Source organism: Rana temporaria, chromosome 9 (assembly GCF_905171775.1).
Source record: "Rana temporaria chromosome 9, aRanTem1.1, whole genome shotgun sequence".
Taxonomy (NCBI): Eukaryota; Metazoa; Chordata; class Amphibia; order Anura; family Ranidae; genus Rana; species Rana temporaria.
In genome coordinates this window covers 126,948,369-127,070,868 of record NC_053497.1, presented here as the reverse complement: position 1 = coordinate 127,070,868, position 122,500 = coordinate 126,948,369, and the positions used below count along the sequence as shown (strand labels likewise).

The 122,500-nt window shown below is 44.2% G+C and overlaps 2 protein-coding genes across 2 annotated transcripts in view; one reads left to right on the top strand and one right to left on the bottom strand.

Moving 5' to 3' along the window:
• The window catches only part of LOC120914025 (dual specificity testis-specific protein kinase 2-like), a 95,357-nt gene extending 82,862 nt beyond the window's left edge, over positions 1-12,495 (top strand). Inside the window, exons 7-9 of the mRNA XM_040324454.1 lie at positions 7,367-7,450; positions 9,523-9,609; positions 11,427-12,495. Of these exons, the coding sequence (XP_040180388.1) occupies positions 7,367-7,450; positions 9,523-9,609; positions 11,427-11,531 (276 nt within the window). The 3' untranslated portion in view covers positions 11,532-12,495. The remainder of the gene's footprint in view (positions 1-7,366; positions 7,451-9,522; positions 9,610-11,426) is intronic.
• Positions 12,496-37,814: 25,319 nt separating this feature from the next.
• On the bottom strand, positions 37,815-96,917 carry LOC120914024 (ficolin-1-B-like). The gene is made up of 8 exons (XM_040324453.1): positions 96,791-96,917; positions 84,668-84,772; positions 78,299-78,352; positions 72,682-72,717; positions 55,934-56,061; positions 51,737-51,866; positions 46,929-47,063; positions 37,815-39,185 (listed from the first exon to the last, which is right to left on the bottom strand). Exons 1-8 carry the CDS (start codon positions 96,870-96,872, stop codon positions 38,935-38,937), a joined length of 921 nt encoding a protein of 306 aa, XP_040180387.1. The 5' UTR covers positions 96,873-96,917; the 3' UTR covers positions 37,815-38,934.
• Positions 96,918-122,500: the final 25,583 nt, after the last annotated feature.

Here is a 122,500-nt window from a genome sequence, read left to right as displayed (position 1 = left end):
TATATAATGTCAACGTGGACCCTGCCACTAAATTGCCTTAGACACTTAGTGCCTATTAACTGTAATTGTGTGCACTTCAAATCATGTTACAGATGAAAAGTAATAATATAATGTAGTCAAATTAAATAAACTACAATAAAATGAAAAAAAAAAAGTTTGTCAATGACAAAAGTCCAATATATGTTGCCTGATTATACTGTATTAGGCCAAACACATGAATCCCTATGATAATTCAGCATACTTCAATCAATTGACAATCCATTAAATGTGCATCACTCGTGCTGCATGCTGTGCTCCATTCCTAATATATTCTCCCCCTGAGGAAGCCATGTGTCCCTGTGGCTTTGATGTCACGGCGCTCAACCCCAGATCACGGAGGATTGCAGAGGAATAGCGAGTAGTGATAACACAAAATATCTATATTCCATGCTGGTGCACAGCAAGCACCTTTTACATGTGAGTGTAATGTGTGAAGATTTTTTAGCAATAAATGGAGTGTTTTTAAAGATAAAGGCAATTTAGTGGCGGGGTCCACGTTGCCATATATACACAAACACACAGTTTTTTATTATAGGGTGAAGTGAGGCACTTGTATCAGTTAACACTGTGATTGGCTGTCACAGTGTTCACATGATCGGGAGTTGGTCCTGCCGGCTACCGATCGTTAGCCTGGACCAGGAGCTGTCTTTGATCGCTCGGTCTCTGTGTTAGGAGTGCGCAGTGAAAGATGCGGTGTGTCTCTGCATGTATGGCTCTGTTTACCTACCAAATAATGTAATTTTACTAAATTAATGGTTTAGATAAGCAAGCCGTTTAACCACTTGCTTACTGTGCACATATACCCCCTTCCTGCCCAGGCGAAATGTCAGCTTCCGGCACTGTGTCGCTTTAACTGACAATTGCGCGGTCGTGCGACGTGGCTCCCAAACAAAATTGACATTCTTTTTTTCCCACAAATAGAGCTTTCTTTTGGTGGTATTTGATCGCCTGTGCGTTTTTTATTTTTTGGGCTATAAACAAAAAAAGAGCGTCAGTTTTGAAAAAAAAAACACAATATTTTTAACTTTTTGCTATAATAAATATCACATTTAAAAAAAAAAAAAATCGGTTTAGGCCGATACGTATTCTTCTACATATTTTTGGTTAAAAAAATCAAAAAAAAATCGCAATAACCGTATAGTGACTGGTTTGCGCAAAAGTTATAGCGCCTACAAAATAGGGGACATAATTATGATTTTTTTTTTATTTTTTTTTTTTTACTAGGAATGGCGGCAATCTGTGATTGGTGTTTTTTTTTTTTTTTTTTTATTGGGACTGCGACATTATACGGACACATCGGACACTTTTGACACATTTTTGGGACCATTCACATTTATACAGTGAACAGTGCTATAAATATGCATTGATTACTGTATAAATGTGATGGGCGGGGGGGGGGGGGGGTTAACCACTAGGGGGCGGGGAAGGGGTTAAATGTGTAGCCTAGTGAGTGATTCTAACTGTAGGGGAGGGGGTGACGGGGGGAGGTGACCGATCTGTGTTTCTATGTACAAGGGACACAGCATCGGTCTCCTCTCCCTGACAGGACGTAGATCTCTGTTTACACACAGAGATCCACGGTCCTGCTCAGTTACTGGGCAATCGCGGGTGCCCGGCGGGTGCGCGCTTTAAAAGACGAGGACGTCATATGACGTCCTGTCAGAATAACTGAGCTTCCTTGCCGCCGTCAATTGACGGCGGCTGGTAGTATAGTGGTTTAAAGGGGTTGTAAAGGTAATTTTTTTTTTTTCCCCCTAAATAGCTTCCTTTACCTTAGTGCAATCCTCCTTCACTTACCTCATCCTTCCATTTTGCTTTTAAATGTTCTTATTTCTTCTGAGAAATCCTCACTTCCTGTTCTTCTGTCTGTAACTACACACAGTAATGCAAGGCTTTCTCCCTGGTGTGGAGAAAGCCTCTTGAGGGGGAGAGCAGGAGGGTCAGGACGCTCTCTACTTTGCAGATAGAGAAGGGAGCTGTGTGTTAGTGGGCGTCCTGACACTCCTGCTCGCCCCCTCCCCCCTCAAGAGGCTTTCTCCACACCAGGGAGAAAGCCTTGCATTACTGAGTGGAGTTACAGACAGAAGAACAGGAAGTGAGGATTTCTCAGACGAAATAAGGACATTTAAAAGCAAAATGGAAGGATGAGGTAAGTGAAGGAGGACTGCACTAAGGTAAAGGAAGCTATTTAGGGAAAACATTTTGATAAAAACCTCACATCGAACATTTGTTGTCGGAATTTCCGATTGTGTGTACGCGGCATTAGTCTTTTTTTGACTAAAATGCCATTTTGGTTTTGGTCGCGTTTTAACCTTCCTGAATTGTTTTAGTTGTATTTTAGTCAACTGAAATCGAATGGGTTTAGTTAAATTGTAATGCATTATTTAAACGTTTCTCTAGAATTGCCAAACTTATATACTCCTTGAAGTAAAAATGTAATAACATGTTATTATTTATGGCATTAAGGTTTGAACATGCACCTAAAAAATAAAACCAAGTTTCATAAACAAACAAAAATATTGGGCCAGATCCAGAGAGAGAGTACGCCGGCGTATCTACTGATACACCGGCGTACTTTCAAATTTCCCGCATCGTATCTTTAGTTTGAATCCTCAAACCAAGATACGACGGCATCTGGGTTCAATCCGACAGGCGTACGACTTCGGATCGTAGATGCAATACTTAGGTGTCCGCTGGGTGGAGTTTGCGTCGTTTTCCGCGTCGGGTATGCAAATGAGCTTTTTCCGACGATCCACGAACGTACGCGCGGCCGTCGCATTCTCTTACGTCGTCTTTAGTCGGCTTTTTCCGGCGTATAGTTAAAGCTGCTATTTTGCGGCGTATAGATAGACTTGCCATGTTAAAGTATGCGTAAGTCGTCCGTGAATAGGGATGGACGTAAGTCACGTCTAAGTTAAAAAAATGACGTCGTTGCGACGTCATTTCGCGCAAAGCACGGCGGGAAATTTCGAAACGGAGCATGCGCAGTTCAATCGGCGCAGGGAAGCGCTTCATTTAAATGAATCACGCCCCCTAATCGGCGATTTGAATTCCGCCGCCAGAAATACACTACGCCGCCGTAACTTACGGCGCAAAATCTTCCTGGATTCGACTTAAAGCCAGGTAAGATACGGCGGCGTAGCGTATCTCTGATACGCTGCGCCTATCCAATTTTATGTGAATCTGGCCCATTGTTTTTTGACAAACAGATGTGCAACTTTAAAAATAACTTAAACAAAAAACCTGTAAACTCTATTGGCTGTAATGCCATTGCCCATATTACCTGAATATATTACCAACATTAAATATTAAGAAAAAAGCCTTTTTCTTTATTTATAATTGTTTTTCTTTCAGCAGCTTAGTAGATATCCCCTACTTATTCTTATTTGGTTGTGTAGTGTTCATTTTGACATCAAATTTTGATTTTGTTTTTAGGCATAGTTATTTGACTGACTAACACACCATTTCAGTTTTCGTCGTATTTTAGTCCATCTGAAGTATTTGTTTTAGTCAGCTAAAATAGTGTTCATTTAGTAGACGAAATTAACGCTTTTCAAAACGAATTTTATTTGGTGTGATATTGGGGTTGTTTTCTCAGTAATAGAGGCAGTTTTAGTGAGTCCATGCCAGTTCCAACTATGGTTCAGGGCTTGCCAGCCCAATTTTATTAACCACTTTAGCTCCGGAAGATTTACCCCCCCCCCCCTGACCAGGCCATTTTTTGCGATACGGCACTGTTACTTTAACTGACAATAGCGCAGTCTTACGACGCTGTACCCACATAAAATTTAGTTCCTTTTTGTTCCCACAAATAGTTTGTATTTGATCACCTCTGCAGTTTCTATTTTTATAAATCTATATATAAACAAACAAAAGAATGGCAATTTACAAAAATTCTATAAAAAATGTAAAACAAAATCTAATCAATTTAGGCCAATATGTTTTCTGCTACATATTTTTGGTAATAAAATAAAATCCCAATACTGTTTATTGATTGGTTTGTGCAAAGTTATAGCGTCTACAAACTATGGGATATGTGTACGTAATTTTTTTTTCTACCAATAATGGTGGCGATTATTGACTTCTAGCAGGACTGTGATATTGCGGCGAACAAATCGGACACTTTTGATCAGTGACATCATTACAGTAATCAATGCTGAAAATATGCACTGTCACTGTACTAATGACACTGGCTGGGAAAGGGTTAACATTGGGGTCTATCAAAGGGTTAACTGTTTAGGATATATTTACTGTACCTATAGGTAAAAGTCATGCATAGAAGTTTGCTCCCACTTTAAACAAAATTAAAGTTCAACAGAACATGGTTGCCCACGCAGGGAATTTTCACCATTAAAGAGGAGGTTCCATTAAAAAAAAAAAAAAAAAATTAAAAGTCAGCAGCTACTAACACTGGAGCTGCTGACTTTTAATAAGGACACTTACCTGTCCTAGCCGCCAGCGATGTCCGCCCCCGCCGAGGCCGATCCTCGATCCTGGCAGCTCCAAGCGCCGCCAACCGCAGTAAGGGAAACAGGCAGTGAAGCCATATGGCTTCACTGCCCGTTTCCTACTGCGCATGCAGCGCGGCGCTTTGAGAATGGGCTGGCTGCTTTCTGGGACAGGGTGAGTAAATTTTTTTTTTTTCCATTTTTTTTTTTTTTTTAGGTTTTTGGTGAAATATTTTTTTTTTGGTGGAACCTCCACTTTTAAGAACAGGTAACAAAAAAAATAAATAAATAAATATTAGGCCTTAAAGCGGGGGTTCACCCAAAAAACAAATTGTTAACATGACATTCAGCCGTGTTGTCAGAATGACAATCGGCTGTTTTTTTGTTTTTTTTTTCAGTGCAGCACATACCGTATTTTCACCGCCGCTTTCGGGTATGTAATCTGTGGGACTGGGCGTTCCTAAGTGATTGGCATCCTTCCGACCGTCGCATACAGCGCGTCACTAGCCGGACTGCAAATCGGCTCTATACGGCGCCTGCGCACTGACGTTCGGCTTCTTTCGGCAACTAGTGACGCGCTGTATGCGACGTCAAAAAAAAAAAAAAAAACAGCCGATTGTCATTCTGACAACACGGCTGAATGTCATGTTAACAATTTGTTTTTTGGGTGAACCCCCGCTTTAAACCTTGGTCCTGGGCTGGTCCCTCAGACCATCTCATACAGTATCTTTTTGTGTTTTTGCGTCCCTCTCTCAGCTCTACCGACTCTCTCATTTCAGTTTCAGCACTCTGATGCAGCGGCTCCCCTCCCTGGCCTCTCGATGGGGTTCTCTCACTTCTCTAAGACTCAGTCCCAGACTTCAGATTCTCTCAGTCCCCTGGACTTGCTTGGCTGTCTCCACTCCCTTAGCCCCATCTCTCCTCCAGCAATTGGATGCTGTCTCTTAAGTGGAGTGCTTGTCTCTAACAGGAGCCCTGATCTATGCCAAGGTCCTTCATTATAAGGGCTGTGCTTATCTGCACTCACAGCATGCAAGACCTGGACACTGGGTTGGAGATTTCTTCCCTCCCAAAACTCTTCGAAATCTCCAAACTCTGGAACCCAATCCGGGAACACCAAAACCTGGGGATGAAAAACCAAGTTTCTCTGTTTTTAGAATCTATATTCAGGAGCTCTGCAAATGAGCGAACCCTGTGTCGAATCTTCTTCCCTTTGCACAGTGGCAGGGCATTGCACTATCACATTGGGTAGATTCCAGTTAGTGTAACTACTTGCTGTCTCCTTATATAGCTTGGTGCTGAGTCAAGCTGTTGGATGTCTCCAAACTGCCGTGACCATTATCTGTTGTCGCATTACCTGGAGTATCCTTCACTATTTATTATTAAAGTCCTGCAGGGGTAGTGGGAGAGACTCTCGTTATTGGTCATAGTAGATGTGCAGACCAGGGAACTTGGCGCCAAGATCTCACCAATATTGTCCCCGAGAGATGAAAGGAACTGTCGGGTGGTTTTATCCTCCAGCATCTGCCACAAGCTGAAATACCCTTTCTGGGTGAACTGGCCCTTTAAAGGGTCACTAAAGGAATTTTTTTTTTTTTTTAGCTAAATAGCTTCCTTTACTTTACTGCAGTGCTGGTTTCATGTCCTCATTGCTCGTTTTTGCTCTGATGTTGCGGTAATCCTTCTCTGTTCTGGACACTTCCTGGTTGTCTGTTTCCTGATGATCACAGTACTGGGAGCTTCTAGTTTCGTTTCCAAACCATCACTTCTCTATGGCTCTATACAGCACAGAGGCAGGATAACATGCAAAAACTAAACTGAAACTACAGGTACAATATATGATTGATTTTTATCTATTTTTAAAAGGAATCAGTTAACTATTATGGCCCGGATTCACAAAGCACTTACGCCGACGTATCTCGAGATACGCTGCGTAAGTGTAACTATGCGCCGTCGTATCAATGCGCCGTGCCCACAATCTGAGATATGCCTAAAAATAGGCTTCCTATGACCGACGTAACTTGCCTACGCCGTCGTATCGTGGGCGCATATTTACGCTGGGCGCATTTGCCGCTCCTATTGATTTTCTATGTACATATGCAAATTAGGGAGCTACGCCGATTCACGAACGTACTTGCGCCCGGCGCATAATATAGACGGTTTGCGTAAGTCGTACGTCCGGCGTAAAGTTATTCCTCATATATGAGGCGCAACTCATGCAAAGGTATGGACCAGGGAACACAGCCGTCGCATTTTACGTCGTTTACGTAGTACGTGAAATGGGCTCGGCGTAGGTTACGTTCACGTCGTAGGCAGTGATCCATCGTATCTTAGGGAGTAGTTCCGACGTGATTCTGAGCATGCGCACTGGGATACGTCCACGGGACGGCGCATGCGCCGTTTGTTTTAAGTACTTGTATGGCACTCTGCCCATCATTTTCATGGGGTCACGCCTCATTAGCATGGCTCACGCCCACTTCCACCTACGACGGCTTACGCCGAGGGAACCCAACGCAGTTTGGGAGGCAAGTGCTTTGTGAATTCGGTGCTTGCCTCTCTGCGCAACGTCGGCGTAGCGTATATTAGATACGCTACACCGGCATAAATATGCGCCAATGTATGTGAATCCGGGCCTATGTCTCTATACCCTGTAAACAGTCATTTGAGCAAAAAAAATGTTTTCCTTTACAACTCCTTTAATGAAGCCGTCCCCCCTTTCTTTTTTTTTGTTTGTTTGCCCAATTTTTCAGATTTTATACCTGCAGGGAAAAATGGCATTTAGAATGTGAATGTTTGAACTGGATTGCTGCAACAGTGCATATCAGAAAAAGGAATTGCAACCATTTCAAAATGTATTGACCTTTTTTTTTCTTGTTCAGGTTGACGTCTTTTCTTTTGGAATTGTCCTCTGTGAAATTATTGGTCGAATTCCAGCAGATCCCGAGATCCTTCCAAGAACAAATGTAAGTGAACTCCATCATATGAGCACTAGATATTATATGGGGGTACATGGACAGGTGCTTATCAATGACTGGAGACCATCACTGTCTTCCCACAGCCAGTTCTTCTTACCAATGCTGGTCCCTGGCTTGGCCATCTTAGATTTGGGAGCCAGCTGTGACTTCCTGAGAAATTACAGCTGGCCCCCAAAATCGCATGGTACTGTGGGACTGGTTCTGCATCCTCCTGAGATTTGACCTGTGTGGGCGGGGAGGGCACCCAAGTAGAGCTCGCCTAGGCAAGAACTGAGAAAGTGGGAGCAGATACCTGTCCAAAAAAAAAAGTGTAAGGGGTGGGAGGAGTTATAGTGGCACTCTTACTTTTGATTGAAGGTTTTCTTTAAGAAAATGAATAAAATCTTTTCAGGCGGTTTATAGTGGCCATTTTCTGGTTGTATAATGTGCTAAAGTCACACAAAGCACTAAATACAGAGTTTTAAATACAAGTATGGGAACTGTCTTGCCTGCCAAAAAAATAAAAAATTTCGGCCCATCCAGTCTTGAGATTTACACATCTCTACCACACAGCATGGCCAGCTTGGTAACCTGACAGTTGGGTCACATCATTGTCTATGAATAAACCGCAACAGACTGGTGGAGTTATCACTCTGCTGTCTCCTCCCATCAGCATGTTCCATGTCGGCACATGTAAATGCAGGACCCTGGCTAACCCCTGAGTTCAGGTATAAAGTGATTGTAAACTTCCCGTTTTTTTGTTTGTTTTTAATACCACAAACTTGTCATACTTGCCTCCACTGTGCAGTTCATTTTGCACAGAGTGGCCCCGATCATCTTCTTCTGGGTCCCTCTGCAGCTCTCCCGGCTCCTCCTCTAATCAGATAACCCCCTAGGAGAAGCGCTCTCCCGGGGGGTTACCTTGCGTGCACGCTCCTGAGTCCAGCATCCATAGACACGAATGGTGCACTTGGCCCCCGCACAATCCCCCCGACGCCCACGTCATTGGATTTGATTGATAGCAGCGGGAGCCAATGGCTGCGCGGCTATCAATCTATCCAATCAAGAGCCGGGACTCAGTGCAAAGAGGGACAGCGCGTCTCCGCTGAGGGAAATACGGGGCTCAGGTAAGAAAAACGGGGGATTTGTGGGCCGGTGACAGAAGTGTTTTCACCTTAATGCATCCTATGCAAAAAAACAGGGTTTACAACCCCTTTTTAAAGTACACCTGTATCAGCGATTGGCTGTACACACTGGGATCTTTCTCCTCTGTCATTTGTATTGGACTGTATAGTGTAAAGTTTACATTTTTCTTACGTTCTGTTTTTTCAAAAGTACATCTTTGTCCCCATCATTTGACCCCATGGAGCAGGTGTCCCCGTTGGAGTGACCCCATGGAGCAGGCGTCCCCGTCGGAGTGACCCCTTTGAGCAGGTGACCCCATGGGGCAGGTGTTCCCATCGGAGTGACCCCATCAGAAAGAAGGTTTCCCTATCAGAGTGCCCATCTCCAAATCACTGATGTACCTGATGGATAGGTCCCTGTAGGTAGGCATGCAGGGGGTGGGACCAGGAGCTTGAAGAAGAAGTGTGCTGAAGGGGGTGGGAGCTGGGCTGAGAAATTTGCTGAAGAGGACGGGGCGCACAAGTGATGTAATTGGTTGCTAGGACACTGGCTGTCCTAGCAACCAATGACGGTAGTGCAGCAGGGATCTAGCGCTGCAAACTGGTGGGCTGACGGTCCGTACTGGAACGTCACTCGGGCCGGGCCTGGACTGCGCTCCACCATTTATTGAAGGCCTAGAGTTTTCTTCTCAAGGTTGCTACAAAACACTACAAACTCTCTTGTATTGTAAGCTCTTATGAGCAGGCCCCTCTTTAACCCTCTTGTATTTTATTGTATTGTAACTGTATTGTCTCCCTTTTATATTGTACTGTGCTGTGTAAACTGTTGGCGCTATACAAATCCTGTACTATAACAATTGAAATATCGGTCAGCCTTTATATTTCTGTTCTGTGTTTGTCTGGAGTGGCATTAATTATCATTTCTGTAATGCTTGAGCTCTATGCTTTGTTTTTCAGGACTATGGTTTGGATGTGATCGCTTTCCAAGCGCTAGTTAAAGACTGTCCCAAACGAGTCCTGGACTTAGCGGCCAGTTGTTGCAGGGTAAGGGTTAATATTTTTGGGCTGACGTATCCCGTTCTTGAGCTGTTTATTTTGTATGGCTCAAATCGCACAGCAAATCGCACCGCACCTGCACGAAAGGTGCAGGCACCTTTTTTAGTTTGCACTGGAATGGGACCTGACCCAGCCATTCGCACTGCGTTTTGCAAACCATTTTTGGGGTGTCGTTAATTGAACATTGACACGCGAAGCGGTTTGCCTGAACAGAGTGCGATTGTGATGTGGTGCGGGAAACGCACTGCATCAGTGTGAATGGGGACTTAATGCTTTCACTGCCATGCCAATTTTTTTCAATGTATACACATTACTCGCCTATAGAACTTGCAAACCACATACAGGTGCATCTCATAAAATTTGAATATCATCAAAAAGTTATTTTATTTCAGTAATTCAATTCAAAAAGTGAGAGAATTCAAAGTGGTTTTTATACATTCCTTTTTTTAAATTATGGTCAGGAATAAAAAAAATAAGGCCTCATCCACACAGGCGTAATACAGCGTACACCCACGTGAGGGTTGGGTTTGGGAGAAGCGGCTGTGTTTGTGCAACCATTGTGTCCCACTTTCCATGAATAGGGCTGTTTGCACGGGGATGCGTGGAACACCTGTGCATCCCTGCGTAAGCAAACATGACCCTCGCAGTCAATGCCAGTGTCAAAGTAGGCAAAGTGTTCAATGTTCTCTCATCAGCTATCCCTTAGTACTCTGAGATTCCTTTTTCATATATTAAATATTTGTGACATACAGCCCTGGGGGCCATAGCAAAGAAAAAAAAAATATATACATCACTTCATTATGAGGTGTAGACATGTGTGCTGTATAAACAGCAGTGTAATAAAGGAAATGGTGTGCTGAGAGAAACAAATGGTCTGTCACTGATGAACTTATGGTAATGCTAGTTTCTTGCTTCAGTACTTTAAATCATTGATGTGTGTTTCTGGCTTCCCTGATCTGTCTGCAATAAGCGTTTATCGATTGGTTTATGCAAAATTTTTAGCGTTTACAAAATAGGGGATAGTTTTATTACCTTTTTTTTTTTTTACTACTAATGGCGGCGATCAGCGGTTTTTTCGTGACTGCGACATTATGGCGGACACTTCGGACAATTTTGGGACCGTTGTCATTTTCACAGCAAAAAATGCATTACAAATGCATTGTTTACTGTAAAAAATGACAATTGCAGTTTGGGAGTTAACCACAAGGGGGCGCTGGAGGGGTTAAGTGTGACCTCATTTGTGTTTCTAACTGTAGGGGGGTGTGGCTGTAGGTGTGATGCCATTGATTGTGATTCCCTATAAAAGGGAACACACGATCAATGACGGCGCCACAGTGAAGAACGGGGAAGCTGTGTTTACACACAGCTCTCCCCGTTCTTCAGCTCCGGGGGGCGATCGCGGGACTCCAGCGGCGATTGGGTCCGCTGGTCCCGCGGTCACGGAGCTTCAGATTGGGTCGCGGGCGCGCGCCCGCGACCCACGGCTGGGCACTTAAAGAGGACGTACTTGTACGTGCTTGTGCCCAGCCGTGCAATTCTGCCGACGTATATGTGCAGAAGGCGGTCCTTAAGTGGTGACTCCTAATTGGTCATTGTGAGTTGCCATACTTTGCCTTACTAAATAGTGTGGGTGGAGAAAATTCAGGTTCCCAGGTTAAAAGGGGGCTTTATAGCAGAGCAACCAATCCGATTTCAGCATGCTAATAGTATGTCTGTCTGTTGAGAAATAATTTTGCTATTGGCTGTTGCTGTATTTTGAGTAGCCATTCAGGTTGTATAAAACATGCTTCTTCTCTTTTATACAGTTGGAGGCATTTAAGAGACCGTCATTCAGTGAGGTTTTGGATGAACTTGAAGACATTTCAGAGACATTCGAATCCCAGACAGAGATGCAGAATTTATCATGTTGAAGATCTACATATGAATTTGCCTTCATGTAAATAACTGTACAGATGGACTGCAGATCCCAGGGAGAGATCTGGACTTTTGCTTTTGTATTTATTTCATGCTTCTTTCTGGACATTAAAGCTTACAGGAGATTCTTCCACTCTAAATGGAACATTCAATGGATGAACCCTCACCAAGTGAGATTGCCACTTGATGACAATAAAGTGTACAGGAGATTCTTCCAGTTTAAATGGAACATTCAATGATCGAAGCCTCACCAAGTGAGATTAGCACTTGGTGGCCTCCAGTTTGGACCATTGTCTTCTCTCAAATAATATTGGAGTAGGATTTTTCCATTTAGGATCATTTTATACCTGTTTATTTTCAAAAAATTAAGTTGGCTGCATTTTCTGGAAAACGCCTTTCATTGTGATGAATGGTAAATGGAAAAACACATGCAAGATGCACAACTAAAATGAGTGAGGGTATGGTCATTGTGTGCTGCTTTAACTGAATGGTGACGGAACAAGAAGTGTCTCTCAAGGCATGGTCTTGAATGTAGACTACACCATGTACACATACATTCCTGTTTTTTTGGTGCAGTCTGCTTTCAAGTCTGAAGTGTAGAAATGTATGTAGTTATTGGTGTGCTCACGGCACTATGGAAATACCAGAGGGACTACACCAAAGTTTTTAAAGGAAACCTGTCGTTACTCTTCAGTAGGTCAACTGCCAGCTCAACGTTGTTTTACCTCTTTCTACTTTCCCGTGTAGAGAACCTATGGAGCTCCAATCCTGTGATAAATTCTATTCTAATGACAGCCTCTACCTCTGCACCAGGGGTGTGCCTTATCTACAAGACAGGGTGCACTCTACTCTCAGCCAGCCTTTCTGAATCTTTTTATCCCACAGGACACCTTGAAATAATTTTCAGGTCTCAATTTTTATTGTTGGTCAGCAAAAAAATAAATAAAAAAATGTTCCTTACATTGGTGGTCGGTGGGAAGAATGACCCTTTTTACAATGATGATCAAAATGCCTCCCTTAAGACCGCTAAAAAGATCACTGGTGCCATGCAGCTGGCTCTTCCAAGTGGTGTTAACCCCACCATCAGATGGGAGGTCAATTAGTCGCAGCACAAGGAACCCCTACCAACCTTTGGAGAAACCCTGAGGTTCCATAGAACCCTGGTTGAGAATTTTTGCTCTTGAGAATCCTTTGAAATAATGTTTAGGCTCTGTTCACACCTAGGCGTATATACGCCTGAAGCGCGACGCCGCAGCAGCCCCTAATACGGGATGATTTTACATTGCCCTCTATAGAGATGGTTCACATCTCCACGCCGAACGCCGCACGCCTGAAGCTCAAAACAAGTCCCGGACCCTTTTTTTCAGGCGGCTTCGGCGTTGGGCATAGGAGATGTGGACCTGGGGTAAGGCTGCATTCACAATTGCAGCGTTTTGTCGCCGCAAATCGCGGTACAAGACGCCGCAATTTGTCGCCACAATTCGCAGGACAAAACGCCGCGATTAGGTACGCCAAGGTGTGAATGCAGCCTTAGGTCTCGGGGAACTCCTACTAATATTGATTCTTACATTGGTGGAAACAATGCCAACCGTACACACAGCTGCTGGCTCTACCGAGTGGCATTGGACCCAAAACTTGGTAGGCGCCTTCAGATGGCAGGTGAATCGGCCACAGTTTAAGGAACCCCTTGCAGCCCTGGTTCAGAATAGCTGCTCTATCTCTTTGGCCATCTTGAGGAGGAGAATGGGGTTTTCGGCACCAAAAACGCAGTATTGGTAATGTGATTAGCGGAGCAATCAAAAAACACATAGGGCCAGATTCACGTAGGAGGGCGTATCTTTGTGAGGACGTAGCGTATCCTATTTACGCTACGCCTCCGCAACTTAGACAGGCAAGTGCAGTATTCACAAAGCACTTGCTCCGTAAGTTGCGGCGGCCGCAACGTAAATCGGCCGGCGTAAGCCAGCGTAATTCAAATGTGGAAGAGGTGGGCTTGTTTTATTAAAATGAGCCGTGACCCCATGCAAATGAAGCGCTGATCGTACGGCGCATGCGCGCGCATGCTCAGTATCATGTCAAATTTACTCCCTAAGATACGCCGGCTCAATGCCTGTGACGTGAACGTAACCTACGCACATCCCCATTCACGTACGACTTACGTAAACGACGTAAAAAGATACGCTTGTTCCGACGTCCATATTTTGCATTGGTTGCGCCTCATATAGCAAGGGTAACTTTACGCCGGACGTAAGCCTAACGTAAACAGCGTAGCGGGCGCAAGTACGTTTGTGAATCGGCGTATCTACCTAATTTACATATTCAACGCGTAAATCTACGGAAGTGCCCTTTGCGGCCAGCATAAATATGCACCCAAGATACGACGGCGTAGGAGACTTGCGTCGCTCGTATCTTGGCCAAATGTATGCGTAACTGATTCTAAGAATCAGACGCATAGATATGACGGGTCACATTCGGACATACGACGGCGTACGTGGAGATACGCCATCGTAAGTCCTTTGAGAATCTGGCCCTTAATCTGTAATTCTGTGAAATAAAGGTGCATTTCCCTATGTTTTATCCCTTTAAAGTGCTAAAGCTACAAACAATACCTGTTGATTTGCCAAAAATCCTTTGTGTTCCTAACGTCCGTTAGATCTGACAACATCCAACCCAAAAATCCCAACCAGCATTGTCAGCCCTGGCTGCTGGTTTACACAACTCCACCCATTCCCCACCCCTCTCTATCCCTCTTCACATGAATGTATTGATTTTATTCCCAGCAATGCATTACAGCTGCCTTGACTTCCAAGAGCCTTTACACACACTTTGTGGACGGAAAGGACTTTTGGCAAATGTAGTTCTGGGGGTGTGCTTGCATCAGTATGAACTGTCCACTTCCTCAGTGCTCCCTGCAATACTCTTTTAAGCCTGGTGATGATATCACAGGAAGGAATAAAAGGAAGAAAAAAAAGATTTGGACATACTTTAGAGGGGAGATTTGGTGTGGGTAGATTAAGATAATGCCTGAACATACACTTTACCTTAAAGGGGTTGTAAAAGTTTGCAGATTTTGTTTAAAAAAAAAAAAAAAACATGTCATACTTATCTCCACTGTGCAGTTAGTTTTGCAGAGTGGCCCAGAGCCATGTGTTCTGGGGTCCCACGGCGGCTCCTCCCTGCAAGAGCTAACACCCTTTGTGGTTAGCTTGGGGGCGCGCTCCTGCGCCATACAATCGGCGTCCATAGCAGCCGATTGTATGACTCGTCCCCACCCCCCATTGATCACGTCATTGGATGTGATTGACAGCAGCAGGAGCCAATGGCTGCACTGTCATCAATCATCCAATGAAGAGCCAACGAGCTGGGGGAAAGCAATGCGGGATTGCGCCCACGGAGATTCAGAGTTTAGCTAAGTAAAACAGGGGCTCTGGGGGGCCGGTGACTGCAAGGTGTTTTTTTCACCTTAAAGGGTCACTAAAGGAAAACAATTTTTTTGCTGAAATGACTGTTTACAGGGTATAGAGACATAATAGTTAACTGATTCCTTTTAAAAATGATTAAAAGTAGATAAAAATCAATCATATAATGTGCCTCTAGTTTCACTTTCACTTTTAAACTGGTTTCATGTTTCTGTGAAGTAGAGAGACACACAGAACAAAAACAAACAAATCCAGGGCAGTGTTTTGTTTTTAAAATGAATCTGATTGGTTCTGAGGAGTTTTAGACACACAGTAATGACAGCTTAGACCACCGTGAAAAGCTCCCAGTACTGTGGTTATAAGGAGCCAGACAAGCAGGAAGTGTGGAGATCAGAGCAGAATTACAGCTACTTCAAAGCAAAAACGAGCAATGAGGACATGAAACCAGGACTGCAGTAAGGTAAAGGAAGCTATTTAGCTAAAAAAAAAAAAAAATCCTTTAGTGACCCTTTAATGCATAGGATGAGGTGAAGAAACACAAAGGTTTACAACCACTTTAAAGGCCTAACTGACCTGATCTGAAATTATGCAGTTTCCCTCTCCTTCATTCATCACTGTGGCCTCTAATCTCCTGCACCCAAACTGGCTGTAAACAAAGCCCCAGTTTATGGTTGTTGGACTGTGCCCAGTAGAAGTAAACTATGCCCCATCTTTGACATTGAGGGAGGAATAGTGCCCGATTGTTGGTGTCAGTGGAAGGAATTATGCCCGATTGTTGGTGTCAGTGGAAGGAATTATGCCCGATTGTTGGTTTCAGTGGAAGGAATAATTTCTCAATGGCTGGATAAAGGCAAGTGGAGGGCTGCATCTGCTCTGTATAGGGCAAGGGTCTCTATGCTTTCTAAACACAGCCCCAGTTTACTATAATTCATACTTTATGGAGGCTGGACTGTGCCTAGTAAAAAATGCCCCATCTTTGGTGGGAGGAATAGTGCCCCAGTGCCAGTGGAAAAAATTATGTCCCATTGTTGGTGTCAGTGAGAGGATTCATGCCCTATTGTTGATGTCCTTTGCAGGAATAATGCCTCAAGGGCCAGATAAAGGCAAGTAGAGGGCTGCTTTTGGCCCCCAGGCCGCAGTTTGGGGACTACTGGTATAGGGTTTGGCCAGTTTAACCAGGCGATACGGCACTGCGTTACTGTTACTGATAATTGTGCGGGCATGCAAATCTGTACCCAAATTAAATGGATGTTCTTTCCCCCCCCCCCCCCACAAATAGTGCTTTCTTTTGATGGTATTTATTTCTTGCATTATAAACAAACAAAATACCAAAAAATTTGAAAAAATATATATACATTTTTTACTTTCTGCTATAATACATATCCCCAAAAAAATGTCTTCATCAATTTAGGCCAATATGTATTCTGCTATATATTTTTGGTAAAAATAATCCCAATAAGTGTATATTAATTGGTTTGCGCAAAAGTTATAGTGACTACAAACTGTAGGATAGATTTAGGTGTTTTTTAAAATCTATTTTTTTATCTTTTTACTGACAATGGCAGGGATCAGCGACTTTTAGCGGGACTGCAACATTGCGGCGGACAAATCTGACCCTAATGCCCTGTACGCACGACCGGTTTTCCTTACATGCCAAAACCCGTCGTTTTCCCCAACGTGATTCTTCTCAAGCCTGCCTTGCATACACACGTTCAGTTAAAAAAACGCTTGATCAAAGCGCGGTGACGTCCAAAGGGACTAAAAAAGGGGACATTCTATTAAAATGGCGCCACCATTTGGGCTGCTTTTGCTGATCCTCGTGTTAGTAAAAGTTTGGTGAGAGACGATTCGCGCTTTTCAGCCTTGTGCTTTTCAGTCCGTTACAGCGTGACGAATGTGCTATCTCCATTACGAATGCTAGTTTTACCAGAACAAGCGCTTCTGTCTCGATACTTGATTATGCATGCACGTTTTTTTTCCCCTCGGAACAGCATACACACGAGCGGTTTTCGCGACAAGAAAAAGATTGACGGGACAAATAGAGCAGGTTTGATTTTTTTTGCGGGCAGTTTTCTCATCGGGAAAACTGCAATGAAGCATGCAATGCAATGGAGCATACACACGACCGGTTTTCCCGACCAATCTGAAAAAATGGCAGTTTTCTTGTCGGGAAAACCGGTCATGTGTACGAGGCATAAGTGACACTTTTTGGAGACCAGTGACACCAATACAGTGATCAGTGCTAAAGAAAAACTGCAACCGCAGTAATGTCCTGGAGGCAAAGCTTTGCGTTTTATTATCTTCACTGGCAATGTAGAAGCTCTGTGGACAATATTTGGATGTGCTATTCTATGCAAAGCATTAAAGGTTCCTGGGCAAAGCCCCCTCACCAAATCCTGTACACAGTCAGCGGTCCTCCCCTGAGCGATCGATCGATCTTAGATGCAGGTGTGTCGCAGTGGCATTCAGTCCTTGAGCTGTTGCAGGGTGTCCATCTTTAGCATGAACAATCTGTTCCTCTGGGCTGGAGTTGCAGGCTGTGTGCCCCTTGGTAGGCCGCGATTCCACACACACATAGGGCCAGATTCAGATAGATCAGCGGATCTTTAGATCTGCGTAATCTATCTGATTTAAGATCCGCCGCCGCAAGTTTTAGTGGCAAGTGGGTACTTCACTAAACACTTACCTCCAAACTTGCGGCAGCGTATCTTAAATCCCCCGGCTAGGGGGAGTGTAGCATTTAAATCAGGTGTGTCCCCGCGCCGATTTAACTGCGCATGCGCCGTCCACGAATTTTCCCGGCGTGCATTGCTCCCAATGACGTCGCTAGGACGTCATTGGTTTCGGCGTGAGCTTAACTTGCGACGAGCGGTTTTGTGAATCGACGTACGCAAATGACGTAAAAAAAAAAAAATTTACGCGGGAACGACGGCCATACTTAACATTGGCTGCGCCTCATAGAAGCAGGGGTAAGTATACGCCGGGAAAACGCTTACGTAAAGTGACTGCGTCGGGCCCGCGTACGTTCGTGAATTGGCGTATCTCGCTGATTTACCTATCGTCGCCGTAAATCAGCGAGAACGCCCCCAGCGGCCAATTTAAAATTGCAGTTGATATCCGACGGTGTAACACAGTTACACCTGTCGGATCTTAGGCATATCTATGCGTAACTGATTCTATGAATCAGTCGCATAGATACGACCAGCCTAACTCTGAGATACGACGGTGTATCAGGAGATACACCATCGTATCTCTCTCTGAATCTGCCCATAGAGTGCAGGATATGCTCTCCTGATGGGGTGCAGGCAAAAAAGAGGCTCTGGCCTAGTTTCTCTGGGCCATATTCTGAGTAAAGTTACGATGGAGTATCTCAGGATACTCCATCGTATCTCTCTTTTTTTGGCCAGTGTATCTATGCGAGTGATTCTTAGAATAATTTTCGCATAGATACACTGAAGATCCGACATGTGTAAGTCACTTACACTGTCGGATCTTAAATGTAATTACTCCGCCCGCCGCTAGGTGGCGTTTACGTTCAGGTCTCATTTGTTTATGCAAATGAGCCTGATACGCCGATTCCCGAACGAATTCGCGTCGCGTAACTGTCGCTTACGTCGTTTGCGTAAGCGTAAACTTACCCCTGCTATATGAGGGGTAAGTTTATGCAAGTCCCACGTAGGCCATGTTAAGTATGGCGTTGGGTCCGCGTCGTGTTTTCCCGTCGGGTACGTCGTTTTACTAAGTCGTTCTTGAATACGACTTTACGTCAATGACGCACACGTCGGCGTCATTGGTGTTTTACGCCGAGAAGTGGAGCATGCGCACTGGGCTATTTTAAGCCCGGTGCATGCGCAGTTCGTTAGAATCGGGGGCGCGCTTAATTTAAATACAAGCCGCCCCCTTGGATATACGCGTGGATACGCCGGGCCATTTACACTCCGCCGCCCCAAACTACGGAGCAAGTGTTTGGGGAATACAGCACTTGCTCCTGTAGGTTGGGGCGGCGGAGTGTAAATGGCTTACGCGCCGCCCGCCTAGAATCTCAGAGAATATGGCCCTCTGACTTTTTATCTTCTCCCCCACAGTCCTTTGCTGCTGTCTGATGATTGGCTCAGGCTCTTCCAATAGGGAGTTTACAAACAAGCAGTTCTGAGAGTCTGTGTGTGAAGAGAGAAAGGGGGCGGGGGTAAAAAAAAGCCCATGCTGCTGCAGCAGACAGCTGTCCCCTAAAAAATTAGATCAGTCTGGAGAAGTACCTGCTAACTTATTCAGATAGCTTTCATCATGCCAGGGGGCTTCAATGCTGTTCTTATCAGTCATCATGGCGTTATGGCAGAAATTGGTTAATTTGTAGACTTCTTCCACCAAAATACCCTCCTGCATAATAGAAATCCCCCTCATCTGTAGGAATGTAAGCTGTTGACTGCTGTCTTCGTTCATAAGTGAAATGACCACGTTGTGCATTGTACTAGGCGGGTGTAATGTGCCAAACACATCACTTAATATTTCCACCCCAACGGAGTCAGTGAATCTCATGTCTACATCCACGCAAACCAAATAATCCACTTCCTTGTAGAAACGTTGATATGCATGATCACGGATCAATATAGCTCTCACTCTCTCATACTGGTCACTGCAAGTTTAACATGGCACCTCATGGCAAAGAACTCTCTGAATTGGTGCTCTACATAAAGATGGCCTAGGTTATAAGAAGCATGGTGGCCATACAGCGCTTTAACAGTACAGGTTCCACTCAGAACAGGCCTCGCCATGGTCGACCAAAGAAGTTGAGTGCACATGCTCAGCGTCATATCCAGAGGTTATCTTTGGGAAATAGACTTATGAGAGCTTTAAAACCACTAGGGGGCGCGCGATGACTGAGCTGATGCTCAGGGCACAGTTGATCCATGAGAGGCGGCAGATCTGCTGTTCATACTGATTATGAACAGCGATATGTCTCCTCCTCCAGGCAGTCCCATCCCCCACAGTTAGAAACACTCCATAGGACACACATTTAACCCCTTGATTGCCCCTAGTGTTAACCCCTTCCCTGCCAATGACATTTATACAGTAATTAGTGGCTTTTTTTTTTAACTCTGATCGATGTATAAATAGCAATGGTCCCAAAAAAAATTATAATAAAAATACCATAAAAATATCCCCTATTTTGTAGATGCTATACATTTTGGTCAAACCGATCATTATACGCTTATTGCAAAAAAAAAAAATGCGAGTGTGCCGTTTCTAAAGGGGTCATGCCGTGACTGGCGGCTCCCGTACGACTATGGCCAGTCACAGAGCCGGAGTTCGCTGCCTGGGAAGGAAGAGGGGTGAAGATGGATGCTCGCTGCTAGTGGGGACAGCAGTGACATCGCAGGCTTCGGTTTCAGGTAAGTGACACATAATGGGCTACTGTGCAATGCATAGTAGCCCATTATGCTTTACCTTTGCAGGGAAATAAAGCGGAAGTAAAACCCATTAGGGTTTACTTCCTCTTTAAAAGAAATAAAAGCTCTTTTGCATCCATGAAATGTCTGGGGCCCAATGACTTTCACCATCTTTGCACCCACTATGCCTCACAACCCACTACATATGGAAGGATGTCAGCTGTCTTTGGCCTTGAAGGTCGTCATTAGGCTGGAAGAGGTAAAAGACTTTGTCCGAGCCGTCGTATCTATGTGCCTGATTCTTAGAATCAGTTACGCATAGATTTGTATTCATAGGCGTGCGCACAGGGTGTGCCAGGTGTGCCCAGGCACACCCTAATCACCCTGTGCAGCACAAATTCCCCCTACTGCCCCCTCTTCCTCCCACAGCGCTGTTGGCTTCCCTCCTCTCCTTTCCCGCTGGCTGTTGCTGCAGAGATGTTTTAGGATGAGTGGGGGAAGGGGCCGGTAAATAGGTAATTTACCAGCCCCTTCCCTTTCTGAATAAACATTGTACGTTATCGGTAATACGTGTTTGAGCATTGGGGTGCACACTATAATGCAATAGGCTGTGCACACCTATGTTTGTATTAGATCCGCCCGGCGTAAGTCTCTTACGCCGTTGTATCTTAACTGCATATTTACGCTGGCCGCTAGGGGCGTGTCCGCTGATTTATGCCTAGAAATATGTAAATCAGCTAGATGCGCCAATTCACGAAGGTACGCCTGGCCGACGCAGTACAGATACGCCGTTTACGTTAGGCTTTTACCGGCGTAAAGTTACCCCTGCTATATGAGGCATACATGAGGCGTTCCAATGTTAAGTATCCGTCGTTCCCGCGTCGAGTTTTGAAAATTTTACGTTGTTTGCATAAGTTGTTCGCGAATAGGGCTGGGCGTCATTTACGTTCACATCGAAAGCATTGGCTTCTTGCGGGTTAATTTGGAGCATGCGCACTGGGATACTTTCACGGACGGCGCATGCGCCGTTCGTAAAAAGCGCAATTTACGTGGGGTCACATTAAATTTACATAACACACGCCCACATCTTAACACATTTGAATTAGACGGGCTTACGCCGGCCTATTTACGCTACGCCGCCGCAACTTTGGTTTGAGAATACGGCACTTTCCTGTCAAAGTTGCGGAGGCGTAACGTAAATAGGATATGTTACGCCCGCACAAAGATACGCGGGTCTACGTGAATCCGGGCCTCTGCTACATACGTATGAGAATGAGAGAGAGATAAAGATGAAAGAAAGGGAAACAATAAATAAAAGAAAAAAAGAAGAGGGAAATAAAGAAAAAAATAGACCACAAAATCTGGTTTACATGCTACTGTAATGCCGCGTACACACGATTGGAATTTCAGACAACAATTGTTCGATGTGAGCTTTTGGTCGGATAGTCCGTGTGTAGGCTCCATCGGACATTTGCTGTCGGAATTTCAGACAACAAATGTTTGAGAGCTGGTTCTCAATTTTTCAGACAACAAAAGTTCTTGTCGGAAATTCCGATCGTCTGTAGCCAATTCCGACGCACAAAAATCCTACGCATTCTCGGAATCAATTTGAAGCATGCTCGCAATCTTGGAATAGATTTTTCTCGGCTGTACGTCACCGCGTTCTTGATGTTTGGAATTTCAGACAACATTTGTGTGACCGTGTGTATGCAAGACAAGTGTGAGCCAACATTCCGTCGGAAAAAAAATCTATGTTTTGTTGTCGGAAATTCCGTTCGTGTGTACGCGGCATAAGCCATGCTGTAAAATCAACAAAACAAACTCACTCACATACTACATTCTGTAAAAAAACAAAAAATAATTATTATTATACAGGATTTATATAGCTTCCAACAGTTTACACAGCACTTTACAACTTGAGGATAGACAGTTCAAATACAATACACTTTGATACAGTAGGAATCAGAGGGCCCTCATTATTTGAAGAGAATCTGTCACCAAAAAAAAAAAAGAAAAAACATACTAGTGTTTTCTTTAACCACTTCAGCCCCGGAAGATTTGGCTGCTCAATGACCACGTCATTTTTTGTGATATGGCACTGCGTCGCTTTAACTGACAATTACACGGTCGTGTGACGCTGTACCCAAACAAAATTGACGTCCTTGTTTTTCCACAAATAGAGGTTTCTTTTGGTGGTATTTGATCACCTCTGCGGTTTTTATTTTTTTTGCGCTATAAACAAAAGAACACCGACAATTAAAAAAAACACAATGGGGGTTATTTACGAAAGGCAAATGCACTAAGCACTACAAATGCAAACTACAAGTGCAAAGTGCACTTGAAATTGCACTGAAAGTGCACTTGGAAGTGCAGTCGCTGTAGATCTGAGGGGAAGATCTGAAAAGAGGGGAAGCTCTGCTGATTTTATTCAATCATGTGCAAGCTAAAATGCTGTTTTTTATTTTTTTTGCATGTCCCCCTTGGATCTACAGCGACTGCACTTTCAGTCACTTGTAGTGCAAAGTAGATTTGCCTTTCGTAAATAACCCCTAATATCTTTAAATTTTTGCTATAATAAATATTCCGACCCATATTCTCTTACATTTTCGGCGGGCGGCGCGTAAGCCATTTACACTCCGCTGCCCCAACCTACAGGAGCAAGTGCTGTATTCCCCAAACACTTGCTCCGTAGTTTGGGGCGGCGTAGTGTATTTGGCCCGGCGTATCCCCGCGTAAATCCAAGGGGGCGGCTTCTATTTAAATTAAGCGCGCCCCCGATTCTAACGAACTGCGCATGTGCCGGGCTTAAAATAGCCCAGTGCGCATGCTCCAGTTCTCGGCGTAAAACGTCAATGACGCCGACGTGTGCGTCATTGACGTAAAGTCGTATTCAAGAACGACTTAGTAAAACGACGTACCCGACAGGAAAACACAACGCGGACCCGACGCCATACTTAACATGGCCTACGTGGGACTGGCGTAAGGTTACCCCTCATATAGCAGGGGTAACCTTACGCCTACGCAAACGACGTAAGCGACGGTTACGCGACGCAAATTCGTTCGGGAATCGGCGTATCAGGCTCATTTGCATAAACAAATGAGACCTGAACGTAAACGCCACCTAGCGGCCGGCGGAGTAATTACATTTAAGATCCGACAGTGTAAGTGACTTACACATGTCGGATCTTCAGCGTATCTATGCGAAAATGATTCTAAGAATCACTCGCATAGATACACTGGCCAAAAAAGAGAGATACGATGGAGTATCCTGAGATACTCCATCGTAACTTTACTCAGAATATGGCCCTCCATTTTTTTTCCCTCAGTTTAGGCCGGTATGTATTCTTCTACATTATTGTGGTTAAAAATCACAATGAGCGTATATTGATTGGTTTCCACAAAAGTTATAGGGTCAGATTCACAGAAGAGATACGACGGCGTATCTCCTAATACGCATCGTATCTCTGAGTGTATCTATGCGACTGATTCATAGAATCAGTTACGCATAGATAGCCCTAAGATCCGACAGGCGTACGGCTTCGTACGCCTTCGGATCTTAGGCTGCAATACTTTACCAGCCGCTGGGTGGAGTTTGCGTAGTTTTCCTGCGTCAGGTATGCAAATGAGCTTTTACGGCGATCCACGACGGTTTTCGCGTTCGTTACGTCGTCGCTAGTAATTTTTTCCCGTCGCAAAGTTAAGCCTGCTTTAACATGGCTTAACTTTGGATGAGCCATGTTAAAGTATGGCCGTCATTCCCGGGTCGAATTTCAAATTTTTTTTTTTTTTGGCGTAAGACGTCCGGGAATACGAAAGTACGTTACGCACGTCGCCGTTCAAAAAAATTACGTCACTTCGCGCAAAGCACGGCGGGAATTTCAAAACGGAGCATGCGCAGTACATCCGGCGCGGGAGCGCGCCTAATTTAAATGGTACACGCCCCATTTGAATTAGGCGGGCTTGCGCCGGACGTCTTTACGATACACCGCCGTAAGTTTACACGCAAGTGCTTGGTGAATCAGGCACTTGCGCTGAAAACTTGCGGCGGTGTAACGTAAAAACGATACGTTACGCCGCCAGAGTTTTCTGTGAATCTGGCCCATAGCGTCTACAAAATAGGGGATAGATTTATGGCATTTTTATTCCTAGTTTTTTTTAGCGATTTTATCGGGACTGCGAAATTGCGGCAGACAAATTAGACACTTTTGACAAATTTTTGGGACCAGTGACATTTATACAGCGTTTAGTGCTATAAGAATGCACTGATTACTGTGTAAATGACACTGGCAGGAAAGGGGTTAACACTAGGGGGTGATCAAGGGGTTAACTGCGTTCCCTAATGTGTGTTCTAACTGTAGGGGGATGTGACTGACTAGGGGAAGCGATTGATAGGTGTTCATACATTGTATGAACACACGATCAGTCTCCCCGCCCCTGAGAGAACCTCGGGATTTGTGTGTTTACACACACACATGCCCGTTCTCGTTCTGTAACGAGCAATTATGGGTGCCCGGTGTTCGCACTCGCATCGGCTCCGGGGACACAATTTGGGCACACGTGCGCAACGCCGGAGGCGTCTTAAAGAGTCGACGTACAGCTACGAAGGCTCGCGCAGGGGAGTCAGCCTGCAGCAGTATAACTGCGGTGGTTGGTCCAGAAACAGTTAAATATATTGATTGTGTTGTGTATGTTAATTGTGCATGATAGTGGAATGGGGCTGCTAGTTTTTTCAGATAATTTGATAATGGGAATGAAAAATGTGTTTAGACCTCCAATAGCCCCCGCCGACTTAAAGTGAAAGAAGTTTGTTTGAAATCTTTGAAAATGTATTAAAAATAAAACACAAAAAAAATGTAATGTACATAAGTATTCACAGCCTTTGCCATGACACTCAAAATTGAGCTCAGGTACATCCTGTTTCCACTGATCATCCTTGAGATGTTTCTACAACTTGATTTCAGTCCACCTGTGATAAATTCTGTTGATTGGACAGGATTTGGAAAGGCACACCCCTGTGTATATAAGGTCCCACGGCTAACAGTGCATGTCAGAGCACAAACCAAGCCATGAAGTCCAAGGAATTGTCTGTAGACCTCCGAGACAGGATTGTATGGAAGGGTACAGAAAAATATCTGCAGCATTGAACGTTAAAGTGAGCACAGTGGCCTCCATTATTTGTAAATGGAAGAAGTTAGGAACCACCTGGACTCTTCCTAGAGTGGGCCGCCTGGCCAAACTGAGCGATCCGGGAGAAGGGCCTTAGTCAGGGAGGTCACCAAAAACTCAATGGTCACTCTGACAGAGCTCCAGTGTTTCTCTGTGGTGTAAGGAGAACCTTCATGAAGAAAAACAATCTCTGCAGCACTCCAGCAATCAGGCCAGTATAGTAGAGTGGCCAGACGGAAGCCACTCCTCAGTAAAAGGTACACGACTGCCCACCTGGAGTTTGCCAAAGGGTACCTGAAGGACTCTCAGGCCATAAGAAACAAAAATTCTGTGATCTGATGAAACAAAGAGTGAACTCTGGTCTAAATGGCAAGCCTCATATCTAAAAGAAACCAGGCACAGCTCATCACCTGGCCAATACCATCCCTACAGTGAAGCATGGTGGTGGCAGCTTCATGCTGTAGGGATGTTTTTCAGCGACAGGAACTGGGAGACAAGTCAGGATCAAGGGAAAGATGAATGCAGCAATGTACAGACTTCCTTGATGAGAACCTGCCCAAAAATAGATGTGCCAACCTTGTGGCATCATGCTTACAAATACTTGAGAATGTGAATGGTGCCGAAGGTGCTTCAAAAAAGGTTTTTGCAAAGTCTGTAAATACATATGTACAGTATATGTGATTTTTTTTAAACTGTTTTCATTTTAATAAATTTGCAAAGCTTTCAAACAAACTTTTTTTCATGTTGTCGTTATGGGGTATTGTTTGTAGAGTTTTGAAGAAAATAATGAATTTAATCCATTTTGGAATAAGGCTGTGACATAACAAAATGTGGAAAAAGTGAAGCGCTGTGAAAACTTTCCGAATACACTATATATATATGTATATGTACACACACACACACACACATATAAATATATATAGTATCTCACAAAAGTGATAACACCCCTCACATTTTTGTAAATATTTTATTAAATCTTTTCATGTGACAACACTGAAGAAATGACACTTTGCTACAATGTAAAGTAGTGAGTGTACAGCTTGTATAACAGTGTAAGTTTACTGCCCCTTCAAAATTACTCACACAGCCATTAATGTCTAAACTGTTGGCAACAAAAGTGAGTACACCCCTAAGTGAAAATGTCCAAATTGGGCCCAAAGTGTCAATATTTTGTGTGGCCACCATTATTTTCCAGTCCTTCATTAATCTTCTTGGCCACAGAGTTCACCAGAGCTTCACAGGTTGCCACTGGAGTCCTCTTCCACTCCTCCATGACGACATCACAGAGCTGGTGGATGTTAGAGACCTTGTGCTCCTCAACCTTCTGTTTGAGGATGCCCCACAGATGCTCAATAGGGTTTAGGTCTGGAGACATGCTTGGCCAGTCCATCACCTTTACCCTCAGCTTCTTTAGCAAGGCAGTGGTTGTCTTGGAGGTGTGTTTGTCATCGTTATCATGTTGGAATAATGCCCTGCGGCCCAGTCTCCGAAGGAAGGGGATCATTCTCTGCTTCAGTAAGTCACAGTACATGTTGGCATTAATGGTTCTTTCAATGAACTGTAGCTCCCCAGTGCCGGAAGCACTCATGCAGCCCCAGACCATGACACTCCCACCACCATGCTTGACTGTAGGCAAGACACACTTGTCTTTGTACTCCTCACCTGGTTGCTGCCACACACGCGTCACACCATCTGAACCAAATAAGTTTATCTTGGTCTCATCTGACCACAGGACATGGTCTGCTTGTCTTCAGCAAACTGTTTGCAGACTTTCTTGTCCATCTTCTTTAGAAGAGGCTTCCTTCTGGGATGACAGCCATGCAGACCAATTTGATGCAGTGTGCATCAAATGGATATGACACTGAGCATGTGCACTCAACTTCTTTGGTTAACGATGACGAGACCTGCTCTGAGTTGTCCTGTTAAAGGGGAGGTTCACCCTAAAAACGAGCTCCCCCCCGTCGCGTAAGCCGCGTCACTATTGGCGAAAGGAGACGAACGGCGATGCGCAGGCGCAGTATAGCGCTGACTCGCCGTTCGGCTCCTTTCGCCAATCGTGACGCAGCTTACGCGACGGGGGGAGCTCGTTTTTTGTCAAAACGTCAATCACCAGCATATTAGGAACGCCCACTCCCACGGGACTCGCAACCCGGAAGCCAGGTGAATTAGCTGTACGAAGGTATGTACAGCATCAAAAAAAACCTAATAGGCATAATTGTATTGTAATGTGGGGGGCCAGTGTAATAAGAGACAGTCGTTTTTAGGGTGAACCTCCCCTTTAAACTGCTGTACCGGGGAGGGAAAATTACTAATTGAGCCCAATTTGGAAATTTTCACTTAGGGGTGTACTCACTTTTGTTGCCAGCGGTTTAGACATTAATGGCTGTGTGTTGAATTATTTTGAGGGGACAGCAAATTTACGCTGTTATACAAGATGTACACCAGGGGTAGGCAACATATGAGCACAGTGTGCCGAAAAATGTTTTCAAAGAAATTAAGCGTAACCCCCTGCTCATCTGTCCCACCAATACACCTTCTTTCACATCTGCCCCACTGCTCTACCTCCCTGCTCTTCTGTCCCACTGCTGAACCCCCTTCTCATCTCTACCACTTAGTAGTGTATTTAGGTTTTGTGCTGCCCTAGGCCTGACTAAACTTGTGCACCCCTTGCTTTCAAGGCCACACCCCTTGCCGTTTAAGACTTGCCTGAAATTTTTTGAGTAGGGACACTAGTTCTGAAGGTCTGGGGTGGGCAATGAATTCCCTTAATTTGCATAGATGTCCACTCACTTCCGGTTTGGCTATGGGGCAGGAAATAAAGGAAATCTCTGCAACGGGACAGGGAGGGTAAGAAAAAAAAACTGACAGGGGCTGTAACCCTCCCTTACTCTATCCGAAATGGAAAAAAAAAGGGTTGCCTATAGTTCTACTTTAAGCACAAATTTCTGATAATTCTACTGAGAGGGCTAAGAAGATATAACCATGCCAATTGTGTGCAGAAAACATATAGCAAAGTGAGGAAGATTTGTGGTCCAGGATGATAGGACAGTCAAAATTAGAAGCAGTGCCCCCCCCCCCACAGTTGAAGAATTCTGGCCGCCCGCATACCGGAAGCAGTGCGGCCGCTTTACGGGGGCTCTAGACTAATTTGCCTCTCAGCCCAGTCCACCCCATAAGACTGGCGCTACACTAACAGTGTAGTGCAAGCCGATAGGGACTCTTTAGATTCTGCCCTAGGCCTGGGCCTGGGCCTTGTTGGCCTAGGCCAGGATACAGCATTGCTTCCACGCCTCAAAACAATGACAATGAGTTATTTTGAGGGGACAGCAAATTTACAAGAAAATATATAATAAATATTTACAAAAATGAGAGGGTATACTCTTGTGAGATAACATAAAATTGTTATCCATACTTACCGTAATTTTTCCTTCCTGGATCCTTCCCATGTCAGCCTACTATGGGTCAGCTCCGCCCCCTCTGACCCCTCCTGGACCACCTTTTTCTTAGCCTATAAAGGGCGGCTGTCGGCCTAGGCTAGTTGAATATTTATTTTGCCCTAGCCAATCCCTGAGAAAAGGTGCCCAGATGGTGGCTGTGAATGTGTATAAATACTCTGAGACTGGGAGCAGAGGGGTCTTATCACTGAGGAGGAGCTTGGGGGGGGGTTGTTTGCCCCTTGGGAAAGCCTGCTATGTGTCTATGGTTCACCGAGGTCCCAGCTATGCTAGCTGAGGGGCCTATTCTGCTGAAAGTTTGCCAAAGCTGACTGAGAGACATGGGGGGCCCCTGCCCTTTCCCCAAAGCAGCTGGTCCTTGAGCCCGGGCTGCTCCTCTACATCCCAGATATCCCTCCAGAACTCTGACCCCTCTACACCCTCATACCTACTTGATTTCTGTTTACCTGCACTGTTTCCATTGTAAGGGCCCCAGAGCATTACTTTGCTCAGGGGCCCATGATGCTATTAAGAGGGTCCTGCAGGAGTCTGGTGTCCCGAAAAGCTCTGTTCATTAATTGCTTGTGCAAGGTCTCTGCTCATATCTTTAGAAGGAGGTTTAGCAGCATCCTTAAGTTTCTGTTTTAAAGCTCATTCCACTATTTTGCTTGTGCAAATGTGCAATTACTCTGCTCAGATCGTAGAAGGTAGTGTCCTCAAATTACTGTGAAAAGTTACTGCAGTATCCCACAGTTACCTTGAACCTATCCAAGTTCAAGTTCTTTAATAAAATAAAAAATATCATGTTTGCACATGGCCATACTGAACAAGATAGGAAATAAAGGATGTCCCATCTTACCAGTTCAGAACAACTTGTGGGCTATTGACAAATTGTCAGGGCTGGGCTTAGCCCTTCCTTTTCTGAGCTGGCCGCTCAGCAGTCGGCTAATTGCCAGCTCCTATCTCTCCTGTTGATGATCCTGCTCATCAGTCCTGCCTACTTAAGCCTTCCAGTTCAGATGATCTCTGCCTTCGCCTTGGTCAACATCACAGAGACTTTCTTCTGCATTCCCGTTGAAGACTTTGCTCGACTGACATCCCTTCTGGCTCCTGATCCTGCTTGCTGTTATACTACAGTATATCTCTGTCTCTTTGACATTTGGCTTGGCTGACTATCCGATCCGGTTCCTGAACTCTGACTATGTTTTGACTACGCTTACTCTGTTAATATTTTTATTATTATTAAACAAGTTCGATTTAACTGTACTTCTGTCTCGGTCTGATTCATGGTTTCTGACAGGACCACTGGCCAGAACTTGCTCAATATGCAATTGAGCTACTGGCCTGTCCGGCATCCAGCGTGCTTTCTGAATGCAAATTCAGTGCTGCTGAAGGGTCCAGGACCACTGGCCAGAACATGCTCAATATGCAATTGAGCTACTGGCCTGTCCGGCATCCAGCATGCTTTCTGAATGCACATTCAGTGCTGCTGAAGGGTTTGTAATGGATCAAAGACTGCGCCTGTCCACAGACTCAGTTGATAGGCTCATATTCATAAAAAGTTAATCAGTCTTGGATCAGCAGCTATAAAGCACCTGATGCTGATGTAACTGATTGAATTTGCGATGGATGTGGGATCCCTTGAAGACTGCCCATGTTGACTATTCTATTCCTCCTCAATCTTGATGCTTGCTTCCAACAATATTTTTGATTTAGGGCACCACCACCCAAGGCCCAATTTGTCATGTAGTTACAATTTTTTATATAATACTTCAACGCAGGGCCCATTCCTGCGCCAAACAAGAGTATCTGTAAGGGGTTACAGTGTTGTGGCACCACCACCACTATCTAAGGCACATTTTTTCTGCTCCTGTTTAACAGGGGCATGTAATTACAATTTGTGATATACTTCAACGCAGGGCCCATTCCTGCACCAAATAAGAGTATCTGTGAGGGGTTACAGTTTTGTGGCACCACCACCACCACCCAAAAGACCCGAGATGGGCACAGCGGGCGTACAGACCCATGAACGAAGCACAGGGTGTTATGTACTGGAACGTACCTTGTAGCCAGAGCCTAGTGTGCAGGAGGAGGCCTCTCTTACAGCCCCGGCTCTGGAGCTGCTGGAGTTGGGACAGCAAGCTCGGGAGCGCGGCGAGGTAGAAGTGCCTGGTGATGATAGCAGCCGGGCACCGTTGGTGGTCCTTTGGGACGGTGGTTGTAGGAGACAGCGTCTCTGGAGCTGGCACAGGCACTGGATAGCAGGAGCTGGTGAAGCAAACCGGGTTAGCAGATAATCAGGTGGGTTAAGCAAGCGTAGTCAGATTCAGGCACAGGGTCTGGTAACGATGGGCAGGAGAGCAGAGCGGAGTCAGAACAAGCCAGGGGTCGGAGTGGAGAGGGTCGGATGGTCAGACGGAGCCGGGTCGGTTTGAGGTAACAGGTTACAACAGGTCACAGGTTTCACTGATACAATGCTGCAGATCAGACAGCAAAGTGTCACTGCAGCTGCTTGCTTTTTAAAGGCTGAGTGGCGCCAATCGCGCATTAACGAGCACGCGCGCGTTCCCGCCGTCGTGCACGTGCGCGTGTAGTAGGCGCATGCGCGCGCATACAAGCGCGCACATTTGGCGCACAGATGCGCGCATTTGGCACATATCCGTGTGCATGTGGGACACGCCTGCGCACATGAATAGGTGATTGGTGCTGATTCTGACCATCAGTAAGTGTGCGCATGCGTGCACGCCGGAGCCTATTGGCAGGTCCCTGACACAGGGATAGTGGAAACCTCTTTATAATGAGCACAGCAGCCAGCAAGTGTACAGATGGAGGAGATCAGCACAGAGATGGTGGGAACCCCTCAATGGGCACAGCATGTCTACTGACCCGGGAACTCAGCACAGTGATGGTGAGAACCCCTCACAATGGGCCCAGCAAGTGTACAGACCCAGGAACTCAGCACAGGGATGGTGGGAACCACTCATAATGCACACAGCAGGTGTACAGACCTGGGAACGTAGCACAGGGATGGTGTGAACCACTCATAATGGGCACAGCAGCCAGCAGGTGATGACCAAAGTAAAATATTTATTTCCTATGATCATCAGCTTTATTTAGTGGTCAAAATGCAGTATTCTCCTGATTCACTCTATTATGCATGAATGTATAACATTAGACCTGGAGACAAAATAGTCTAATAACATTCACTTTTGCCTCTATTTGCACAAAATCATTAGCTCCCACTGCTGTTTACCAAAGTCAGTGAAGAGGGAGGCGGGATTGAGCCGCACCATGCTCTGTGTGGTTTGGGAAGAAGCCAACAAGAGTGCACCATAACAAGCGACTTTGGGGGGACCCGACAGGGAGGAGGGGCCAGGAGTGCAAGCAGAGGACCAGGGAACAGGAGGATTGCTCTGTGCAAAACCATTGCACAGAGCAGGTAAGTAAAACATTCTTGTTATTTAAAAAAAATACCTTTATAATCAATTTAAGCAACATAAATCTCAGGTATTCTTTTGGTGAAATCTTTGTGTTGAGCTCCCAGGTCTGCACTCTGCACACCTCCTATGGTTATTTAACTGCTTCCCGCCCAGCCTATATCATAATGACAGCCGAGTGGGAGCTTTCCCATCTTGGGTGGACATTATATGATGCTGTGGTTTGATCTGTCACCCACTGATATGTTATTGGTCACAAAGTTACTTTAATAAATGTAGAGATTTGTAGATTAGCCACTAGACATAAGATAGATTAGTCCCTACAATGATTCTGCCACACATGGGATGCATTGGTTTCAATGGGTAAGGACCAGAGGCGTTGCTAGGGGGGTTCGGGGGGTGCGGTCCGCACCCGAGTGACACCTGCTAGAGGGGTGACACCATCCCGTTTAAAAAAAAAAATGTTTTAGCTGACATGTGGGGGGGGGGGGGGCGGCTCAACCCCCCCGGTGACTGCAGCGATGAGCGCCGCGGAATCGGAGTGCCGAACGCCACGGTACAAGAGGAGGGGGGTTGTGGGGTGACACCGCAGCACCATCCATCCCCTCCTCTCACAGCCACGGGCTGTTAGCGGTGCTCGGCAGTCGGCACACAGGCACAGCCCCCTCCTCTCTATTTGTGTGTACAGAGGGGGAGGGGCCGAGGGAACCTTCTGTCAATGTGCCGTGGCGCTGCGATGATATGAGGTACTGAATGGGGAGGGGGGGTGTTTGCACCTGGGGGGATTTCACTGAAGGGGGGGGTGTTTGCACTGAGGGGGGGTTGTACTAAGGGGGTGTTTGCACTGAGGGGGTTTTCACTAAGGGGGGTTTGTACTAAGAGGGGGGGGGGGGTTGCACTGGTAGTGTTTGCACTGGGGGGTTGCACTGAGGGGGTTTGCACTGAGGGGGGGTTGCACTGAGGGGGGGGGACTGCACTAAGGGGGGGGTGTCTGCACTGAGGGGGTGTCTGCACTGAAGGGGGTCTGTGTAACATGCAGGGGTGCAGGCGGCTGTGTAATGTAAAAGGAGTGCAGTGATGCAGGGTGCTGTGTAATGTAAAAGGGTCCAGAGGTGCAGAGGGCTATGAGATGTAAAGGGGCCCAGTGATGCAGGGTGCTGTGTTATGTAAAGGGGTCCAGTGATGCAGGGTACTGTGTAATTTTAAAGGGGTCCAGTGATGCAGGGGGCTGTGTAATGTAAAGAGGTCTAGAGGTGCAGGGTGCTGTGTAATGCAAAGGGGTCCAGAGGTGCAGGGGGCTATGTGATGTAAAGGGGTCCAGAGGTGCAGGGGGCTATGTGATGTAAAGGGGTCCAGTGGTGCAGGGGGCTGTGTAATGTAAAGGGGTCTAGTGATGCAGGGTGCTGTTTAATGTAAAGGGGTCCAGAGGTGCAGGGTTCTGTGTAATGTAAAGGGGTCCGGAGGTGCAGGGTGCTGTGTAATGTAAAGGGGTGCAGAGGGCTGTGTAGTGTAAAAGGGTCCAGAGGTGCAGGGGGCTATGTGATGTAAAGGGGTGCAGAGGTGCAGGTGGCTGTGTAATGTAAAAGGGGTACAGTGATGCAGGGTGCTGTGTAATGTAAAAGGGTCCAGAGAAGCAGGGTGCTATGAGATGTAAAGGGGTCCAGTGATGCAGGGTGCTGTGTAATGTAAAGGGGCCCAGTGATGCAGGGTGCTGTGTAATGTAAAGGGGTCCAGAGGGGCAGGGGGCTATGTGATGTAAAGGGGTCCAGTGGTGCAGGGGGCTGTGTAATGTAAAGGGGTCTAGTGATGCAGGGTGCTGTGTAATGTAAAGGGGTCCAGGGGTGCAGGGTGCTGTGTAATGTAAAGGGGTCCGGAGGTGCAGGGGGCTATGTGATGTAAAGGGGTCCAGTGGTGCAGGGGGCTGTGTAATGTAAAGAGGTCCAGAGGTGCAGGGTGCTGTGTAATGTAAAGGGGCCCAGAGGTGCAGGGTGCTGTGTAATGTAAAAGGGTCCAGAGGTAAAGGGGGCTGTGAGATGTAAAGGGGTCCAGTGGTGCAGGGTGCTGTGTAATTTTAAAGGGGTGCAGTGATGCAGGGTACTGTGTAACTTTAAAGGGGTCCAGTGATGCAGGGGGCATGTAATGTAAAGGGGTCCAGTGATGCAGGGGGCTGTGTAATGTAAAGGGGTCCAGTGATGCAGGGGGCTGTGTAATGTAAAGGGGTCCAGTGATGCAGGGTGCTGTGTAATGTAAAGGGGTCCGGAGGTGCAGGGTGCTGTGTAATGTAAAGGGGTGCAGAGGGCTGTGTAGTGTAAAAGGGTCCAGAGGTGCAGGGGGCTGTGTAATGTAAAGGGGTCCAGAGGTGCAGGGGGCTATGTGATGTAAAGGGGTCCAGTGGTGCAGGGGGCTGTGTAATGTAAAGAGGTCCAGAGGTGCAGGGTGCTGTGTAATGTAAAGGGGCCCAGAGGTGCAGGGTGCTGTGTAATGTAAAAGGGTCCAGAGGTGAAGGGGGCTGTGAGATGTAAAGGGGTCCAGTGATGCAGGGTGCTGTGTAATTTTAAAGGGGTCCAGTGATGCAGGGTACTGTGTAATTTTAACAGGGTCCAGTGATGCAGGGGGCGGTGTAATGTAAAGGGGTCCAGTGATGCAGGGGGCTGTGTAATGTAAAGGGGTCCAGTGATGCAGGGTGCTGTGCAATGTAAAGTGGTCCAGAGGTGCAGTTGTGGAGAGGGGAACACAGTAGTAACAAAAAGATATTGAAGGATACAGAGGTATGCAGGGGGCACAGTGGGGTGTTTTTACATTTTAACGTGGGGGGTGCCAGATATTGGATCTGCCCCGGGTGCCAAATGCTCTAGGTACGCCCCTGGCCTATAGGCTCCTGAGATGTGAATTCCGGTTCTGGAGAAAGAGAGGTGGGGGGAGGGGACAAAGAAAAATGGAGAGACAGAAGAAGGGATAGAACGAACAAGAAAGATGGATAGGGAGAGAGAGAAAAGGGGAAGAAAGGAGAACAGAGAGCAAACAGTAGGGTAAAAAATATTTGGAAACTGTTATTTGGGGGGGGGGGGGGGGGGTGACACCATATTTTACCGCACCAGGTGACACCAACCCTAGTGACGCCACTGGTAAGGACACTCATATGAGAAAGCAGTAAAGCACATCTATTGTCTGCAAAAGTAGAAATCAGGGCCAGAGTATGTAATTCGGAAGTATAGAAACACATTTTACAAAAGCTACATTGATTACATTACGTCCATCAAGCTAACCCCTTTTACATGCACAATATATATATAAACAATACCTATATATGATTTGTGATGTATTCTTGTTTTTAGCCACAAGATGGCAGTGCATAGCCAGGCTACTTCCTGTCATTGTGAGTTTCTTGAACTACAGCTATATTGCCTGTAGCAGAAAAATGGATGTACAGTATTTGAAGTAGAACTCCATGAATGTATGTATTGTTAAACCTGTGCTAGTTTAAAGGTTGGTGTATGCCGCCCTGTGCCCTCTTTTATTTACAATTTACAATTTACATTTTTACAGAGCACTGCGAATGTAGCTATTGCCAGTACTGGGACAAGGTAATCCAGCACCCAGAGTAAAAATGCAAACTGCACCCCCACCGCCCAATTACATACACATTCTCTGTACACAAAATATAAACAAAGAACTATCACTTTTTCTGAGCCTACTTTAAAGGGGTTATAAACCCTCAAGGTTTTTCACCTTAATGCATTATGCATTATGGTTCAGCAGCCCCCCTTTTACTTACCTGAACCCAATTGTTCCATCGACGGGGATGAGCACAGCAGATGCAGCCGCTGTCTCGGGTCTTCATTGGATAGAATGGTAGCAGCAGGAGCCATTGACTCCCGCTGCTGTCAGTCAAATCCAGTGACATGGGAGCAGGGGAGGGGGGCCGAGACCTGCTGTTTGTGTCAATGGACGCAGCTGCAGGATTCGGGAGCGCTCCTGCACAAGTGCCCCCAGGGAAAGCAGCTCTTTCATGTTTTCCCTAAGCCTGTATGGGTTTCCAGGAAACCACAGAGAAACCATGTTCCTCTTGACTTCCTTTCCAACTGCAATGCTGCCGCAGATGAGCGCCACCTGCAGTGGAGAAAGGATACTCCACCTGCCTACAAGCCTCTGTTCCCCCTTCTACTCACTTTTGCTTCTCACTCTTTCTGCTAACCTCTGCACCCCAACCCTGCCCTGCTCACCTTTTGACCTACACCCATGATAGCCTTTACACCCCAAAACCCTTTCTGCTCAACTCTGAAACCCAAGCCCCCCTTCCTCCATTTACCTCTGTGCTCCCCCCTCTCTGTACTATCCAAGACCCCATCTGCAGACCAGACACCCTTCTCTGCCCACCTCCACACTCCAAACCCCCTCTCAGTTCACCTTTACCTATCTTTCTCTGCTAAGCTCTACATCCCAACCTTCCTCCTTACACATCCCCTCGGTGCCCCCTGCATTCCTCTTTGCTCCTCATGGCAGGACCATTCTTCTGTAAGAATCTATCTCTGTGGGTAATGTTGACCTAGGGGGGAGTCAAATGACAACTGTGGGCAGTCTAGTGAACAACAGGGGGCTAGGTTACTTCTGCAGTGGCGACCTGTAAACAAATGTGTAAAAACTACGGCAAGTGGTCGCAGCATCAAAACCCGAAGCACTTGGTGGAATAAACGGGGCACATGACCAGAGTTGCATGGCAACCCCCCAAATAAAAACACTCTGCCCTAGGTACATCCCCCTTCTGCCCCACCCTTGTTTCAGACATGGCATTTGCTGTACTTCCAGCACTCTGACACTGAACCTCCTCCACAAAAGCCTCCCTCATTTGCAGCCTCACTGCCCATTACTCCTCTCTTCCTGTCCAGTCATGGAGCACTTGGCATTTTGTGGACCCATTCAAAAAATTCTAAGTATTCTGTAAATAGATAGCAGAGGGGGGTGGTGGGTAGAGGGGTAGTATAGTCTCGTCTTCTACCAGGGTTCTGTAAATATATAAATTGTAAATAAAAGCAATAAATCCACAAGGTAGCATACCCCTCCTTGGACTTAACCCCTTATAAGCCAGACTTTTGAAGTACATACATTCCTGGAGTTCTTCTTACTTTCAGAATTCCACATTTTCATCAATTTTATTGTTAAAGAGCTAACTGTCCCTAAATTGCTCTGAATTTACTAACTGAGAAATTAAAAAGAGGTAAAGGTTGAAATGTAAGTATTCCTTCAATACTATTTATTGGAAAGCTTAAAATATCAATCTCTGGAAGCCATAATATAGCACAGGATATTAAAGAGGACCCTTTAATTAGTTTACAAGTCTGCATGAATACATTCTTTTTTTATTTTATTTTTATTGTATTTTCATTGAAAAAATTTGAAGGAATACAAATAAAACATTTTATGCATGCCGAAGTCAGAGAAATCAAACAAAAAATTGAAAGAAAAAAAAAGAAAGGAAAAACAAATAAAATAGGAATTGAAGTGAAAACAAAAACATGTTGATCATCAAACAGGCAAGGCTACTGAAAAAAGGGTATGGCCAATAACATTTGGACGTTAGTTGGGTAGACACCGGGTGGGTAGATCCAGGGGGTATATACTGTAAGCAATGGGCTGCTATGAATGGCTAGGTCCACAGAGAGAGCGGGACATTGGGTGCTGACAGGGTGACAAGAAGCTGCATATGGGTTATTAGAAAAGTTTTAAAGGGGGGAACCATATACAGAGTGGTCCCATAAATCCCATATCTTGTCAAACTTGTCAACAGCATCCTCTACCATTGCTGTCATGTGCTTCATTCTGCGTATGTCAGTGATAACTTTTAAAAACTGAGCTTGAGTTGGGGGGAGGTAGATAACCAACATAATGGAATCACTCTTTGCTGCTAATAAGGTGTAGGAAGCTAAATTGTTTGAGGTCTTTCCCAGTCCAGGGAATGGGAGGCCCAAGAGAAGATGTAATGGGTCCATCGAGATGGGGGACTCTAAAATCTGCTGGAGCAGAGACATCACAATGGACCAGAAAGGAACAATCAATCCACACTGCCAAAATATATGGTAATGAGTCCCTCTGATGAATACATTCTTAAAATATCACAATATCACTTTTAATCATTAAAGAGCAGTCCTTGAGATCCAGGCAAGGTGACTTTGCCTGGGTTGAGGCAACAGTAAATGGCAGGCAGGAGGAAATGTTCATTCAAATCTCTCCTGTGATAAGACTGTTACATTGTAACTTGCAGCAAATCACAAGGTGAGTGGCTTCAGCAGAGGTCGATCTGCATCAGTCATATGGAAACACAGCTATGAACTGCATGGGCACCAGAAATGACATGACCGTTTCATCTCTAAATCATCATTTCAGTTCAAACAGTAGCTGCTGACCCTGAATGATGACTGAATAAAAAAAGCAAAAAAAAAAAGCCATTGTTGGGGTAAATACTAGTTGCAATAAACACATTGTGGTGTTACACGTTACTCAGCATGCACGCACTTAACATGATGAAATACATCTGATGCTAGATCTGCTTCTAATTTCCTTATGACTGTGGACGAATCTTCATTTCAGAGACCTTGTACGAATAGTTATACCCACGACCGGAATGCCAGTTTATACCATTAGCATAGCTGGTGTGGTTACCCCTTAGATAAAGTCCATTTAGGTTAGAATCATGACAACCACCATACCACCATCCTCCTCGGTAAGAATTGGCACAACTGCCAGTGCTTTTATCATTATCACGATCTTTGGTTGAAAATTGAGTGTTTTGATGCTGAGAAAATGAATCACCTGTAGAGGAAAGAAGACAACAATATATTTACCAGTTAAAGTGTATCTAAATCGGGGTCAGCAACACGTCAATCACAGTCTACCTGTCAATCATTGGCAGGTGAAGGGTAGATTGTGAACACACCCCCTGCCATGCTGGCCCTAGAGTGCTTCCCCCCCAGAGCTAAAGAGCAGCGCAGGTGTAGGCTTAGCCAATCCTAGGCTGCAGAGGCATTTCCCACCCCTCAGCACCTCAATTGCATGCATTCAGCTGTGGGAAAAGACTCTGAAATAGCTATGGCAGGTTTTTGGCTATTGTCTAAACACACTTGAGTTTTCCCCTTAGTGTAGTATGGTCAACTTACCCCCCTCCTTTCCAATCCATCCAAGGCATGGGTAATATTTTGTGGGATGGACGAGAGAGGAGGGACGGCGGGTGCAATCCCAGAACAGTTAGATTGACCACAGCAGCTTCCCTGCACCATTCTGCATTACAAAATAATGTTGGTCTGCTAACACTACAGTACCATGCCCTCCTGACCCCAAGTACTGTGCCCCTCTGACCCCCCCAGTACCATACCCTTCTGACCCTCAGTATTGTGCTATTCTGACCCCCCAGTACCCACTACAATGCCCTCCTGACCCCCAGTACTGTGCCCATCTGATTTCATAGTACCGAACCCTTCTGACCCCCAGTATTGTGCCATTCTGATCCCCCAGTACCCAGTACCATGCCCTCCTGACCCCAAGTACTGTGTCCTCCTGATCCCCTGGTACTATTCCCTCCTGACCGCCTACCCTCCCCTAGTATTTTTCACTCCTGACTTCCAGTACTGTGCCCTTCTTTCACCCCAGTCCTCCCGACCCCCTGCACTGTACCCTCCTGACCCCACAGTACTGTGACTTCCAGTACTCCCCCAGTACTGGGCCCTTCTGACCCCCTGTCCTTTGCCCTGCTGATGCCCTGACCTCTACTGTACTTACTCCATATCCTCTGCTCTACTGACCCCCTTTCCTCTGCCCTTTTAACCATTGACTTTCTTATCCCTGTCCTCTGCCCTACTGATCCCTATACAGTAAAACCTTGGTTTGAGAGTAACTTTGTTTGAGAGCGTTTTGCAAGACAAGCAAAAATTTGTAGTCAATTTTGACTTGATATAAAATCGATGCCTTGATATAAGAGTAGCGTCATGTCACAACTGAGTATAAAAAAGAAGAGAGGGGCCTCTAAGTGTAGCAATATGGTTACATTTAATGAAGGTACAACATTTAGAAACTCACATGGCTGATGATTAAAACAGGCACATCTAAGTATGCAGGCATCCGGGGTAAAGCGATCCTCCGCACCACCATTGATTTTGTCCCTTCAACGAGCAGTTCAAGCCTCGCTTTCAGATTGCTTTACTTCAGGATAGTCTTCCCGGTCACGAATGCAGACTGACAGTGTTATGGAGGATTGGCCTATGTGGATCGCTTTGCCCCGGATGCCTGCACTTAGATGTGCCTCTTTTAATCATCAACCATGTGAGTTGCTAAATGTTGTACCTTCATTAAATGTCACAATATTGCTACATTTAGAGGCGCCTCTCTTCTCTTTTATACTCTGTAGCTCCTGCTGGATTTTGCTTCTAATCCCCTTGTGGAAGCTTCCATTTGTGGATGGACATTTTATGATTACACAACTTATCACATTGCTATAATCTTTTTATATGGACTATAAACAGGAGGACTTATGAATAAATGGTTGTGAAACGAATCATTTGAGTTTCCATTATTTCTTATGGGAAAATTTGCTTTGATATACAAGTGCTTTGGATTACAGGCATGCTTCTGGAACAAATTATGCTTGTATTCAAGGTTTTACTGTACATTGCTCTTCATACTGCTGACCTCTCTACACTTCTCTTCATCCTACTAAGCTCTGTTCACTGCCCTACTTACTACTGACCACTGGACACTGTCCCACCTCCTAGTGACCTCTGTACACTGCCCTACTTACTACTGACCCCTGAACACTGCTCTATATACTACGTAATTCTGTACATGGCTCTATGTACTGCTTACCTCTGGACACTGACCTACATCCTACTGACCCCTGTATGCTGCCCTACATACTATTTACCCCTGTAGACTGCCCTACCTACAACTGACACCTGGGAACTGCCCTAGATACTGCTTACACTGGCCAGAAATCAGAGCAGATTTCCAGGTTAGCATTGAGGCCAGCCATTCCTGAAACTAGCCAATTAAATCAGCTTGCAGTACCAGATGTTCTGCTTTCATGATAGACTCCGGCATCAGCCTTGTGGGGTGAGCAATTACCTCCCATACATGGAAAAAATTGTGATTGAAAGTGAATGCCGAGTTTCTATCTAAAGTTAAGCTTTAAGGTAGGCTAAAAATATACAGTTCTTTTACAGTGACATTAGTTGGTCATTGGGTGGTCTCTGCATTTGTAGTCCTCTTCCAGAGACTACTGGTTTCCATTCTTTCAGGACCTTTGTGCAGGACCTTTGTATAACATGCGATGCCCCAATGCATTTCTCCATGACTCCATGTGATTTGAATGTGGTTCTTTCAGCACTTCAAATAATGCCTCTTGAACTGACTAGGGATAATCACATGTAGCACCGGCTTAGTATTGCCTCTGTAATATATGCAGAGTATTGCTCTCTTAGGGTGACCACATTTCCAAACTACCATTCAGGGACACCCCCCTTCCCAAAAATCAGCTTGTGCTGTATTGAATCACAGTACAGTGATTGGATACAAGAGGCAGGATTTATGATTTCTCCAATCACAAGCAGGGGGCGGGGACTGTGCTCCTCCAGGCATTCCTGGCCTGGACAAGTACTTAGGGTTGCCAACTCATCCCTTTAAAACAGAACACATATTAATTACACAGGTTCTGTGGCTGATTAAGGAGGTAATTAAACTCACTTGGTGCCTTATTTGCATTAAATTAGCCTTTGAACCTGTGTAATTAATATGTGTTCTGTTTTAAAGGGATGAGTTGACAACCCTACAAGTACTGTCAGTGAGTAAAGCGGTGATGTGGCAGCCTTTTTTGGGGGCATTAGTTTGGCTTGGGGGGTGGCTGTGTCCGTTTCATTCCGGGACACTGTATTGTCCTGGAATGAAGGTGCCCGGGACAGACCTGCAAAATGCGGGACTGTCCTGGGCAATCTGGGACACGTGGTCACCCTATGCTCTCTGAAACATTACGTTGCATTTTATGGCTAAACTGATAGCAGGAGGAGAGACTCTATTGGGTACAGCTGCAGGATTGAAGGAAGATTGGGTCCTGCTGTAGCTAAGAAGAAAGCCCACCCCTAACAACAAAAACAAGGAAGGACGGGATTGGATAGCAGCCCAGGAGAGCTGTGATTGGAGGAGAGAGAGGAGGACACAGGGGGAGAGACAGACTGGCATTGTTGTAGCCAGACAGAAAAAGTGTCCCATGTGCTTGTCTCCTGAGCACTTCCAGAGCCTGTGATGCTGTCTGTGACTCTCCTAAAGGGAGGTGCAAACTTGAGAGGGGAGTTTGCAGTGTGTTATTCTGCAAGGTGAAGATGTGCTAACAGTGCAGTGAAATCTAGAGACAAATTTCAGTACTGCAACAATCTTCATTATTATCCTGTTTGGAGGATTCTGTGGCATGTGTTGCTCCCATCGCCATCCAGTCGACTGAGACAGCGATCAATCTACCAATTGCTGCAAGGAAGATCACATGCATCTAATGGTGAGAGATCTTCTGCCATCCTTGTGTAAGTGGATCTTGCTTAATCCTGCTAGGTTATATTTACTGCTAATGCAGCTCTATCTGAAGGTGGATCACCACATGTGTTAATCTTTGTGACACTTTGCGAAGATACCCCCTTTCATTCTGTGGATTACAAATATTACTTCACAAAAGTCTGAGTACTCAAACACAGGATTTAAAGGGCCCCAACGCTGGCAGACTCTGTGTGTGTTTGTGTGAATAGAATTCCCACTGGCCAGTGGTTAGCTAGAACCTACAAGACCTAGATAGGATCTTATAGTCAGTAATATCACCTTTGGGAAATTGTTAAACACTATTTTTTGTATTGTATTGTACAGTTTCTTTCACCACTCGTGCATTTCAGGCAAGGCCTCCCACTGGCCGTTAAAGTGAATGAACACCAATCCTGTTTTAATTTACTGAGCAGTTGTATTATATCATTGCTTTTAATATTTGTATTCTGTTAATCAGTTTATCTCTTTTCAGGGCTTATTGCTAGTTCTAGCTAAAAGTTTAAACAGCGTTTTGGTGTTACTTGGATCCAGGTGAGGGTGAGCCATCACTGGTGTGGGACAGAAGACCCCTATATTATAACAGCCCTTGCAGGGGTAGCGCTACACATAAGTTTGTGTTTCTTGTGGCCATCACTTCTGTGAGGGAAATGTTTAATTTATAAATATTTATAAATATAAATATATTATTTTATTCTGTAAAGAACCATTTCTGGTCTTATAGGACAAGTTAGTGATGAAGCCCAGCAAATCCGTCATTCGTCATCCCATCATTGCTTGGATGTTGTTCAGGCTGTATGAGTTTACCTCACAGCCACCACTTCCATTAGAAAGACCAACTATCTCTTAAAGTGGTAGTAAACTCTGAATTATTATTTTAACATACAGGTAAGCTTATAATACAGCTTATCTGTAGGTTAGGAGATATTCTAGTGAACAGCAGCTAGTGACGTCACCAGGACATGTACTCTGAAGGAGCAGAATACCTGTGCTGTTCCTTCAGAGCTCTGTGCCATAAACAGTGACTCCCGTGCACATGCGGGAGTGGCAAAAAAGCATCTCAGCCATTCAAGCAGCTGCAGCCCGCAAACCCGGAAGGAAGACCAGGTGAAGATGGAAGCCTCTGCAGCAGTGACAGCACTCCACTGGAGGGCTTCATTTCAAGGTACTGTAAGTTTTTCATAATGTGCTAGTATGCAATGCAGTTGTGGGGTAGAGGCTCTTGTCCTCATCATCAGCTCCCTAGCAAGGTACTTCCCTAATGTTGAGGGCCTGGCCTGGTTGCTGTAGTACATTGCACAGATGTGCCACTTTTCAGGCAGGGTTAGGACATCCCCTAGACAGCGAGCAGTATTTAGTTTAAATGTGTGTTGGTGGGTTGGTGGGTGGTGTTTTTTACTTTTAGCTGCCATTGGGCATCATGATAGATGTTGGACAATGTAATTGTTGATGGATGTCTTTTTTTTTTTATTTCAATAGTTTTTTATTGATATTTTTCAATCAAACAAAATAATGCATTACAATAGCATATAGTACACAATGCATCGTAACAGTAGGAGACAAAGTAATACTCATTATCTAACATACAGATGTGTTGGCTAAGCAATATAATACTACCAATCATCATAAGAAAAATTGTAGAGTATTTTCTGTAGAATATTTTCTCAATAGTATCAAGTCAATAAGAGATCAAATCACAATATCAAAGGAAAAAGAAAGAAATACATTAGCAAACAAATAAAATAAAGGAACTAGCTTTCCCGAACACCCCATATGGGAATCATAGTGTTCGAGAGCCATCTCCTCTCATATTTCCTATCTGAATAGTATACAACGTGTCGGAGGAAATAAGGTAAACAGAATTATGTCCTGTTTTTGAACCAGACGTTCCAGAGGTCCCATTGGATTGAGTATTTATGAAGAGAGCCCAAGGATGACGCTAAAATCCTTTCATAGGAATTATGTAAATCCAAGAGGTCAATAGCGTCATCAGGGGAAGGCGGATCGGGATCTTTCCACTTTCTTGTAATCGACAATCTAGCTGCCAAGAGTAGATGGGTTATCGTTCTACGAAGATTAAATGAAAACCTGTCTATTCCTAATGATAAAATAGCCAATGCTGGATCAGGAGCCACTCATGTTTGAGTCAGGTCAGATATTATATTGAAGATTCCTGCCCAATAGACTGTGAGCTTTGGACAACTCCATAATATATGGAATATGTCTCCTCTGACTGAAGTTGGGCAACGTCTCCAACAAGCTGCAGGGGTTTGGGGGTCAAATTTAGACACTATTACCGGAGTATGGTACCAACGCAAAGTGATTTTGATAGATAACTCCCACAAGGAGGTGCAACGAGTGGCAGATTGATTGGCCTTACAGGCCAATCGCCATTGGTCATTTGTGAAAGAGCATTTAAGATCTTTTTCCCAAAGAAGATGGGAGGCAGATTTATTAAAAACTCGTTTTTGTTGCATTAATTGATAAAATAAAGAAATGCCCTTATTTTGTCGTATTGGCGAAGAAAAATAGGTCCAAGCTGAAGCATTAACTTGTTTGGAAATATTGCCAAGTTTATATAGACAATGCATTGATGGATGTCTTTTTTAATTAAAGAACTTATCAGAAAGTGTTTGTGTTTTTATTTACACTTTACCAAATTTTTGTAAATGAGTAGGGGTATTGAGTACCCCTTATTCACAAGGGGGCAAAGTGATATCTGGATGCCCCCTTAAAGAGGCTTTTAGATTTTGATAATACCCCATCAACAGACCCCCCACAACTAATGGGCCAGGGTTGTGGGGTAACATTTCTTATCCTCATCAACATGGGATCACAATGCTTTTCCAGGGAGGTTACCCCCTGACAAGGTACCTCCCCAATGTTGAAGGCATGGGACCTGGTATGGTTCAGGGATGATGGGGGGAGGGGAGCATGCTCGCCCACCCCTTTCCTAGCCTTCCAGGCTGCATGCTCGAATAAGGGCGTTTTATGGAAAATAAAAGAATGGAATAAAAAAAACAATCAAATCGATTAGAAAGAATATAACCATTTCCCAAAATGCAAATAAAATGTATTTGAGTAGAATAGATAGACAAGAATAGGAAATAAAAGAATAGCATAGACTAGACTAGAAAATAATATAATATAATGGGATTTTTTTTTATAGAATATAACCATCTTCCAAAATTCTAATTTTGAATAGAATAATTTTACTTTTAATAAAATAGAAAAGAATAGAATAAAAAATAAAATAATAGAATAGAAAAAATAGAATTGAATAGAATAGAATAATAGAATAGAAAGAATATAACAATTTTTAGAAATTTAAATTTAGAATAGAATAAATTTGAAAAAAATATAATAGAAAAGAAAATAATAGAATAGAAAAAGCAATAGAACAGAAAATAATAGAATAGAAAGAAAATAATATAACCATCTTCCAAAATTCGAATTTCAAATAGATAAATACATTTGCTTTCTTCCATACACTCTTTGGGAGTTTACGTTATGATACAAGGGCTGTGTCTGTCAATTTCCATCTTTCTTCTGTCCTGTTTGCTTGGCGATATTATGATGGCCCAGGTTTTCTATTTCTTTTTTTTATCTCTCCTGGTAGAATCATATACACATGGGATTAAACTTACATATCTGGAATTTCCCAGCTTATTGACCCTGAAGAAAACTCTTATTTTGCATGTTGAAACGCTTTGGACTTTTCCTGTGTAGCATACCTCACTTTCTCCCTCTCTACTCTAATATTGGGCGTTTGTTGATGTACCTGAGCCTATCTGAATGATATCCCATCACTTCCTGTCTTTGTGACACCCATACCTGGTACAAAAAGTGGAATTGAATACCTCCAGCAGGGACAGAAACAGGACAGTAAAAACAGGACAGATGTTCTAATCCTTCCTCCCTCTGTGCAAAACAGAACATTTTTTGACTGACATTCGATTTTTTTTATAACACCAGACTATATGTTCCTACCCAGAGTTCCTCCGCTGTAGCTGACGGCACTCAGTGTGTAATTCTTTGCCTCCCCCTCGATATGGAAATTGCTATACAAAGCGTAGACACGTCCGTTTTCAAAATCAGCAAGGTCAATCCGTAGCTGAAAAGTTCCTAAGACAACAGAAGAAAAGGATAAAGTTAAGTCAATGAACATGCATGCTAGGTGAAAAGCAACATTTGTTTTCATCACCATCCAGGAGTCAGAATTTTGAGTTATTACTTTAACCACTTGACCTCCGGGAAGGTTTCTCCCCTTCCTAACCGGGCCACTTTTAGCGATACGGCACTGCGTTACTTTAACTGACAATTACGTGGTCGTGCGACACTGTACCAAAATAACATTTATGTCCATTTTCCCCCCACAAATAGAGCTTTCTTTTGGTGGTATTCCAACCCCTTTTTTTTTTTACACATTTGTTCCATAAACACAGAACAATCAGCAATTTTTTTTTTTAGAACCTTAGGTATGTAGGTGCTAGGTGTAGGTTTTGTGTAAGCAGCCAGCGCAGGTACATTTAGGCAGGCCTATACTGTGAGTTAGGCTTGTTTGTTTTGATCTGGGGGCAGGGGAGTAGTTTAGTATAGCAGTAGGTGACTCAGCTCTTGGGCGCCTCCTCAATTTCCAGGGAGAAGGTTCTGGAAAAGGGGCAGGGCAGAGAGCTGGAGTGTCATGGGGTGCATGTGGGAGCCCTGACCAATCCCCAACTAGGATTGGCAGGGGGCAGACCTCCTACATATACCCATGGTCAGCTTGCTGGGAAAGAAGTTGTCGGCTGCGTGAACTGGATGATGGAGTGTTAGACTTTAATGTCTGAGGGAACCCCCTTTCTGGGGGGTGTACCTCAGATGGGGAGCTCGAGAGCTGAGAGGAAGCCTCTCCTTACATGGTCATAGAGAGGTGTTCTGGAACAGGAGCTGGAGGAGACAGTTGGAAGCATGTCCGGAGAAAGTCCTTCAAGAGGGATCCAGGCAAGGTGTTGGTGAGTGGAAGCCCAGTGGAAAGCTCTGGAAGAGACATGCCAGAAGTTTGATGTAGAACCAGAGGGAGAGACTGTGGGTGCTATGTGTCAAGTCGCTGCAGCCAGGAGGGCGTGCTTGCAATTGGGCTTGCTGGGATCAGTAGTCCATCAAGTACATTTATTCTTCTCAATCAAATCGGTTGCTACCATAAAGGCCTAGTCATATGCTGATGGTGTGACAGGAGACTAAATTTGGGCAGTGAAGTTAGTGATCCAAAGTAGAGTGCTGGAGGAGATGTGCTGAAGAAGAGATTGTCAAGATTAGCGTCAACCATCTTTTATTCTGCTAAGGAGTATTTATATAGTGCCAACAGTTTTCGCAGCGCTTTACAATGTATAGGGGGACAACACAATTACAGTACAGTTCAATACAAAAGGTACAGGAAGGCCCTGCTCGTAGAGATTACAGTCTAAAGGGATAGGGTGGTGGTACAAAAGGTAGTAGCTGCAGAGAATGATTTGATTGGGGTGGCTTGGGGACAGTTGTTAGGTGGGTGTGGGATAGGCTTCCCTGAATTAATTAGTTTTCAGGGATCTCCTAAAGGTGGACAGGGTAGGGGGTAATCGGACATACTGGGGCAGGGAGTTCCAGAGGATGTGAGAGGCTCTGGAGAAGTCCTGAAGGCGAGCATGGGAGGAGGTTACAGGGGAGCTAGAGAGCAGGAGGTCCTGGGAGGAGCGGAGGGGACGATTTGGGCGATATCTGCAGATGAGGTTGGTGATGTAGATGGGGCGATGTTGTGAATTGCCTTGTATGTTATGGTTAGCATTTAAAATTTTACACGGTGGGGTAAGGGAAGCCAGTGAAGGGATTGGCAGAGAGGAGCAGTTCGGTTAGTGAGGTGTATTAAACTAGCAGCAGAATTCATAATAGACTGAAGGGGAAATAGCCTGCTTAAGGGTAGACCATTAAGGAGAGAGTTGCAGTAGTCAAGGCGGGAAATAAACAAGGAGTGAATAAGTTGCTTTGTGGTGTCATTAGTCAGGAAGGGTCGAATTCTGAAGATGTTGCAGAGGTTAAGGCGGCGGGATTTAGCTAGTGATTGGATATGGGGGCTAAAGGAGAGGTCAGAGTCAGGGATTACACTCAGCAAACTGGCATGTGTAGATGGACCAATGGTTGTGTTGTTGATATTAAAGCGGGGGTTCACCCCAAAAAATTTTTTTTAACATTACATTCAGGCGAGTTTTTAGAATGACAATTGGGTGTTTTTTTTTAAACCGTTGCCGTACATACCGTTTTATAGATATATGTTCACCGCGGCTTCCGGGTATAATCTGCGGGACTGGGCGTTCCTAATTGATTGACATGCTTCTGACCGGCGCATACAGCGCGTCACGAGTTGCCGAAAGAAGCCGAACGTCGGTGCGCAGGCGCCTTATAGAGCCGACTCGCAGTCCGGCTTCTTTCGGCAACTCGTGACGCGCTGTATGCGACGGTCGGAAGAATGTCAATCAATTAGGAACGCCCAGTCCCGCAGATTATACCCGGAAGCCGCGGTGAACATATATCTATAAAACAGTATGTACGGCAACGATTTAAAAAAAAAACCCACCCGATTGTCATTCTAAAAATTCGCCTGAATGTAATGTTAAACATTTTTTTTGGGTGAACCCCCGCTTTAAGTTATGGGGGGGGGGGGACCGTGTAGGAGGAAATATAACAAGCTCAGTTTTAGAAAGATTGAGTTTGAGAAAGTTTGTGCGACATCCATACCGATATGTCATTCAGTAAGTTTGAGATCCGTGAGGAGAACAGGGGGTGAGTTGAGGAGTGGAGAGATGTATCTGGGTGTCGTCGGCATAGAGGTGGTATTGGAAGTCATGGGAGGTTAGGTCATGGGAGAATAGGAGAGGCCCAAGGACGGAGCCTTGGGGTACCCCAACAGAAAGAGGAAGAGGAGCGGAGGAGATTAAGTTGTGACACTGAAAGTGCGCCAAGATAGGTAGGAGGAGAACCAGGATAAAGCAGAATCACGGAGGCCAAGGGAGTGTAATTTGCTGAGGAGGAGCAGGTGGTCAACTGTGTCAAAAGCAGTAGAGAGGTCAAAAGTATGAGTATGGAGCAATGGCCATTGGTTTTAGCATTTAGTAGGTCATTGGTGAGTTTTAGTAGGGCAGTTTAGTAGAATGTTGTGGGCGGAAGTCAGACTGTAGGGGGTCGAGAAGTTTGTTGTCTGTGAGGTAGCGACTCATTTGGTCATGGACAAGGCGTTCGATGAGCTTGGAGGCAAGCGGGAGCAGGGAGTTGGGTCTTAAAGCGGGGGTTCACCCGAAAAAATTGTTTTAACATTAGATTGAGGCTAATTGTGCGAAGCAGAATTGGGTGTTTTTTTTTAAATCAATGCAGTACTTACCGTTTTAGAGATAGATGTTCTCCGTGGCTTCTGGGTATGATCTTCGGGACTGGGCATTCCTATTTGATTGACAGCCTTCCGACGGTCGCATACAGCGCGTCACGAGTTGCTGAACGTCGGTGCGGCTCTATACGGCGCCTGCACACCGACGTTCGGCTACTTTCGGGAACTCGTGACGCGCTGTATGCGACCGTCGGAAGGCCCAGTCCCGCAGCCCATACCCGGAAGCCGCGGAGAACATCTATCTCTAAAACGGTAAGTACTGCATTGATTTAAAAAAAAACACCCGATTCTGCTTCACACAACTAGCCTCAATCTAATGTTAAAAATTTATTTTTTGGGTGAACCTCCACTTTAAGTTATTCAAACAGGTGGGGTCTAGTGAGGGTTTTTTAAGTATGGGGGTAACCAGTGCATGTTTGAGCGAGGAAGAAAAGGTACCGGAGGAGAGGGAGAGTTTGATGTGGGTTAGGGAGTTAAGGATAAAGCGGGAAGGTGGTCGCAGTTATTGAGAGGGGACAGGTAGTAAGGTGGGCCATGGAGAGGGCCAACTTCATCTGTGGTAACTGGGCAAAGAGAGGAGAGTATTGAGTGTGGTGTTATGTGTTGGGCAGGGGAGGAATTTGAATGCTGGATATCTCCTTGCGAATTGTGTTGATTTTGCTATTGAAATGGTTGGCAATCTGTTGAGCGGTAAGCAAGTTGGTGGGTGGGGGCAGTGGTGGGTGAAGTAAGGAATTAAGGGTAAAAAAGAGTTAATGAGGTTTGGATGAGAGAGTTTTGATGAGAGTGTTGTAATAGGTTTGTTTAGCAGTGTGGAGGCAGGACTTGTATTTGAGAAGGGCAGATTTGTAGAGGGTAAAGTCTTGCAGGGATTTAGATTTATGCCATGCTCGCTCAAGAGCATGGCTGTGTCTCTTGAGTCTTCTGGTGTCGTCTGTTTGCCAAGGTTGTGGCAAATGGGGCCTGGTTCTGCGTGTAGAAAGAGTATGTCTAGGGAAGATGACAACGTGGTGTTGTAGATGGAAGTGGTTAGGTCTGGGCAGGACAGGGGTGCGATTTTGTCGTAAAGGCCATCAGTAGCAGAGTGAAGAAGGGAAGGGTTGAGGTTGCGAAGGTTTCTGCCGGTAGTGGTTTTTATTCTACTAAGAGCTATTCATCCTATGGGCATCCCATGTCCCCTTTTCCCAACCAAGTTCAGTCACCTAATAGAAAACAACAAAAACAAGCAAAAGACTGTTCATTGTCTGAGGAAGTGTGCTTACAATGGAGGCGACCAGCAAGGTGAAATGTGGGGATGCTGTAACACGCAGCAACCCCACTGGGCCATCGCTACAAAAAAAAACAATATTTTTTTAGTTCAGCAATTGTTGTGTGTGTCTCTATTTGTGTTGTGTTATCACTTTACCTGTGGATGTGAGGCGATGAATGTTATTGTTTCCAAGCCAGAATTCACTGTTTTGATTCCCAAATCCTTTTTTATACTCATTCCAGTCCCTGAAGAAATCCACTGATCCATCCATCCGCCTCTGGAAAACCTAAAGGAGAGGTACATGTGACTAGACTAGGGGCTTCCAAGCTACAGTTCTTGGGCCACATCCAGCAAGCTACAAGATTCTATCCAGCGGGCAGCTAGGATCAGCTGCGTATGCTCAACATGCACAGATGCTCAACAAAGGCTACATATGGTTCCTGTTTCTGATGTAAGGGTGCGGGGAGGGGTACTCTGATAGGAACTCTGAAATAAGAGGGGGCCCTGATGTATGGGAGAAACTCTGATTGAGACCCCAATCTAAGGGGAAACCCTGATGTAAGGAGGACCCTGATATGGACCCTAATGTAAGGGGTGACTCTGATGGGGAACCTGATGGAAGGGGGAACTCTGATGCAGACCCTAATCTGATGGGGATTTATTTTAGTCCATGAATATTTATAAAATATACATTGTGGCCCTTGTCCTGAAAGATTTGGAGACCCCTGCACTAGGCCAAGGCAATCCAGGTCTTGTAATGGTGTTACCATCACATAACAAGTCTCATGACAAGTGTTTGATCATTGCAACCAGTCATATTTTTTCTCTCATATTTATTGGGAAGAAATGACAAACAAAATGAAAGGGTAAAATGGTAAATATTCCATTGTTGTGTACATAGATGTGTGTGCACTATAAAATGTATTGAATTCTGAGTATTTGACATCTATCTTTTTAGAGCAATAATCCCCCTGAAGAGGACCATGACTGTACAGGTCGAAACGCATTGGGGAACCTATGTGGTTGGCATTTGTTAAAGAGGAAGTAAACCCTGATGGGTTTTACTTTCTCTTTTGCTCACTGCAAACCCTGCAAATTAAAAGCATCTGAGAAGAAATGTCTGCGGCCAGAGTGGGACACGAGTACGGATTTGCGGGCTTCGATCTAAGGTAAGTAATGCATAATGAGCTAGTATGCTAATAATACTAGCTCATTATGGCTTTGTCTTGCAGGGTTTTTTTTTTTTTTAATAGAGGGTTTACAACTGTTTTAAGGAGGGATTGGCTCCCTCCAGGCATACCTGCTCTTTATTTATCTGCTCCTATATACAGTGAGGAAAATAAGTATTTGAACACCCTGCTATTTTGCAAGTTCTCCCACTTGGAAATCATGGAGGGGTCTGAAATTGTCATCGTAGGTGCATGTCCACTGTGAGAGACATAATCAAAAAAAAAAATCCAGAAATCACAATTTATGATTTTTTAACTATTTATTTGTATGATACAGCTGCAAATAAGTATTTGAACACCTGTCTATCAGCTAGAATTCTGACCCTCAAAGACCTGTTAGTCTGCCTTTAAAATGTCCACCTCCACTCCATTTATTATCCTAAATTAGATGCACCTGTTTGAGGTCATTAGCTGCATAAAGACACCTGTCCACCCCATACAATCAGTAAGAATCCAACTACTAACATGGCCAAGACCAAAGAGCTGTCCAAAGACACTAGAGACAAAATTGTACACCTCCACAAGGCTGGAAAGGGCTACGGGGAAATTGCCAAGCAGCTTGGTGAAAAAAGGTCCACTGTTGGAGCAATCATTATAAAATGGAAGAAGCTAAACATGACTGTCAATCTCCCTCGGACTGGGGCTCCATGCAAAATCTCACCTCGTGGGGTCTCAATGATCCTAAGAAAGGTAAGAAATCAGCCCAGGACTACACGGGAGGAATGGTCAATGACCTGAAAAGAGCTGGGACCACCGTTTCCAAGGTTACTGTTGGTAATACACTAAGACGTCATGGTTTGAAATCATGCATGGCACGGAAGGTTCCCCTGCTTAAACCAGCACATGTCAAGGCCCGTCTTAAGTTTGCCAATGACCATTTGGATGATCCAGAGGAGTCATGGGAGAAAGTCATGTGGTCAGATGAGACCAAAATAGAACTTTTTGGTCATAATTCCACTAACCGTGTTTGGAGGAAGAAGAATGATGAGTACCATCCCTAGAACACCATCCCTACTGTGAAGCATGGGGGTGGTAGCATCATGCTTTGGGGGTGTTTTTCTGCACATGGGACAGGGCGACTGCACTGTATTAAGGAGAGGATGACCGGGGCCATGTATTGCGAGATTTTGGGCAACAACCTCCTTCCCTCAGTTAGAGCTTTGAAGATGGGTCGAGGCTGGGTCTTCCAACATGACAAGGACCCGAAGCACACAGCCAGGATAACCAAGGAGTGGCTCTGTAAGAAGCATATCAAGGTTCTGGCGTGGCCTAGCCAGTCTCCAGACCTAAACCCAATAGAGAATCTTTGGAGGGAGCTCAAACTCCGTGTTTCTCAGCGACAGCCCAGAAACCTGACTGATCTAGAGAAGATCTGTGTGGAGGAGTGGGCCAAAATCCCTCCTCCAGTGTGTGCAAACCTGGTGAAAAACTACAAGAAACGTTTGACCTCTGTAATTGCAAACAAAGGCTATTGTACCAAATATTAACATTGATTTTCTCAGGTGTTCAAATACTTATTTGCAGCTGTATCATACAAATAAATAGTTAAAAAAATCATACATTGTGATTTCTGGATTTTTTTTTTTTTATTATGTCTCTCACAGTGGACATGCACCTACGATAACAATTTCAGACCCCTCCATGATTTCCAAGTGGGAGAACTTGCAAAATAGCAGGGTGTTCAAATACTTATTTTCCTCACTGTATGCTCCAATACAATAGCAAGCTGACTTGACCTTCATCTTCTCCAGATCTCTGTGATACACACCCGGCCCTGGGACACGCTTGACGGTACACCTACCACAAGTGGTTTTAAACCTATTTACCTTCACCGCTGGTACCCCTCAAATTGGCTTCTTCCACGCTGCTCCTGGCGGTTCCTTTCTGGTCCCTGCCTACTATCAGTTAGGTCCTAGGGCCCTAAAGCTTTGAATATTTCTTACAGTCACCACAGATCCTCACCTTGCTGGGGGCATCTTTACCACCTCACACCCCGCGTGAGATCCCTTTTTCTCCACGTTGGGCTCAGGCTCCCCCAAGGAGTGAATTTGTGTGCACAGACCAAAATCTCCGGACGAAGCTACCACGAGTAGCGAAACTAGTAGAGATCCTGATCTATATGACCCCGTCCGCCTCATCGCTGCCCGCAGATTAGGGCTTGTATACAATCTCTATGATGTGTTGGCTGGTCGTATAATCTATCTGTTTTACATTACTACTGTTGTAATTTTAAAATATTGTGTACTCCTTAATCCCCTTATGCTATGTTTATTTTTTAATAAATTGAACTTTTTTACCTTTACTATACTCTTCTGTATAACTGATTTACCTAGTACCGATACAGTCCACCAGCCCCCACCCACTCCCTTTGACTTCTTTGGGTCTCTGGGGTCCCAACAAACTCTATCTTTATTCTCCAGATCTCATCGCCCAGACATTGCAGCCATTGTCGGCTCTCTCTCTTCTCCCCTGCTGCTGTGGAGATCACGTGACTGCTCCCTGAGAATAGGTAAGTATAAGCATCTTCATTCTACAGGGTAGTTAGAATATGAGTTAAAAGAGTGGTGGGAGCAGTTTTAAACTCTAATATATATATATATATATATATATATATATAGTAATTTTTCTTTTAATTAAAGGACTTGTCAAAAAGTGTGTATGAATGTTTATTAGGCATTTAATTCTTGCAGTGCAGGAGGAGCTTAGTTTTAAGGGACAGCTTCACCTTTAGTGATGTCATAGTAGGAGAACTGAGAGAGCTGGAATCTGGACACCTTGATTTACCTTCTCAGCCTGCCTCCCTCAAATCCTACAGGATTAAGAATTCTGAAAGTCATAGAATAATTTTAATGAAACATGAAAACTAAGCTGGCAAAACAAATTTAGTGTGATAACAGTGTGGAAAATAGTATCCTAATTTCCATTAACAATTTAATTACACCAGCTTTACAGCAAAGTGCCTCTGGAAACTATATTTCAGGTTTGGCAAATAGGCTCTTTTTAATCGCCCATTGTACATCAAAATGTGTTTCTTAACATAGTCAAGCCTGCTTCCCACAGAATGGTGAACCCAAGTCATATGTGACATACAAAGTAAAAGTTTCCATATGAAAGTGGCACTTACTGTCCATCCTCCTCCATCGCTCTCCATATCACAAAATACCATAAGAGGGATACCGTCTGATGGGTGAACTGTGTACCAGCCGCTCAAAGATTGACCCTGGTCCAGTAACTGCTTGCAGTCTTGGGCAGCTGGAGAACAGTAACAATTAGGTTGTAGCGTGTTATAAACTGGTGAATGTCAGAAAATCTTTGTCTTGAAGGACAAAATATTATTTTATTGAAAAGGCTTTTATATATACAGTGTGTGTATGTGTGTATATATATATATATATATATATATATATATATATATATATATATATATATATATATATATATATATATATATATATATATATATATATATATATATATATATATATATATATATATATATATATATATATATATATATGTATGTATACAGCCCTGGCCAATAGTTTTGAGAATGGCACAAATATAAATTTTCACAATGTCTGCTGCCTCAATTTTTATGATGGCAATTTGCATACACTCCAGAATGTTATGAAGAGTGATCAGATGAATTGCAATTAATTCCACTGCATTTCAGCCCTGCCACAAAAAGGACCAGCTGACATCATGTCAGTGATTCTCTCATTAACACAGGTGTCAGTGTTGATGAGGACAAGGCTGGAAATCACTCTGTAATGCTGATTGAGTTAGAATAACAGGCTGGAACCTTTAATAGGATAGTAGTGCTTGAGATTCTTCCTCTGTTAGGCTGGGTTCACACTACTACACTACTTTCATCCTACTTTGCTCTGTGTTCAATGTTTCCCTATGAGAGAGTCTTGTAGCGTCCTACACAAGTCAGTCCGACTTTGAAAATGATCCCTGTACTACTTTTGGTCCTACATTGATCCTACTTCAGGCCCATTGAATATCATTGAAGTCGGACCAAAGTAGTATCCTGTTCATGAAAGTAGGATGGATGTAGGACCAATGTAGGATAAATGTAGGACCAATGTAGCAGAGCAAAGTAGGATCAAAGTAGTGTAGTAGTGTGAACCCAGCCTTAACCATGGTTACTTGCAAGGAAACGCATGCAGTCATCATTGCTTCGCACAAAAAGGTATTCACAGACAAGTATATTGCTGCTACTAAGGCCTCATACACATTGTACAAAAATCAGAAGGGAAAAGTCTAAAGACGAGCTGTCTGTGGATTTTCAGATAGTTCGTACGGTGCATTCGACAGACGATTTTACTTTTACACCAGACAAAAGCTGGATGTGCAAATCAAATTTTTGTCTGATGTGACCTCAACGTCTGATTTTCTGATGGTCAGTACAGAAATCCGTCACACAAAATTCGAAAGTACAAGAGTTTCGTCTTGTAAACTACTGTTCATAATCTAGAATTATCATTCGTGACACGGCAATTGATGAAAGGTCGAAATTCTCATCTTCTTTAAGGGATAATAATGAAGCTGCTTTGCATGTAGTTATGCCAAACGTATTTTAAAAGGCCTTTGTTTTGTAAGATCTGAAAATCGCATGTAGCGCTACCCCCTCAGGAGCCGCTGGTTAGATTTGGGAGCTACTCTCACTAAGTTGTCCACCCCCTCTAAGTGGCTCGAACCCTCCCTTGGCACACCTGACAGATGTCACGGTATTGTGTCCCCTACTTGGCTGGGGCCACAATAGCACACATGGATCATGCAATAACAAAACAGTAATGCTGTTACCTTCGTCAGATTTGCAGCTTCCTGAAGTAAACACACTTCAAACAAGTAGTTTAGTAAAGCAAAAATGTAACTTTACTTAATATGCAGCATACAAGGGGAAAACAGGTTAAACAGCAGGTTATACACACATATATGAATAAGAATGACTCTGCAAGGGCCCTTTGCAAGGGTCGATAAACAGAGGAAGAAAGTGAACCCAAACCAACAGGGCAATGTTATTAAATGACTAGATTGCTATAGTAAGTCTAAGCTCGCGAGCTACCCCTAGTGGGCAGTTCCGTCAAACGCAAGTGCAAGTGCCTGGCCAGGCCTATCTCAATTAGCTTCAAAGTGTTCTTCAAAGACGAAGTCTATGGTGAAACGTTGGTGCACTTAGTTTTATTTGTAATCCAAATGGGTAAAAGGTAAAACTTAGTCAAAGGGGTATGAAGAAATACAAGTACTAAAGGACCGATTGTCCCGCCCGTACCCGCCAACTCTTCTAACGTAACGTGTCAGACTTCAGGCCTTCCAGATAAGTCAGTAAACAACACGTGGCTCCTGCCTAGGAAGTCCTATACTTTATAGGCTGGGCAACAATTAAGTTTGGGCAGGTGCCCTCTCACCCGAACGAGGCTCAGCCCCCCTGAGGCCTTTGATAAAGACGTAACGGTAGATCGGCATCCAGCCTTCCGCAATCACAACCGTCCGCTGGCGAGTTCCCTCTGGTTCCTTGGAAGCAAGAACCGGAGTCACTTTGTCCCTCTCCTTTTTCTGGGTAACCAGTACTTCAATGGATCTAGGCCCAGGCTTCAGGCCTAATTCTTCAGCTGAAGTGCTCTCCGCAGAGGGAGATATGCAGGTCCCAAGAGAGCGAAGTCAGCTCCTCCCTGTCTTTAAATAACCTCCCCCATAAGTCTGTGCGGAGGTGTCATGCGCTCCAATAATGCTGGGCATTGTGGGAAGTATAGTCTGTTCCTAAACCATAGAATATCCAGGCTCAAACTTACCGACCAATCAGCAACCAACCAAATTCCCCTGTCTAACTGGTGCGTTAAAAACAGAGGCTTAGTTGCACACATCTGCAAATGCATGTGTAAGCTGCAGGCCCCGTCAAGGCGCTCTGTGTAAACTGCAGTCCTAACTGCAACATTGCATTTTATGTCTCCTCAGTGGGAGCACATGACTGCTGATGGATAGATAAGGGGCAGGTGACTGGAGGAGCCCAGCCCTCAATAAAGGGGCAGGAACACACTGCACACTAAGCACATGGAAGCAAAGGTGCTAGTGCGTTGCCTGACCACAATGACAAAAATTCAACAAACAATAGTCACTGCCCCTACCTATGAATGGTATAATAAGGAGCGCTGGAATGGGCGTATAAACATACAAAAACATAGAATATCCAGGCTCAAACTTACCGACCAATCAGCAACCAACCAAATTCCCCTGTCTAACTGGTGCGTTAAAAACAGAGGCTTAGTTGCACACATCTGCAAATGCATGTGTAAGCTGCAGGCCCCGTCAAGGCGCTCTGTGTAAACTGCAGTCCTAACTGCAACATTGCATTTTATGTCTCCTCAGTGGGAGCACATGACTGCTGATGGATAGATAAGGGGCAGGTGACTGGAGGAGCCCAGCCCTCAATAAAGGGGCAGGAACACACTGCACACTAAGCACATGGTAGTCTGTTCCTACTAAGTGTCAATGGAGTCCATATCTCCCGGTACTTCTGATCCCACAATGCATAACTTTTAAAAACATATCAACTTTTATACACAGAAGTGGCTGGAGCTCCGATGGGGATTCAGGCTATCAATAGTCCCTGATAGGATGACCCCACTACACTTGAATTAGCGCTCACCAAACTTCTACTAACATGAAATTAGCAGAAGGAGCCCAAAGGGTGGCTCTTAAGAAATTAACTACCTCTTTATACTCTCATAGTACGTCACAATTTGCAGATAGTTAGTAGACATGTGCACACTGAAATATTTCATTTTGAAATTTATTTAGTTACTCCCGAAATTTCTTTTTTTTTTATTTCGTTTTTCGTTAGAAATTTAATTCGAAAATCCAAATGAATTAAGGTTGAATCTGCTATTGAATACCTCTGGTGTCTGTCGAATGTTCAAAGAAGATTCGACTGAGCAGCGAAACTGTACGTCGAATCGTACATTTCCGGTCGAATGTTCCACCTACAAGCTATAGAAGAATTCTAATGTTGTATGACTAGTAAAAATTATATTTATTAATTATTATTACTAGTCAACCAACATTAGAATTTTTCTATAGCCTATGGGCCGAGCATTTGACCAGAAATGTAAGATTGCTCTGTCGAATCTTTTTTGAACATTCGCCAGACACCTTAAAGAAGTTGTAAAGGAAAACATTTTTTTTGCTAAAAATTACTGTTTACAGGGTATAGAGACATAATAGTTAACTAATTCCTTTTAAAAATTATTAAAAATAGATAAAAATCAATCATATAATGTACCTACAGTTTCAGTTTCGTTTTTGCATGCTGTTTCCTGCTTATGTGATGTACAGAGAAACAGAGCCAATACAGGGCAGTGATGGTTTGTAAAACGAAACTGATTGGTGTTCAGGGGTTTTGGACACACAGTAATCACACCTCCTTGACACACCTCCTTCACACAGAGAGAAAGCTCCCATGACTTTTTTCATTAGGAAACAGACAACCAAGAAGTGTTCAGAACAGAGAAGGATTACAGCAACATCAGAGCAAAAACGAACAATGAGGACATGAAACCAGGACTGCAGTAAGGTAAAGGAAGCTATTTAGCTAAGAAAAAAAATTCCTTTAGTGACCCTTTAAACCTTCAATGACAGATTCAACGTTTGTATGTTTGTATGTTTTTCGATGCTTTGTCGAATCTTCGTCATTCATGTTGAATTGTCAAGTTAGTTCTAGCTATTTTACTGCTCCTCCTCTTTGGTTCCAACAGCTAATAACATTCATCATCATCATTATTTTTATTTTACTTCCCCCACCCAATTCCAACAGCGATCTTTTCTCTCTATAATGTCGAATCTTTTCTCTCTATAATGTCGAATCTTTTCTCTCTATAATGTCAAATCTTTTCTCTCTATGTAGAATAATCTTGGACTAATAGGCACATTCTACTGACGAAAACGAAAATAAACAAATGCTTTATGTCGGATCTTTCGGTTTTCGTATTCTGCACTTTCGTTTTCGTTTGTTAAAACAATAACGAAAATAGCTGAAATTCGGACAAAAATGTATTCGGACGAAAACGAATGCACATGTCTAATAGTTAGTATGCTAGACAAAATCCTGCACATGCCCTTTTGACAAAAATCAGATGCTCATCCAACAATCAGACCGTGTGTACGATTTATAAGATCATCAATAACTTCAAGGAGAGAGGTTCAATTGTTGTAAAGAAGGCTTCAGGGCACCCAAGAATGTCCAGCAAGCACCAGGACCATAGCTTACAATTGATTCAGCTGTGGGATCGGGGCACCACCAGTGCAGAGCTTGTTTAGGAATAGCAGCAGGCAGGTGTAAGACGAAGACTTTTGGAGGGTGGCCTGGTGTCAAGAAGGGCAGCAAAGAAGCCACTTCCCTCCAGGAATCCCCTTTCCCATTGTTTGGGGCATCCGGAAAAAAATCTTGTATGGAGAAGAAGAGGTGAGAGCATCCATCAGTCCTGTGTCATGCCAATAGTAAGGTATCCTGAGACCATTCATGTGTGGGGTTGCTTCTCAGCCAAGGGAGTGGGCTCACTTTTGCCTAAGAACACAGTCATGAATAAAGAATGGTACAAAAACATCCTCCGAGAGAAACTTCTCCCAACCATCCAAGAAAAGTTTGGTGATGAACAATGCCTTTTCCAGCATGATGGAGCACCTTTCCATAAGGCAAAAGTAATAGCTAAGTGGCTTTGGGAACAAAACATTGACATTTTGGGTCCATGGCCAGGAAACTCCCCAGACCTTAATCCCATTGAGAACTGGTCAATCTTCAAGAGGCAGGTGAACAAAAAAAAAACACAAATTCTGGCAAACTCCAAGCATTTATTATACAAGAATAGGCTGCCATCAGTCAGGATGTAGCCCAGAAGTTAATTGACAGCATGCCAGGGCGAATTGCAGAGGTCTTGAAAAAGAAGAGTCAACACTGCAAATATTGACTCTTTGCATAAACTTCATTTAATTGTCAATAAAAGCCTTTGACACTTATATAATGCTTGTAATTATACTTCCGCATACCATAGTAACATCGGACAAAAAATCAAAAAACACTGAAGCAGCAGACTTTGTGAAAATTTATATTTGTGTCATTGTCAAAACTTTTGGCCAGTATCTCACAAAAGTGAGTACACACCTCACATTTTTGTAAATATTTTATTATATCTTTTCATGTGACGACACTGAAGAAATTACACTTTTCTACAATGTAAAGTAGTGAGTGTACAGCGATTAATGTCTAAACTGCTGGCAACAAATGTGAGTACACCCCTAAGTGAAAATGGCCAAATTGGGCCCAAAGTGTCAATATTTTGTGTGGCCACCATTATTTTCCAACACTGCCTTAACCCTCTTGGGCATGGAGTTCACCAGAGCTTCACAGGTTGCCCCTGGAGTCCTCTTCCACTTCTCCATGACGACATCACAGAGCTGGTGGATGTTTGAGACCTTGCGCTCCTTCACCTTCCGTTTAAAGGATGCCCCACAGATGCTCAATAGGGTTTAGGTCTGGAGACATCCTTGGCCAGTCCATCACCTTTACTCTCAGCGTCTTTAGCAAGGCAGTGGTCGTCTTGAAGTGCTCTCCGCAGAGGGAGATATGCAGGTACCAAGAGAGCGAAGTCAGCTCCTCCCTGTCTTTAAATAACCTCCCCCATAAGTCTGTGCGGAGGTGTCATGTGCTCCAATAATGCTGGGCATTGTGGGAAGTATAGTCTGTTCCTACTAAGTGTCAATGGAGTCCATATCTCCCGGTACTTCTGATCCCACAATGCATAACTTTTAAAAACATATCAACTTTTATACACAGAAGTGGCTGGAGCTCCGATGGGGATTCAGGCTATCAATAGTCCCTGATAGGATGACCCCACTACACTTGAATTAGCGCTCACCAAACTTCTACTAACATGAAATTAGCAGAAGGAGCCCAAAGGGTGGCTCTTAAGAAATTAACTACCTCTTTATACTCTCATAGTACGTCACAATTTGCAGATAGTTAGTAGACATGTGCACACTGAAATATTTCATTTTGAAATTTATTTAGTTACTCCCGAAATTTCTTTTTTTTTTATTTCGTTTTTCGTTAGAAATTTAATTCGAAAATCCAAATGAATTAAGGTTGAATCTGCTATTGAATACCTCTGGTGTCTGTCGAATGTTCAAAGAAGATTCGACTGAGCAGCGAAACTGTACGTCGAATCGTACATTTCCGGTCGAATGTTCCACCTACAAGCTATAGAAGAATTCTAATGTTGTATGACTAGTAAAAATTATATTTATTAATTATTATTACTAGTCAACCAACATTAGAATTTTTCTATAGCCTATGGGCCGAGCATTTGACCAGAAATGTAAGATTGCTCTGTCGAATCTTTTTTGAACATTCGCCAGACACCTTAAAGAAGTTGTAAAGGAAAACATTTTTTTTGCTAAAAATTACTGTTTACAGGGTATAGAGACATAATAGTTAACTAATTCCTTTTAAAAATTATTAAAAATAGATAAAAATCAATCATATAATGTACCTACAGTTTCAGTTTCGTTTTTGCATGCTGTTTCCTGCTTATGTGATGTACAGAGAAACAGAGCCAATACAGGGAAGTGATGGTTTGTAAAACGAAACTGATTGGTGTTCAGGGGTTTTGGACACACAGTAATCACACCTCCTTGACACACCTCCTTCACACAGAGAGAAAGCTCCCATGACTTTTTTCATTAGGAAACAGACAACCAAGAAGTGTTCAGAACAGAGAAGGATTACAGCAACATCAGAGCAAAAACGAACAATGAGGACATGAAACCAGGACTGCAGTAAGGTAAAGGAAGCTATTTAGCTAAGAAAAAAAATTCCTTTAGTGACCCTTTAAACCTTCAATGACAGATTCAACGTTTGTATGTTTGTATGTTTTTCGATGCTTTGTCGAATCTTCGTCATTCATGTTGAATTGTCAAGTTAGTTCTAGCTATTTTACTGCTCCTCCTCTTTGGTTCCAACAGCTAATAACATTCATCATCATCATTATTTTTATTTTACTTCCCCCACCCAATTCCAACAGCGATCTTTTCTCTCTATAATGTCGAATCTTTTCTCTCTATAATGTCGAATCTTTTCTCTCTATAATGTCAAATCTTTTCTCTCTATGTAGAATAATCTTGGACTAATAGGCACATTCTACTGACGAAAACGAAAATAAACAAATGCTTTATGTCGGATCTTTCGGTTTTCGTATTCTGCACTTTCGTTTTCGTTTGTTAAAACAATAACGAAAATAGCTGAAATTCGGACAAAAATGTATTCGGACGAAAACGAATGCACATGTCTAATAGTTAGTATGCTAGACAAAATCCTGCACATGCCCTTTTGACAAAAATCAGATGCTCATCCAACAATCAGACCGTGTGTACGATTTATAAGATCATCAATAACTTCAAGGAGAGAGGTTCAATTGTTGTAAAGAAGGCTTCAGGGCACCCAAGAATGTCCAGCAAGCACCAGGACCATAGCTTACAATTGATTCAGCTGTGGGATCGGGGCACCACCAGTGCAGAGCTTGTTTAGGAATAGCAGCAGGCAGGTGTAAGACGAAGACTTTTGGAGGGTGGCCTGGTGTCAAGAAGGGCAGCAAAGAAGCCACTTCCCTCCAGGAATCCCCTTTCCCATTGTTTGGGGCATCCGGAAAAAAATCTTGTATGGAGAAGAAGAGGTGAGAGCATCCATCAGTCCTGTGTCATGCCAATAGTAAGGTATCCTGAGACCATTCATGTGTGGGGTTGCTTCTCAGCCAAGGGAGTGGGCTCACTTTTGCCTAAGAACACAGTCATGAATAAAGAATGGTACAAAAACATCCTCCGAGAGAAACTTCTCCCAACCATCCAAGAAAAGTTTGGTGATGAACAATGCCTTTTCCAGCATGATGGAGCACCTTTCCATAAGGCAAAAGTAATAGCTAAGTGGCTTTGGGAACAAAACATTGACATTTTGGGTCCATGGCCAGGAAACTCCCCAGACCTTAATCCCATTGAGAACTGGTCAATCTTCAAGAGGCAGGTGAACAAAAAAAAAACACAAATTCTGGCAAACTCCAAGCATTTATTATACAAGAATAGGCTGCCATCAGTCAGGATGTAGCCCAGAAGTTAATTGACAGCATGCCAGGGCGAATTGCAGAGGTCTTGAAAAAGAAGAGTCAACACTGCAAATATTGACTCTTTGCATAAACTTCATTTAATTGTCAATAAAAGCCTTTGACACTTATATAATGCTTGTAATTATACTTCCGCATACTATAGTAACATCTGACAAAAAATCAAAAAACACTGAAGCAGCAGACTTTGTGAAAATTTATATTTGTGTCATTGTCAAATCTTTTGGCCAGTATCTCACAAAAGTGAGTACACACCTCACATTTTTGTAAATATTTTATTATATCTTTTCATGTGACGACACTGAAGAAATTACACTTTTCTACAATGTAAAGTAGTGAGTGTACAGCGATTAATGTCTAAACTGCTGGCAACAAATGTGAGTACACCCCTAAGTGAAAATGGCCAAATTGGGCCCAAAGTGTCAATATTTTGTGTGGCCACCAATATTTTCCAACACTGCCTTAACCCTCTTGGGCATGGAGTTCACCAGAGCTGGTTGCCCCTGGAGTCACAGGTTGCCCCTGGAGTCCTCTTCCACTTCTCCATGACGACATCACAGAGCTGGTGGATGTTTGAGACCTTGCGCTCCTTCACCTTCCGTTTAAAGGATGCCCCACAGATGCTCAATAGGGTTTAGGTCTGGAGACATCCTTGGCCAGTCCATCACCTTTACTCTCAGCTTCTTTAGCAAGGCAGTGGTCGTCTTGGAGGTGTGTTTGGGGTCGTTATCATGTTGGAATGCTGCCCTGCAGCCCAGTCTTTGAAGGGAGGGGATCATGCTCTGCTTCAGTATGTCACATACATGTTGGTATTCATGGTTCTCTCAATGAATTGTAGCTCCCCAGTGCCAGCGGCACTCATGCAGCCCCAGACAATGACACCCCCAACATCATGATTGACTGTAGGCACTTGTCTTTGTACTCCTCACCTGGTTACCGCTACACACACTTGACACCATCTGAACCAAATAAGTTTATCTTGGTCTCATCAGACCACATGATATGGTTGCAGTAATCCGTATTTATGGAGCCACCTGGAGGCTGTCTTTTTACTATGGCCCGGGTCTGAAGTAGTTAATGACTGTGTGTCGAGTTATTTTGAGGGGGCAGCAAATTTACACTGTTATACAAGCTGTACACTCACTACTATACATTGTAGCCAGGCCCGGATTTCCCACAAGGCCACAGAGGCCAGGCCTCGGGGGGCCGGGAGCCTAGGGGCGGCAGCGACATGGAGTCCCCCGATGGCCAGTTAAGAGCGGTAAGTTGCTTTCTGTAATTCGCTCGATCGTTAACAAGTGATTGCGGCGATGTCGCCTAAATCACTTGTAAAATGTGTGCTGCCGTCCTTCCTCCCCTCCCCCCCCACATACCTCTTTCTACTGGCTCTTTGGGACTCCGTCCTCCCTCAGGCTGCCGAGTCTGTCTCCTGTGACTGTCCTTTCCGCTGATGTACACAGTGAGAGGGGTGAGCTGTGCTCTTCCCATCTCAGCTGTGACAGGAGTTCTAGCACAGTGCTAGGAATCCTGTTTTGGAGGTGACAGGGTCAATAAAGAGAACCTGTCACCTCCACTTGCTATCACACAGGGAGTTGTTTTCTCCTGTGTGATAGCAATAAAGTTAAGTGAAATTTTTTTTTATAAAAAAATAAGAAATAATTAAATTATTAAAATAAAAAAGTAATAAAAAATTAAAGAATAAGAAAAACTATATTAAAAATAATAAGAAAATTATGCAAAAAGAAAAAAGTAAATGTAACGGCTACCCACTGGTAGTGAGGGGTATCGGCCGTTGGAGACGTCCTTTTCCCTGGCAAGCTGCGATATGCAGGTACCGCCGGTATATCCCATCGAACGCCCTTCCAAGAAACGAGACGTGCTACGTTTGCAGAGTCAAGCAGACTGACTTTATTTGGCATATTTCACCTGCTTATATCTGCTTACAACTGTTACAAGAACAATGCCATCTCTTTGAATTAATCACTTGGCCAGTTTCTAGCCGCTTCGGCACCTCACCCCACTTAACATTTCCTGGCCAGGCACATAGAATTCAATTAACCTTTAAAACAATTATCACTCACACATAATCCCCATCAGCATACACCTCACAGGGGGCTGTTTACCTGCACACAAAAGAGGGTTCATTATCTATGCGAAGGGAACATTAGCATTCCAGCAATGAAAAGATACTTGTCCAATTAACTCTTTGTGCTCAGAATACAATGTGGTAAATCCAACTGTAACAAGTCCTGCAGTTATTATCAATGTCCAGGCAGAATAGTCCATAATCCGTTACACTGCCCCCCTTTTGTGGAACACTCCGGCAGACCCGGATTGATCCTTTTCGGATCAACTTGGGGATGTCCGGTCTGCTGTTAGGGTAAAAGTTCCGTTTGCCTGGACAGTCCGTCGGCCTTCCCATTGGCTTACCAGGTCGGTAGCTGATGGTGACGGTGAATAATAGAATTCAGTTCTGGAACAGTCACTTGCTTTGCTCTCTCAATGGCTCCCAAAACCTGTTGCTGATGCTCTTGGGACAGATACGGCACCACCTGGATGCAAATCCCATTTAATCTTTTGACAATTTCCGCCTGTTTGTGCATTTCAATGTTCAAGCCACGGGACATCTCATAATACATGACATAGTGTCGTTGCATCTCTGATTTCTCACTGGCCAACTTGTCACATTCCCATTTTAGACTGTGATATTGTGCCGGATCTACAGTACATGTCGGGGAAGGTAGTCTTACCCGGTTCTCAGCAGCAAGCGGGTTGATTCCAGCAACGCGGGTGGTCCCGGGACAAGCAGCAGCAGGTGTAGGTAAATAAGCCGAAGTCAGAGGGCCAATGTCGTTGCCCAGCACCACCTCGGCAGGTAGGTTGTCCATGATACCAACTGTGGTCTTTCCTGACCCGGCTCCCCAGTCTAAGTGCACCCGGGTGGTGGGTACGCGAAATACAGCACCTCCTGCGACCCGGACGGCAACTGTGCGAGTGGACACGTTCTCTGGCTTTACCAGATGTTTTTGAATCAGAGTGATAGTAGTCCCGGAATCTCTTAAGCCTTGTGCTACTTGTCCATTCACTCGTACCTCCTGACGGTGATGCTGACGGTTATCCGGAGAGGCCGCTTGTATTGGGTCTGCCTCATACCAAATTCCCAGACATTCCTCAGGGCCCCCCTCGGTCTCCAGGCAGTGGGCCGCAGAGGGACGTGATGGAGTGACCTCTGTGTTGGGTGTTGTGCGTCTCCAGTTATTTGTAGCTCTCAAAGGGCAATAACGAGCAATATGTCCCGTGTCGCTGCAGTGATGGCACGTCACCCTAGGCGAATCCCGGGGGTAGTTGCTAGGCCCCTGAGGACGTGGTGGGACTGGAGCCCGAAACTCTGGGCGTGGGGTGACGGTTAGAGTACGCGGTTCTACCTTCTGAGCCAGCCGCGTCGTACCCTGGCTTACTTTCCTTGTCTCCGCGTACTCATCTGCTAGCCGAGCCGCCTCGTTTAAGTTAGCGGGCCGGCGATCTCGTACCCAGTCTTGTATGTCTGCGGCCAGGTCTTGGAAGAAATGTTCCATTAGGAACAGCTGCAATACTTCCTCCCCGGTGTTGGCCTTGCACCCTTGGACCCAAAGGGATGCCACCCTTTGTAACTGGTTGGCCCATTCCATGTGGGAGTCCACAGCCATCTTCTTGGACTCCCGGAAGCGCCGGCGGTAGGCTTCTGGCGTTACGGCATATCGGGTTAGCAGCGCCTTTTTAACTTGCTGATATTGTAAAATATCCTCTGGAGCGAGAGCCCGAAAGGCTTCGTTGGCTTTGCCCGACAATTTCCCCGACAAAATAGTGACCCATTGGTCTGGTGGTACCTGGTGTAGTGAGCACTGTCTCTCAAAGTCCGCCAAATATCCATCGATTTCCTCCTCACTTTCTACAAAAGCTTTAAATGCAGTGAACGGTATTTTCTTTCCTGTAGCAGCAGGTGGGGGGGTAGGAACTGCAGGTGTAATGGGCTGTCTCGCTCTTACCAGTTCCAGTTCTTGTCCCCTCTTCGTTTGTATCTCCTCCCTTGCTTCCCGGAACAGCTGGTTGATTAGTTCCACGGACGTTTCTGGATACAAGGATAATCTCCGCTGTACAATCCCAGTAATTACATCTTCCTCGCTGAAAGGTGCAAGGGGCTCCGTTCCTTCCATGGATCCATCCATTTCGTCCAGCTCCAGCAGTTCAGCTATCAGCTCCCTCCGTGGTCTGTTGCTGGCGCTCCTACCACGAATCTCCAATAGATCTTTCAGTGTGGATCTTTTCAGCCTGGCGTACTGCGACTCCATTCAGAACTTGCTCTTTGGATAAAAGGACCATCCCACCACTGCCAACCAATGTAACGGCTACCCACTGGTAGTGAGGGGTATCGGCCGTTGGAGACGTCCTTTTCCCTGGCAAGCTGCGATATGCAGGTACCGCCGGTATATCCCATCGAACGCCCTTCCAAGAAACGAGACGTGCTACGTTTGCAGAGTCAAGCAGACTGACTTTATTTGGCATATTTCACCTGCTTATATCTGCTTACAACTGTTACAAGAACAATGCCATCTCCTTGAATTAATCACTTGGCCAGTTTCTAGCCGCTTCGGCACCTCACCCCACTTAACATTTCCTGGCCAGGCACATAGAATTCAATTAACCTTTAAAACAATTATCACTCACACATAATCCCCATCAGCATACACCTCACAGGGGGCTGTTTACCTGCACACAAAAGAGGGTTCATTATCTATGCGAAGGGAACATTAGCATTCCAGCAATGAAAAGATACTTGTCCAATTAACCCTTTGTGCTCAGAATACAATGTGGTAAATCCAACTGTAACAAGTCCTGCAGTTATTATCAATGTCCAGGCAGAATAGTCCATAATCCGTTACAGTAAACAACAAATTACAAAATAAAAAAAAGTGATAAAGTAAAAAAAGAAACAAAAAATATTTGAACTAACCGTGCCGCCCCTGCCATCCGGTTGCCATTCTCTGTTGATTTGGGGGGGGGGGGGGATGGTTCATTTGGCGGGGAGGGGGTGCATCGCAGAACCTGGAATTGGGGCGGCAGGGAGAGCAAATCTGGCCCTGATTGTAGCAAAGTGTAATTTCTTCAGTGTTGTAACATGAAAAGTAGGGATGGGCCGAACACCCCCCTGGTTTGGTTCACACATGCGAACAGATAAAAAATTTGTGTGAACACCATTAAAGGGGAGTTCCAGGCCTTTTTTTATGTTTATTAAAAGTCAGAAGCTACAAAAAGTGTAGCTGCAGGCATTTAATAGCAGACACTCACCTGCTCCACGATCCAGCGACGTGCCGGCTGGAGCTCCGCTCCTCTCCCTTTCTCCGGCCGGCGTCTCCATTCCTAGTGTGGGCACCCGGCTGTGACAGCTTTCGGGTTCACAGCCAGGCACTCACTGTGAATGCGTAAGCCGCGCTGCACTCTGTGAGTGGTCAGAAGATCACCTGAGACCTGTCACGTATCCCAGGCGATCGCCTACAGGGAGGGGCCGCCGTAGGCGATATGACGTATCGCCTAAGCGGTCCCTGGGTGTAAGAAGGAAGTGGGAAAGGAAGTCCCACTCCTACTGAAGCCCCCACTCCCCCCCCCCAAAAAAATGACATGCCAAATGTGGCATGTAAGGGGGCAAGGAGTGGATTAAGCGGAAGTTCCACTTTTGGGTGGAACTCTGCTTTAAAGTCTATGGGACACGAACGTGAAAAATCAAGTGTGTTAATTTTGAAGGCTTATATGCAAGTTATTGCCATAAAAAGTGTTTGGGGACCCGGGTACTGCCCCAGGGGACATGTACAGGTATCAATGCAAAAATAAGTTTTTAAAACTGCATTTTTTTTGAGGAGCAGTGACTTTAAGAATGCTTAAAGTTAAACAATAAGGCCTCATGCACACTGGACGTTAAATTAACGTTATAAAAACGCCAGTAGCTTTGCAGTGAGTTTCAACTTTTTTTCAACATTTTTGCAATAGCTTTTTTTATCGTTTTTCCGCGTTCTCGTTTTTTTTTTTAAGAAATTATTTTTTTCAATGGATCGAAAACATTAAACGTTAAATGCTGCTGGTGAGCGATGTTTTTGAGCGTTTATCGACGTTTATCAGTGTTAGAGCGTTTTTACAGCTGAAAAATGCCACTGCCCAAAACTGCTGATAACAGCCTATGTGTGCATGGACACATTGGATAACGTGATGAAGAGTTTAATGACTATTGCCAAAAACAGCTGCTGTAAAAACGTTTAAAAACGTCCAGTGTGCATGAGGCCTAATTAATATTCCTATCTATCTATCTATCTATCTATCTATCTATCTATCTATCTATCTATCTATCTATCTATCTATCTATCTATATATATAAAATATATATATATATATGTGTGTAAAAATATATCTTTACCTGTTGGTGCTGTCCACCCTCCAAAACTTTGGGGTTGATGTATTAAAGTCAAATAGAGTGTGCACTTCACAATGAATGCACTTGCAAATCAACCCCAGTGTGTTTTCTTCTATTGTGGACGCACTTCACTGGATCTTGGTCTGCAGTTCACTTCAAGCTGTAGCTGTTTACCTCATATTGGCACTATATAAACATTTTATTTTCTTAAGAATATGCCATTTAGCAATTTGGTAATCTGCAACAAAGATTAAGGAACTGGCCATGAAGGGATCACTTTGATGCAGTTGCCAGGCTGAACATGTGTTACAATGTATGTGAACTAAGAATCTATGTTTTTTACGCAAAGGTTTGCTATAAATATGTAGCGCCGACCGTACGCAAATTCGTGGCTTAAAGGGGTTAAACTGAGGTGCTGCTAATGGCGCAGATTTAAAAAAACAGACAGTATTCAGAATTGCTGTTTTTGGCGATCTGAATACTTTTAAATGCCAAGGAGGGATTTGGGGTCTTTTAGACCACGATCCCTCCATAAAGAGTACCTGTCATCACCTAATACTGTCACAAAGGGTTTTTTACATTCCTTGTGACAGCAATAAAAAGTGATCAGAATTTTTTTTGCAACCACAATTAAAGAAGACATTCCCCTCCCCCCTGCCCTTTCCTTTTATGGAAAAATACATGAAGACAACCTAAAACCTTAATAAGTACTTACCTACCTCCATGCTGCCTCTTTTGTCCATTTTTTGGTGCTGCTCTGCTGCCTGTGCCCTTGCTTCAGTTCTGACATTTTGAAAATCCTTTCCAGGGTCAGAATGCAATATAATCCAAGCGACTGTGCATGAGAACAAGCACATGATGTCATGTGGCCCATCTCATGCATGTGCTGTACAACATTTGATTCCTCTATTTCCCCCAAGGTTTGTTGAGTCTCAAGATTACCCTGGTTGGGTAAGAGATCACCCAGAAAGCACTGATAAAGTTGCCTTCTCAGAGGGCATCATTGTGGCCAGGGCTACGTCATCAGAACTTTTAGGGAAAACAGAAATTGGACAGATGAAAAGTAAATAAAAAAAAAACGTAAAACATTTTTTGTGTTAGATGATTTCACATCAGCCTGCAGAGATGCAGGCTGATGTGAATCTAAATAAAATGGGGAAAATATCAATTTAAGCCATCTCAATGTTGTTTGTATTTCACTGTACATCTTTTGCCCAAACTAAAGCAATATAAAGCACATCAAAATATATTTATTTTGTTACTTACTTCCTTGGAGCACAACTCCCGGGTCTCCTTTTTCACCTGAATAGAGAAAGATTAAATTATTTACAGCGGAGTCCTATTTAGACATAACCCTACCCTAGTCACAGCCTCTATACAAACTCTGCCCCTTGTATGTTGTTTGTGATTATTTAAACAATAACTAGTGGCAGAATGTGTTCTCATGGGAAGCAGATCTAATTTCCAACTGTATATAGACCAATGAACGAAAGAACCAATGAATTAAAGAGAGAAGGGATGAGTTTTTGTTTCCTAAACTATAGAGTTTTTTTGACTCCTCTTTGTATCTCCTGCAACCCTAGGCATTGGTCCATACAGGATGTATCAAGCAGAATGCTTCCAAGATGGGCACTGTCATAAAAAATAAAAAAAAATTGTTGGTCTTGTGGTAATAATAAGTTATCTTGGCTAAAGCTACTACCCTAAAATAAAAAAAAATAAAAATGTTTTTCACTTGCATAATATGTTAATATTTCCAGCTTCCAAAAGGTTAAATAAAAGGAATACGGATGTGCCATGGGAACAAAATATTAAAAGTCAGCAGCTACAAATACTGCAGCTGCTGACTTTTAATATTAGGACACTTACCTGTCCTGGAGTCCAGCGCCGATCGCAGCAGAGCACGAGCGATCGCTCGTCACTCTGCTGCTCCCTCCGCCATCCACGCTGAGGGAACCAGGAAGTGAAGCGCTGCGGCTTCACTGCCCGGTTCCCTACGGCGCATGCGCGAGTCGCGCTGCGCCCGCCGATTGGCTCACACGCTGTGTGCTGGGAGCCGAGTGTTCCCAGCACACAACGGGCGACAGACGGGATGTGACGGAATGCCCGTCTTTCGCCCGTATCGTGTGGCCGGAAGTGGGTGCAAATACCTGTCTTTAGACAGGTGTCTGCACCCCCCTCCCCCCTGAAAGGTGTCAAATGTGACACCGGAGGGGGGGAGGGTTCCGATCAGCGGGACTCCACTTTAGGGTGGAGGACCGCTTTAAGAAGTCCTCTATAGCAGCCAATCGAGTTCCATGGTTTATTAAGAAAATATAAATCTTACTAGCTAACAGTTTCTACAATATAGGTAAAAACAAAGGTTTTTGTCGCACATGTAAGCAAATATCTGTGACGTCATACTGACTCTGCAAAGTGTGGTCCCTAACTCTAGTTTAAGCCTTTCAGGAGGAGGTTGGCCTACCCCTAAAGCATACCTGCTCTGAATTAGCTTAAATCAATGTCTCAGGTGCGATATTCTATGGAATCTAACTTAGTGGTAGTAGCATTTTTAGTGAGTCCACAGTAGTCAGAACTGGGTTTCAGGGATTGCTGGCCCAGTTTTAGTCGAAAATAACATAGAGTTCTTTACATCAGGGTTCTCACACAGGGGTTTCACCATCAAAACTTTAATGGAAAAAGCCACCTAGCTTCTCCTTGCATCACTGCTGCTCTGCTTTAAAACTTGGACTTTTCCTTTTGACTGGTCCTTCAGACCATCTGACATAGAATCTCTGTGTTCATGTACAACCACTTTACCTCTTTTTCAGCTCTCCAAGCTATCCTGACTCTCTCAGACCTCTAGATACAGAACCTCCTGACACCAACACGGAGAACTGTCTCCTGAGTAAATCACACCTGTCTCCTAACGGGAGCCTTAAGCAATGGCGAGGCCTGTGATTATAAAGGCTGTGTGCACCTGCACACATATACATAGATTCAGAGACGTTTACGCCGGCGTATCAGTAGATATGCCATCGTAACTCTGAATCTACGCCATCATAAATTTAAGCATATTCTGGAAACTAGATATGCTTAAATTAGGCTAAGATACGAGCGGCGTAAGTCTCCTACGCCGTCGTATCTTAGGGTGCATATTTACGCTGGCCGCTAGGTGGCGCTTCCATTGATTTTGGCGTAGAATATGCAAATGTACTAGATACACCGATTCAGAAACGTACGTGCGCCCGGCGCATTTTTTTACGTTGTTTACGTAAGGCTTTTTCCGGCGTAAAGTTAGTCGAACAAAAAGCTGGCCTAGCCAATGTTAAGTATGGACGTCGTCCCCGCGTCGAATTTTGAAATTTTTACGTTGTTTGCGTAAGTCGTCCATGAATGGGGCTGGACGTAATTTACGTTCACGTCGAAACCAATATGTCCTTGCGGCGTACTTTGGAGCAATGCACACTGGGATATGTCCACGGACGGCGCATGTGCCAATCGTTAAAAACGTCAATCACGTCAGGTCACGAATCATTTACATGAAACACGCCCCCCTGTTCCTCATTTGAATTAGGCGCGCTTAGGCCGGCCCATTTACGCTACGCCGCCGTAACTTAGGAGGCAAGTGCTTTGTGAATACAGCACTTGCCTCTCTGACTTACGGCGGCGTAGCGTATATGCGATACGCTACGTCGCCTCAAAGTTATGCCAGTCTTTCTGAATCTGGCTAATAGTCTGTTGGTCCCTAGTAATACATGGACACTGAATTGTAGGCTTTTTCCATCCCAAAGCTCTTCAAAGCCTCAAAACTCAAGAACTCAATTTGGGAATACCAAAATCCCAGAGAAAGCAGAAAAAAAACACCTTTCCCTGTTTCCATGTTAAGCATGAACATATTGCAGCTCCTCAACTAGTCATACCTGGACACTGGGTTGGAGGCTTCTTCCCTCCCTAAGCTTTTTGAAGTCTCCAAACTACAGAACCCAATCCGGGAATACCAAAACCCAGAGAAAGTTGAAAAACCACCTTTCTTTGCTCAGCACACTCCAGAGACCCTCACTCTGCATTCACAAGAACCCTGTGTGCTTTTATCCTATTCTTCCTATACAGTGACAGGGCCTAGCATTGTCACACAAGATAGGCGCTCTCTTAGACTAGAGTTAGGAACCACACTTTGCAGAGATGCCTTGGCAAGGCGGTGTGGTTAAACATATATTTGCATGTGTATTCAACAAAAATCTGTGCTAGTAATTGCGTAAGAGTTTTTTTGTTGTTGTATTGTTTTGTGAACTGCCCTGCCAATGTGCATCTTACTTTCACTAAGTATAATTTGGTCTGAGTGGTTGATATATGTAATTTGTTGACATGGAACGAACAACCCCCGGTTCAGTTCGCACCAGAACACCTCGAACAGGCAAAGAGTTCTCGCGAACATCCGAACCTTAAAGTCTATGGGACGCGAACATGAAAAATCTAAAATCTTAATTTTAAAGGCTTATATGCAATTTATTGCCATAAAAAGTGTATGGGGACTAAGGATGAGCTCTGGCGTGTTCGCATAGAACACGTGCAGAGCCCGCCAGGAAGTGTGCACGGTGCTGCGCTAATAACAGCCAGGGAGACATTTCACGATCCCTGCAGCCGAGCATCGGGACAATGTCTCCCTGGCTGTGATTAGCACAGCGCCGTGCACACTTCCTGGCGGGCTCTGCACGTGTTCTATGCGAACACGCCAGAGCCCATGCTTAATGGGGACCTGCGTACTGCCCTGGGGGACATACAGTATCTCACAAAAGTGAGCATATGGTGTGAGCACCGACAGGCTGACCCTCACATCTTTAACATCTGCAGCAAAGCTGGCAGCACTCATACATCTATTTCCCAAAGACAACCTCTTGATATGACGCTGAGCATGTGCACTCAAGTTCTTTGGTCGACCATGGCAAGGCCTGCTCTGAGTGGAACCTGTCCTGTTAAACTCCTGTATCGTCTTGGCCACGTGCTGCAGCTCAGTTTCAGGGTCTTGGCAATTTTCTTATAGCCTAGGCCATCTTTATGTGGAGCAACAATTATTTTGTTCAGATCCTCAGAGAGGTCTTTGCCACGAGGTGCCATGTTGAACTTCCAGTGACCAGTATGAGACAGTGAGAGCGATAATACCAAATTTAACACACCTGCTCTCCATTTACACCTGAGACCTTATAACACTAATGAGTCTCATGACTAATTGGGCCCAATTTGGACATGTTCACTTAGGGGTGTACTCACTTTTGTTGCCAGCAGTTTAGACATTAATGGCTGTGTGTTGAGTTATTTTGAGGGGACAGCAAGTTTACACTGTTATACAAGCTGTACACTCACTACTTTACATTGTAGCAAAGTATAATTTCTTTAGTGTTGTCACATGAAAAGGTATAAAAATATTTACAAAATGTGAGGGGTGTACTCACTTTTGTGAGGTACTGCATATCAATGCAAAAAAAGTTTTTAAAACAATCGTTTTTAAAGGAGCAGCGATTTTAACCAGTAGCCGACCAGCCGCCGTCATACTGCGGCAGGTTGGCTCTTCAGGGCAAATCGCCATAGCTGTACATCGGCCCGTTAAACTGCTATAGCAGGGGGTGACCCGATGCCTGTGGCTGGCGGGTGCGATGTCCACCGGCCGACTGCTGCCAGTTCTCTTAGACAACTCTTATATAGGCAAGGGCGAATGAATGAATGTGAATTTTCATTTCGGAACACTTTTTTACATTTTTTTTAATAAAGGACTTGTCAAAAAATTGTCTTGTGGTTTTTACCTTTTTACACTTTGTTGGTGAATGGATAGGGGTACAATGTACCCAAAACCCATTCACATAGGAGGGATAGAATCTGAGAGGGGCTTCCAGATTCCGATAAGCCCCCGACCGCAGACCCCGATAACCACCGGCCAGGGTTGTCAGAAAGCAGCCATTGTCCCCATCAACATGGGGACAAGGTGCTTTGGGGGGCACCTGCCAGGCTGCATGCTTGGATAAGGGTCTGGTATTGATTTTGGGGGGAACCACACTCCATTTTCCAAAAAAATGTTGGCATGTAGTTCCCCTTAAAATCTATGCCAGACCCAAAGGGCCTGGTATGGATTTTGGGGGGACCCCATACCGTTTTATTTTTAATTTTGGCGTGGAGTTTCCCTTAAAATCTATGCCAGACCCAAAGATCATTGCTTGCATGCTTAAAGAGGCAATAGATGATTCCAGTTCATTGTGCTTGCATTGGCACGCACACTCGCACACATACACGCGCATATGTGCATATGAATTAGTGTGCGTACTTGGCGCCCAGTGGCCTATTTAAACTGGTCTGTCACCATAAACAGTTGCTGAATGGTCTTCAGCTTGTACCTTTATTCCTGTGACCCGATTTATTAAATCTGCTTACCTATGTATGAACCAGTTTTCTCCTGGACTGTGCCTTTGCTTCTGCATCAACATTGTTCATCTGATCTCTCTGACCATGGCCCGTTTACTGGACTCTGCCTGCTGACTTGATCCCTTGTTGCTCGATTACCGCTAATCTCGGCCTGCATCCCGGCTCTGCTACCATCTCCTTCTTTGGTGCCAGGCTGCTTTATTATCCTGTTCTTAGGTCTGTGACCCGCAGCTTCATCTACCTAAAGAGCAAACTCAACCAGTCAGTTACTCCGATAGTCGAGCCACTCCGTGTCCTCATACTCTCTGTCTCCCCCTTCAGGAGTGTTGTACAGCATGTGCAAGAGAGGCCTCCACAACATTCCAGTTGTCACCAGCTGCTATGGTCAACGACATGATTAATTCTACTTGTGCAGGTCAGAGATTAAAGCTGATACTCGACTCGCTGCTATAGTCCTTGCCTCTGTTGTTATGCATAATAAAGTACCTACCTTTTGGTCCTGTTGGTCCCATCTTCCCAGGATTTCCTGATGATCCCAGATCACCTGAAATTTGATTGAATAACAGTTTAAAAGAATGCTTGCATGTTACTTTGCAATGGCTAGATGCTTCTTAAAGATTAGTGCATATATAATGTATTTTACTTAGTCAGGCTTTTCTCCACATGCTCACTGAGTCCGTTAACCACTTGAAGACCAGGCCTTTTCTGCAACTTTTTATTTTTTTGATAGAAAATTACTTAGAACCCCCAAACATTATACATTTTTTTTTTAGTGGAGACCCTATATAATAAAATGGCGATGGTTACAATATTTTTCTGATCGCTGTATTAGTGTCGCTGGTGCCGCTAGGTAGCTAGTTAGTGCCAGTAACGCTTACACCCACGCGCAAAACATACTCCCCCCATATGTGGAATTACACCCCAAAATACATTCTGCTGCTTCTCCTGAGTACGGGGCTACCACATGTGTGAGACTTTTTGGGAGCCTAGCCGCGTACGGGACCCCAAAAAACAATCACCGCCTTCAGGCTTTCTAAGGGTGTAAATTTTTGATTTCACTCCTCACTACCCATCACAGTTTCGAAGGCCATAAAATGCCAAAATAGCACAAAAACCCCCCAAATGACCCCATTTTGGAAAGTAGACACCCCAAGCTATTTTCTGAGAGGGATGTCGAGTCCATGGAATATTTTATATTTTGACACAAGTTGCGGGAATATGATAAACTGATTTTTTTTTGCACAAAGTTGTCACTAAATGATATATTTCTCACACATGCCATGGTTATATGTGGAATTGCACCCCAAAATACATTCTGCTGCTTCTCCTGAGTACGGGGATACCACATGTGTGGGACTTTTTGGGAGCCTAGCCACGTACGGGGCCCCGAAAACCAATCACCATCTTCAAGATTTCTAAGGGCATACATTTTTGATTTCACTCCTCACTACCTATCATAGTTTTGAAGGCCATAAAATGCCAAGATGGCACACAACCCCCCCAAATGACCCCATTTTGTAAAGAAGACACCCCAAGCTATTTGCTGAGAGGCATGTTAAGTCCATGGAATATTACATTTTTTTGCCCCAAGTGATTGAATATTGACCAAAAAAAAAAAAAAAATTACAAAACGTTGTCACTAAATGAAATATTTCTCACACATGCCATGGTTATATGTGGAATTGCACCCCAAAATACATTCTGCTGCTTCTCCTGAGTACGGAGATACCACATGTGTTGGACTTTTTGGGAGCTTAGCCGCGTACGGGACCCCGAAAACCAATCACCACCTTCAAGATTTGTGTGAGTGAAATCAAAAATTTATGTCCTTAGAAATCTTGAAGGTGGTGATTGGTTTTCGGGGTCCCGTACGCGGCTAAGCTCCCAAAAAGTCCCACCCATGTGGTATCCCCGTACTCAGGAGAAGCAGCAGAATGTATTTTGGGGTGCAATACCACATATAACCATGGCATGTGTGAGAAATATATCATTTAGTGACAACGTTTTGTAATTTATTTTTTATTTATTTTTTTGGTCAATATTCAATCACTTGGGGCAAAAAAAATTAAATATTCCATGGACTCAACATGCCTCTCAGCAAATAGCTTGGGGTGTCTTCTTTCCAAAATGGGGTCATTTGGGGGGGTTGTGTGCCATCTTGGCATTGTATGGCCTTCAAAACTATGATAGGTAGTGAGGAGTGAAATCAAAAATTTATGCCCTTAGAAATCTTGAAGGTGGTGATTGGTTTTCGGGGTCCCGTACGCGGCTAGGCTCCCAAAAAGTCCCACACATGTGGTATCCCTGTACTCAGGAGAAGCAGCAGAATGTATTTTGGGGTGCAATTCCACATATAACCATGGCATGTGTGAGAAATATATCATTTAGTGACAACTTTGTGCAAAAAAAAATCAGTTTGTCATATTCCCGCAACTTGTGTCAAAATATAAAATATTCCATGGACTCGACATGCCTCTCAGCAAATAGCTTGGGGTGTCTACTTTCCAAAATGGGGTCATTTGGGGGGGGTTTTGTGCTATTTTGGCATTTTATGGCCTTCGAAACTGTTATAGGTAGTGAGGAGTGAAATCAAAAATTTGCGCCCTTAGAAATGCTGAAGGCGGTGCTTGGTTTTCGGGGTCCCGTACGTGGCTAGGCTCCCAAAAAGTCCCACACATGTGGTATCCCCGTACTCAGAAGAAGCAGCAGAATGTATTTTGGGGTGCAATTCCACATATAACCATGGCATGTGTGAGCAATATATCATTTAGTGACAACTTTTTGTAATTTTTTTTTTATTTTTATTTTTTTGTCATTATTCAATCACTTGGGACAAAAAAAAAAATATTCAATGGACTCAACATGCCTCTCAGCAGTTTCCCTGGGGTGTCTACTTTCCAAAATGGGGTCATTTGGGGGGGTTTTGTACTGCCTTGCCATTTTAGCACCTCAAGAAATGAGATAGGCAGTCATAAAATAAAAGTTGTGTAAATTCCAGAAAATGTACCCTAGTTTGTAGACGCTATAATTTTTGCGAAAACCAATAAATATACGCTTATTGCGATTTTTTTTACAAAAGACATGTGGCTGAATACATTTTGGCCTAAATGTTTGACTAAAATTTAGTTTATTCGATATTTTTTACTTTTTGTTATAAGAAAAATCTTTTGTTTTCAAAATTTTCGGTCTTTTTTCCGTTTATATCGCAAAAAATAAAAATCGCATAGGCAATCAAATACCATCAAAAGAAAGCTCTATTTGTGGGAAGAAAAGGACGCAAATTTCGTTTCGGTACAACATTGCATGACCGCGCAATTACCAGTTAAAGCAGCGCAGTGACAAATTGTAAAAACACCTTGGGTCTTTAGACAGCGTATTGGTCCGGGGCTTAAGTGGTTAAGGAATGATTTCTAATGTTAGGGTCACCGAGGCCTACTAATAATTTATGACCCCTTTTGACCTTCGGCTAAGAGAAACACCATTAATTGTGAGAGGGTTTCAAACACTGTCAACCATCTTCAGAAATTCTGGCTCTTGGCTCAGATTTTTTATCTTGGGAAAACCTACCCACATCTTGCTAATGATAGTAACATTCCTCGAGATTGAAGTCATTTGGTTGACAAATACAGCTTCTAATATCCTTCACACTTTTCATAAGATATTATATTTGTAACTTTCTAATGATAATAATATCTATGTATTAAACAGGTTATATGAATAACTAATACAGATACATTGTAAAGATTTTTGAAAGAAACAATTTAAGATATACAATACAACAGCTTATTTGTGGATGAGCCCTATGGCTATGAGCTCATGTCTCCCTCATCTATCCACGGTCTGTGTAAACCTGTGCCAACCTCCTTTATCTTTAGATGTGAAAACTTTGATATATAACCTGGGATACTGGTACAAACAGGCTCCTTGTGTTCAAACCTTTAAATTTATGGACTGGGATAAAGATACTAAAAAACTTACAGTCACTTGTATGACAGAAAACCCTTTAGAGACGGTGAATTTGGATTAACCTCTTATGCCGCGTACACACGATCGGTTTATCCGATGAGAACGGTCTGATGGACCGTTTTCATCAGACCAAACCGATCGTGTGTAGGCCCCATTGGTTATTTATCCATCGGTTAAAAAATGTGAAACTTGTTTTAAAATTAACCGATGGATACCTAACCGATATAAAAATCGGTTAAAAATCCACGCATTCTCAGACTAAATTAGGGGATGGGAGTGCTCGTTCTGGTAAAACTAGCGTTCGTTATGGAGATAGCACATTCATCACGCTGTAACAGACAGAAAAGCGCAAAATGTCTTTTACTAACACAAAATCAGCTAAAGCAGCTCCAAGGGTGGCGCCATTGGATTTGAACTTCCCCTTTATAGTGCCGTTGCACGTGGTTTACATGACCGCGTTCTGACACGATCGTTTTTTTAACCGATGGTGTGTAGGCACGACTGACCATCAGTCAGCTTCATCGGTTAACTGATGGAAAATTCCATCAGACCTTTCTCATCAGATTGACCGATCGTGTGTACAGGGCATTAGAGAGAAAATAGAAACCAATATGGCTTTAGTATTGTTCATAGCAATCATGAGCTATGAAGTAATTTCAACTATTGAGAGAAAATGGCCCCTCTCTCGTTAAATATATAAGAATATGGAAAATATGAAAAATATATAATATGCGTAATATAAAGGCTTATATATATATCTCTAATATATATATCTCTATCTATCTATCTATCTATCTATCTATCTATCTATCTATCTATCTATCTATCTATCTATATATATAGATAGGGGCCGATTCACGAACAATTACGGCGGCGTAACGTATCCCCTTTACGTTACACCGCCGCAAGTTTTCGTCGTAAGTGCTTGATTCACAAAGCACTTGCGTGTAAACTTGCGGCGGCGTAGCGTAAAGCCGTCCGGCTCAAGCCCGCCTAATTCAAATGGGGCGTGTACCATTTAAATTAGGCGCGTTCCCGCGCCAAACGTTCTGCGCATGCTCCGTTAGGAAATTTCCCGCCGTGCTTTGCGCGAAATTACGGCGCCCCGACGTGTTTTTTGAACGACGACGTGCGTAACGTACTTTCGTATTCCCGGACGTCTTACGCAAAAAAAAAGAATATTAAAATTCGACGCGGGAACGACGGCCATACTTTAACATGGATGGTGTAATTTTACACCATCTAAATAGCACTCTTAACTTAACGACGGGAAAAACCGACGTAAGAGAATGCGACGAACGCGCGTACCTTCGTGGATCGCCGTAAACAGCTAATTTGCATACCCGACGTGGAAAACGACGCAAACTCCACCCATCGGTCGCCGAAGTATTGCATCCTAAGATCCGAAGGCGTACGAAGCCGTACGCCTGTCGGATCTTAGCCAAAAGCCGTTGTATCTTTGTTTGTGAATTACAAATAAAGATACGACGCGGCAAATTTGAAAGTACGTTGGAGTATCAGCAGATACTCCGGCGTACTTTTTCTGTGAATCTGGCCCATACTTTTTAACCCCAAATGTTCTGACAGTACAATATACCAAAGCCTGAATCTCCCCCCCACCAAAAAAACAGTTTTGTTAGCATTAAATTAATAAGATTTTGTCTATTGCATTTTCTTTGCAACAAGATTTCCCTTAAAACATGTGCTTTTGTTTCAGGGGTAGTATTTTGGGATTATTATTTATTTTGTGTTTTTATTTTAATTTTACATTGATAGGTCCTCCTTTTAAGTTTGGGGTGCTCAAAGTGCAGTATTCACTTGTTATTGACCATCTGTTGTAGGAGATGTCTTTTGTTTGCATCACACTGCCGCGTCATTTGATCAGTAAAGAGGAAAAAAGCTAAGTGCAAGGGCACCTAAACTACTTTACATTATATTGTTTATATTCATCCCATCCCATCCCCATAAATAAAATATAAGTTAGGCATACTTTTGTTAGACCTACTGGGCCATATTCTTAGAGATCTCCGGCGGCGTAACGTATGTCCTTTACGTTACTCCGCCGCAAGTTTAACTGGCAAGTGCCTGATTCCCAAACCACTTACCTGTAAACTTGCGGCGGCGTAGCGTAAAGTCCACCCGCGCAAGCACTCCTAATTCAAATGATCCTGGTAGGGGGCGTGGATCATTTAAATTAGGCGCGCTCCCGCGCCGATCGTAATGCGCATGCTCCGTCGGGTAAATTACCCGACGTGCATTTCGCTAATTGACGTCTCACGGACGTCATTTGTTTTGACGGTAACGTAAATGGCGTCCATCGCCATTCACGGACGACTTCCGCAAACGACGTTAAATTTTCAAATTTCGACGCGGAAACGACGGCCATATTTAACATTGAGTACGCCACCTAGGGGGCATCTTTATCTTTACGTCGCGTATCGCTTACGGAAACAACGTAAAATCACTACGACGTTAGAGAATCGGCGTGACTAGTCATTTGCATATTCTACGCTGACCGCAAAGGAAACGCCACCTAGCGGTCAGCGTAGATATTGCAGCCTAAGATACAACGGCGCAGGCCGTCGTACCTTAGGCATGTTTAAGTGTATCTCAGTTTGAGAATACACTTAAACATAGGACGGCATTAGAATCGGACTTACGTTGGCGTATCTGCTGATACGCCGGCGTAAATTCTTTAAGAATATGGCCCGCTGTGTTTACATATTAGGTCGTCCATTGAATAAGCACCAAAGTCTGCAAATGGCTAGGTAAGTTAGCTTTGTTTAGGGACATTGAGGTTTCTTATTATTATTACAGTCACAAAATAAAAAGTATAGATGTTTAAACTGTTTAAATGTACATTGTATAGCATGAGTAGAGAATGAGATGATACCTTTAGGTCCAGTGGGTCCTGCAGTGCCTGGTGCTCCAGGGGCCCCAGGACATCCCCGAAGAATGGCTAGCTTCTCCGATCCTCCGACCCCAACAAGCTTGACATCTGAAGTGATAAAATGATATATCCTGAGGATAAATCTGGAGTCACAAGGGTATTTTTCACTTAATCACCACACAGCAAAGCAACTTTGAGATCATACCACACAGCAAAGCAACTTTGGGGTCATACACACAGATAAAGGGGAAAGGTTGTTGCGCTAAAATAAAAAATCTAAGCAATAAAATTGAGGAAAATTAATTATGAAGCCAGTAACCCAAATCAATGAGGGACTAGAAAGAGGATAAATTCAGTCCTACTGCGTCCACAAAAATATAGTTCATATAGGAGTAAACAAATGTTGAGGAGCAAATAAAAACACCTTGAACCAGTAAAAATTGGAGGCTTACCAAATGGCAAGCAATGTGTGCTTGCGGCTGCAAACCCCAGCCAGGGCCTTTAAGGTGATCCTCGCAGGGGGAGGTGGAAAGAGAAGAGGATTCTTGAAGTCTCCACCGAAAACCAGATTAGTGAGCCGTATCACAGGAAGAAAACATTCAATGGTGAAGTATGTTTGATCAGCACACACATAGGTAAAAAGTGACTTTGAGAACCACCATCACCAGCACCCTATAAGTAGGAGGCTTACCAGAACATGTATGAACATCAGCAAGTGGCTAAAACCCTAGCCTGGGCCTTTAAACTCCTGGGCTGTAATGATAGTCCTAAGTGTCCTCCGTGTTCAATGGGTACATAAAGGGAGTGATAGAGCCCACATAGTGAAGTTCGTTTAAACCATACGTTTAATAATTAAAAGATTACACTTACAGTGTCACAATAGGAATAAAAACAAAGAGAAGCCGGCCGGCTCGGAACAAACGCCCGTCCACCCTACACAACACGTCCTGCGTCAGCACGCTACCTTCCCGACGCGCGTTTCGTCATAAAATGACGTCATCTGGGGCACGGGCGACGTGCTGACACATCGCATTAAATACATTCCAACAGAGCCAAGCCTCGATCTGAATCTATGGGCTAATTAACCGCTCATGGTGGCTGCGCTGGGACAAAAATAGAATTGGAATAATCCAAATAACAAAGGCCCTCTTGGGGTGGAATAAAATAAAGCAACCAGAGCCTATACAGGTTTAAATTAAACTTATATGTGAAAAATTAGCAAGCCATCTTGTGGACAAATTGAATATGACAACAAGAGCTTATGAAAACAAAGAGTATATTTATGGAGTATCAACATAAAAAAGGGGGGGACATTTATCTTAAAACAAGATCATTTACCCTCTCAAAAAAGACTGTGTATCTTTCCTGTGTGATTACAGGGGAACTATATACATGCTCTAAAAATCAAAATAGGGCATAAAAGGTTTAAAAAATATAGTCAAAAAGCTTTGTGTTTTGATTGAACACTGTGAAAAGTGAAAAAAAGTTTAATACATAAAACACCTAGATTCAGAGCATAAATATTTAAATTACAAGGAAAATCTAGGATAAGTGAAAAAATAGAAATATTAAATATACCAAAGTAGGCGTGAAATATAAAATAAATTATTGTGATAAAAATAGAATAATGTGAAATATTGAATATTTTTAAATTTAATATGCTTACAAAATTAAGAAGCATAAATATTTATATGGTGAAAAAGTAAATAAATATAAAAATCATGTGTAATTAGTCATAAGTGAATGTGAATAATTGTGATATTACAAAAATATCATTAGAATATTAATGTTAATTGAAAAAATATGTAAAAATATAAAAAATTGAAAAATACAAGACTCCAAGAGATGAAATAAATTAAAAAATATATTAAAAAAGGCCCATTAATGACCAGCTTCAACTGGTAGAACCAAATTTATCTAAAACCATGTATCCAATTAAAAAATGTATATATAAACCCAGTTACAGGCCAATATAAGGGTCCACCTATAGTTCAGATCGAGTTCACAAAAAATAAGATGGACCATACCATAAACATAGATTACCATAAAGAATCAAGAGTTGTCAATAAAAGCGTTGACATCAACCTCGATGTTGAGACCATATGGGGTATAGCTTTTAATTTTATGTACCCATAGCATTTCTGATCTAGAGATGCTCCTCACTAATGGGCTGCCACGCCAATGGGGACTATATCTATCAATCCCCAAGAATATTGTCTTTGAGGGGTCCCTATTGTGTGCCAGGCGATAGTGCTTTGATACTGAGTGGTTCAAAAAACCAGCTAAAATATTTGTGATATGCTCGTTGAGTCTTACTGAGAGGGCTCTCTTGGTTCTACCTACATATTGGAGCCCGCAGGGGCATTGCAGCAAATAAACCACCCCCTCAGTCGCACATGTGATGAAGGGTTTGATAGTGTGTTGTTCACCTGTGACCGTAGAAGTGAAATTGTGCGTTCTTCTATGCGTACAGCCACTAAGCGAACACACCCGACATTTCCTACACTGGTAAAAACCAGTAAAGGAATTGAGGAAGGTGGTTTTGGTGGTAGGTGGTTCAAGAACATTGGGAGCCAGTTTATGTCTCAAGGCCGAACCACCCTTGAATATCACCTGAGGGTTATCAGGCAAGATAGGGCCCAATATTGGATCATTCTTGAGAATGTACCAATGTTTTTTAAGGAGTTTTTTTACACTAAAATGCTGGGTAGAGAAGGTGGTAATAAAAGGGACAACAGGCAACCTGCTGGTATCTCGTGGTTTAATCTTAAGTAGTTGAGCTCTATCAACAGTCTTAACTTCCTCAAGTGTGGATGTCAAAGAACTCCAATTTTACCCCTTTTCCAGAAATCTCTTGGTTAAAATAGCTGATTGTTCCAAAAAGTCGGTCTCATTAGAGCAATTGCGTTTAATACGCAAAAATTGGCTTTTTGGCACCGACTTCAGCCAAGAATCATGATGACAGCTGTCAGTAGGGATGTAAGAATTTCTATCTGTACCTTTAAAATAAGTACTTGTACAAAAAACCCCTGCCTGAACTGAAATTGTAAGGTCCAGGAAGTTAATATTAGATTGGCTCGTCTCAAAATTGAGGTGGATACCCCTAGTATTGGTGTTAAGAAATGTCATAAAGGACTGAAGCTCGGCAAGGGGACCATCCCATAGGAGGAGGATGTCGTCAATGTACCTGGCCCACAACTTGAGTCGGGGTGGTTGGCAAACATAGACGACATCCTCCTCCCACATGGCCATAAACAAATTGGCCAGACTAGGGGCATATTTTGCCCCCATCGCCACACCTCTATCTTGCCGGTAGAACTGGTTTTGAAACCAGAAATAGTTTCTGGTCGCAGCAAAATGTAACAGTTCAAGTATGAAGAAAATTTGTTCATCAAAAAGGCCGGAATCACGTCTAAGATAGTATTCAACTGCTGACAGACCTAGATCATGAGGAATCACTGTGTACAGTGACGTTACGTCAGCAGTAACTAGCCACATATTTTTAGTAGGTGTAAGGCTAGATAATAAATTAATAACGTGCCGGGAATCCTTTAAATGAGACGGCATCTTAGAAACTAACGGTTGTAGAAAAAAATCTACAAAAATTGTAGAAAAAAATCTACAAAAATCTACAAAAATCTAAAAAAATGCACTACCCTTATTACCACGAAAAGCTCTAAAGGGTGAGCCATCCCTGGATCTGGTGTGGGATGCCTGTGTACCTCTTATTTGAGCATGAGTGTATGTGGTCTGATTAACCAGTGGAGGAGCCTCTGGCTGGTTAGTTTCCATAGTCTCAGCCAAATTCTCGGCCAAGATTTTTCTTTGCCAAGCAAAAACAACTTGATCATGATAATCAATTAGATCTCTATTATATTTTTTCTTTTTCTTGATTTTTTGATCTCTGTCCTCATTTCTAGGCCTTTCTAATGCCTCTTTATACAATCCTCCAGGCACTATGGCTCCTTCTATCAAAGTCTTTAGGGACATTGTCCTCAAGGACTTGGACCGGCTTCCCATAAAAAGGATGCAGTCTAACCATATCCTTAAAACTGGCCTTGACTCTTTATGTGATAACAAGCAGATTGTCATTAGACCTGCGGATAAGGGGGAGGCATAGTTGTCCTTAATAGGACAGATTATCTTTTAGAGATGAATAGAATATTGGGTGATAGGGATACCTATACACCTCTAGCTTGCGACCCTAAACATTCTTATCTTAAGCAACTTGATAAACTTATTTCTAAGGGTTACAAAGAGGGTATTCTTAATAAAAAAGAGAAACTCTATCTTGTACCAAAGGCTCCAAGAACACCAGTTATATATTATTTACCGAAAATCCACAAACATCTTACCTGCCCCCCGGGACGTCCTATTGTGAGTGGGATAGATTCCCTCACATCCCGGGTGGGCAGGTATATTGATTTTTTTCTACAACCGTTAGTTTCTAAGATGCCGTCTCATTTAAAGGATTCCCGGCACGTTATTAATTTATTATCTAGCCTTACACCTACTAAAAATATGTGGCTAGTTACTGCTGACGTAACGTCACTGTACACAGTGATCCCTCATGATCTAGGTCTGTCAGCAGTTGAATACTATCTTAGACGTGATTCCGGCCTTTTTGATGAACACATTTTCTTCATACTTGAACTGTTACATTTTGCTGCGACCAGAAACTATTTCTGGTTTCAAACCAGTTCTACCGGCAAGATAGAGGTGTGGCGATGGGGGCAAAATATGCCCCTAGTCTGGCCAATTTGTTTATGGCCATGTGGGAGGAGGATGTCGTCTATGTTTGCCAACCACCCCAACTCAAGTTGTGGGCCAGGTACATTGATGACATCCTCCTCCTATGGGATGGTCCCCTTGCCGAGCTTCAGTCCTTTATGACATTTCTTAACACCAATACTAGGGGTATCCACCTCAATTTTGAGACGAGCCAATCTAATATTAACTTCCTGGACCTTACAATTTCAGTTCAGGCAGGGTTTTTTGTACAAGTACTTATTTTAAAGGTACAGATAGAAATTCTTACATCCCTACTGACAGCTGTCATCATGATTCTTGGCTGAAGTCGGTGCCAAAAAGCCAATTTTTGCGTATTAAACGCAATTGCTCTAATGAGACCGACTTTTTAGAACAATCAGCTATTTTAACCAAGAGATTTCTGGAAAAGGGGTAAAATTTGAGTTCTTTGACATCCACACTTGAGGAAGTTAAGACTGTTGATAGAGCTCAACTACTTAAGATTAAACCACGAGATACCAGCAGGTTGCCTGTTGTCCCTTTTATTACCACCTTCTCTACCCAGCATTTTAGTGTAAAAAAACTCCTTAAAAAACATTGGTACATTCTCAAGAATGATCCAATATTGGGCCCTATCTTGCCTGATAACCCTCAGGTGATATTCAAGGGTGGTTCGGCCTTGAGACATAAACTGGCTCCCAATGTTCTTGAACCACCTACCACCAAAACCACCTTCCTCAATTCCTTTACTGGTTTTTACCAGTGTAGGAAATGTCGGGTGTGTTCGCTTAGTGGCTGTACGCATAGAAGAACGCACAATTTCACTTCTACGGTCACAGGTGAACAACACACTATCAAACCCTTCATCACATGTGCGACTGAGGGGGTGGTTTATTTGCTGCAATGCCCCTGCGGGCTCCAATATGTGGGTAGAACCAAGAGAGCCCTCTCAGTAAGACTCAACGAGCATATCACAAATATTTTAGCTGGTTTTTTGAACCACTCAGTATCAAAGCACTATCGCCTGGCACACAATAGGGACCCCTCAAAGACAATATTCTTGGGGATTGATAGATATAGTCCCCATTGGCGTGGCAGCCCATTAGTGAGGAGCATCTCTAGATCAGAAATGCTATGGGTACATAAAATTAAAAGCTATACCCCATATGGTCTCAACATCGAGGTTGATGTCAACGCTTTTATTGACAACTCTTGATTCTTTATGGTAATCTATGTTTATGGTATGGTCCATCTTATTTTTTGTGAACTCGATCTGAACTATAGGTGGACCCTTATATTGGCCTGTAACTGGGTTTATATATACATTTTTTAATTGGATACATGGTTTTAGATAAATTTGGTTCTACCAGTTGAAGCTGGTCATTAATGGGCCTTTTTTAATATATTTTTTAATTTATTTCATCTCTTGGAGTCTTGTATTTTTCAATTTTTTATATTTTTACATATTTTTTCAATTAACATTAATATTCTAATGATATTTTTGTAATATCACAATTATTCACATTCACTTATGACTAATTACACATGATTTTTTATATTTATTTACTTTTTCACCATATAAATATTTATGCTTCTTAATTTTGTAAGCATATTAAATTTAAAAATATTCAATATTTCACATTATTCTATTTTTATCACAATAATTTATTTTATATTTCACGCCTACTTTGGTATATTTAATATTTCTATTTTTTCACTTATCCTAGATTTTCCTTGTAATTTAAATATTTATGCTCTGAATCTAGGTGTTTTATGTATTAAACTTTTTTTCACTTTTCACAGTGTTCAATCAAAACACAAAGATTTTTGACTATATTTTTTAAACCTTTTATGCCCTATTTTGATTTTTAGAGCATGTATATAGTTCCCCTGTAATCACACAGGAAAGATACACAGTCTTTTTTGAGAGGGTAAATGATCTTGTTTTAAGATAAATGTCCCCCCCTTTTTTATGTTGATACTCCATAAATATACTCTTTGTTTTCATAAGCTCTTGTTGTCATATTCAATTTGTCCACAAGATGGCTTGCTAATTTTTCACATATAAGTTTAATTTAAACCTGTATAGGCTCTGGTTGCTTTATTTTATTCAACCACAAGAGGGCCTTTGTTATTTGGATTATTCCAATTCTATTTTTGTCCCAGCGCAGCCACCATGAGCGGTTAATTAGCCCATAGATTCAGATCGAGGCTTGGCTCTGTTGGAATGTATTTAATGCGATGTGTCAGCACGTCGCCCGTGCCCCAGATGACGTCATTTTATGACGAAACGCGCGTCGGGAAGGTAGCGTGCTGACGCAGGACGTGTTGTGTAGAGTGGACGGGCGTTTGTTCCGAGCCGGCCGGCTTCTCTTTGTTTTTATTCCTATTGTGACACTGTAAGTGTAATCTTTTAATTATTAAACGTATGGTTTAAACGAACTTCACTATGTGGGCTCTATCACTCCCTTTATGTACCCATTGAACACGGAGGACACTTAGGACTATCATTACAGCCCAGGAGTTTAAAGGCCCAGGCTAGGGTTTTAGCCACTTGCTGATGTTCATACATGTTCTGGTAAGCCTCCTACTTATAGGGTGCTGGTGATGGTGGTTCTCAAAGTCACTTTTTACCTATGTGTGTGCTGATCAAACATACTTCACCATTGAATGTTTTCTTCCTGTGATACGGCTCACTAATCTGGTTTTCGGTGGAGACTTCAAGAATCATCTTCTCTTTCCACCTCCCCCTGCGAGGATCACCTTAAAGGCCCTGGCTGGGGTTTGCAGCCGCAAGCACACATTGCTTGCCATTTGGTAAGCCTCCAATTTTTACTGGTTCAAGGTGTTTTTATTTGCTCCTCAACATTTGTTTACTCCTATATGAACTATATTTTTGTGGACGCAGTAGGACTGAATTTATCCTCTTTCTAGTCCCTCATTGATTTGGGTTACTGGCTTCATAATTAATTTTCCTCAATTTTATTGCTTAGATTTTTTATTTTAGCGCAACAACCTTTCCCCTTTGTTCTATGTTGTTGTGTTTGTATAACACTCCGTTGTTGCAGCTTTACTAGCAATTTATTGTCTTTTAGCGCGGTAATTTTCTTCCTTTGTTCCATACACACAGATAATTTTACACTTCCCCATATGTGGCTCTTGGTTGTCACTTACCAACATTACTTAATTACCACATATTAGCCTGGTGTGCAGCAATGTGCACTGCTGCACACCAGGCTAATATGTAGAGGGAACCTCCCATGAATGTAGGGGAAACTTGATGGGCACAGAAGAAATAAAGCATAAAAACCTCCAGCAGAATAAAGGTGGAAAAAGCACCTGGACCAGATGGTATTCACCCAGGGATCCTAAAAGAATTGAGCTCTGTCATTTCAAAGCTATTGTTTCTAATTTTTGGGGGACTCTTTATTGACTGCAATAGTGACTGGATTGGCGTAGGGCCAATGTGGTGCCTATATTTAAGGAGTTAAAGTCTTTAGACCTGTTATGCCCCATACACACAAGTGGAATTTCCACCAAGAAAAGTATGTTGTGAGCTTTTCTTTGGACTCCATCAGACTTTTGCTGTCGGAATTTCGTCAGCAAAAGTTTGAGAGTAGGTTCTCAATTTTTCAGAAAAATCAGTTTGTCTGTATGTATTCGGACAGGAAAAAAACATGCATGCTCGGAAACAATTTGACGCATGCTCGGTAGCATTGAACATTTTTTTCTCACCTCATCGTAATGTTGTACGCCTCAGCGTTCTTAACGCTCATAAGTTCAGAGAACTTTTGTGTGACTGTGTATATGCAAGCCAAGCTTGAGCGGAATTCTGTTGGAAAAACCATCCAACTTTTTTCCGATGGAAATTCCGCTTGTGTGTACAGGGCAAAAGTTTAACTTCTATAATTGGGAAGATACCGGAGAGTTTATTAAAGACCACATAGATAAGTTCTTGCTGGAAATTTTTTTTTTAAGAAACAAACAGCATGGATTCATGAAAGACAGAAGTTGTCAAACAAACCTGATTTCTTTTTATGAGGAGGTAAGTAAAACCTTGGACACAGGGGTGGCAGTGGACGTGGTATATTTGGATTTTACAAAAGCGTTTGACACAGTTCTTTACTTACAGGTAACGTGTAAGGTAAAGTCTACAGGCTTGGAAAGATCGGTTTGTATATGGATAGAAAACTGGCTAAAAGACAGAATTCAGAGAGTAGTGGTTAATAATTCTTACTCTGAATGGTCTAATGCCGCTTACAAACGGTCGGAATTTTCGATGAAAAAAGTCAGACGGAATTTTTTTATTGGATATTCCGACCGTGTGTATGCCCCATCTGACTTTTTCCGTCGGAAATTCCGACAGACTTAGAAAGAGAACATGTTCTCTTTTTTCTCCAATGGAAATTATGTTCATCTAGGCTTAATCACTGATATGCTGATGCGCGTGCCTGGCGGCTGCAATGTCCGCCAGGCACCCGCGATCGGCGGTTACACAGACAAGGACGTGGATCTGTGTGTGTACTGTAAACACACAGATCCACGTCCTGTCAGGGAGAGGAGACCGATGCTGTGTCCCTTGTACATAGGGACACAGATCGGTCACCTCCCCCAGTCATTCCCCTTCCCCCACAGTTAGAAACATTATGCACATTTTACCCCTTCCTCGCCCCCTAGTGTTAACCCCTTCCCTGCCAGTCACATTTATACAGTAATTAGTGCATATTTATAGCACTGATCGCAGTATAAATGTGAATGGTGCCAAAAATGTGTCAAAAGTGTCCGATGTGTCCGCCATAATGTCGCAGTCTCAATAAAAATCACAGATCGCCGCCATTACTAGTAAAAAATAAATAATAATAATAAAAAATATTCTGTCCCCTATTTTGTAGGCGCTATAACTTTTGCGCAAAGCAGTAACTTATTGCGATTTTTTTTTTACCAAAAATATGTAGAGGAATACGTATCTGCCTAGATTGAGAAAAAAAATGTTTTTTTTTGTTTTTTTTTAATTGGGCTATTTATTATAGCAACAAGTAAAAAATATTGAATTTTTTTCAAAATTGACGCTATTTTTTTGTTTATAGCGCAAAAAATAAAAACTGCAGAGGTGATCAAATACCACCAAAAGAAAGCTCTTTTTGTGGGAAAAAAAGAACGTCAATTTTGTTTGGGAGCCACGTCGCACGACTGCGCAATTGTTAGTTAAAGCGACGCAGTGCTGGAAGCTGAAATTTCACCTAGGCAGGAGGGGGGTATATGTGCCCAGTAAGCAAGTGGTTAAAAACCTGAAAGAAATTCTAAAACTTCTAAAACTTCATCACTCTACATAAAACCAAAGTTTTAGCTTTAGATACACTTTAAAGCGGGAGTTCACCCAAAAATCAACTTTCTGCAGTTAGATCCAGCATACTGCTGACATCTGCAGTTTGCTGGTCTTTTTTTTTTTTTTTTGGTACTTATCGTTTTAGCAGTATTTGTTCTATGGCTCCGAGCGGGGATTACTTCCTGGCATAGTTGTTCCCGAAGACAAGCAAGTTGATTGACAGCCTTCGATAGTGCGTCACGGCTTCCGAAAATCCACACGAGTGACACTCGGCAATTTACGGCACCTGCACAGTCAACTCTTAGGCCCCATACACACCATAGAATCTATCCGCAGATAAATCCCATCAAATGGGTTTCTGCGGATAGATCCTATGGTGTGTACACTCCTGCGGATATCTATCCGCAGATAAATCTCCCCTGGGATGGATTTCCAGCAGATGGATATTTGCTGACATGCTCAACAAATCCATCTGCTGGAATCCATTCCAACGGATGGATCCGCTCGTCTGTACAGACTTACCGGATCCATCCGTCCAAAGGGATTCCCCGCACGCGTCGTAATGATTTGACGCATGCGTGGAATTCCTTATATGCCCGTCGCCGCGTCATAATAGCGGCGACGGCGCGACACGTCATCGGCAGAGGATTTCAGCGGGGATTTCAATGCGATGGTGTGTACACGCCATCGCATAGAAATCTTCTGAAATCCTCGAGAGGATTTATCCGCGGATACGGTCCGCTGGACCGTATCTGCGGATAAATCCTCTCGTGTGTATGGGGCCTTACACGGCAGGCGGCGTAAATAGCTAAGTGTCACCTCGGCTGTTTTCGGAAGCCGTGACACGATATCGAAGGCCGTCAATCAACTTGCTTGCCTTCGGGAACGCCCATTCCCCGCAGGATTCCCCGCTCGGAGCCATAGAACAAATACTACTAAAACGATAAGTACCAAAAGAAAAAAAAAGACCAGCATACTGCAGATGTCAGCAGTATGCTGGATCTAACTGCAGAAAGTTGATTTTTGGGTGAACTCCCGCTTTAAGTACTGTTGATACAAAATATATAGGAGTGAGGCAAACTAACAATTTGTCACCTAGTTTAATTCGAATCTAATGCAGCCGCTGATGCAGTGAAAAAGACCAAACAAAAATTTTCTTCCCAGTGAGTAATCTTAAGTTTGACCCCACAGAGAACACTCAAATTATTTCCATTGATTATTTATTTCACTGATGAATTCTATGTAATGTAATGTTCTAATGTACCACCTCCTGTGTTAGATAATCCCAAAGGGCCAGATTCTGGTAGATTGTGCGTTGGCGTAGCGTAAGCCAATTACACTACGCCACCGCAACTTACTGGAGCAAGTGCCGTATTCCTCAAGCACTTGCTCCGTAATTTGCGGCGGCGTAGTGTAAATGGCCCGGCGTATCCCCGCGTAATTCAAAGGGGGCGGCTTGTATTTAAATTAAGCGCGCCCCCGCGTCGATTGAACTGCACATGCGCCGGGCTGAAAAAAAGCCCAGTGCGCATTTGTGTTCAAGACCGACTTAGGAAAACGATGTACCCGACGGGAAAAGATGACGCGGACCCGACGCCATACTTAACATGGCATACGGCGGACTGGCGTAAGGTTACCCCTCATATAGCAGGGGTAACCTTACGCCTACGGAAACGACGTAAGCGACGACTACGCGACGCAAATTCGTTCGGGAATCGGCGTATCAGGCTCATTTGCATAGTCAAATGAGACCTTAACGTAAACGCCACCTAGCGGCCAGTGGCGAATTACATTTAAGATCCGACAGTGTAAGTCACTTACACCTGTCGGATCTTGGCCGTATCTATGCGAAAATGATTCTAGGAATCACTCGCATAGATACCCGGGTCAAAAAACAGAGATACGACGGTGTTTCCTGAGATACACCGTCGTAACTCTTCTGAGAATCTGGCCCAAAGTCTGTCTCTTAGATTGCTTATTAAGGTAGACCTTAATGAAAGTAACATCAACACATAAACAAATACAATATTAATTCAATCTCAAAATGTTACCTGGGCACGTCTCTTCAGCAGAGCAAAGGATGGTGACCAACCAGAGAATCAAACATATGGAGCTCCAAGTGTGTGGCTTCATGGCTGCTTTGGATATAGTGATTTATCCCCCCAAGCAAAGCTTTTTCTGTGTATTTATAGTGATGATAGTTGGATGGCCCAGTTTCCTTCCTGGAGTGTAACAATCTGTATTTCAGCATGAAAATCTGTTGAATTGCATCAACCAATTTCCTAACCACAGAAATTCTTGTTTTTGAAACAACAGCTAGTAGAACATAATGCAAGTCAGTACTGCTGATTTCCGGTAATATAAAACATGTTATTCCTTTATATTTTGAAAGAAGGAAGCTGTTGACTTGTATGAGGGGAGGCCAAAAAGTTTTTACCCTCACCATGATCTAGATGGTGAGGGTAGAAATATCTACTTGCCAGTGAGGAGTGGGCATCGCCCCCACTGTTTAACCACTTTGGATCCGCGCTATGGACGAAAGACGTCCACAGCGCGGCTCTCAAGTGCCGAGTGGACGTCTTTGGACGTCCTCTTGTTGACATTCGCCCCCAGCGGCGCGCAGCGGGGAAACAGCGTGCCCGGCGCATCACAGGGGAGCTGATGCGTGTGCCTGGCGGCCGCGATGTCCGCCAGGTACCCGTGATCGGCGGTGACAGCAGGGACGTGGAGCTCTGTGAGTAAACACAGAGCTCCACGTCCTGTCAGGGAGAGAGGAGACCGATCTGTGTCCCTTGTACATAGGAACACAGCATCGGTCACCTCCCCCAGTCAGTCCCCTCCCCCACACAGTTAGAACACACCCAGGATACACATTTAACCCCTTCCTCACCCCCCTAGTGTTAACCCCTTCACTGCCAGTCACATTTATACAGTAATTAGTGCATATTTATAGCACTGATCGTTGTATAAATGTGAATGGTCCCAAAATTGTGTCAAAAGTGTCCGATACGTCCGCCGCAATATCGCAGGTCTGACAAAAAAGATCGCCGCCAAAAAAAAAGTAAAAAAAAAAAAAATCATAAATCTATCTCCTATTTTGTAGGCTCTATAACTTTTGCGCAAACCAATCAATATACGCTTATTGTGATTTATTTTAACAAAAATATGTAGAAGAATACGTATCGGCCTAAACCGAGGGAAATTTTTATTTTATTTTTTTTCAATTGGGATATTATTATAACAAAAAGTAAAAAATATTGTGTTTTTTTTTTCAAAATGTTCTGTATTTTTATGTTTATAGCGTAAAAAAAAAAAAAAATCGCAGAGATTATCAAATACCACCAAAAGAAAGCCCTCTTTGTGGGAAAAAAATGATAAAAATATAATTTAGGTACAGTGTTGTATGACCGCGCAATTGTCATTCAAAATGCGTCAGCGCTGAAAGCTGAAAATTGGTCTGGGCACGAAGGGGGTTTAAGTGCCCAGTAATGAAGTGGAACATCTCAAAAGGACAATGTATACGAGTGAGAAGAAATTGCACCTCTGAAATAAATTTTCGGGCACAATCCAACATAATCAAGGATAAGTTTGTACAAAAAGGATATAAAGATTGTCAACTTGATAAAATGATACAGGATGTAGGGGAAATCCCACGCGAGACCTGCTTAAGAGATAAAAAACCTGGAAACAATAGGAGGCAGGAATGTGGCTTTATTTCCATGTACAGTATAAGGAAATTGAGGAGATATTTAAGAGGCATTGGCACATATTGTGTATGGATAGAGTGCTGAAACAAGCTTTACCAGAAAATCCCTCATTTATTTACAGGAAAGCCCCTAATTTTGGTGACAGGATTGTAAAAAAAAGTCATGGATCCTCCTAATAGACCAAATATGTATTGGGACCAGGCCGGCTTCTTCTAATTTAGAAGATGCAAGGCCTGTTCACAGGTAAATTGCCATATTAGAGGGCGGACCGTTTTCAACAGATCGATCCGGTCGTGTGTACGGGACCTTACAATTTCTGAATTTATTTCCTGTAACACTACACACATTGGGCCAGATCCACGTAGGAGATACGACAGCGTATCTCCAGATACGCCGTCGTATCTCTGAGTCTGAGGTGTCGTATCTTGGCGCCTGATTCAAAGAATCAGATACGCCAGAATTTTGCTAAGATACGACCAGCGTAAGTCGCCTACGACGTCGTATCTTAACTGCATATTTACGCTGGCTGCAAGGGGCGTGTACGCTGATTTACGCCTAGAATATGTAAATCAGCTAGATACGCCATTTCAAGAACGTACGCCCGGCCGTCGCAGTACAGGTACGCCGTGTACGTTAGGCTTTTTTTCCGGCGTAAAGTTACCCCTGCTATATGAGGCGCGGCCAATGTTAAGTATGGACGTCGGGCCAGCGTCAAATTTTCCGTTGATTACGTCGTTTGCGTAAGTCGTTCGTGAATAGGGCTGTGCATCATTTACGTTCAAAAAAAGCAAAGCATTGGCTTTTTACGGCCTATTTACGCTACGCCGCCGCAACTTTGCTTTGAAAATACTGCACTTGCCTGTCAAAGTAGCGGCGGCATAGCGTAACTAAGATACGCTACGCCTGCTTAAAATTACGCCGTTCTACGTGGATCTGGCCCGTAGTGTACATTTTACAGTGCCTATGTAATTTAATGTATGTGGGATGGACAAAAAGTACTTTGAAAAAACGTATTTCTGAACATATCTATAATATTAAAATTGTTGTTTAAATATCACAGCGTATCTGACAAAAATGCCATAATCACGATCCACCAGGGCTTAAATTTTGGAGTATCGATAAGATCCAGCCAAATTGGAGAGGATCTAATTTGGTGCAAGAAATATAGAAACGGGAAACCAAATGGATTTTTGTTGATGATTGTATTAATGCCCAACGGCCTGAACATAGAACTTGATGTAAATTGTTTTATAAGTGATTACTAATAAAATTATAGTGTAGAGGAATGTAATGTTGATACCCCATATCCATATCCAATGATTGGATCAATTAATTTTAGGGCTGGAATTTTAAAAATTTTATATTTATCTTGAATCCCTTCATTACCATAAAAGATATAGGCTAGTCAAAGATATACTAATGCAGAATATGTAATTGGATGGTTTTATCTTTATGTTTATCTTAATTTTTACCTTTTTTAATGGTTTTAATATTTGGGAGTAATCAATATTAGGAGTCAGATTAGATGCAAAGGAATATAGCACGTATTAAATTGATTCTAATTTTATACATTTTTTTTAAAGGGTACATTTTATTGAGATTTTCAACAAATTTTTTCAAAAATGGCATAAAGGTCATTGGGCCAGAATCAGGTAGAATTATGTTACTCCGCGGCGGCGTAACGTATCCCATTTACGTTACACCGCCGCAGGTTTACAGCGTAAGTGCCTGATTCACAAAGCTCTTACCTGTAAACTTGCGGCGGTGTAACGTAATTCCGCTCGGCGAAAGCCCGCCTAATTCAAATGGGGCGGGCACCATTTAAATTAGGCTCGTTCCCGCGCCGAACGTACTGCTCATGCTCCGTCGGGAAAATTACCCGACGTGCATTGCGCTAAATGACGTCGCACGGACGTCATTTGTTTAGACGTTAACGTAAATGGCGTCCAGCGCCATTCACGGACGACTTACGCAAACAACGTGATTTTTTAAATTTCGACGCGGGAACGACGGCCATACTTAACATTGCTTAGACCACCTAGGAGGCAGCCTTAGTTTTACGCGGCGTATCTCGACGGAAACAACGTAAAGTTAGAGCGACGGGTAACGCGTACGTTCGTGAATCGCCGTAACTAGTCATTTGCATATTCTACGCCGACCGCTATGGAATCGGCACCTAGCGGCCGGCCTAGAATTGCATCCTAAGATCCGACGGTGTAATTCAATTACACCTGTCGGATCTTAGGGCTATCTATGCGGAATTGATTCTATGAATCAGCCTCATAGTTAGGACGGGCGGATCACAGAGATATGACGGCGTATCAGGAGATACGCCGTCGTATATCTTTTGTGAATCTGGCCCATAGTCATTTACAGTATAACGCCAAGAACAAAAGAAAACAAAAAGAACAGCGTCAGTCGCAACAAAGCCATAAATACGAATGGAACATACGTAGCATGACATGACATAAATAAATTCTATGTAGATAATTTAACTGCAACAGTTTGTCTATAGCCATAATCATCGATGGCACGAGTGTGTTCAGGGCCTCAGACCATGTTTCCTCCGTAAGGGAATGTATATCTATCTTCCATTGTGCAGCCACCCTCTCCATTCTAGAGGAGGAGGATGTCAGCAATTCAAAGTAATATCTCGAAATCAGTTTAGAATGGTCCTCATCAGCTATTAACTGTTCAATGCATGAGGGAGAGAGAGCCACCTCCCCCCTCCATACTGGGCTCTTGCGGCATGGCGCAGCTGGAGGTATCCCCCTAACTAAGATACGCTACGCCTGCTTAAAATTACGCCGTTCTACGTGGATCTGGCCCGTAGTGTACATTTTACAGTGCCTATGTAATTTAATGTATGTGGGATGGACAAAAAGTACAAAAATGTGTTTGGCAACCCAAATTTACTCTTCAAGTCAGCAAATGACCCAAAGATCCCATCCCGAAACAATTGATGAGTGTATTTGATACCATAGGTTGCCCAGCAAGCTCTGTCTGGGACCTTAGTTATTTCACCAAGTTAAGGGTTGTGCCATAGGGGAGTATTTGGGGATTCAGCTAGTCTAGTCCCCTTCACTTTAGTATTACACATATTTATTTATTTATTTATTTATTTAAAATGCTTATTGAGAGCGCAGTCATTACCAGCAGGCCTCGATGCGATGGAAGATCCTATAGGAGAGTTTCAAAATATCTGCTCCCTGTTCCGGATATGGGTCATTTCTATAGAGAACATTAATCAATGCTTCATAGGAGTGAACTAGTGCCACCTGGGTGGCTACCGAGGCAATATTTAATTTTGGAAAACCCCACCAATGGACATGTGTCAGCTGGGATGCCAAGTAGTAACACTGCAAATTTGGTAGTGCCAAACCCCCCAACCTTATTGGCAAGAATAAGGTATCCAATGACACCCTGGCTGGTTTAGGTCCCCAGAGAAATGAAGAGATAACTGTATTCAGTGTTGTAAACCATTTTTTAGGAACCTAGGCAGGTAAATCATCTTAAATATATTCATACGACCGAGAAGGCTGAGAGGGAGTACAAAAGCAAAGGAGTACAGAAGCCAGGTATGGGAAAACAGACTGTAATGGGAGCAGGTACAAGGAACAGGTCTCAAGGACAGGGTACATGGAACGGAGTCTGGGACAAAAGCAGGGACGAAGGCATGTTCAGGCAGGGACAAGTCTAGTAGATGGAATTCTGGAGCATTTGAGCTTTGGTTAAGGGCGTGCTTATATAAAGAGAACATTTTTGGTGGGAGCGGGTAACAAACCCTGGGATTTTAAAGGCTTTTATAGTAGGAAATAGATCCAAAACAATAAGGTAGATACAAAAGTAATAATTCATTGATACATAAATATTTCATAAAAAAGAATACAGAACATGGATGGTCTCTGTGATAGTATTAGCGACTTAAAAAAGCAGCAGGAGAACCTGTTGGGGGCTGCCCGACATGTTTCGCTCAAAGAGCTTCATCAGGAGCAATACAGCAGGATAAGCTACAAAATAGAGAAAACAAAGGTAATACATGAACATAGGGCATTGTAAATACTGCCAGGAAAAAAGACAACATTGGAAAAAAACACTGCTGTTACAATACATATACAAAATGTAGTGGTAAACTACATCAAATGGATATTAAAAAAGTCAAACATTTGTAATACAGATGATTCATGTGAATACAAGGATCACAAAAACTGATAACATTTCATACAGTAGAAGGACCGTGAGCAGACTTACCTATCAAGGTCAGAGATCATCCAATCACATTAAAACCACTGTGTGCCAAATAAGTCAAGCTATGAAGAAAATTCCATAGTCTTTTGTGCCCACTTCAGCATGCATCCAGGAAACCGCATAGAACCTGTCCATCCAAATGTGGTGTTCACAATGCTATAGTAAGTAAAGGTAAAGGTAGTGAATACTAAGAGAACAAACCCCTAAAAAATTAGGGGAAACCTCATAAAGGATTAGAGAAAAATGTTGTAATAATAATAATAATAATAATAATAATAATAATAAATATATATATATATATATATATATATATATATATATATATATATATATATATATATATATATATATATATATATATAATACCTTAACTAGGAAATTGGGTCGGATCAAAAAGGACTGGCAAAATTGCGTTCCAGCACATAAACGGTTAATCAAACCAATGTGCAATAGTCAGCCGGAGAGGACCTCTGGCAATGGTGATTGCTAGTAAAAAATATGTAGGGAAAGCAAACCATCAATGAGGGTGTAAATAAAACACCGATTACAACACTATCTAAAATACCATTAAGCAAGAAGCTGTATCAAACAACCAGGATAAACATACCTGTAACGGGAGGTTGGAATTAAGTCCAAAAAAAAATATATAAGGCAGGACCCTGACAAAGCAGAGCCATGAGAAGGCAAATGAAAATGACCTTTAAATACCCCCCAGCCCGGCGTAATGCAACGCCGCTTTAATCTGTGGTGCCTAGTGACAGGTGTGCTAGATTGGGGAGAGCACAGGGATGGAATACCACCCCATAGCACTGTCCCGCCCTACGACGGAACAAAGGTTACAGCGCATGCGCAGTGACGCGCATCGGGCGTCACCAGGATGACGACGCTCGCGAGCGCCATCTTGGAAATGGGAAACCATCCTGGCAGACTGAGAGCCGACTGCCAATGCGGATGGAACCCACTTCAAGTTCGCCAGCCATAGAAGGAAGAGGCGGCGAGTGGGCATGCTGTATAGCGGAGGAGAACAACCCCACTGGACTAATCCATGATGGTTGTCGCCCCCCCAAGAGGCAAAAAACTGACCCCAATGCACTGAACCAACGGGATGGCCCCAGTGAACGGGTCACCACGAGCGTAAGCACATAGGTCAGAGGACACAACAGGGGGGGATCACCCTAGCGGACCAAACCAACCAAAATCCGTGAAGCGGGTGCGCCCCTAGTGCCCATATAGCAAGCGATGACAACCGTGGAAAGACTGGAAAAAATGGGGCTGAAAGAAATGCATGGTGGCACAACAATATATAGTAGCGGAACAATATAGTAACAAAGAATTATATATTGGTGTTGAGAACAACAGCAAACATATACCAAATAGGCAACAGAAAATGGTGGATAGGAGAGCAACCGTCCACCTATGGAGGAAAATTAATAGTATCTCCATATTGAATATAAAACAAGGCAATGGGATGATCTGGACCTAGATATAAAATAAGAGTGCTCAGTATTCACATGCATTATTAAACAACGCGTTCATTGAAAAATGACAAACTTAGCACTGGATATAATTGAATTCAAAGAACAGTCAAAAGAGAAGGGGGAGGGGAGAAAGGATATGAAAAACAGAAAACAGGACGAGAAGACGGACCATAGGATCCCGGGAACTAGTACAATGAATAAACATATGATATGTTGTGAACATGTACATTATTGTTAGACAAATTCCTATAGAACATGATAGAGCCAAACCAGATACCCTAAAGCAGGGGTCTCCAAACTACGGCCCGCGGGCCACATCCGGCCCGCCAGGCCATTTCTTCCGGCCCGCAGCTTGAATTCTTAGCTCCCCTGTTGGTTCTGGAACCTGCGCTGCATATTCGCCCCAGGCAATAAGCAGCGCAGGTCCCGCAATCCCCTCCGGCGTCTCACTGTGTTGGCTGCTGGGACCACGGCATTCCAGCAGCCAATGAGGTGTTTAGTGCAGACCCGTAGCCGCCTCCCTGCTCCCGCCTCCCGCCTCGCTGTTAACCAGTAACGAGTGTGTAATACCAGCGGGGCGGGAGTCGGGAGGTGCAACAGGTCTGCAAAGCCAGTGATGGAGACGCGCTGGACACATGCAAGGAGGGGGGCTGATACACTTGTGTGGAGGTGGGTTGAATGGCTCTCATCGGGACACCCATTTGGGGGGGGGGGGGCTGACTCTTATGGGGACACAAATGTGAGGGGGTTAATAACTCTTATGGCTCTGATGGGGACACAAATATGTGGGGGCTGATGACTTTGATGGGGACACACGTGGGGGGGAGGGGGGGGGAGGGGGGTTGTAGACTGATGGGGACACAAATGTGTGTGTGTGTGTGTGGGGGGGGGGCTGATGACTCTGATGGGGACAAAAATGTGGGGGGGGTGATGACACTGATGGGGACAAAAATATCTGTGGGGTCTAATGGGGAGACAGATGAATGGGGACACAGATGATGGGGACACAGATGGATGGGGACACAGATGGATGATGGATGGGGACACAGATGGATGGGGACACAGATGGATGGGGACACAGATGGATGGGGACACAGATGAATGGGGACACAAATGAATGGGGACACAAATGAATGGGGACACAAATGAATGGGGACACAAATGAATGGGGACACAGATGATGGGGACATGGATGAATGGGGAGACTGATGGGGACACAGATGAATGGGGAGACTGATGGGGATACAGATGAATGGGGAGATTGATGGGGACACAGATGGATGGGGACACAGATGAATTATGGATGGGGACACAGATGGATGGGGACACAGATGGATGATGGATGGGGACACAGATGGATGGGGAGACTGATGGGGACACAGATGGATGGGGACACAGATGGATGATGGATGGGGACACAGATGGATGATGGATGGGGACACAGATGGATGGGGACAGAGATGGATGGGGAGACTGATGGGGACACAGATGGATGATGGATGGGGACACAGATGGATGGGGAGACTGATGGGGACACAGATGGATGGGGACACAGATGGATGGGGACACAGATGGATTATGGATGGGGACACAGATGGATGGGGACACAGATGGATTATGGATGGGGACACAGATGGATGGGGACACAGATGGATTATTGATGGGGACACAGATGGATGGGGACACAGATGGATGGGGACACAGATGGATGGGGAGACTGATGGGGACACAGATGGATGGGGACACAGATGGATGATGGATGGGGACACAGATGGATGGGGAGACTGATGGGGACACAGATGGATGGGGACACAGATGGATTATGGATGGGGACACAGATGGATGGGGAAACAGATGGATGGGGAGACTGATGGGGACACAGATGGATGGGGACACAGATGAATGGGGAGACTGATGGGGACACAGATGGATGGGGACACAGATGGATGATGGATGGGGACACAGATGGATGGGGAGACTGATGGGGACACAGATGGATGGGGACACAGATGGATTATGGATGGGGACACAGATGGATGGGGAAACAGATGGATGGGGACACAGATGGATTATGGATGGGGACACAGATGGATGGGGACACAGATGGATGATGGATGGGGACACAGATGGATGGGGACACAGATGGATTATGGATGGGGACACAGATGGATGGGGACACAGATGGATTATTGATGGGGACACAGATGGATGGGGACACAGATGGATGGGGACACAGATGGATGGGGACACAGATGGGGACACAGATGGATGGGGACACAGATGGATGATGGATGGGGACACAGATGGATGGGGAGACTGATGGGGACACAGATGGATGGGGACACAGATGGATGATGGATGGGGACACAGATGGATGGGGAGACTGATGGGGACACAGATGGATGGGGACACAGATGGATTATGGATGGGGACACAGATGGATGGGGAAACAGATGGATGGGGAGACTGATGGGGACACAGATGGATGGGGACACAGATGAATGGGGAGACTGATGGGGACACAGATGGATGGGGACACAGATGGATGATGGATGGGGACACAGATGGATGGGGAGACTGATGGGGACACAGATGGATGGGGACACAGATGGATTATGGATGGGGACACAGATGGATGGGGAAACAGATGGATGGGGACACAGATGGATTATGGATGGGGACACAGATGGATGGGGACACAGATGGATGATGGATGGGGACACAGATGGATGGGGACACAGATGGATGGGGACACAGATGGATGATGGATGGGGACACAGATGGATGATGGATGGGGACACAGATGGATGGGGAAACAGATGAATGGGGAGACTGATGGGGACACAGATGGATGGGGACACAGATGGATGGGGACACAGATGGATGGGGACACAGATGGATGGGGAAACAGATGAATGGGGAGACTGATGGGGACACAGATGGATTATGGATGGGGACACAGATGGATTATGGATGGGGACAAATGTGGATTATGGATGGGGACACAGATGGATGGGGACACAGATGGATGGGGACACAGATGGATGGGGACACAGATGGATGGGGACACAGATGGATGGGGAGACTGATGGATGATGGATGGGGACACAGATGGATGGGGACACAGATGGATGGGGACACAGATGGATGGGGAGACTGATGGGGACACGGGTGTAAAGCCTCGTGCACGCTGCAAGTTTAGCCCCGCTGCATGATGCTCCAGCGTTAAGGTGCCAGCAAAGAATACAGGGCCACCAGCCAGTCCTGCTGTCAGCAGTAAGTCAAATTCTATTCTTCTTCTACTGTGGATTTATTTATAAATTATTTTTTCGGCCCGCGAATATGTGTAAAATATAGAATGTGGCCCTCGAAGTAAAAAGTTTGGAGACCCCTGCCCTAAAGGAAAGGTTTAAAGCTAAATCCATCGTTTAGGCCTGGGGATTTGAGAGCAGACAACTGGTGGATCCATTTTGCTTCTTTTTGAAGCAGGAGTTTGTCGTAATCTCCTCCCCCGTCACCGGGGGGAATATGTTCTAGAGCAAAAAACTGCATACAGGAGCTGTCAAAGTCATGAAAAAGCCCCATATGCCTACTGATAGGGGTTTCCATTTTCTTTTTGCGCACCAGGGTGACGTGATCCCTGATGCGATGGAAGAACGGTCGCTTCGTTTTGCCAATGTAAAACGCATTGCATGAACATTGCATAATGTATACAATGCCTATGGACTGGCAATTAGCAGAGAAGTGAGGTTTAAATCTCCGTCCATTAGGAAGAGTGAAAGTAACTGCTGCGTGAATATACCTGCAAAACGGGCAATTGTGACATGGTCGTGTACCCAGCATGCCAGCCGGGATGGGTTTACGGCTGGCATGATGGCTCCGAACCAACTTGTCCCGAAGTGATAAAGATCTCCGAAAAGTAATTTGGGGATAGGAACACAGATGCTTAGATACTGTTTCATCCCCCATCAATAGATACCAATACTTCTGGAGGGTGACCCTAATTTGATGGTGATGCCCCGAAAAGCGAGTGATGACCCTCGTGCCTGGATTCCATTTTGGGGGTTTGGGATCATGGAGCAAGAAGCCCCTGGTTTTGACTTTGGCCCTCGCAAATGCCTTTTTGAGGCACTTTTTGCTGTATCCCCTATCAAGAAATCGCCTCTGGAGCAACCTAGCCTGATGTAAAAAATCTTGGTCAGAACTGCAGTTTCTCCTAAGTCTTAAATATTGTCCGTAGGGAATGCTGGACTTGTGAGGTTCAGGGTGAGAGCTGGAAGCATGGAGAAGGGCATTCCCTGCTAAGGGTTTCCTAAACAGTGAAGTGCCAATAGTACCATCTTGGTGAATCAAAATTTCCACATCCAGAAAGGAGATCTTCTCCTGGCTCGTCTCAAAAGTGAATTTGAGATTGAACTCATTCGTTTTGAGACTTTCAATGAATGAAATCAGTTCAGAGTGTGACCCGGTCCAGATGAAAAACACGTCATCTATGAAGCGACGCCACATTGGGATCCTTTCAAGATGATGCTGAATATCATCCTGATGAAAAAGGTTGCGCTCCCACCCCCCCAGGTACAGGTTTGCATAGGAGGGGGCACATTTGGTCCTGCAAAACCCTGCACCTGGAGGAAGTGGGAGCAACCAAAAAGAAAAATATTGTTGGTTAAAATGAAGCCAAGCAATTCCAAAATAAAATGATTGTAGTGGGGTAGAGCCTCCGTACTCTCTGAGATGAAGCCCTCCACAACTCTCACCCCCAAGGCATGGGGGATAGAGTTGTGGAGGGCCTCCACATCGAGAGAGACCAGCCACGATCCCTGTGGCACGGTGATGCCATCCAGGGATCTGAGAAGATCACCAGTATCCTGTAAATATGACGAAAGTCCCTCGACATGCGGGCTTATATAGTCCAGCAGACTCACATCAGGTGTGCTTGATAGCTGGATGTCTTGAGAGGGACACACCTGTTGGTGGCCACCAGAGCTACACCCACTGATGCCGAACATTACAGTGCCACCAGCAGGTGAACCCAGTAATGACACCTATCCTGACAACTTGTGTGGTAGAAGAAGAAAATACATTTGATGTGAAGATCACTACCTGCACCTGAGAAGTGGCCTTTACTTCACTTGTTTGAGCACTTATTTTACATTTCTATGAATAGTGTTCTTCTATAATAGTATAATCCGTTGTCTGGCAATACAGAAATCTTCAAATAATAATCCATTAAATGATTTACTTTCTTTAATAAACTTTGTTTAAAAATAATAACCAGACAAACACAGCTGATACAATGGTATCCCTAAAGGATTAGGCCATGGAGAACTCTCTCACCAACTCATCCTGTTTATGTCTTCATTCCCAAGGGGCAAATTAATTCCACAACTATTTACCTTCTGAAATATCTCCAGAGACAAACAGGAAATAATAACGCTTTATTTGTCTGTTCTATTAATTATTATTTGAGATACTGTGAATATTGTTGATGCTGCATTATAAATAAAGATATTTTTAAAATCAAAAGTTTATTGATTACAGATAATCACAGAGGTCAACATTTTTAAATGATCGTAGATAAGATTTCTAGAAGCCTATAGTTTACATTTAAACACCAACCTCCCAGCTCTAAAGAAGGGCTGAGGGGGTGGATATAAAGCAAGGCGTTAGGGATGAGGTGTAAGGGCGTGTGTGGGGGGTGTACAAAAGATAAATCTGAGGAAGGAGGTAAAGTGTAAGTGAAGAGGTAAGAAGATTTGCATATTTGGGGGGATAAGAGGGAAGGTAATTTAAAAGAAAGATGAGGGAGGAGGTGGGTTCGTCAGTGGGTAAGTCTGTGAGGTAGGGTGTAATGAAGGGGGTGAGAAGGTCATGGTATCAGTTGGAGGGGTATATAAGAGGGGGTGAGTGTACAAGGGAAGGAAGTAAGAAAGTAGAGTGTTAAGGGGAAGGTGAATTGTTATGGGGGGTGGGGGTGGGGGTAGGAAGGTATGAGTATAACATGGGGGTATAAGTCCAAAACAATGAAAATATTACCACTTGAACCCTCCTCCAAACTTGTGTCAGCATGTGAAAAGCCCTGAAAAGGGTGAAACGCCTTTGAAGAGTTCTCTATAGGTGAAGAACAGGAGCTGAAGCCAGGGAGTCGGTGTCTGCACCATTTTGTGGGGGTATAAGAGTGGAGGTAAGGGTAAAAGGTTAAAAGGGAGAGTGTAAAGGAGTGGGGTATGAATGTGGGTGTATAGTAGAGGTGGGGCTTTTAGATAAGAGAAAAATTAAGAGAATAAAGAGGCGGGGTGTAAGAGTGGAGGCAAGGGGTGTAATGAAGGGGAGAGGAGATGGGGGTATTAGCTTGGGTGGTGGGGTATAAAAGACAAGACTGGGGTAAGTTGGGGTGTAAAGTTGGCCATACATGGCTCAGTTTGTCTTTAGTTCTGCCAAGGGGCTGAAAAATTGAACCAATTGCCCCATCCACACATCCTAGGTGTGCCCAATCAGCTAGAGTCCCCCGTTGTCATAATATACTAGCCGGGTTGCTGCAGCACTGATCGAACTAAAGTTTTTCAGCAAGCCTGTTCGTGAGCAGTCTATCAGAAGAGCAGGACTGGCCGTAGATGGATCAAAATTCAGGCTGCTCCTTGTTGAAATCAGGGTTGTAGAATCAGGTGTACGTAGTGCACCCCTAAGGAGCCGCAAACAATGGGATCCCCCACCCTGCACAGTTGGGCACACCGAATCTTCACACTTACTTCAGAGTCAGAAAACAGTCCAGTACTTTGTTTTGTTATTTTATAAAGGGATTCTAATCTTGGATGGGGATTATGGGATGCCCACTTGAATTTAGAACAACTTCAGGGACAACTTTTTCTATATACAGTCTATGTACACTCCTCTGCTTCCTCCAAAACTCCACTGGCACACTGTTAATGACACAGATTTTTGTGCAAAAGGCAGGAACCCGAGGCCCCCTAGATGTTTAGCAAAAGCGTCAGTGTCCAGCATGCATTCCCATGGCTACTGATCCCAGCACCCCCTCTTCAGGCACTGCCAACCCACCTGGCTGCAGATGCCACTTTCACTAGCCCACCTAGATAACTTCTCCACAGTCCTCCAGACTGACACGCTCTTCACAGTCCTCCCAGACTGAGCACTCACTAGCCTACCTGGCTGACTTCTCAGGAGATCTCCCAAACGTGCTGACCACTTCCCGCTGTCCTCTCTCCTTGCTCCTGTGCCTCTATTAATGGTTTCATCCGTGTGTTGTGGGAGATTCTTCAAGCACCTTAGCCCCAGGCCCAAGGTTACCCCCTAGACTAGGGGATACCCTCAAGGGCCACTGACAGCCTACTCAGTAGAGATGATCCGAATTTGTTCGAACACGCAAACACCGTTAAAGTCTATAGGACACGAACATGAAAAATTAAAAGTGCTAATTTTAAAGGTTAATATGCAAGTTATTGTCAAAAAAAATGTGTTTGGGGACCCGGGTCTTACCCCAGGGGACATGTATCAATGCAAAAAAAAAGTTTTTAAAAACATTAGTTTTTTCGGGAGCAGTGAAATATTCGTACCTGGGGGTGTGTATAGTATGCCTGTAAAGTAGCGCATGTTTCCTGAGTTTATAACTGTCCCTGCACAAAATGTCATTTCTAAAAGGAAAAAAGTAATTTAAAACTACTTGTGGCTATTCACAAATTGTTGGGTCCCGGCAATACAGATCAAAGACCACGGGTGCTGGAATCGCGGACCCGATCACCGCTGGAGTCCCGTGATCGGTCCCCGGAGCTGAAGAACGGGGAGAGCTGTATGTAAACACAGCTTCCCCGTTCTCCACTGTGGCGCTGTCCTCGATTGTGTGTTCCCTAATATCGGGATTCACAATCGATGACGTCACAGCCACACCCCCCTACAGTTAGAAACACATATGAGGTCATACATAACCCCTTCAGCGCCCCCTGTGGTTAACTCCCAAACTGCAACTGTCATTTTCACAGTAAACAATGCATTTTAAATGCATTTTTTGCTGTGAAAATGACAATGGTCCCAAAAATGTGTCAAAATTGTCCGAAGTGTCCGCCATAATGTCACAGTCACGAAAAAAATCGCTGCCATTAGTAGTAAAAAAAAAATTGATAAAAATGCAATAAAACTATCCCCTTTTTGTAAACGCTATAAATTTTGCGCAAACCAACCGATAAACGCTTATTGCGATTTTTTTTTTATACCAAAAATAGGTAGAAGAATACGTATCGGCCTAAACTGAGGAAAAAAAATAATGTTTTATATATTTTTGGGGGATATTTATTATAGCAAAAAGGAAAAAATATTGCATTTTTTTCAAAATTGTCGCTCTATTTTTGTTTATAGCGCAAAAAATTAAAACCGCAGAGGTGATCAAATACCACCAAAAGAAAGCTCTATTTGTGGGAAAAAAAGGACGCCAATTTTATTTGGGAGCTACTTTGCACGACTGCGCAATTGTCAGTTAAAGCGACGCAGTGCCGAATCGCAAAAACTGGCCGGGTCCTTTACCTGCATTTTGGTCTGGGTCTTAAGTGGTTAAAAAAAACAAAAAACATTCCAGCAATGTGATCCGGTCTGTTCAGCGTTGTTCTCTATGTCCCGTGGTGATCCAATGTCCAGCGATGCTGCAGTCTCCACTCCACACAAAACCACCATAACTTAAGAGGGGGCGGGGTCACCCGTCCACATCATAGGGTAATCCCCGGCTTTCTCCGGCAAGCAGGGCTTACCCAATGACGTGGGCGGGTGACCTTTTATGAAATGGTGCATTGGTGAAATTTAAAAAAGTTACAAATATATATATATATATTTTTTTCAAATAACAGTTTTTATTTTACAAAACATACCAGCAGGTAGAATACAGAAAGTCACCACTGTAACACAAGCACTTAAGCATTCCATCAGAGCATACAGTGTATCGCAGAATACATTACGCCAATAGACAAACAGCTGGGGGGAACCCCGCCAGCTACACATGAGGGCTGCAAACTGTGAAGTGGGGTCTCCCAGCAACTTAAAGATATATCCAGGAAAAGGCAAGAGAAGAGAGGGAAAAAAACCAGTGAGAGAAAAAGAGGGGGGGTAGGGTAGAAAAGCTTGACCGTGGGCTCAGGGCGGGTCCTCCCGCCAGTACCACTCCTCCCAAACCTTATCATGCACATCAAGTCTGTCCTGTAGTCGGGCTGATGTTTTTTTCATTAGCTCAATGTCTTTTATTGTAGTATATAGGTCTGCTTGGGAGAGTGGGGACCGGCGCTTCCAGTGCAGGGCTATCAGACACCTCGCAGCCGTCAGAACATGCCGGAGCAGTATTTTAGAACATTTGGGGATTTGCAAAGGTGAGACCCCAAGAAAAAATAACTTTGGGGTCCTAGGGACCTGCACCCCCAGCAGCCGGGTCAACAAAAGCTGCGTCTCTGTCCAAAAAGGCACAATCTTGGGTCAGGTCCAGTATATATGGCACATCTGGTGTCCCAAAAGTAGAGGATTTTATAAGCGTTCTCCTTTATAAAGCGTGCAAAAAGAGCTTTTGGAATATTTGTTATTTTTTAACTCCATACAGGTTAAAGGAGTTGTAAAGGAAAATGTTTTTTCACCTTAATGCAATCTATGCATTAAGGTGAAAAAACATCTGATGCTGCCGCCCCCCCCCCCGAACCCCCGTTATACTTACCTGACCCCTCGAAAGTCCCGTGCGGTCCTGATATCCTCTTCGCCGCTCAGCCGGGCCGCTGATTGGCTAGAGCGGATGGATTGAGAGCAGCGCAGCCATTGGCTGGTGCTGCTGTCAATCACAACCAGTGACGCGGCGCGTCGAGGGGCGGGGGTCGAGTGATACAGTGAGCGGCTATGGCCGCTCGCTGTATCACGGGAGCGCGCCTGCAATTGGTGACCACCATGCGAGCTCTCGCATGACTGTGGTGACTAATTGCGGGGAGGACCAGAGACAGCCGCTGAGGGACCCCAGAAGACATGGCAAAACTAACTGCACAGTGGAGGTAAGAATAACATGTTTGTTATTTAAAAAAAAAAAATTCCTTTAGCGACCCTTTAACCCTAAATCTATAAGTAAAAAAATAAATAAAAAAACAACGAAAAATTGCAAAAATGGTCTGGCCAGCTGAGTGTACAAAAATGGAGCACAGGGCCTGGCAGCGAAAGGGTTAACGCTCTTATCAAGGAAGAACTTGAAACAATAACATATATCAAACATTACAACATGCAGCAGACTTTATAGCAACATCTTCATAACACAAAAAACAACTAGGGATGAGCTTCGAGTTCGAGTCGAACTCATGTTCGACTCGAACATTGCCTGTTCGCCTGTTCGGTGAACAACGTACAATTAGGGGTGTTCGCGGCAAATTCGAAAAGCCGCGGAACACCCTGTTAAAGTCTGTGGGAGAAATCTAAAGTGCTAATTTTAAAGGCTAAATTGCAAGTTATTGTCCTAAAAAGTGTTTGGGGACCTGGGTCCTGTCCCAGGGGACATGTATCAATGCAAAAAAAGTTTTAAAAACAGCCGTTTTTTTCGGGAGCAGTGAATTTAATAATGCTAAAAGTGAAACAATAAAAGTGAAATATTCCTTTAAATTTCGTACCTAGAGGGGGTGTAAAGTTAGCATGTGAAATAGCGCATGTTTTCAGTACTTAGAACTGTCCCTGCACAAAGTGTAATTTCTGAAAGGAAAAAAAGTATTTTAAAACCGGCTTTGCGGCTATAATGAATTGTCGGCTCTGGCAATTCAGAACGTATTCATTCATAAAAAAAAATAAAAAAAATAGCATGGGGGTTCCCCCAAATTCCATTACCAGGCCCTTCAGGTCTGGAATGGATATTAAGGGGAACCCCGCCATCAATTAAAAAAAAAAATGACGTGGGGTTTCCCCCAAATATCCATTTCAGACCCTTCAGGTCTGGTGTGGATTTTAAGGGGAACTCCACCCCAAATTAAAAAAATTGCGTGGAGTTCCCCCAAAAATTCACACCAGACCCCTTATCCGAGCACGTTAACCTGGCCGGCCGCAGAAAAGAGGGGGGGACAGAATGCGGCCCCCCCTCTCCTGAACCGTACCAGGCCACATGCCCTCAACATGGGGAGGATGTCCCCATGTTGATGGGGACAAGGGCCTCATCCCCACAACCCTTGCCCGGTGGTTGTGGGGGTCTGCGGGCGGGGGGCTTATCAGAATCTGGAAGACCCCTTTAACAAAGGGGACCCCCAGATCCTGGCCCCCCCCTATGTGAATTAGTAATGGGGTACATTGTACCCCTACCATTTCACGAAGCAAGTGTAAATAGTTAAAAAAAAACACACACACATACCGTAGAAAAATGTCCTTTATTAATAAAAAAAAAAGAAAAAAAAATCCAGCGGTGACACTCAATCCCGGCTTCCTGCTCCAGCGACGGATGATCTCCTCTCCGGTCCAGCGTTGAGAATATCCATCCATCCAGAGCGTGGCCACGCCGACCTCCTCTCACTGCTGGACACAGTCCAGCGAATGAGCAGCTGAAGCTGTGACATTTCTTATATAGGGGAGGCGGGGCCACCCGTCACGTGACCCCGCACCCGCAGCAAGGGGGAACACTGGGCTTACCCAGTGACGTAGCAGAGGGTGTGTCATAGGGGCAGGGTCACGTGACGGTTGGCCCCGCCTCCCCTGTATAAGAAATGTCACAGCTTCAGCCGCTCATTCGCTGGGCTGTGTCCAGCGGTGAGAGGAGGTCGGCGTGGCTGCGCTCTGGATGGATGGATCTTCTCATCGCTGGACCGGAGAGGAGATCACCCATCGCTGGATACAGACAACGTTGGAGCAGGAAGCCGGGAACGAGTGTCACCGCTGGATTTTTTTTTATTAATAAAGGACTTTTTTCTACGGTGTGTGTGTGTGTTTTTTTTTAACTATTTACACTTCCTTCGTGAAATGGTAGGGGTACAATGTACCCCATTACCAATTCACATGGGGGGGCAGGATCTGGGGGTCCCCTTTGTAAAAGGGGTCTTCCAGATTCTGATAAGCCCCCCCGCCCGCAGACCTCCATAACTACCGGGCAAGGGTTGTGGGTATGAGGCCCTTGTCCCCATCAACATGGGGACATCCTCCCCATGTTGAGGGCATGTGGCCTGGTACGGTTCAGGAGAGGGGGGGCAGCACTCTGTCCCCCTCTCTTTTCTGCGGCCGGCCAGGTTAACGTGCTCGGATAAGGGGTCAGGTGTGAATTTTTGGGGAAACTCCATGCCATTTTTTTTTTAATTTGGGGTGGAGTTCCCCTTAAAATCTACACCAGACCTGAAGGGTCTGGAATGGATATTTGGGGGGAACCCCACGTCATTTTTTTTTTAAATTGACGGCGGGGTTCCCCTTAATATCCATTCCAGACCTGAAGGGCCTGGTAATGGAATTTGGGGGAACCCCCACGCTATTTGTTTTTTTTATTTTTATGAATGAATTTGTTCTGAATTGCCAGGCCCGACAATTCATTATAGCCGCAAAGCCGGTTTTAAAAGACTTTTTTTCCTTTCAGAAATGACACTTTGTGCAGGGACAGTTCTATGTACGGGAAACATGCGATATTTCACATGCTAACTTTACATCTCCCCTAAGTACGAAATTTAAAGGAATATTTCACTTTTATTGTTTCACTTTTAGCATTATTAAATTCACTGCTCACGAAAAAACAGCCGTTTTTAAAACTTTTTTTTGCATTGATACATGTCCCCTGGGACAGGACCCAGGTCCCCAAACACTTTTTAGGACAATAAATTGCATATTAGCCTTTAAAATTAGCACTTTAGATTTCAAATGTTCGAGTCCTATAGACTTTAATAGGGTTCTAAAGTCAGGGCTCAAGTCCTGCGGGAACGCGTGGGAACGGAGTTCCTGCACTTTTTTCACAGCAGGAACTCCGTTCCCTTTGCAGGACTAGAGCAGCCGAGAGTAGCCGAGCCGCCCGAGCCAATTCTTCAATAAGCGGTGATGCCCAGATCGAGTCACTGTCAGGGGCAGGCGAACCTTGGTAATCCTTTATGTTACTGCCCGCTTCCTGTATATGGATTCATCGGTTAGTGTGCTGGTATTCCGTCACTTCCTCGATGCCGCAATGTCTCCTGGGAGCTTTTGCCATTGTTCCCAGGAGACATTACGGAGGTCTGCTGCGAGTTATCACGGGATTTAGAAAGAACTTGCTTCTTTCTAAATCCCGCGATAACTCGCGGCAGACCTCCAACATGTAACAAAACAAATGTAACAAAAAAAAAACATGCGGTTTAGTAATTATACATATGAGCGTATCATTTATTTCTTCTTTTGGTGGGGGAGTGGATCTTGTGTGGGAGTTCCCACACTTTTTTCCCCAGGACTTGACCCCTGTCTAAAGTTCACACAAACATTTGGTGTGTTCGCAAGTTATGGTGCGAACCGAACAGGGGGGTCTTCGGCTCATCCCTACAAATTACACATGTTTGAAATATACTCCTTTTTTTTCTTAATCACCTGTCGCCCCTTTTTAAACGTTGATCTCCACATTCTTTGCAGTTTGCACGCAAACTTGGCATGCAGACTCTACAAGGGATAATGGCACATCGGTTTCCCTATGAGATGCAAAACTTCTTGGTTGTTTTAACCTCTCACAAAGATCTTTATGCAGGATCACAATTTACTTCCCAGACTGTGATAGGGGCTCTAAGTAGACATCGTGTAAAAAATGCTGCCTGTATAGTTCTTGGGAATGTTGCGAATGTTTAGAAATCAGTGACAAAGATCAGCCCCATATAAAAATGCAGTCTTAAAGTGTATTTCTACTTTTGCAGTCTATTTGTAATAACACCTACTTTATATTTTGTACATGTTTCTATTAACATACCATAACCTAACCTGTTTAGGCTACACCGCCGTAAATTAACTAGGCTAGTAGTGATTCTCAAACCACTTACCTGCTAATCTACGGCGGCGTAGCCTCAAACGAGCGGGCGTAAGGGCGCCTAATTCAAATGACTTGGAGGGGGGCGTGTTGTATGGAAATGAGGCTTGACCTCACGTTTTTTGACGTTTTTTGACACTGCGCATGCGCCGGGCGACTACATTTCCCAGTGCGCATTGCGGCTAAGTACGCCGTACGGGCCTATTGATTTCGACGCGGACGTAAACGATGTAACTCCCAATTCGCGGACGACTTACGCAAACGTCGTAAAAAAATGAAAACCTTGCGGCGGGAACGGCGGCCATACTTTAACATTGTTATTCCACCTCATAGGTGGAATAACTTTAGGCCGCCTAAGGCCTTACGGAAACGACATTAATCGACTGCAGGGGGCTCGCGTACGTTCGGGAATCGGCGTAAAAGCTAATTTACATAATCTACGCCGGCCGCAATGGAAGCGCCACCTAGCGGCCATCCAAAAATTGCAAGCTAAGATAGAACGGCGCAAGCCGGCCTATCTTAGCTTTGTTTAAGCGTATCTCTGTTTGAGCATACGCTTAAACAAACGCCGGCGTAGATTCAGAGTTAGGTCGGCTTATCTACTGATAAGCCGGCCTAACTCTTTGTGAATCTACCTAAAAGTCTGTACTGACATAGTAGTGGGTTAAGGGAGATCTCCTCACCATTGTTTTGGACGATGCCAGATAAGCCCGCCCACTGCCAGGGACAGCAGGATTGCAGTGAGTGGCTGCAGACCTAGACCTCTCCCGGGGAGATTTTTTTTTTCCTGTGGGTGACAGAAGCAGCCACTGGAGCATCCACGGGACCAGCCACGGAAGCATCCACGGGACCAGCCACGGGAGCAGACATCGTTACTGTCAAAGCCAGGGGCAAAATTACCAAGCTCAGGGGGGGGAAAACAGGATGTAATTTTGCATCGACCGGATGCATGTCTGGCCGTACTTGTACGCTCGAGCCTAGCCAATAGGCCGGCCTACAACAAGAAGTTCGGCCGACCTAGATGCGCGCATGCGCACAAGAAATCGCTCCGGGTAAAACATCACTGTGCATGCTCCATTGAAATTAGGCCGGGCGTAAGCCACTGCACCACGCTCAGACAATCATTTACATAAGTTGACACCCACTTCCACTTGCACCGGCTTAAGCCTCCAACTTAAGTTTTGGCCGGCGCACATTGGCGCGCAAATGCTTTGTGAATCATCAACTTTGCTCTACAGATTAGGCCGGTGTAGTGTAAACTCGCTAGGCTACACCGACCTAAATTTAAGCCAATCTACGTGAATCTACCTAAGTGTGCGTATGGCATGTCTTGGGTGAAGTCAGCCCAGACATTGCAAACAATAGGCAAAGGCATGGAGGAGGTCATCAAGGCTCTGGCACAAGCCACCGTGACCCAGCAGCAAGCCACTGTGACCCAGCAGCAAGCGTTGGCAGAGGCAAACCGTCGCCATGAGGAAGCAATGGCTCAGCAGCAAGAAAACCCACAACTGCTAGTCGCCCAGTTTATGGCTCAGCAGGAGTCCTCTCAAGCACAGGTGGCTGCCTTGCAGGAGGCAGTACAGCGGCTGGTTCAGGGATGAGAGCAAGCGGTTGTTCCTGCTAGCAACCCAGTGTCTGTGAGAGCCAGTCATTTTTTACAAAAGTTAACACCCAGTGATGATGTAGAGGCCTTTCTTACCACCTTCGAAAGGATAGCAGAGAGAGAGGGGTGGCCCCGTGACCAATGGGCTTGCATTATCTCCCCTTTCCTCACCGGTGACCCGCAAAAGGCCTACTTTGATCTCCCGTCTGAGCACATCAGCGACTATGACTGAAGGCAGACATCCTGGCCCGCCTGGGGGTAACCACAGCCGTCCGGGCTCAGAGGGTGCATCGCTGGCGGTACAAACCTGACAGACCACCCAGGTCACAAATGCATGAACTGATGCAGTTGGTCAAAAAATGGCTGCAGCCCGAAAAGTTGTCCGGTCCACAAATGGTGGAACGGGTGGTGATGGACTGGTACCTGCGGTCCCTGCCAGAGGACCTACAGCGCTGGGTAAGCCATGGAGACCCTGCAACTGCTGACCAGCTGGTTGAGTTGGTTGAAAGGTATACCGTTGTAGAGGATTTGCTTGGGCCTGCCAAGCATCGGGAACCCACGCCAAGGTCAACCAGACCGACCACAACACCTAGGAGAGAAGCCCTACCAGACATGGGAACTCGCAGACCTGCATCAGCTTCCGCAGAAGCACGAAGGTTGGCGCCCACCCCAAGGACAGGGGACCTACAGTGTTGGCGGTGTCGGTCCTGGGGGCATACCCGGGCACAATGCCCACTGCAGGAGGAGCCTATGGACTGCGGGATTGGTCGGAGAAGCTCCTTCTATGTGCAAAGTGTGTGTGCCACTCATCTTGATCTGGCTGCAGGACGGTTTGAGTGTGAAGTGTGGGTGAACCACCTTCCTGCCAGGGCTCTACTGGACTCCGGTAGTATGGTAACACTAGTACATGCCAGGGTACTTGGGAGGCTTGGGCCAGTAACCAAGACGCTACGGGTGGTATGCATCCATGGGGACACCAAGGAGTACCCCTTGGTCCCGGTGACTGTTTGCTATGGCCATGCCTCAGTTACACAGAAGGTTGGGGTGGTAAAAAGTTTAATTCATGACATCATAGTGGGGCGGGACTGTCCACTATTTCTGGAACTATGAACCAAGGTACAGATGGGGCTGCCAGGAGAACTGGGGACACTGGACCTGGAAGGGACAGGGTCTGAGGGGTCCGAACCTGAAACCTCCCCAACATACCCCTCTGATAGGGAGACACCTGTCACCAATAATGAAACTGCAGAGAATGCTAATGTGGAGGATAATGCCCCTGTCCCAGGTCTAGAAACCGAGTTGATCTCTGAGGGGGGGAAGTCTTCCCATTGCAAGTTATGCTGAGGGAGGATGATGAGGAGCTCTCCCAGGTTGAGGAGGGGGAAGGGGAAACATCCTCAAGGCCAGTAAATCCAGACCTGGATATATCCAGCGGTGCGTTTGGCACCGCCCAATTACAGGACCCTACCTTGGTCAATGCCCGAGAGCAAGTTTCTGTTATTGATGGAGTCTCACAAATGCCAGGCGCAGATCAGAGGTTTCCTCACTTTGCATTGAAGGGGGACTTGGTATATCGAGTGGCTGAGAGCCGAGGGGAAACTATAGAGCAGTTGCTGGTTCCCCAACCGTACAGGCGGATACTCCTTGATCTGGCCCACAACGATGCACTGGGAGGACACCTGGGGGCGGAGAAAACAGAGGCCAGGATAACCGACCGGTTTTACTGGCCAGGGCTGAAGGCCGAGGTTAAAAGGTATTGTGCTTCTTGTCCCATTTGCCAGTTAACCGCCCCAGTGTCCCACTATAGAAATCCTCTGGTACCCTTGCCAATTATTGAGGTCCCGTTTGAGCGGATCGCTATGGATCTGGTGGGACCCCTGGTAAAGTCGGCCCGGGGGCACCAATACATATTGGTCATCCTAGATTATGCAACTAGGTATCCAGAAGCCGTCCCTTTGAGGAAAATCTCCTCTAAGGCCATTGCCAGGGAATTGTTTCAAATGTTCTCACGAACTGGGTTCCCCAAAGAGATACTAACAGATCAGGGTACCCCTTTTATGTCAAAGGTAATGGTCGTTGTGCAAACTGTTTCAAATTAAGCAGTTGCGGGCGTTCGTCTATCACCCGCAGACCGATGGCCTGGTTGAGAGGTTTAATAAAACGCTAAAGTCCATGTTGAAAAGAGTGGTCCAGAAAGATGGGAAGGATTGGGATATGTCACTCCCTGCTCTATTGTTTGCTATCCGGGATGTTCCACAAGCGTCCACGGGCTTCTCACCATTTGAATTAGTGTATGGACGAAGGCCCCGGGGGTTACTCGATCTGGTAAAAGAGACATGGGAAAGTGAGCCCTCACCGCATAAAACGGTGGTAGAGCATATCTCTCAAATGCGAGAGAGAGTGGCTAAAGTGATGCTGCTAGTGAGGGAGCACATGCAGAAGGCTCAGGATGCCCAAAGAAGAGTGTATAACAGGTCGGCTAAAATTAGACAGTTCCAAGTAGGAACTGTCTAATTGTTCTAATACCCACGGTAGAGAGTAAATTCTTAGCCAAGTGGCAAGGCCCGTTTGAGGTGGTAGAGAAAGTCGGTGAGGTGGACTACAAGGTACACCAGCCAGGGAAAAGAAAACCATACCAGATCTATCATGTTAATTTGTTGAAACTAGGGATGAGCCGAACATACCCGGGTTCGGTTCGCATCAGAATGTTCGAACAGACCGCAGGTTCGCGCGAACATTTAGAACCCCATTGAAGTCTATGGGACTCGAACGTTCGA

What these genes read in the sequence shown, in the direction of transcription:
- LOC120914024 (XM_040324453.1), bottom strand. Translation starts at nt 96,872, where the DNA reads ATGAAGCCACACACTTGGAGCTCCATATGTTTGATTCTCTGGTTGGTC. An exon ending in GGGAGTTGTGCTCCAAGGAA is followed by an intron (nt 56,062 to 72,681) that starts GTAAGTAACAAA and finishes ACTGTTCTCCAG; the next exon opens with CTGCCCAAGACTGCAAGCAG. An exon ending in CTACAGCGGAGGAACTCTGG is followed by an intron (nt 39,186 to 46,928) that starts GTAGGAACATAT and finishes TTTCCTCTACAG; the next exon opens with GTGATTCATTTTCTCAGCAT.